We start from the raw sequence: 144,179 nt of genomic DNA, 5'->3' as shown, positions 1-144,179 counted from the left end.
TTTAGCATTAAATCTTTTTTTCCATAAATTTTCCTCTTTAACTCAAACTCTCACAACCCCTCCCTACCTATTGCGTACGCAACAACTTCAAAACAAAATTTAATCATAAATCTCTCCAAAAAACTCCTCAAAAAAAAAAACAATCTATTACAAATTTCTCTCTCAAAATCAAAACCACTCAAACCCTACCTATTGTGTACGCAACAACTTCAAAACAAACTTTAATCATAAATCTCTCAAAAAAACTCATCAACAAAAAAAAACAATCTATTACAAATTTCTCTCTCAACCTCAAAGCCACTCAAATCTCCCTACCTATTGCATACGCAACAACTTCAAAACAAAATTTAATCATAAATCTCTCCAAAAAACTCCTTTTATAAAAAAAACAATCTATTACACATTTCTCTCTCAACCTCAAAACCACTCAAACCTCCCTACCTATTGCGTACGCAATAACTTTAAAACAAAATTTTATCATAAATCTCTCCAAAAAACTCTTCTCACGACACTTTATTACAAATTTCTCTATCAACCTCAAAACCACTCAAATGTCCCTACCTATTGCGTATGCAACAACTTCAAAACAAAATTTAATCATAAATCTTTCCAAAAAACTCTTCTCACTAGACTTTATTAATATAAGAAATCCATTTATAATATTTTTACTCCATAATATAATACATTTTTATTAACTAATGTTAAATATAATTTTGCTAAAAATATATATTATTAATCTATAAATTAATATAATTATTATATAATTATTATATAAATAAATATATAAATACATTAATTTAAAAAAAACTTAAAAGGGAGGTCTTCTAGCATATGTGCTTTATATAATACTTACTCTTAAAACAATGAAGAATTAGTGAATATATTGCTATTCTATACATTATTAACTTAAAAACTAATATAAATATAAATTAATTATTATATAAATTTAAATAAATATATAAATAATTAATATTATACATTAATAACATTTAAAATTATGTAGATTATATATTAATAATCTTTCAATTTTAAAAAGTAGTCAATAAAAGAATTAAATTAATTAAAAAAATAAGAAAATATTAAAATTTACACACTTACTTTTAGCATGTATGCTTTTATTCCATGTGTATAATACTTGTTAGTTAGTCAAAGAATGAAAAATTAGATAATGTATTTGTAAGGTAGGTATTTAAAACCATAGAATCTAGAAGACTACAGTATCATTGCATCCATATCATTTTTTTACTTTAGTAACCATCAGATATCCATGATTCCATGTGTATAATACTTGTTAGTTAGTCGAAGAATGCAAAATTAGATAATGTATTTGTAAGGTAGGTATTTAAAACCATAGAATCTAGAAGACTACAGTATCATTGCATCCATATCATTTTTTTACTTTAGCAACCACCAGATATCCATGGTATCCATGATATGAAATACATATTTCTTCGAATGTCCATGATATGGGATACATATTTCTTCGAATATTTCTTATCACATACTTTTTCATTTCTTCTCATACACCATGCAGCATGAATGTAAGAAAATATGAATCGGTGTGCTTTTAGCCTATGTACTTGTTCCTAATCAGTAGGATACTTTGACTAGGTAGGCTTGTAACTACTTAAAGTAGAGCCTTTGCAAAGGATCATACCTTCTGATACACCATGCAGCATGAATGTAAAAAAATATGAATCGGTGTGCTTTTAGCCTATGTGCTTGTCCCTAATCAGTAGGATACTTTGGCTAGGTAGACTTATACTTAAAGTAAAGCCTTTGCAATGTATCGTACCTATAAACAAAACACTTTGGAAAGCATATAACATATAGTCTATATATATCTAAACTAAATACTTTAGAATGCATCTTTTATATAGTCTATATATCTTAAATCTTACACCCTAAATCTTAAATCCTAAAGTTCCCTAAATCTTAAGTTATACAATCTAAGCTCTTAAACTTATATAATAGTTATAATCCCTAAACCTTAAACCCTAACCCCTATAACTTAAATTCTAAAACCTAATTTTCAATTCTAAACCCTAGATTCTACACTCTAAGCTCATGATCTTATATACTAAACCCTAAAACCTAAATCCTAAACCCTAAAACAATAATTATAAACCCTAAATGCTAAACCCTAAACCCTAGATTTTTAACCCTAAAAATATAATCATAAACACTAAACCCTAAACACTAAATCTTAAATCCTAAGCCCTAAATCCTTAACCCTAAACCCTAACCCTAAAATACAATCAAAATTTTATGATTTTTTTCAATTTGTGCAACAGGTTGGATATACCCCCAACCTGTTGCTTGAGCAACAGGTTGGATATACCCCCCAACCTGTTGCTCAAGCAACAGGTTGGGGGGGAGTTGGGGGGTATATCCAACATGTTGCACAAATCGAGAATTTTCTTAATTTGTGCAATCAAGCAACAGGTTGGGGGTATATCCAATCTATTGCACAAATCAAGAAAATTCTCGATTTGTGCAACAGGTTGGATATACCCCCAACCTGTTGCTTGATACCAAGTGTTACGGACCAGGTCTTCGGGACTTAGATTTTTCTTCTATGCAGCGGATATCTCTTGACCCGGCCCGCTAACCTCAGGCGCACCTAGGACTCACCAGCCCCAGATACACCCGGAGCCTATCCGCAGCTCGTTTGCGTTCCGCGACGCCTTTGCGTTTTCTGGCCAAAACGGGCCCTGGCACGTCCTGCACCTAGACGACCGTTTCCAATCCCAACCACGATGCGTCCTCCCCTAGACCGTCGTTCACGGATCCTCTGACCCCCACACCCCTTTCATGGGCCACTGCTCCCCAAACGGTTCCAGCTCCCCGCTTGTATCCCGGTCTATCGATGAAGACACACAGACTCACGGGTCTGCGCAACACCTGACGTTCCTTGGATAGCCTCCCCGATTCACAAGTCACATAGAACACCCACCGCACGACGTTCCACCTTTAGCCCAACTTGCTTAGAGAGTTACACAACGGTTCGCGAATATTTACAATGGTATGAAAGGAATGGGCCGCTCACCGTTCCGCTCACGTTCACGTGCACTCACGCCCTTCCCACGTTTTGCTTTCCGGTGTGTGCCCACACAAGTGCACCACAAGATCACAACACGTAAAACGGCCCGAGACGTTACTTGCAAGAAAGTACTAGAAAGAGTGCCAAACGATGGCTTGATAATGCTAGACTGCAAGAAAGAGTATTTACAAGCAACTTAGCGCACAACCGCATCATCACGTTTTCCTGCTGGACGCAACCTCACATGCAGGGAGACAACCTTCCATATAGTAGTGGCTGGCTGCTAGGCACCGCGGCGCCTCCTTCGCCCAAAAAACGTTCCAAACAGTCACGACAGGTCAACCCTAACGTTGACTTTCTTATACTCTCCCCGGTTCAAAAGAATTGATGTCCTCATCAATTAAAGGGGGAGTGTTGCCGGCTATACACAAAAGCCTAACCTCACCAAGGTGACTTAAGTGAGTGGCCACACACACACACAAAAGCCTAGCCTCGATTCAGGAATGCCCCAAATGAGTGGCCACACACGCGCTAGCTACCTCAACGTCAAACTTTGCCTTCTCCTCATAATGGGGGGGCACAAGTTGACGCGAAACAATATTGTTACACACGGGTGAATACTTACAATGCAGATATTTTGTACAAACGCCTTAAGCGCACATAAAACGTTTGAAGATCATAGATGTGAGCGCCTTAGCAATGGAGCTTTAATTGGAAGTACAAGTCCATGCCCGCGTAGATGATCTTGAGTGCATTCAGCCGGGGAGTTTGGAGTTAATACACAACCAAGATAGTTTATCCTGGCCAAAACTTCCACCCTGCGTAAAGCGTATGGTCTGGACGTACTGTGGCGCCGGGCCAAAATTTCCAACCCGCCCACAGCATCACCTTGTAAGAGAGCCCCAACGGCGAGATGTATGGCATTGACGCACCAATGAGAAGGTATGTCACACCAGGCCAGCCTTTTCAACCTGCCTGCAGCATCACGTTGGCGGAACACCCCAACAGCGAGATATGTGCCATTGAAGCGCCGATGACGAGGTATGCTACGTCTATCCAGTCTTTCCGACTTGACTGTAGCATCACGTTGACGGAACGCCCCAACGGCGAGATATGTGCCATTGACGCGCCGATGACGAGGTATGCCGCGCCAGGCCAATCTTTCCAACCTGCATGCAGCATAATGTTTGGCGGCTGAGTCCACCGGATCTGTTCTACTGAGGTGCTTGTTTTGGACGCTGCCTCATGCCCCTGTGTGAGACTAGAGAGCAACATCCCCCTTAGTAGCCTAGTTTGCTTGATGGAGTATTTTGGAGCGCGCACTTCCATCCTCTCACCTAGACCAACCGCCCGGTACACAATCATGTCACCACTTCTATCCCCAGGTGAGGCATCCAATTGCATCGGTGGCTAGACTTTCCATCCAGCCCTCATCAAAACATCACTATGCCCTTGAGGCAAGATCAACACTATGAAGCTCCGTTTTCCCTTTACTGTCTCAACCCTCGGCTTTACATCTTTATGTTCTTGGACCATTGTTCTACATGCAACTCTTGACTTCCTACACCAACTCGCGGTCTTGCCATTTCTGGGTCTGCTCCCCTGCTGCCTTTCTATGCTCATCCTCCCATTGCATGTCATCGTTTTTCTTACCCTTCGCAGCATCCCAATCCACGTTCCGGTTCTTTGTTCCTCTTTCCCTTGACCTGTCTCCTCTTCGTGGTTCATATCATGAGCCTCATGGCGGCTCCTCCTTTGCCTTCCGAACCATCGTCCACGCAACTCGTTCCATCTCATCACTTGTTCATCTTGGACCTCTACGCCCAGATCTTGATTTGTATCCCGTTCTCTTTGTCGTGACCAAAACGGCCACCTCCTCATCATGTTACCAACTTTGCCCGTTCTCTGCGTAGCTATGTTCACATTCACCTCGGGCTGTTGCATTGCACTTCGAGGCCCACTACGTCGTGACCTCATCCTCCCCATGGTCTTTCCCTCAGATTTCCAACATGGTTCCTCCCGATCCAAGGTCTCTTCCAATTGTCCATCATCCTCTGGGCTCACAGTGCCCACCTGTTCCTCTTCTTTTTGTTCCCTTGGGCTGACGGCGCCCACTTGTTCATCCCTTTGCTTCAGTTTCCTTGGGCTCGCGGTGCCCACCTGTTCCTTTGTTTGCTTCCGTCCCTTGCGGCCTTGCGCGTCGCTCCGCACTTGCATACAACGGCCTTTCTCGCCGTTCTTCCCTGGCACCCTCTGGCTCATCTCACCGGTTCCCACTTGCTCACTGTGGCTCATCTCGCCACTCTGCATCCATTCATCACGGCCTGGCTTGCCGTTTTCACCCCGACTTCGATCACCCTTTCCATCACCGACTCTGCTTGAACACGGTCTCTGCATCATGGCTCTTTCTGAGCCCACGGTTCCACTTGAACCCACACTCGGTGTTTCTGCCACGGCTCGTCTTGAGCCCACGTTTCCATTCTGCGTCACCGTTTCTCTTGACCCTTCATTAGGTCTGCCCTGCCTTGGCTCCACGATTCCTCCTTGACCGTTCTTTTTCTTCTTCTTCATGGCTCCTCCTTGGCCGTTCCCCTTTCTCTCTTGCACGGCACCTCCTGCAACAGGTTGGGGGTATATCCAACCAGTTGCACAAATCGAGAATTTTCTTGATTTGTGCAATCAAGCAACAGGTTGGGGGTATATCCAATCTGTTGCACAAATCAAGAAAATTCTCGATTTGTGCAACAGGTTGGATATACCCCCAACCTGTTGCTCAAGCAACAGGTTGGGGGAATATTTGCTTGAGCAACAGGTTGGGGGTATATCCAACCTGTTGCACAAATCTAGAAAATTAAATTTGTGCAACAGGTTGGATATACCCCCAACCTGTTGCTCAAGGAACAGGTTGGGAGATATATCCAACAACAGGCCTCCAACCTATTGCTTGGGGGATATATCCAACAACAGGCCTCCAGGTTGGGGGGTATATCCAACCTGTTGCACAAATCAAGAATTTTCTTGATTTGTGCAACAGATTGGATATACCCCCCAACCTATTACTCAAGCAACAGGTTGGGAGATATATCCAACATGGATGATTTTTTCGCGTTAGTTTCGTTAATAAGCGAAAGTTTTATATGGCTTGTGAAAGTTTATATGCTTTTATAAAAATAAGAGCTTAGTATATTCGCCAGAATCTGAAACTAAAATTAAAAAAAGAGCTAAGTTTAGCCTTTAAGATTATAAAATTATAAATAAAGTCCATGAAAATTCGCCAAAGTTTTATATAATAGATAAATATATTTGGAAACTTTCACCAACATATTATATATACAATTTAAAAATTTGGGTGGATCTATAGAATTAAGCACCAAAAGAAGACTTGTGCAATCAAGTATAATCTAGTGTTAACATTTAATGTTTGCTAGAATGATAATAATGTAGAGGTTTTATCTATTTGAACATGAAGCCGTTTGATATTGCATGAAATGTAAATGCAATCCATAATCTAAAATACATGATTAATGAGCTCCTATGGTATATGTGATTTTAAACTTGCATTTGAGTCTTTAGATACTTTCCCTATATATATACTTATATAGTGATTATTTTCCTTTACTTGCTTCCTTCTTAATTTCCTATGGTTGTTTACCATGTAACTTTTTAATTTATCGTTGTACCTTCTTATTCATTTGGACTCAGTGCAAATGAAAGGTGCTATCTATCTCCACATGCACCTTCAGTTACACACAACACCCACCAAACCACACCCCCTAACCGTTACACACCACCATCTTGGAGCCATTATGCACCGTTATGCACTGCCACCTTTTAGCTCTTATCCTTACATCCTCACACTTGCACCTCACCTCTGTAACCCCTATTTTTTGGTGCACTGAGCACTCCATCCTACTCTTTGCCTCCTTTTTTGAAATTCCTCCATCTCTATTAAGCTCCCGACTCCTTTGGTTATGCTTCACTACATCCCAACTTCATCAACCGACTTGCTCTCCTCCTCCTCCTTCTTACCATCTCAAGTGCCTTCCCTACCATGCCTCCTTCAAACAGGTTCTCTCCTTGTACAAGTAGCCCATCCCTTCATTCAAGCCTCTATTTGTGTCCACTTATAGCTCGGCTATCAGCGCGCCAACTTCCTGTGGGCTTTATTTTCTATGTTGCAGCCTTATCTCCTCTGCAATTCTACTACGTACTCCACATTCAAGGTCGTTACTCAACTCGCAAGGTCTCGTTCTTCCCTCTCTTGCAACTGCAAGCACTATGGCTCTCATAGGCAGCTAGGCTATCCACTAGTACCTTGGTGCTGCTGTCCCTTTTCTGTGTGTTGATATAGTAGCTACGGCTTTTTGTTGGAGCTTTTTGTCGTAACAACTCCTCTTTTACTTTTAGCTTCTCTTCTGTCTCTTTTTGCTCACTAATTCCTCGCTAACTGTGGTGTCCTGTTACTTCCATTTGCACATTGAGCAACCGTTCCATTGTTTGTAGCCTACTATGCGTAGAGCATGTTCAGAAGAAGAGCAAGCTGCTTCTGAACCTAGTATTTGAATACATGGACACAGATTTAAAGAAGTACATGGATCTTCATGGATAGAGTAGTAACGGGTTATGGCACCCGGAATCCATTGCCAGTGAAACTGATTTGGGTCCATTCAATTGTATTAAAGAAGCTCATAAATTCGAACTACATAACGATTTATACTTGATAATTCTGAAAAACAAGTAGTTGCAAAGCTGTGGAATTATATATATAATATGAGACCATGGTGGCTTGCCACGAGCTACCTACTAGATCTTAAATGAGACCACCTATGGGATCAAATTCTAGAGGTGGGGAGGAGGGCATTCCTTTTTCTAAGGTGTATTAATTAATTTGATTATTTTTAAAGGAATGGGTTAAAGCCGACGGCGCTGCCACTTAGGTGGTCATAATGTAGGCCGTTATGAGATATTAGGTTGTGACAGAGTGCAGCTTGGTCGTTTCTCTCGTAGATTGCCTTCCTCTCGTCTCCCATGCTCGACACCTTCGCTATCGTCATTTGTGAGTCGTGAGGCTTCGCCTTTCAAGTTTCTATCGTGACGCTTCGCCATTTTGTGTAAGTTGGAGCCTGGAGGTGGTTTTATGGTCTCGCGAGTCGTTCATCGGGCCCGTCCGAATTCGCCTCGTCCCCCGTGGCTTCTGGTTAGAGCAGAAACGCATCATTTTACGTTCCACGCAGATGTGTTCAGTTTGTCTAGCCATTGGCTCTTCTGTTATAGACGTTTTCAACTTGTTCTATATCGCAAGTCTGACAGCAAATTTCTTGCAGCATCATTGGCCAAGTCGCCAACGACCACAACCGCTTCTCAGTCCTCAGCGGCCAGCTCTCCGTCTGCATCTCCCTCGCCCTCCTTGGGAAAATCTCTACCTACAGTTCCAGCATCTTCTCCTTCAGGTGCTTCATCAGAACTAAACGGTTTGCTAGTCTAATAATATGCATCGTTTGCTAGTATCGCACCGTGTAAAATATATATCTTTTATAGTATGAACCCCTCGCCAGCTACACTTCACATTCGTTAATGAAGATTTCGTGTGTCGCCGCGGCTTTTTTGTTGCGGTAATGCGGAACCTGTCCTGCGGAATCTCCTCTGAACGATAGTGGAAGGCTGAGATCGTGCAGACGCGGGAGTTTTTACGGCCTGAGCAACGGTATTGTGGAAACATTACCTGTGGGATCTCGAGTGAACGATAGCGCAGGGATGAGATCCCGGAGGCCACATCTGTAAGGTGTTCCATTCCGTCGGGAGTCTAAAATCTTTACCCGTCGGCGTATCTCGCATCTGCTTCCTGGATCCAGCTTGCTCGAGCTGCGAAACATGGGGGAAACGCAAACTCAGACTTGGATCAGGCGAGGTAGCAATCCGAAGCTCGAAGCTGAGGTGATCGATATACCGCCAACTCCAACGCACGGGGAAGGGAAATACGCTGCTTGTTCTCCGGCGCGCTTGTAATTGTTAACTCGCATTTTATGTCAAACTTCTGAAGATAGTAGACCTGATCTGTAACTACACGTTTCCTTCGAGCCAGAGTTTCATGGGTACCCGGTACATTGTTATTAGGCTAGAGTTTCATGGGTATTTGGCACCCACCCGGTACATTGTTATTAGGCTAGGGTGAAGACTTGCTACAGCATGGCTTTCAAATGCACCTTGCTGCCCAGACCAACTTCGGCCCATGATCCATCCTCATTGTATCTCTTGCGCTACGACCATGTTGTAGACTCGTATGATGTTTGGAGAGTCAGGTTCTCGCTGTCCAGTGCTCTCTCTTGCTGTAGAATCTTCGGTCTCTAAGTCACCTACAGAATGATAGAAATTAGGATGATGATGGATGAATGATTGATGAGATTGATCGAAAGATGTGAGCAAGCGTAATGATTCATCCGTCCAAAGAGGGAGGAGATAAACATTGAGAGAGTGATGAGATGAACGTTGAGAGCAGTCGTGCTGATTCAGAAGGGTGGAGAGTAAAGGTCAACAACACTGAAACTGAGAAGCTATTCTGTTCGTTGGAGCTGGTTGGTATGGTTTGCTTAGCGTCACCTTCTCCAGCTGCAACGCCCATCATCGACCTTTCCACTTCAGTTTCCTCCAAAAATTACAGGAGATGAAGAAGAGGAGATAAAGTCCGACGCCAAAATGCAAACTACTTTCCTTCTCAATGCCATTGTGTGCCAAGATTAATGAATTTAGCCATCACGCTGCAACATCACTTGTTGCGCTGCCTGCTTTGGCCCCAACTCTCAACAGGGTTTGGCTTGTTTGCTGGCCCTCTTCAACCACCATAATAGAGTACCAGAGAAAGCGCTGACCAAAACTAGACTGTTTAAGCAATCCTGAAACAAGATCAGGCTTAATCGGACCTGTGACCCAGCAGACCTGTACCAATATGTCCGAACAGGGGGAGTTGCTGGCGGTTTCTTGCGACAGCCAAAGCATCACGGAAGCGGTCTGCAAAAGATGAGAGCTGTGGGTGTCTTCCGACGTTCGAGTTGTGAGGGCAAACTATAGCTCTAACATCTTTCTCTCCAATGGTAGGCTATACCTGCAGTGCTCTAACCCCTCCCGCGCTCGCGCTGCTAGAATCCCTCTCGGGGAATCACACCATACACCGTGTGACCGTTGTTTTGTTCATCTCCAAGGACCGGGCTGCGGGCACCATGGGTCGTTGCACCAGTAAACCCAAAACATCTGAGTACGAGGGGTTGATGGATCCTCAAGCCTAATGTCATGATGAGCTTGGAAGAAACAGCATCGATACTGACACTAAGGGCGTCGAAGCTGCTCAACATAGTCTAGATGTCGGCTTGAAAACTATCGACCGAAACAACTGTTGTGCTTCCCCTCTGCAATTATTGCCTGCAGTAAGCACTGAGGGATTTCTCAGACTACCTTCGTTGGGTGCACTGCTCCCTACGTTACTGTGTGTTGAGACCGAAACTTAGTCATTGTTGGCATCTCCTTTTGTGGATTACGTTATATGTCAATAGTAGTACATCGAGGTTTCCCTATGGCATTAACTTGATCGCGCACCACCTTTCATTGACACCACCTTTGATTGAGAGCACAATCCGCACTGCGCAGAGCTTTTCTTTTTTATATAATAATATATCCAGACAATCGACTCCCTCCATCGACCATCCACTACTAATCACCGCCCCGTTGATCGATGCAGCCCGAATCTTGCTCTCAGTAGAAGGACCGGTACCCTTCTTCTCTATCTCTCTCGTGATCCAGCAGTGACGATCTTTTCTGCATCTTTCGATTGGCACTGGGCAGCATCACAATTTCTCGTATGTGAGTATCCCACTCAGGCATCTCTCCCTCTAATTTTAGACGTGTAGTTTTCTCGTCCGATTCATGTTTTTTTTAAAGCTAGTTCTTTGATTCTTTGAGTTGTTAATTCACTGTATAATCCAAGTGTTGGGGCTGCTATGTTTCTATGTGGTAGTGTATGTAAAGTTGCTTGGTAGTCTCCAAAGTACTGATCAGTGCATTGAAGATGTATTCAGATACATAAATTTGAATTTGTGGCTGCCAATAGGTCGAGCTTTGAGGGAGATTAGGGGCTATTGACGTGTTGAAATCAGCTACTGTTGGTTGTTGGTTGTGCCAGGAAAAATCTGGTGAGAACTCAGATCATTGCCTCTTTCTTTGTTCATTCTACAAGCTCACGGATGCCCTTAGCGATTGAAGTTTTTTCTCTACCCTCCAATGATGACGTTCTCTATTAATTTGCATATTTGTAGAGACACGTTGACAAAATTCTCTCTTAATCTACGTTGTAGCTTGGTGATGTTCTCTCTTCATCTGCATAGTTGTAGGCTGCTTGTAGAAATACAAACTCATTATGCATAAAAGAAATACAAACTCTTTCGTACATACTACGAAACATTGTCAGACATATGAAGGGGGTAATACACAATAACATTCATGTCATTCCCTGGAAAGAATGGGCATTATCCTTCCTTAAGAAATAGGTGTGTGGGCATTGTATAGAGTAAGTTGAAATTGGTTTGGCATGCTTTATGCAGTGTAGTATTATGATTTCAAACATAAAATAAGGGCTTGGTTCAGGAAGTGGTGTCTGGTTCCTGCGCTCACAAGGCAGGGGGCTAAGAGGCACCACGACCTAGGACCAAGTTCCTTAGATCTAGTTCACAAGCTAAAGAAATGTATGCTTATGTAGTGTAGTATTATGATTTCAAACATGAAATAAGGGCTTGGTTCAGGAAGTGGTGTCTGGTTCCTGCGCTCACAAGGCAGGGGGCTAAGAGGCACCACGACCTAGGACCAAGTTTCTTAGATCTAGTTGACAAGCTGAAGAAATGTATGCTTATATATTTTTTAAAAGTTTCTGTTGTGAATATGCATATGCATCATTGCCTGTGATGTGCTCTTTCTTTTTTAATGTATTTATTGGTGCATTGTATAGAGTAAGTTGAAATTGGTTTGGCATGCTTTATGTAGTATAGTATTATGATTTCAAACATGAAATAAGGGCTTGGTTCGGGAAGTGGTGTCTGGTTCCTGCACTCACAAGGCAGGGGGCTAAGAGGCACCATGACCTAGGACCAAGTTCCTTAGATCTAGTTCACAAGCTGAAGAAATGTATGCTTATGTAGTGTAGTATTATGATTTCAAACATGAAATAAGGGCTTGGTTCAGGAAGTGGTGTCTGGTTCCTGCGCTCACAAGGCAGGGGGCTAAGAGGCACCACGACCTAGGACCAAGTTCCTTAGATCTAGTTCACAAGCTGAAGAAATGTATGCTTATGTAGTGTAGTATTATGATTTCAAACATGAAATAAGGGCTTGGTTCAGGAAGTGGTGTCTGGTTCCTGCGCTCACAAGGCAGGGGGCTAAGAGGCACCACGACCTAGGACCAAGTTTCTTAGATCTAGTTGACAAGCTGAAGAAATGTATGCTTATATATTTTTTAAAAGTTTCTGTTGTGAATATGCATATGCATCATTGCCTGTGATGTGCTCTTTCTTTTTTAATGTATTTATTGGTGCATTGTATAGAGTAAGTTGAAATTGGTTTGGCATGCTTTATGTAGTGTAGTATTATGATTTCAAACATGAAATAAGGGCTTGGTTCGGGAAGTGGTGTCTGGTTCCTGCGCTCACAAGGCAGGGGGCTAAGAGGCACCACGACCTAGGACCAAGTTCCTTAGATCTAGTTCACAAGCTGAAGAAATGTATGCTTATGTAGTGTAGTATTATGATTTCAAACATGAAATAAGGGCTTGGTTCAGGAAGTGGTGTCTGGTTCCTGTGCTCACAAGGCAAGGGGCTAAGAGGCACCACGACCTAGGACCAAGTTCCTTAGTTGTAGCGGACAACTGGCAGAAATATATGCTTATTTATTTTTTAAAAGTTTCTGTTGTGAATATGGAGTGAATATGTAGCTAGCATTATTGTTTGGTATGCATGATGTGATGTGATTATTCTTTTTTTAATAAGTTGATATCAATTTCATGTATGGTGGGCTATGATAAAGTTGTTCCATTTCTTAGATTTAGAACTATTTTTGAATGCTCTTTTGTTTTGATCCTACAAATGGTTTAGGGATGGAAGGATCTAAGCGTAAGGCGATTGATTTTGAGTTATCTAAAGGACAGCGGAAGTATGTCAATCAGGTCCTTCGAGATGAGCTTCTTGCAGAGATAAATAACATGAGTGCAAAGGAGATGGAGATGACCATAGAAAGCACTTCTAGATTGCATACTCTAAAGAGTAAAGTTGTTTTGAATACAAGGCGTCAAGTAGAACTAGATCCTAACAGGAAACACCTTGTAGGGATCACAAAATGGGACACTGATGTTATGCTATGGGTAGAGAGCAAGATTGGGAATGTCTTGGCCCGGTTTAATGAAGCATGCGCAAGGAACCCAACATTTGCAAATGATATTAATGAGGAAAAGATGCATTTATGGAATTCCTTTTGGGCTAAAAATAAGACAAAGGTTATAAAGTCGGATGTAAAAACCATACTAGCTGTAAGTTGGGAGAAAAAGTCAGCAATTGCTTTCGGAAGGGCGGAGGAAGTAGCAAAAGGAGAAGAAAGTGCAAGGATTTTGAATGGAAAAACACGAGAAGTACAAGGTAGTGATTCTCAAAAGCTACAGATTAGGGCAAGTCATATAAGCAATGTGTCCTTCATGATGTACATAACTGAAAATGAGATCCAAGTTGGTGAAAAGATAGGTTCTGGCACATATGGATTTGTCTACAAAGTACAACTCACAGGTGCTCCAGGATTATTACAGCATATATGCTATGCTGGAAAGCAATATAAGGGTGACATAGGGGATCGTACACGAGAGGCAAGGAAGGAGGCACAAATGCAAATTCGGCATCCTGTGCTTGTTCGTGTTATTGCAGCAACTCCAGAAGAGCCCTTATGGACTATCACACCATATTTTAATGGTGGTAGCTTGATGGACTTCATGAGAACTTTACCATATGAGCAAGGCAGGTTTAGGCGCTATGTTGACATAGTCCTAAAAAGAGGCAAAGAAATGAAGGCAAGGGCACAAGGAACATTGGAAGATGTATGCACAAGGGAGCAAATAGAGCAAATTAACTACTTTAGTTCAAATGTGCACCACATTATACATGCACTCATTGCTGGACTAGCAAGGTTACATAAGGGTCAATGGATTCATACAGACTTACATCCTAGTAACATTCTATTAGATTTCACAGCAAATGGTGCATGTAGAGTTGGCATAATTGATTGGGGGATGGCACTAGTTTCTTCAGAGACTAGAAAAGCTTTTAAGGATATGAAGAAGACACCTCTAGAGACTGACCAACAATTTACACAAAGGAAGCATAAGAAAGAGCAAGAGCATGCACGAAAGAAGTGGTTTGCACCTGAGCTTCAATGTTTTTCTAGGAGAGGTGTGTATAGCCCTCAGTCAGACATATATGCATTAGGATGGATAATTACAGAGATTATACAGTTTTGGGAAGATGCAATTGGGTATTTTGAACAGTCTCGCCACATGCCTGATAGTGCACTATTAAAGTGTATTAAAAAACATGCCTTTGAAAAGATGATGACTGAGAATTCTTTAGAGAGAATAGCACTTATGGATACCTATAGAATCCTATCAACATTTGGATGTAATGCAAGTCTAGCAATGCGACCCCTTGATGAGATGAATGTTGCTTTGAAGCTAGCAACATAGAAAATATACTCAGTCTACCTTTAAATGTTGCTTTGGATGTAATGCAAGTCTAGCAATGCAGCCCCTTGATGAGATGAATGTTGCTTTGAAGCTAGCAATATCTTGTTGTTGTATTCATGTGGTGGACTTATATTCATTTTGTATTCATATAGTAGATTTGTATGAAAATAAATTAAAGTATTTCTTCTCTTGGAAGGTGTGTTATACTTGATTTGCAACACACGTGAAGTGCACATAATTTTATAAGGATAAGAATTATTATGCTATTTTTTCAGCATGTGTTTAGAGAAAAGAAATTATGTTCTATTTTATGCTCAACTAATAAAGACATAATTTTTTAAACAGGTACTTATCATGGGAAGAAAGAAGAAAGTTCAAGCTCTAGAGAAAAATACAAAAATGACATCTTTCTTATTACCTTCCACATCATTGGGCAGTAATCTAAACATGTTTACAACATCAAGTACACCAGAGAATTTACTCTCAAGTTCATCATCCATGAATCATGAAGCAATTTATGGGACTCCTGAACATGCTCCGGGCACAATGCATCATGCTAGAAATCAATGTTCTAGATCACTACTTAACGATGATAGTTTTAACAGGGATTTGAGTTTTCAAGTCTTGGAAGCAGGGAAGATAGGATCACAAAACTGTAATCAAGGGAATGCAATTGGAATTGGAAATTCATCAGCTGGCACATCATTGACAAATAATGAGGTAGTGGATTTAACTAGATTGGAAAGTGGAAAAATGTCAGAAATAGTATCATCAATGTCAACACCAACTAAAGAAGCCATTGATAATGCATCACAAGGTTGCAACTCTTCAAGTAAGCAGAAGAGAAAGAGAGCTTGGGATATTCGTAGGAATTTTCAAGAAGATTGGGTAGCCAAATATCCTTGGTTAGACATAGAACAAGTGGACACTGGGGATGCACCAAAGTGGGCCATTTGTAAAATATGCACATGGGCAAGGAAAAAGGAGGCACGGTTACAATTGAAGATTGATACGATACAATTGAGAAGCATTGTGGGAAGGTTTACAAGACTGTAGAAGATACAAGTAATGAAAAGAAAGTGATCAAAGAATGGGACAAGGAAAATAACCGCCACTTAAAAAATGAGATTGAGTACAATAAGTTCTTGCTTGCACAAGAGTCTAGCAGAAATAAAAGTGAAGGATCATTGAAAAAGCGTTGGGAATGTATCGATGATCAGGTTGATAGAGAAAAGATAGTGCAATTCTCAACTATCATGCAAATATTGAAGCAAGGCCACTCACTGATAGACTTCTCGGGTTACCAATCATATCTTCAATTTTTGGATGTTCCTAATTTGGCAAGCATGCATTGGTCAAGGAGTAGTGCAACAGATATGGCTAACCACATGAACCAAGTCATAATTGATGATTTAAAGGAGACTTTAAAACTTGCAGAGTTTTTTTCTGTGTCATTGGATGAGTACACAGCTGTGGATACTACATCGTGGTTGGGAATGCATTTGTACGTGGTGGAAAACAATAAGAGAAAACCATATTTTTTACATGTACACAAACTTGATTCACAATCCAATGCTAATAACTTAGTGCAAGTTTTGATCCAAGCTTTAAAAGAGTATGGAGGTGTGACAGAGTCTGAGATGGTCAAGAAACTTGTTTGTTTTGCATGTGATGGTGCTTCAGTCTTGCAAGGTTGTCGGAATGGTGTCTCTGTACAAATAGAAACAAAATATGCTCCTTACTGTGTTGGGATACATTGTATGGCTCATCGCACAAATCTAGCTTACAAAGTTGTGTCCACATTTCCATCAGTACAACGAATCGAGACGTTGGTTAAAAAAAGCTACTCTTACTTTTGCAAGAGTCCAAAAAGATACAATCAATTTAGAGTTATTGCAGAAGCAGTGGGTACAAAAGGGAGGAAGATTTTGAAGAGTGTGGATACTAGATGGATATCTTTGGTTCAGCCAGTGAAAAGATTATGGGATGAATACAGGACTTTGGTCTATTTAATGCACATGGAGGTAGAAGAAGAGGTTGAAAAGGCAGATATTTTGTATCATAAACTGACCAACATAGATTCGATATTGGGATTGTGTGGAATTATTCCACTTTTAGACAAAATGAATATGTTGAGTAAAATGTCGCAATCGAAGGATATTTATATCAATGAATATGTCAAGGCAATAAAACTCACTAATTTGAGTATAACAACAGCATACGATAAGAAGTCAAGCTCCAGTTTTCAAGACGAGAAATTGTTCAAAGATTGGAAAAGTTTAATAGACCTAGATGGGGATTCCTCACTTTTAACATGTGACCAGGAAGGATATGTTTGCCTTCGTGCAAACAATCAGATTTTCAGGATGACAAGAGAAAACAAACGACACAAAAGACTACAATACATTAAAAAAGAGGCTTTTTTAAAGAAAGTACAAACGGTGAAAAATGCCCTTAGTGAAGTTGCAAGTGCAGTGGTAGATGAGATTAGAAGTAGGTTTCCACGAAATGACCTAATGGAAGCATTTACCATCCTATTTCCACATTTTTGGGTCAATGGATCTTATGAAAATATCAAAGCAGGTCTAAAGAATCATTTGGATGCTCTCAAAAAACATTTTGGACGGGACATTGACATGGACAATATAAAGTACAATGGTTTGTTGGATTTTGGAAAGCTTTATTCACAATCTTCCCTTTTTGGAGAAGTCATGCACCAGCAAAGTAATTTAATGGAAAATGTTCAAATGCAAGGTTCGATGGTTCGGCTTTGGAACGAGCTCTCTCGCAGTACATTCCTACAAGATAACATTTCTGAGTACTTTAAGCTTGCAAATTTATGTCAAACCTTTATTCTTGGCTCAGTTGAGGATGAAAGGTGTTTTAGTACTCTCGGTTACTTGAAAAATAAGCTTCGTAATAAGCTAGATGATAACTTAGATCTTAGCTTGAGATTATATTCTTGTTCTTATGATGTTAGTAGCTTTCCGTATGATAGAGCATTAGCACTCTGGAAGTCAAGCTGTAAAAGAAAAGGCTATAATTAGTTTTTTTGGACTATTTAAACTAGACTTTGAGAATTTTCTTCCCCCATTGGATTTGAAGGATATTCATTATCCTTAAACAATTTTATGTTTTGCATACTCTACAGTATCCTAAATGCTAGCTATTTCATGTATTTTGAAATTATGTAAAACGGAAGAGACAGAGTTTTTAATATAATTAGTTTTTAATATATTTGTAAAAATTGAAAGTTTTTTAAATGTCCTAGAATATTTAGCCAAGTTTTGAAACAAAAATTATAACAAAAGATATAATTCGCCAATTCTTTGAAACTTTTAAAAATAATTTATGAAAAATTTCGCCAGTATATTATAATAATATATTTCTATACCTTCGATAAAAACATCCCTGATATCCAACAACAGGCCTCCAACCTGTTGCTTGGGGGATATATCCAACTGTTGAACCTGTTGCTTGGGGGATATATCCAACTATTGCTCAACCTTGCACAAATCAAAATTTTTCAGTTGTAGGTTGGATATATTCCCCAATTGTATATCAAATTGTTGCACAAATAAGAAAAATTCTTGATTTGTGCAACAAGTTGGATATATCCCCCAACCTGTTGGCTTGATATATCCAACCGGTTACTCAAGCAACAGGTTGGGGGATATATCCAACCTATTGCACAAATTGAAAAAATTCATTAAATTTTGGTTGTATTTTAGGGTTAAGTTTTAGGGTTTAAGATTTAAGATTTAGGGTTTAGGATTTAAGATTTAGGGTTTAGGATTTAGAGTTTAGGGTTTAAGGTTTAGGATTTATTGTTTAGGAGTTTAGGATTTAGGGTTTAGGAATTAAATGTTTAAAGCTTAGGATTTACGGTGGTTAGGATGTTTTGGTATTAATTATTTAAAGTTTAGGATGTAGGGTTTAGGTTTAATGCCTTCTCTGCTAGTTCTGATATAGAAGTTATTAAGTAATAATAAGCTCAATGATTATTTATTATGTTCATTTTGAGTTGCTAATCTACTTTTATACATAAAACAAGTATTCACCCTAACAGAGGGTATGGATGTGGTGTTATATAAGAAGAATGAAGTGGTGGCTTTTGGACGAATTCATAGTCTTGATCCTATGAATGTGTGTCATTTCCAACGTTGTGGTGAGAGAAGATGTGTAGTGATAATCACCAACGTTGTAAATCCTGAAGTACATTTAAAATATCCACATGGAGACTTTGAAACATTGGGAGATATCTTACAATGTGACATATTTGATATGCAAGCACATAGAACACTCTGGGACCAAGACAAAATTGTTCCAAAGACATACTTTCAAGATATCAAGAAAACTTATATCCAGGGGGAAAAAGTACAAATGTTATCTTGCTCCGGAGAATTTTTAGCAATTGGCAACTTTAAGGGCTATGCTCAGAGTTTTCTCTGTATAGTGGAGATAATTAAGTTGACTAGTGTAGGTGTTATTCAAAATGCAATGGATAGTACTTCACAATTAGACGTCCATGATACTACGTCTCAACTATAAGTTCATAGTACTTGTAAATGGGGGTTAGCTTTCTTGAAATCAAGTTTGCCCAAGACAGTTTCCTTCAATGTCATGGAAGACACAACGGAATATTACCAGAAGAAAAAGACTATAACACAAATGGGATCCAAATTGATAAGAAGCTATAGTAGTAATCAAGAGTATCATAGTGGCATGCTCACAGGTATTGAGGACATTATAGTAACAGATGTTGATGTAGAAAAGGTTTCTTGTGTTGCAAGTGACTCAAATATACTCACTGGTATAGAAGACTTGTCTTGTGTTGCAAGTGACTCGAACAGGCTCACTGGTATAGAAGACTTGTCATGTGTTGCAAGTGACTCGAACAGGCTCACTAGTATAGAAGACTTGTCCTGTGTTGCAAGTGACTCGAACAGGCTCACACTTAAAGAAAAAGTTATTCATACAATTCATGGAAATACCTACAAGCTTAAATGCCATGGAAGCACTATAAATGCAACCGCAACATTAAAGCAAGTTCTCGAAGACCATGCATTACCGCAGCCTCAAAGCAGCCTCATCTTCAACAAACAATGCTAGATGGACGTGTCGAATGCCAACAACATCTTCCTTTGGGAATGACAAAGAAGGTCATCCTAGAAACTGTCAATAAAACTTTACAAGACAGAGACGAGAGCATGATTTCACGATCAACCTTGTACAAAATTTGGCGTAGAGATTTTTGCCATGTCAAGACACCATCAAAGCAAAGGATGTCAAAATGTAAGACATGTGATGAATTAAAAAATGCCATTGAACATAGTAAATGTGAGCAGCAGCGAGGAAGATATATTAAATGGTGATCAATCCATTTACATCATGTGCAGGATGCTCGAAAGTTGTATGCTTCTTGGAGAGAGGAAGCTATTTCACATGTCGATAAGTCCATGTGCATCACCATTGATGGCATGGACCAGAATACAACCACTTTGCCATGATATAGACGTATCCCACCGGCATTGGAGGGCAAACGTGGACTAAAAACACACTTGTGTGGAGTATTAGTACATGGATACCGAATCTTTTGTGATGTATGGATTGATAGTTTGCATGACCATGATAGTAACCAGGTTGTTACATCAATCATGAAAGCAATAAGAAAGGTCAGAGATGCTCGCGGATGTTTGCCTAACACATTGTGAATACAAGCTGATAATTGTTGGAGAGAGAACAAGAATAAATATATATTTGCTTTATGCTCTATGCTGGTTGGTTTGAAAATATTTGAAGAAGTGGAAGTTGGCTTTCTTCTTGTCGGCCATACACATGAAGACATAGATCAAATCTTCACTGTTATCTCTGGTGAGTTGAAGGCAATGGATGTTTTGACAATGGAGGATATGCTATTTTGAATTGGGAAAAAAATTGGAGGTTCTCGCAAGGAAGAATCAGAAGTGGCTATCTTAGAGAGGATGGTAGATTGGAGAGCATTCATAGAGCCACATTTACAAACAGGAGATGATGCCCTAATAGGACATACAAATCCACACTACTTTCGGTTTCACATGCATTACAATATTCCAGTGATGCAATGGAAGCACTACTCAGTAGATGGAGATCATTTATGGAGTGAGTCATATGCTTTATTACAACGAATAATTCCATTGGAGGAAACTAGATTTGTTCTTGCAAAAAACAAATCACTTGACATAGATGAAATGAAAGGCTTGAAAGCCTTCATTAAACATCTTCAAAGTATGATGCGGAAATATCCTGAGCAATCAACTAAGAATTTGGAGACAATTAAATCAACTGAAGCACTTATCCAATCTTTAGAAAGACAAGAAAATTTAATGAGCATTGAATACTCTGAATCCTTTTGGCCGGAACAAGCTAGGTCACCAAGTTTTCCTTTGGATATAAATATGTTAGTAGATATAGAGGAAGCAGAGGAATGCCTTTTACCTCAAAAATATTGTGGCAGGAAGGGAGACAAACCCTTACTAGAGTTTATACCATCTAATGAGATTGAAGAGGGTCTATTTATTGCAATTTGGGCATCTGATCCAGGTTCAGAGTTGGATGACCAAGGTGGCCCAATTTGGGCTGCAAAGGTTGCTAAGATAGAAAGGGATGACAAGGGAACTCCTATAACATTTACAGCTTTATGGTATGAACCAAAGTCATTGAAAAATCTCCCGAGAAGATATACAATAAAACAACTCTATGAGGGATGCTTGCAAAAGAAACGTGAATGGGTTCCAAATAATGAGGGATTAACAGAGGTGGAAGTCAGTAGCATTATTCATTGCTGGAAATCGAGGACACGAAGTTTTAAAAAGAAGCATGGATACAATGTTGAAAAATGTATCACAATCCCTGATCCAAGTCGTGTCCATATTAAACATCATTTGGCAAGACTTTACCCATCAAGCTCAAATACATTACATGAATCTGATGACTCTGAACGAGATTCAGATGCATAAGATAATGTTTTGTATGCTTTTTTCCATACAAATGGTGTATCTATACACCACCAATAAGATAATTTATTGTATGGTTTGTTTTTCAAAAAAAGGGTGTATCTATACACCACTTATATATTGAATTCAACAAACTCTTTTTTTTCAAAAAAATGGCGTATCTATACACCACTTATATGTTGAATTCAACAAACTCTTTTCATATGGTGTCATATTTTCACTTCATAGTGTTAAAATTGAACTTGAGTTAGGAGACTACTATTATTATTATTATAGTTATTAGATGGGGGCACCATGCACGAGTTTGGGAATTATAGCTTCACTGAGCCATTTTTTTTTAAATTAGAGGTTACCACTTGACTTTTTACTAGCTTAATAAGGCCATATTTGTATATAAGTGACCCATTTAGTGCTCAAAAAAACCCAATTTTTTAGCTCACTAAGTGAAGTTGAGTGGAGAGGATATGCTCCAAAAAAAAGTCCAAACCAAGAGAGAAAGTCCAAAAATTTTGAATAGTGTGTTCCTCTTGCCTTTCCCTTTCCACTTCCACTTCCAAGAAAAGGATTGCATATTGAAGGATGGAAATAAGTGATTGCATGAATGAAGAAAGGGATTGCATGAATGATGGAAAGGGATTGCATGATTGAAGAAGAGGATTGCATGAATGATGGAAAGGGAAAGCATGATTGAAAAAAGGGATTGCACTCTATATCTTCCTCTCTTTTTCCTTCTCTCTTTTATCCTCTCTTTCCTTCTCTTTTTGTCTCTCTTTTTCTCTCTTATCTCCTCTCTTTTTCTCTCTTTTTTTCTCCTCTCTTTTCCTATATTTGCCTCTCTTTGCTTCTCTCTTTTATCCTCTCTTTCCCTCTCTTTTTCGTGGTAATTTTTCTCGCTTATCTCCTCTCTTTTTTTCTCCTCTCTTTTCCTATCCTTTCTCCTCTCTTTTATCCCCACTTTTTCTCTCTTTTTCTCCTCTCTTTTCCTCTCCTTTCTCATCTCTTTTATCCCCACTTTTTCTCTCTTTTTCTCCTCTCTTTTCCTCTCCTTTCTCCTCTCTTTTCCTCTCTTTTCTACTCTCTTTCCTTCTCTCTTTTTCTCTCTTTTTCTCTTCTTTTTCTCTTCTCAGCTCATCAATAATCTTCTTTTTTTCTTTTTTCTAGTTCATCATGTGGCCAGGAAGCTCTTCAGGCTCACGTGATCTTCGGGAGACCATCTTTCGGGAGATATATAACCTTTTGAGGCACCCTCCCAGTTTTGGGGAGTTATATGGCTACATGACGGGTACTCTAAACATCCCCCAGGAGTCAGCACTACAGACTCCAAACCACCCCAACCCCACACCAACTGAGATTACCCCAGCAGAGTCAACACAGCCCACCCAGCTATACAGTCGAGCCCCTTTCTCCATGCCGTCCTATGCCCCTTCCCCCATGCCGTCAGGAGGCCCTTCTGCCTCGCAGAGCCGTCGGTGTACTCCTGTGCAGTCGAGACTCGGTTCTCCAGCTATGAGTGGTCCACGTAGTCCCGTGCAGTCTCCAACTACGAGTAAAGATTTGGTTTTTCATACATTGATATATGTTGTCCCTTGTTTACAGGCCCCTGCACAAGAAGACGAGGAAGAAGACGAGGATGAAGGAGGCGGAGAAGGGAGCGCATAAGGGACTGTAGAAGGGAGCGAGGATGTGGAGAACTTAGATTAGTCGTAGAAGTAGTGCTAGCTACTCTTTTTTGTACTTAAAGCCACTGGCTTGGCTTCGTTCCTCTTGTATATACACTCCTCTTATTTTTTGTACTTGAAGCCACAGGACATGGCTTAGCTTCGTGCTATATGTACATACAAGCAGTTTTTGAGCTATGAATTTATATACACTCTTTTTATTTTTTTGGCTTTCAATTTTCTTGTGCAATGTTCTATCAATTAATGCCTTGTGAACTAAATGTTTTGGAGTTGTAATGTTTTATTTGGAATTGTAATTGTCGGCAATAGACGTGCTTGCAAGAGTGCTAATTAAAATGCGGTTGGCTGTAAGAATTGAATTACACAATGTGGAAATGGGATTCCTATAACTACATAGCATACACAACATAACAGCATTCTATTCAAGCACACAAAATTTTGAAAATATTATGTAGCGCGTCTATCAGACTGTCTATAAATGCGTATGTCTGTTCGAGAGGCATCTATTTGCGCGTCTATAAACACATCTATCAGACTGTCTATAAATGCATCTATAAACGTGTTTAAGGATGCGTCTGTCTGTTTTTTAAATTTTCTAGTAGAGCATCTATTTACGTGTCTATATGCACATATCTCTGCTATATAGACGCGCCTTTAGATGCGGGTCTCTAGACGCACAAATAGACGTGCAAATAGACACGCTCGTAAGTTTTTTTTTAGTTGAGTAAACATGTCTGTGTGCGCATATGTAGGTGCTTTGTCTTGTTGTGTCATAGCTTCTAATCATGAAAGAGTGATTGTACACCCTAGTTTATTGCATGCAAGCTAGAAATCTCCATCTTTCGTCTTCTTCGTTGGATGCACATCTTTCCATTTTATTACATATCTTTTCATACTTCCATTAGCAAGGATAGAAGTATTTCATCCCAAAATTAAAATGTAAAGCATCTCAGTATGCTTCATGAATCTCCATATAGTAGATCAAAATGGTCTATGACATCAGCACGAAGTTCCCGATTTAGCAAAGCAATACGGATATTAAGTGACCAATACGTGTTGATTCGATTGGTGCCGTCGATGCAATTCCTTGACATAGATCAGAATGGCACACAATATTATCACCACAAATGTCATGACTAGCAAGAGTAAGGCGAAAATCAGAGAGAGTGCCAACCAGGTTTTGCAACATATCAATGTATGAATTCTACCCGCATCCCTGGAAATGTGCAATCGTTGTACCGCTTTGCTTTTTGAGCCACTTCAATATACTTCTACGAGAGCATGCACATTGTGTTCCTGCACAGCTTGTTCCACATCTCTGCAATGTGCTTATTGCTCCCTATCATCTCCATTATGATCTTCTTTTCTACTAGCAGATCAAATAATCCATGAAATGAAGATACAAAAGCACATCAACTTTGTCTCCCATGTGACTTTGGTAGGCGGCTAGGTTTCTTAGCATTCTCTCTGTGTCGTCCCTAACTTGAATTTTGGGAATGACCAGCTTGGCATTCTCAAATATGATTGCCATCAAGCTTCTCTCATGTGCTACGGGTACGGGTTTGATACTAGCAGCATGCACCAGGGAGCTTCCTCTGGATATGGATCTTTACTACCCTCAGGATACGGGCTGTCTTTGTTCTGATGTGTGACAATGCAATAGAAGTAGTCGAGGAGATTGTTGCCATTTTCACCCAACTGCTTCAAGCTGACTGTGATGTCCCTCCTAATTATCTCTTTGACAACAAAGAGCAGGATTGATTTTTGACGAGTAGTAAATCGTGCAGGATCACCTTTTGCATTGGAAGCAAGGTCCTATGTGAATAAATCTCCCCAAAACTCGATGAAAATTTTTGACGAGCAGGAGATATTGCAGGATCACCTTTTGCATTCGAAGCAAGGTGCTGTGTGAATAAATCTCCCCAAAACTCGACGGAAGGTCAAGGAAATCATGCAAAAATCTGGTAGGCTTGGTGGTCTTTCTACCGTTTAGAATGTTCCTTGTAGATGGAATGAAGGTAGCCTTTGAAAAGACTCCCGATTGCCTTCAGAGGGCTCCTACAGGCAAAGGGTTGAGAATTCCTATCAGTTTGAAGCGGATCGACGGGTGTGAGATCAATAGTGGTGTTGGTTCTCATTGATTAGATCCTCCTTGTTGTTGTACACATCCTCATCGTCCTCATCGTCGACCTCATCATCACCATACTCAAGAAGGTCATACTTTCTAGTGCGGGAGGCAAGGTAGGGGGCTTCCTCCATAGCATTACAAGAGCACAAGAGCCATAGCCTGGAATGTATATACATGTATATACATTCCGTCAACAAGCCTTGGCATTCATGGAACGACAAATGCACCAGAAGCAAAAGATGAGGAAGATTTTGAAGAAGCAAGCAGTTACTTACTTTGCACGATGTTGAAGTGGCTAGTGCCATGATCTTGGAGATGCTCTTTGAGCTGGTTCCATCTACACATAGGTTTTTGCTCGTTGAATTTTGACAAATCCTCAACACAATTGTATGTTTGTAAAGGTTTCATACACCTGCGTAGGTAGATCAACTATGGCTACAAGCAGCAGTTACCTTAGGCACCCCATATCGACATGTTGAGGGACATGCGGGCAAGAAGGCCAATGACTCTAGCTTTGACAGTGGCGAGCCAGCGCTCAAGGTAGTGCGAAGCGTGGGCCTAGGGGAGGGATTGGGAGTGCAACCAGAGGGGGGCGAGGTAGCTATCATCGAAGGCGGTGGAGAAGGGGTGCTAGAGTCTAGGAGGACAACCAGATGGAGTTGGATTGGCGGCACATGTCTACGCAAAGGAATGGGAGTTGATCCAGGGGGAACAGAAGAGGAAGCAAGAAGTATAGCATGACGAGGAGGCGAGCGTTCTCAAGGGACTTTGAAGAGATGGTTTTGCATGGAGACGAATCAGCCGGTTTGAAGGAGATACTCATTCAAGAAAATAATTTCAATTAATATTGAGATTTGAATAAAGAATGATGGCACTTGGCTCAACCATAAGCCAAATTTTCATTTCATCCCACAATGCTACCTGCCTAACAAGAGAGGGCGTGGAGGACCACAAACATACACCTCTCCTCCATCGTTTAGGAAAGGTGCGCACTGCGCATTTCAAGCGAAGTCTTCACGAAGCATTTAGTAAATGCCTTCATGGAAATTTACAATCACAAGCACATTCCATCCAATAAAATGACCGCCAGGGAGTAAATGCTGGGCTGCACTTATGCGATGGTAATGTAGTCGGCCAGATTGGACTTATGCGTTCCTCCCCGACCAGAGCTCGTAAGCTAGCTATAAAAACACTGCCCGATTCAGCCATCCTGTACTACTTAGCGTCTCACCAGTATCATCATCATGGCCTCCTTCACCTTCAAAGCTTCCTCTGCCTCGCTCTTCTTCTTTGTGCTGTGCGCGGCATCTCTCATGCATTCAGGTTTATAATATGCTTCTTTCACTGACGCTAGTTTGGTTGCTCTCACAATACTGTAACGCTTCTGCTGTGCCCATCATCTATTCATGCTCTTGGACTCGTTTGTATGTGCAACCAGGCTTTGCAAGGACAGGCTTCTGTGACCAGAGCGGTTGTCATTGCTTCAATGACGATATTCACATCACTCAGGATTATCCCAGCTTCATCACCACTTACGTCGAGTTTGATGTCTCCAACACTTGCGCCTGCGACGCCATCTCAATCATTGTGGATTGCAGCGACCCGCGTTGGAACCAACAGATCGTGAACCCCCACGGGATGCTGGTGGGTGTCCCGTCACCCGGCTTGTGCACGCTGCTTCCGGGAGCAAGGATCGAGCCCGCCTCCCAGGGCATTACATACGGCCGCACGTACAATAGCGATCAGATCCTTCCCATGCCGCTCCACCAGGTCCAGTTCGATAAGCAGTGCAAGCACGATGACGGTCCATGAAGCCAGATTCCATTGGAGCATGATTTTGCAGCGCAAGCACCCACCGATGCGGAATTTTGTTTCATTTGATAGTTGATATGATCCAATATTGCATTTTGTAATCAGTCCAATATGTCGTTATGCGTTTCCTAACTGCCGACCTGCATCATGATCTTCAACTTGCGGTCCTACATATTTTGTCTTAGTTCGATTTTCTGTTAAAAAAAGAGTACACGTTTGATTTTGCCTGCGATCTATCTACGCGGCTGATTCCTCCGCTAGGATACGTTAACAAACAACACGCACCCTCGTTTCCTTGCACAGCACGTCGTACATGGTCAGCATTCCCATTTTCTCATGTTCGTTCCCTTGGTGCCCACAAATTGTGCGAGTACTTGCAGAAGCTATTGGGTCCTCTCTCGTATAACATAACTGGAACGTACGTAGCATCATATGCACTGTTTTCATTTAAGTTAAAGGGGCTAGAAATGCAATTGTGAACTCAAATTATAAATAGAGAACTTCCTAGAAAACATGAGAAACACCCACCCACACATGGATTCCTTGCCTCATTGAGGTTGGAATACCAAAATTAAAGCATGCCATAGATATGCCCCTCTACCCCCCCAAATAAATCATGGCGGGATAACAAAGATGGTGTATACCATTGCTGTTATGCATGGATGTGTTGCTTCATCCACAATGGAATACTAAATGTAAAGTATACCATAGATATGCACCGCCACAATCACGACAAAGTAACATACGATAGACATACCTCTCCCTAATCATGGCATAATATCAACTATAAAGCATGCCATAGATATGCCTCATCCCAATCACGGTGGGACAACAAACATCAAGTAGGACATTGCTATTAGGCATGGGTGCCTCATGTTATCTAGGGTAGAATATCAAGCATAAAGCATACCATAGATATGCTTCATCCTAATCATGGCAGAATAGCAAGGATCAAGCATAACATTACTATTAAACATGGAGGCCTTACCCCAATCACAAATATAAAGCTTGTCGTGGATATACCTCACCCCAATCGCGACAAAATAACAAAGATCCAAGCATATAATTACTTCTATGCATGCCGCATCTAGGGTGGAATACCAAATATAAGCATATATCAAAGGTATGCCTTGGCCCACAATCACAGTGGAAGAGCAAATATATATAAAGCAATATACCAAATATGTTCCTTGCCACAATCATGATGGAATACCAAATATAAAGCATACATGATACTATAGATACTCCTCACCCAATCATGGTGGAATAACAAAGATCAAGCATACCACTACTATTAGGGATGGCTAAACAATGTATATCTTTGGCAAGTGTCGAGCGCAACCAAGAACCATACATGCTCATCATAAAAGTAAAGGCCTTAAAAATGATATTGAGTACTTACACAAAACTAATTACTTTATAATTCACCCAAGAAATTATGTGAACCTACATACGCTCCATATTATAATGCGCTCACAAACATGCATGCACTAAAAAACATAATACAAAATTGGGATGAGCTTCTTTGACAACTATCCAACTAGCAACCCATTATAAGGCATGAAACACTAATCGAGAGGAACAAACAACCATCTCACATGGGGATATCAAATTGATATATACATGTGTTAGGGATAATTATATCACTTAAATGTATGTTCATGATTGTTGACATGAGATTTAAAAAAGTGCTCAACAACATGCATATTACTTGTGCTTGTTGGGCATGGTTAATCCTTGAAGATAAACCATTGGCAAATATATCAATTATATGTATGTGCATGCCTGTGAATCACAACAAAGAATGCATATTTTCTCATCATTAAAGTAAATTTGTCCTTTAAAATGATGTTGAGCACTAAGAAAAAGCTCCAAATCATAACATAATTCACACAAGTTCTTATGCAAACTTGGGTATACTTTCAAGCATAATGTGAGTTGCATTTCTACAATCTACATCCACGTCTATCATAATTATAAGAGGAATTGAAAATGCTTATGCAAACCTACATATGCTCCATAATATAATCGTGAGTGGAATGGAATCTCTAGCTTACATGTAAAACATATCTAAGGATAAATTCATGGAATATATAAGAAAATTTTAGGACACAAAGAAGCAACATGAAATTTATCTCTGGTAACTACTCAAAGTTACCATAATCAAAAGCTCTTATCTATAATTCAACCAATTGTTTACACAAACATGTATGCGCTTCAAATCTAACTTAATTCACACAGGCCCATGCAAAACTACATATGCTTCATAGTATAACTTCCAAAATAATTTGAGAACTTAAGAAAATATGCATAAGCTCTAGAACTCACCAAGTTCTTATACAAATATGTATAAGCTTCAAAGAATAATGTGATTCATCCAAGCACCTATGCAAGTTCCAAAAATCACTTAGTAGCATAATGTGATTTATACTCAAACAATAATAAGCAATTACACAAACCTACATCATGGTATACAAACAACTTGCTAATAACCTTGTAAAATACCACATGATTGTTTGCATAAAAGCTATCAAGCCAAACATGCCAATCATGTACATTTTTACATAGCTACTCATAGGAATGATGTTTATATAATGTGTGGAGACTTAGCTATGTAAGCTTTGAGACAACAAATTACCAGCAAAAGCATGTGACATATATGATGAAATGACAATGGACATGACGGTGGCCAACTGTGGGTGAGTCTGGAGACATATCAATTCATATCAAAAGTAATAGAGAGACTTCATGCAAGTGCTATATGTACACATTTAGAAGAAAAGTTTACATTGTGCATGTACCTACATATAGTATGGTGTATTATCGCCTATGTTAATGGCTAAAAGATGTGGAAATCTACACACAAGCTAGAATATATCCACACAAGCAAGAATCCACACAAGCAAACCTTGAACCTAAAATTATCTTTCTATGTAGGGCCATGCCTGCCATGTGCCATGTACGACCGTATTAGATAATTCGGGAAAATCCCAATTTCCAACTTGGCAGTATTTTGATAAATTGTAGCCTTCCTCCATGAAAAACTAGAGAAATAGGAGAAAGCAACTACATTATCATTCACAAAATCATGAAATTTTAACTATGTTCTCCCTTGATAATTGCATCGTAACACAAACCATGCAATATTGTGCTTAAAAACTTGAACATTTCATTGTAAAATCAAACATCATTAAATTCTCACTTTGTAGTATTTCTGGGGAGAATCAAACCAAACCATTCCTCCATAATTGTTTGCATGGAGAATGGTTCTAAAGTCATAGTCTTTAAAATAGCTTGGAATTTATGGAGTGAGAATCATCTCATGAACCCTGGTGGTGTTGATAAACACCTTTAATCATAGCTCTTACATCCTAATAATGAAAAAAATAAACTATCCTAATAAAAAAATCCTACATCTATTTCCTGCAGTCGAGAGCTGCAGTCCCACTTAGGTGTCATACTGTGGAGTCTCCGAACTCCATATTGTACCTACATAAGGTAAATAAATCAAGACAAGTATTACAAGTCTCAAATCAAAACACTTTTGCAACTCATTACTCAAGATACTTACACACAGGAGCACGAATAAGATTGAAAAATTGATAGATGTAATCTCCATTTTGCCCACAAAAACATTCATGCCATGCTACACACTATTCATATCCCAAGAAGCACACAAAGATACTCTGTGGTCCATAGTTGCTCGCAACTCGTCGAGGAACAATACAATAATATTCTTGGTGCATGTATCCCCCAAAAACACAATCTCAAACTTGGAGTTCCAACAAAAAACTCGAATGGGGAATGAATCTTTTTTTTTTTTAAAGAATCGATCTTATATACTAATACATAGCTGAAATAAGTCTCACTTATTGCAAAAAAAATAAAGTGACAAAAGGATAGTTTATTCACCCAAGGTAAGATGCCATCTCTAGCAAGTCGACCAATAGCTGTAGTGTCACTAGAGTTAACCAATACCTTAGACCTGACTATTTCTAAATGTCAACAAATAAATTATTAAATAAACTAAGTTAGCATTTAGTTACTAAACAAATATATACCGATAATATTAGCCCCTGTCGTTGAGTTAGTGTGGTGAATGCGAATGATTCATCCATCCTACCATGTTGCAATAAAAATGCACTGTGTAAAGTATATACTGAATCGAAAGAATCCAACCACTGCCATTCCTCCATAATTCTATGCCAAGGATAATGGTACCATGTATATATATAGAATTTAAGGAGTGAGAATCATCTCATGAACCTTGGTGGTGTTCATAAACACCTTAGTATCTCTTACCTTAACCATACATATTCATGTGAATCTTTTGTCATGTCGTCACCCTCAATGGTGTCCATATCCCAAGAAGCCCTAGACTAAGTGGAGGTATGCAAGATTATTGTTGATGCAATGACAAAGCGTTTAATATTCACAAAGTGTTAATATGAAATATGTATCATTGCCTTAACTATGTTGACACATTATGTAAACAAGAGGTGCACGTGCCTAGAGCACTACCCCCAAGTGGCTAAGTATAACTATTGTTGTTTTGCTTTCAAAGGGCATCAAAAATAGAAAGTTTGCAGTAGCTAGAGCTCTGCCCCTAATGGGGCAATGCTAACAAAAATCACACACAACAGTTAAGACCCAAAGTCCACAACTTGTAAGAAAAAAATGAATTGGCTAGTATTGAATGTTCAAATGAGTACATATCATTTATAAAAAATCATAGAATGAAAGTAGCTCCTCTCCTGCACATATATCATCTATGGTTTCAACACAAATTTATCCATATTCTACAACATCTGCTCTCCTTGTGGAGATGGACCAAGGTGGTAAATAAGGGGAAAATACATAACAAACACTTGGCTTTGAATTTGTATTTCTACAGCTGTTGATAAACCCAGCCACATTGCCATGCCATGAACATCGCCAAAAGTGTACACCATATCCTTCATAGAAACATAAGGCTACTCCTAGATAGAGTACTTCTTTAGCCTTGGTCTAACTTCACACAATTCTTTCCAATATCTATCGATACACATATTTGTCATCTCGATAATGGAGAATAGTAGTCCCTCTCTTAATGAAATCATGCACAAATAAACTGTGGCCAGTTCCTGTAATAGTTGACTCATGCACCTCAAAATCCACATTTTTAATCTGAAAGTCTTCCTTAATGGGGATAGGAAACTTTGGTGTTCCAAGTGGATCACGTCTTGGTACATACATACTCAGACAAGATTTTAAAGTATATCTATCTGCATGGCAAACGACAACCCAATTAGCCCAAAAAACATAAGAGTAACTTGAGACAAAATCAAATGAAAATTTGTCGTATATACCATCATGGAAAATATGCATTTAGAAGTCTCTTTAGAAAGGCCTTAGCAATGTGCTTCTTGATATAGTGACCTTTGTACCCAAGTTCTATAGCCATATGAGAAGCTTGCATAGCACTCATACTATCGATGGGTGGAGCAATCTTTAGCATATTTATTTGTGACATGTTAAGTTGAGGCAAGAATTCACCACCACTGTGACTTGGCAGATGGAATGCGCCCTCTAATTCTCTCTTATCACATCTAACCCTCGCCCTTAGTTGGTCTGCCAGAGGAAGCTTTCCTGTATTATATTCTATTATTGACTATTGATGATTTTGATCACTACATTCTTCAAGAACTTCCTGGACGAGGTTGAAATCTTTATGGCCCTCAACCACCAGTAATTGCCCATACCGATTACTCTCAATCACGATGCGCACATCATTGGCCTCTTCAAGATGTAGCAAGTAAGGCATCAACTCTCCTAGTAGAATTCTATCTTCATTGTGTTGCACATTAAACGTAAGAGGAAATATGCACTTTGATGGAGGATTCATACAAGCCTTGTATGGAGATTCCTCGGAGATTCATCAATAAGTATTGTCCTCTGAGCATCACATCCAAATGCCTTCGATATTTTTGTTAAGGGTTTGAACATAGCCTCAACACCAACCTTGTCGTGCCTATTTATCCTCCTCTTACTATAAGAGTAGCATCTCTGCTGAGCCCATATCACGAAGAAATTAGGGAGGTTTTTCTTCGCATATATTTTGAATATTTTCTACCATTTCAATGACATTATGCTCCACTGATGTTGACCAAATACTTGCATTAAATTTTTGTAGCAAGATCCTTAGAAATTCAATGCACCCGGGTCGAACACTGTTGTTAGCATCTTCTTCACTTCATCTCTTGATGCGGGCATGGTATTTGGTGCAGGCAACATCTTTTGGAGCAACCTATCACAATTCAAACATACATAGGCTTCAAATAATGATGATTCTCAAACATACCTGTAAGACATTGAGCAAGCTTAGAATCCTACAGCCTGACATTGAGCAAACATTTACAGACTCCTGCATTCTTTGAATTAGAGTGACAGAAGTCTGTATTTGTTTGCTCAATGGTAGGCTAGTGAAGCTTCACATGGGGAAAAAGAGAGAAGGAAAGAGAGAAGAAAAGAGAGAAAAAGAGAGGAGAAAAAAGAGAGAAAAAGAGAGGAGAAAAAGGAGAAAAGAGAGGAGAAAAAAGACAGAAAAAGAGAGGAGATAAGAAAGAAAAAGAGAGAGTGAAAAGAGAAAAAGTGGGGATAAAAGAGAGAAAAAAAGAGAAGGAAAGAGAGGAGAAAAGAGACAAAAAGATACAAAAAGAGAGGATAAAAGAGAGAATGATAAAAGAGAGTCACAATTCAAACATACATAGGCTTCGAATAATGATGATTCTCAAAACAAACAATATCTAAATAATGAGTCAAATTAATGCGGGAGTTAACCTCATTAAGGCTGAGACACTTGTATTCGACCACCCATACTTTGCTTGTAGATTCAAGATTAAGAGACAAGCCCGTAGTTTAGACGTCCTAGCACCCTCATACAACTGTGTTGATTGCAACTCTTACATATTGACCTCAGACTCTGACATCACGTGTACATGTGATGTAGTGCCCCTAAAAATAGAATCCATCATGTCCACCATACCCTCGTCATCATCTGACACATCCGAGAGACTATAGTCTTGCTCAAAGTGTGAAGGTATATGCTCACCCTCGCCACCCTCCTCATCCTGTCTCAAGATTTTGTGTAAATATAAGATCTTGTCTCAAGGTTTCGTGTCATAATGGTATCCAATATTAATCACGAACTCAAATAGCATTGACTTACTGATGATCCATCACCACGTGCAACACCAACGGTGGGTACTGGTTTGGGCTCCTCCCCATACATCCACAAGTGGTGCATGACAATATGACCTTGATGTCGTACTTCTCGCTTGCAATGAGTGCAATGACAATATAACCTCTCCGTAAGCCACTTTGCGCTCTCGGGCGTTGGCGCATCATCCGATGAGCTTCCACTCGTTCTTTCCATCTGCACACTTCCAAAATCACAGCATGAGCTGCAAGGAAATCTATTAAGATCCAAAAAATAGCCACCCATGAGCTCCTTTTCTCTCTTCTGACAATAAGTGTGTCCCCTAAACTGTCAGTATATAGGGACGCTTTGCCTTGAACTGTCGCTATATAGCGACGCTTTGCCTATTCCATCACTATATAGCAATGCTTTTTGGATATAAATGTTGCTATATAGCAACTGACCATCGTCGCTATATAGCGATAGTGTGGGCTTACACCCAAAACCCCGCGCGATGCCGTCTTTCACATCTCTATTGCGAGAAAAGCAAAAATCTCTCCTCTCACCTTATATTCGACAACCTCGGTTTCCTCCTCTCTATTTCCCACTCCTCACCCCTACCCAACCCCTCTCCCAAGACTTGTGCTCCCTCTCCACCCTTCTCCCTCTCTGCTTGTGTGAAAGGAAGTTTTTCAAGAAGGTGAGTCTCTTTAAGCAATGCAGATTCATTTTTTGTGAGATTTTGTTTTGTGAGTGTTGAAGTATGTTTCTCCTTGTATTGCTAAGGCTATGTGCTAATTTTCATGCTTGATTTTCAGAGGTTAAGGACAAAAAACGAGATTTGGTGAAAGAAAGAAGACTCATCTCTTCTCTTTTTGGTATTTCTCTTCCTCCTCTTTCTCCTTGTTTGTAGGCTTATGCTTTCTCCTTGTTTGTAGGCTTCTCTAAACTCATCTAATCCCTTTGAAAAGTTGCTTTTCCAAACTCCTCCTTCCTCTAACTAGTTATCTGAAAAAATTGTATGTTTTCTCTTTTTTGTAGGGCTAGTTCACAAAACACCGTTCGGGACTTTTCTAGGTAAGAAAGTGCTTCCTCTTTTTCCCTTTTGTTATTTCCATTATTTGCATTGGCTTGCAGCTAATGACTTAAGCGCTAGTTGCAGTGATGGGCGTAGGAACGCTCTCTTTCCCTCTCTTCTCTTATTTCCTCTTCTTCTCCTCCTTTCCTCTTTTCCTCCCTCTTTCCTCCCCTCTTTTCCTCATGCATAAGCATAAGCATATGCTTTCTCTCTTTTTCTCTTATGCATATGCTTTTCCTTCTCTTATGCTTATGCTCTTTTCCCTCTTCTTTTTCCCCTCTTTCAATCTCTTTTTCCCTCTTCCTTCTCTTATTTTCCACTCTCTTTTTCCTCTCTTTTTCTCCTCTTTTCATAAGCATATGTATTTGCCTATGCTTATGCTTATGCATGAGCATTTGCTCATATGCTCATGCATAAGCACAAGCTTATGCTTTCTGATGTTGCAAATTTCTTAAAATTCCTACATAGGTGCCACATGGCATTTGGGCTAAGGTTAAGTTCCCTAAGGTTCATTTTTGCAAGTAAGTGCAAGGGTTGACTGGCTCTTACTCCATCCTTGGATGTGAATTTGGAGTTGTGGCAGAAGAGAGATATTTGCAGATTTTCTTGTGCCGAGTCTGATTGTGTAGTGACACCCATGTTTTGAGGCATCCCAGGTTCTATTTTGACTAGTGATCATTGTCATGGGGCTGTGATTTCTTGGATATGCCTTATGCAAATCACTCTGGTTGTAGTCGGAGCTGTGTGCACTCATTTGTTGTTTGCATTGGGTTGTAGTGGTGGATGCTTTACAGGCCATTTAGATGCATTGCGATTCTTGTTGGATGCGCTAATAAGCACAGATTGCCTTGTGGGATGCTTTATTGATGGACATTTAGCACACAGTTGCTATTTTATACTGAGGTACAGCTTTGACACATTGTAGTTTATGCACTGATAGTGCTATGCTCTCTTGGATGAGACATTATTGATGCTAATGCCCATGGACGCTGTTTATGCTTGAGGCATTTGGCTCTTATTGGTATTGGGTTTGCCATTGTTCTATCATTGCAGGTTGACATTTTCTTTTGGGCGAGATTTGCTCATATGGATGCATAGCATATGCACATGGGTCAGATGCATTTTGATGCTTTGAGCCTTGAGATTTGGTGACACTATCCTTCATTACGGCAGACATATTTGGGTGCACCTAGTATTTGGTGTGATTCTCTCTTACAGGTACTAGCATTTGGGATTTCTTTTTTTTGCATCATGGCATCCTCTTCCATGTCCGAAAAGGAGATTTTCAGCATTAAAAGTTTGATGGGACAAAATTTTTTTTGTGGAAAGAACAGATAAGGGATGTGTAGCAAATTAAACCCTGGATTGAAGCTAAGCCTATAGATATGTCTGAGGATGATTGGAATGAGTTGGATTTATTAGCAAAGTCTACTCTTAGACTTCATCTTGCACACTCAATTTATTTCATAGTTGTAAATAAGAAGACTATGACGAAAGATTTATGGAAGAAATTATGTGCCACTTATGAGAAGGAGACTGCCTCTAGTAAAGTTTACCTCATGAAGAGGATCTCATGAAGAGGATGTTTGAGCTGCAGATGAAGGAAGGGTCGGGTCATTGTTTGCTTGGGTGTAGCCATTTTTTGTGAGGTTCAGTGATTTTTTGTATATAGGTATCTTGCATGACCCATAACTTATGCATTGCTCCACGAAATTTGGCAAACTTTGTCTTCAAGTTGTAGTACACATTACCAACTTGAACACGAGAGAAAAAATTATGAAATAAGGATTTGGAACAAGACCATTAAAGAATTACAAGTGCTATGTTGCATACATCCTGAAGACTTTATAGGATATAGAAATTTAATCAAAAACATCAAAGTTTTGTTCTATGTATACATGCAACCAAGTAATTATTCAAAAGTACATTACATGAGCTTCTCCTTAACCCAAGGAAACACCTAAATGAGAACATTAGGCATGGGTTAATGGGCCTCCAATGTTGTGCTAAAGTGATGCATACTCATTTGAGGGCACGCTCCATAACTTTTATTTTATTTGTTGAAAACCAAATTTAGAATCCAAACTAGTGGGACTACTGCATGGTGGTCGTAAAACATTGATAGTTGTTGATACTGGTATCTAGATTGACCCTAAAATGGAAGAAGTTGAAAAAGTGCAATTTGTGCATGTGCAAAGAGCTTTTAATAAATCCAACACTATTTACAATTTTGAATTGTTTCTTTTTCCATGCACTTGCTTGCTATATGGCTCATAAGCACGCCAAGGTCATTGCATTTCATAATACACAGCATCAAACTTGATAGCATGCCCTTTGGCCTGTTTGTGTTTTGAAGCATTTGAGGCCACATTGCACTTGTTTGGAATATCCAATTCTGCTGATGTGTATTGCCAGAGGAGGGAAAAATGGTGGTTGAAAATTTTGCTGCTCTCTTAAATTTAAAAATTTCACACCTCCCGCCCATCAAATCTTAGTAGATTAAGTACTTGCAACCTACCCCTGCCCTGTAAATGCCCTGCAACCCACACACACCTCAACGTGACCTTGTGCAGACTTTGGTTTGCCATTGTCTTCTTTCAGGTGAGTTGCCTTCTATTGTTTGCTTGCCTCACTAGCTAGCTTCTCTAGGTCTATTCTGGACTAATCATGGCCATGGCGTCAATGGCAACATGCATCTCGCCATGCCTTGCAAGAGAAGCAGACAGAGGCTATGAGACAAGAAAGCTAAAAAGCTGGGTCAAGGCACAAGGAATAGATTGTGGGTCGAGGAACACGAGCTGTGGTGTCACGATTCGTGGGAGCATTTGAGGCAGCAACATCAAGCCATTCAAGTGATTACCAATCTTGAGTCTTCACAAGCTTTAGACTGCACCCTAAAGTTCATAGAGTAACAACCTACCAACACCTTGAGAGATGCACGCCCAAGAGGCGATGCTCTCTAACCTGAGAAATGGCCTACAGAAAGTGAAAGGGATGCACAACTTAGATCAACTAGCTACAAAGAGGGAGACATTAGCTATGTTGGTGTCCCTTGAAACAAAGGAGAAATGGCTTGGGCGCACAATGTTAAAGATATTGTCACAATCAGAAGGGCCAACGTGGCTCCAGTGGTTGAACTTAGAGGAGAAGCAATGCACGATCATCCTAATCCGAAAAGTCTATGGGATTCAATAGAACACAAGAAAAGGAGAGACAACCTAAGTGCAGAAGTCATTGCTACAGTGATGACATTTTGGCATTTCTCCAACAGAAAGGAAGACCATCCCAGTGGTTGTTTGTGATTGAGCTTTGGGATAGTTTACTTGTTTCATTTCTTAAACCAGGCTTGGACTGAATGTGATTGTCCAAAACCAGCGTGGTGGTTGGAACATCATGCAATCGTAGGCTAGTTCAGCTCAATCGCCAGTTATGTGATTGTCCTAAACCAGCGTGGTTGAACAAACATTAGTTGTTGTCTAGCCTAGTGGCGTGGTTGAGTAAAAATTAACAATAATATATTTCACAATAGAATAGCAATATTACTAAACCAGGCCAGTGGTTTGAACATCATGCAACCGTGGCTGCTTCAACTCAATCACCAGTTATGTGATTGTCTTGAACCAGCATGGTTGAACAGACATTAATTATTGACAAGCCCGGTGGTTGAAATTATTGTGTTTCTTAGTACTTAAATTTGTTAAATTTAATTTCTTGCTATTCGAGTCATATACCACTATTTCTAGATCGAGATGGCTTGGACTTAACGTGATTGTCCCAAACTAGCCTGGAGCTAGTTCAAGACAAACAACAAGCAGTTACTGACATAAATTGTGATTGAAATTGTGAAATTCAGAAATGAAAAGCAATATAATGTTATTTTCTAATTGTGAAATTTATAAATGAAAAGCAATATACTTGTTATTGTCTAATATGTGAAGTTGAGACCATCAGGCTAAATCAATCCAGTGGTTGAAATTGTGACAATGTCCTAAACCATCTCGGTGGTTGAAATTGTGACTGTCCTAAATGTGTCCTAAACCAGCCCGGTGGTTGACTATCCTAAACATGTCCTGAAATAGCCCGATGATTGAAATTGTGATTATCCTAAACCAGGCCGATAGTTGAAATTGTGACTGTCCTAAACCACCATGGTGGTTGAAAATTAATTTTCTCCATTATATACTTTAATTAGATTGTGTTTTGTCTTGTTTTAGTAGTGCAAAAGGGGGCTCATTGTTCTATTGTTCCCGCTTGTTGGGTCAACACACGGAGTTGTATCTCAAGTTTATGGATCAGAATCTGAACATTTCAATTGGGCAGAGGAGCTTTGAGCATTGTAAGCCCTAGTACATCAGGAAATTGAAACACATGAATGTTTATTGTTGCAAATTAGGCAGTGTAACAGGTTCACAATTAGCAGCACTATCCAATTTTTTACCCACAAGCATTCAATAAGTTACATTGATATCAAATATTAATGCCACCACTTATTCTTTTCTTTTTAGACTTGGCGTTATGGATAGTGTGTCTTGATTCTTGGTTGATATTATACGTCATTCAAAGCATTCCTTAGTTACAGATTTGTTGATCATATTGAGCAAACAAAGAGGTGAACCAATTCAAAGAAAACAATGAAAGATGCAATGATGCAATAGAGCAAGCCATCGTTATAAGGAATTATGAGGTGGAAAAGGAAACGGAGCAATGGGACCTACAATTCTCATCAGCACATGCAATGCTATGGTACTTATCACATGCAATGCGAGTTTGTACATGCAACTCTAGTTGGCACATGCAATGATATGCTAGTTAGCATATGCATGCTAGTTAGCTAGCTAGCACATGCAATGCTAGATACCACCTACAATGCTAGCTAGCACCTACAACTATAGTTAGCACTTGCAATGTTGGTGACCACTATGGATTGCTAGTTAGCACTTGCAATTGCTAGTAACCATTGTCATTTGCTAGTTAGTACTTGTAATGGTACCAATTTACACTTTCTCTGAGTCCTCTCCCTTACTTGTACACTTTCTAGCATCTTCCAATACCATTCTCTTGAAGCCTTTGAATAAGGTTCACTTTATTGGCATCTTGATCTTCATCATCTTTTTATCTTGGGCTTTCTCCCAATTTTCATTTAGTTATTTGGTACTTTTGCCTTAACCCTTGCCCTTCTTGGATTTAAAAAATGACGTTCTGCTTCTCTGTTATCCTTTGGAGCAATTCCATGGACTTTTCATGCTTATCCCTCATTTAATAATGGTTTTGGTGGTCAAAGTCCCAATTCTAGCTCGTGTGAAAAGAAACCCCTAGCCTCTAGCCACTATGGCAAGTCGCTTGTGTTGCATGATGGCCTTTGATGAATTTTATTTTTCAATACACCAATTCCACTTCCAATGGAACAAGATCAATATAAAAAGAGGTCTACAAAGAAGATTGTTGTCTCCAAACTGTAATGGGTGATATTTAGAATTCCACCAAAGGCCATGCACTAAGCGATTTACCATTTATCTCAGGTTGAGTGTTTCTTTTCATGTGTGAAATTCATATGATGAAGATATGGAAAGTATATTTTCATGTGCTAAAGATAAGAAAAAAATGTTGGTAGCCATTGTCATATATATGCTAGTTAATGCTTTTCAGCAATTGCATTGCTAGTAACCACTATCACAATATGGATAGTACCTACATGTGGTAGCTCCTAGTTAGTATTTGGATGTGGTAGTATCTGGTCTACTCATTAGCACCTGCTTATGGATTATGTTAGGTAGTATTAAAAAATGATTGGTACTTTGATCCATCTTTTTGATGGATTAAGTTCTTTCATCGATTCAAAGCCCAAAATCCAAAGTGCAAATTTTAGTTGCAGCTATTTGAATTGCTTAAGCCTTTTTTTATGAGGACCGGTACACGTGTTGTTATGAATACCATGCATGAATTTCCGTTTGAAAGATGCCTTAAGCTTAATGCACTCCCAGAATACCATGTTTCTATGAAGACCATGGGCCATTGTCCTTTACAAAACCTCCATGCCTTGAGCTTGATGCACTCTCAGAACTTTGGCCTCTATGTTGGAAGCTATCGATGCAAATGCAGAGTCGAGACAAGTGGGGATAGGAAAAATGGCTATTCTTCCCACACTTACAAAGGTGTTACTCATTAGTGGGAATCAATGATCTACCCAAAATAGAATGATGCAACGTCCATTAGAAGAAATGTTTAATGGGTGAATGCAAGGATTATGGCATAAAGAAGTTGGCACGCTGCCCCCCTAGAGATAAAAAAGCAAGGGAAACCGTTACTATGAAGTGAATATGTGAATGCTTCATACAAGCATGGAAACTAGAAACATATGAAAGATTTGTTGAATAAAGAGATGCAATGCTGAGAGCCTTTGGCGTTCTTGAAGAGTAAAATGAATTAGTTCATGAAACACAACTACATAGCATAATGGCAAGGGCATCAATTCAAGGAGTGTCTTCTTAAATTCCATAATGATGTGGTTGTCTTGGTTGTAGACTCTAAAGAATTATGCTTTCAAAGAACAGAATGAGATCCAATCTATGTAGATCATAATTTCTATGCACATAACTTACTACCACAAGGCAAGGAATGTTATTAAAATAGTTCACTTCTTCATATCAGATGATAGGCAACATGACAAATTGTGTGCAGCATTGTTTCATGCTACACGAGAAGTGGTTGAAAGAACAAGAAGTTGTAGTAAAATGACATTGCATTTAGTCTAACAAAGATGATTCTCAATTCAAGGCTTGTAGATCCTTCTATTAAGCAATGCTTTATGATGTGTTAAGCAATGCTTTACATGTTGATGACACTTTTGTAGTCGGCTAAGACCCACAATTCTAAGGGTGTAGATTTTTACCTAATTATATGCATTGTTGAAGTCTGATGAGAGGATAACATTGATGTTGGGAAAATACCATCAGGGAGTTGTCGTGTATCATCAAGGGACAATTCTACAAACAAACAGATCACTATTCCTTCAAACTCCTCACAAACAAGTCAACAGTCCATATACTTTTTCACTTTGTGCATTGCATCAAGATACGCATGGAGAGTATCCCGAAACAAAGGCAATGTTTTCATTCACTCTAGAGAACCTATGAGGGCATATAAAACATCATGCCCTTTGATGTTGACACGTAACTATGTATTCATTTGTGAGCTTGTCACCATTGCCATGTGTGTGTGGTTCTCTATTTGCTTGCCAAATTTTTTGAATTTCTCAGATGGCTCTTGGATTAACATAGAAGGGAGAACTTAACGCAAAGGGAGTTTTTTCCCAAATATAATCCATGCAAAAATTGTTAGTACAGAAATCTCACACCAAACAAGTAAAATGAAATGCTAACTAGTACCTGCCTATTAGGATAGTCCTAAGTAGCATAGTCAATAGTACTAATTAGCATAGTCATTAGTGCTAATTAGCTTAGTCAATAGTGCTAATTAGCATAGTCGATAGTGCTAATTAGTATAGTCATTAATTCTAATTAAGGAAGTCAATATATGGCATCCTCAATCGTGCTAATTAGCATAGTCAATAGTGCAAATAAGCATAGTCAACTATGCTAGTTAGCATTGTCAATATTGCAAAGGAGCATAGTCACTATTCCTAACTAGCATAATCAGTGGTGGTAATTAGCATAGTCAATAGCACTTGCTCTTTGCACAAATGCAAATGACATGACTATCAATTTCTATCAATCTATAAGGTCAATCTACAAAAAGGGCTATGAAATTGAAACCTTAGACAAATTATTTCGAGGATTATACATTATTGCTCTACATGCCAACATGATTAATGAACCTAGAGTTAACAAATAGAATATGTTATATAGTCTATTAATAGCAAATACAGGTTGTTATAGTATGATATAAGTTTGATATAGTCCGTTATAAGTCTATTACAACAATATAGTATGTTATAACAAATATAGTCTATAATAGTTTGCCAATATGCTTGATGAACCTGATGCATAAACCTCTAGTTTGTCATAGTTTGTTAATAGCATTTACAAGGCATAGGCTGTTCTGGTGTGTCATAGTTCGTTAATAGTTTATTTTAGCTTGTTAATAGTCTTTCAATAGTTTGCACTATAAAGCTCCAGCACAAAGAAAGATAAACACATTTTAAAACATATTGCAGAGTATGGAAAGAGATAAAGAAAAATAAATATATAAAAATACTATATACAACCAAGTCCCAAATATAAAAGAATCAATATGATTATCACATACTCTCATACCTTCTCAAATTTTTAGCCTTTTTCTTCTCCTTAACAATTAAGTTCCAAGATTCTGATTGACTGCTCATTATTGAATAGGTCATGCTCAAATTGTGCTGTGTACGCCTAGTGACCATAGCATTGAAGCCAAACAAAGAGCCATGGCTGTACATGCTCTATGAAGTAGGAACCTTGTATAACGAATCGTCCAAAATAGTTGTGAAAAATAGAGTTTCACAAACTATTTGACATAACCAAAGAGTGATTGGTTGGTTTCCTCCCTATATAGCTCTTAATCTCCTATAAGTTCATACACATGTTCTCTCATATATTGTTACGTGGCTTCAACCATACAATACCATATATGCTAATTAGCATATGTGCTAATAACAGATGTGCTAATAATGGATATGCTAATTAGCAGATGCGCTAATAAATAAGTGCCAATTATAGATGTGCTAATAACAAATGTGTAACAAGATATTTGATGACAACAATATGCTAATGACACAAATGTGCTAATAATAGGTTTGCTAATAACATATATGCTAATTAGCACGTATGCTTATAACACAAATATGCGAATAATAGGTGCCAATTATAGACGTTCTAACAACAAACTTGCTAATAACAAGATGCATAATAACACAAATGTGCTAATAACAGATATGCTAATTAGCACATATGCTAATAACACTGACATACTAATAATAGATGTGCTAATAGAATACCTGCTAATAATGGATGTGCCAATTATATACATGCTAATAATAGATGTGCTAACAAGAGATCTGGTAATAGCAATATGCTAATAACAAAAATGTGCTAATACCAGGTGTGCTAATGATAGATGTGCTAATCACTACTAATAACACATGCTAATTAGCACGTATGCTAATAATATAGATGTGCTAATAAAATATATGTTAATAACAGATGTGCTAATAACACAAATGTGCTAATAAAAGGGTCGCTAAATTTTAGATGTGCTATTAATACACCTACTGACAACACAAACATGATAATACCTACACTTGCTAGACTCTAGTACCATAGATGTTCTAATAACAAATGTACTAAGTAGCAAATGCGCTGATACTAAGATGTGCTAATAACACAAATTGCTAATACTAGGTGTGCTAAACTACAAATTTGCCAATAACATGTGCTAATAATATACCTGGGTGGGGGTAAGCACTCTTGGCTCCTTGCAACATGTAGAAAATCCTAGCAGAAGAACTCAAAATGGTGGGCAAATATAACCTTTGTTAGAAACACGAGTTTGAGCATAGAGAGGATTACGCTGAAGTTGACCAACTCCAACAAGTTTCAAAAAGCTAAGTGGTCATCATGACCTTGAATAGATGGATTTGAGCAACGCATCTTCATCCGTAGGGCATTGCAAAGGGAAGGGAATAAGAGCAAAGGGGCAAATTCCAAGCGACACTTCTCTTCTTTGATGGCAAATCAACCTTAGCTCTGATACTGCTGTAGGGAAGGTGGCTATGGTGGATGGAGGAAAAGAGCCATGGAAAAGCCTGAATGAACACCATAAGAATGGAATAATAGATAAGGAGGAGAAGCCACGTATATACAGCCCCATGGGCTGGATACCTTAGGGTTTCACCACCTTATAATAAATAAAATTTTCGTATGGTGATACTTTGACGTAAGATTTGCTATTTTTGTCACCCTTCCCTTTAAAAAAAAGTCAAAATAGCAATTTCTCCTCTTAAAAGAATCCTATTGTAGGTACTACAACTGATATATTATCTTTGGTTTCGAAGTTGCTTGTGTTTCCACAGGATGACATGAGTAAAGATACTTGCATCTAGGGCGGGGGATGATGCTTACCAACCTAGGTCTTGGATATATGCTTGCTGTATTAGTTGAGTTGTGGATCGGTGAATCGAAGGTAAAGGGCCCTCTATTGATCTTTTTGCTTTTTTCAAACTATAAAGGTAGCGCATTAATAACCATAGAAGGAGAATATAAAAATTTGAGAGAGAGAGAGAGATTAGCTTGGTGGAAAACCTAAATACCCAATACCAAAGGCATTGTTGGGCCACGATTGCGCCCGCTCAACTTTTTATAAGAGCTTAACATGTAAGCATACTTTACATGTTTCACATGTCTTTATTGGGTCTTCCCATGGAGAGAAAAAAGAGGGAGCTGCAAGGTGCCCGCCTCTTTACTAGCCCCTTTACCCTATGTACCCATAGATTAAAAGGTATTCTAGCCTTGGAGGTACTCAATACGCTACAAGGGTGTTGAGGTTTTTGACCCTAAGTTTGGGTTAAGACAAGGGTAATGCCCGAGCTCCCCTGGGGAGGATGGGCATCGTTGTGCCATGTTCAGATGGGGCAACTAGAGATATTGTCGGAGGATGATCATTTGTTCGATACCTGACAACTTCACGCCCATGACTTTTGGACAGGGCTAGGGCGAGGGGCACCGGGCGGGGTTCTTGACCGGAAGACATCTTCTCGTGCTGGGCCGTCCGAACCTGCCATGACTTGGACTTGAGGTTAGGTCAAACGGCAGGAAAGGGAGGAGAAATAAGGGGCGTGATGGTGAGGGATGTCAGTAGGATTCTAGGAATCGCGCTGGGATTCCCGGAATCTTTGAATGAGTTCTCTGGATTCCACTTAAGTGCCAACTTAGCTCAGAGTGTGGATCATCATCAACTGATCAACAGAAAAGTCCTCTGATCATCTGTCCTGACTTTGCTTTCCAACCAACTTCCTCTTCATATATGGCTTCTTGAGCAATTTGAGATTGCCCACGAGTTCACTCTGTAAGGCCATCTGCACCCTCAGCGCTGTTTTTGACGCTTCTGTCATCTCTTCTGGCATGGCTACCTCTCGACTCTTCTTGGAGCCCCTTCGGCAGCGCAGATTTCATCGCCCTTTCCTTTCCAGATGCTTGTCCACCATTCTCAGTGAGGTCAGGGAGGAACGAGACACTTTTGGGCCCATCAAAGTGCCTGCTGACAAGTACGCGTCGTTCTCGCCTAAGCTTCTTAAAATTTGATTTCGTTTCTTGGGTCGCGGCGATCGCGATCAGCCACCTGAAGAGATTGTGCAAGCATTTATTCCGGTTTATCTGACAATGCATCTTTGTCTGCAGATATTGGGGCGCACAGACGCAACGATCACTGCAAAATTTTGAGATTGGCGGCCAGAGGGAACGCATGCCAGATCAAGTTATCCAGGCTTTTGGCATTCTTAAGAAGTCAGCAGCTAAGGTCCTTTTCTTCCTTCCAAAACTCTCTGTGCGCATAAACTCTGAAAATGACTGATCATCTGGTGTTAATAGCTCACCTTGGCATGCTTTGTCCAGGTGAATATGACATATGGTCTCGATCCCGCAATAGGTAATGCAATAATGAAGGCAGCTCAAGAAGTTGCTGATGGAAAGCTCAACGCTCATTTTCCACTGGTCGTTTGGCAGACTGGCAGTGGTACCCAATCCAATATGAATGCAAATGAGGTAAGATGCCGAGACATTAAAGATTGAGGAGTTCGGTGTTCGGAAAGAGGCTTTAGGCAAGCAATCTGCAGTGCATTTTTCTTAGACATTGAAGATTGAGGCGTTTTGTCATCTGAAAGAAGCTTGAGGCAAGCAATCCACAATACATTTTTCTTATCAAATATTTATACAACAGGTTAGGTAACATAGGGTCCCGATAGCCAGTTAAATAGGGTTTTTTGTGTTTTATAGGGGGGGGATGCTGTGAACATGGTTGAGACTGTCCTACAATGCGGTGCCATTGTTAAGACATTCAGATCCCCATCATTTCATTTGTCATGCTATGGGATAAAGACACATGGCTTGCACGTGGACTCATTTTGTTGTGTGTGAGGGGCTGAGGTCTATGAGCTTAAAAGATTCTAGAGGCATTCTTCTTCCATTTGTGTTACTTGGTCTTTAGTCTTATCACATACAAGTTGATGCCACACAAACAAAACCTGAAACAGCCAGTCACAATGAGCTGACACGTACACTGTTAGAAATGACATAACAGAGGGTACCCGTAGGGAAGACCGGAAGATAGCCCAAGAATTCACATAGAAGTGTAGAAACATCGACGAAGGTGGGGCAGGCCCCACACAAAATCATGCCTCTCAATCTCATCTGGCTGCGTAAGCATTGCCCTTGGACTACATCCTATGGGTCCTCATTCTTCTTCTAGTTTTTAACAATCATATTTTTCCCTTTCTTCCTATAGCCTCTTCAAATCTCTGCACAATCTCTTGAACAAGACTTTGAAGTGGCTAGGTGAAAGGAAAGGTAAAGCTCCTTTGGTAACCACTTGGTATGTGCAAGCCAGTAAATAGACAATGCTCCAACAAAAATATAGAACCAGAAAAATATATTTATGTCCGAAAAGGAGTCCAGAGTCCCACTAAATCGTGGTCCTCTGTCCTTACCCAAAGGTGTTGTCCTACTACCTCCGTGGCAATTCTAGATCCCTAAGCCTTTGTGCTCCACGTCGAGCTTCTGTAGACTTTAGTCTCCGTGCCGACAAACACACCTCCAAGCTCTTCTCCCGAACATCTACATGTGAGGCAGTGAATGCCTAATAGACTTGACCTCCTTGCTGCCTTGATGTGCAGCCAATGGTGAGGCTCAAGCTTCTGCAGACTTCCGTTCTCCTTGCTGCCCTAGAAGACAGCCAAGGGTCTTGATCCCTGTGGGCTCTTTGTCTGCTGCTGATGGGCACCTCCTGTGGCACTGAGCAGCCTTCCCCAACCATAGTTACCAGCCGAAACGGAAACGGAAGAAACGGAGTTTCCGGCCCCCGCCAAAACGGAAACGGAAGAAACGGCAATATGATACAATTTATATATAAAAATTTATTTTTTATATTCATGCCTCTATGATTCTAAATTATTGAATGATGCTTCAATAATATGAAATCAACATGTATCATGACTAACAAGTTTGGCATTACAAGAATCTGAAATTTAGAAGTTTGAAGTACTTTAAACTTAGCACACAAGTTGAAACTTGAAACTTGAAACTTGAAAGCATCCAATGTCCAGACTCCATAGATGATCATGATTCATGACCACAAATTTCATGATCATGACTCATGAGTCATGCAAGACTCAAAATAAAAGCACCCATGGATGATATTAAAAAAAGCAGCTGCCACCTGGCACCAAGGTCTGAAGTATACTCAGTAGTAAGTATTGTATCTACTATCATAAAAAAAGAAATAACATAGTCTAGGAATCAAGATGCATCATGCTGCAGAGAAGGATGAAGAGGATGGAGAGAGAAGGATGGAGGTCCGAGGAAAACGGGATGGAGAGTCCAAGAGCAAAGGATGGAGGGATGGAGAGAGCTTAGAGAAGGTGGAGAGAGCAGCAAGGATGCACAGAAGGAGTGCAATGGCCGGGAGGCGGCGAAATCGCGATTTTGGGGATCTAGGGCAAAAACAGGTTTTACGAAACGGCGTTTCTTCAAAAAAGGCCATTTCTGTTTTGCCGTTTCCGTTTCCTGCCACGAAACGGCCGTTTCGTGCAACTATGTCCCCAACTGACTTGGGGTCTCCTTGTGACCAACCAGCAGGCCCTAACCAGCCGACCTGCAGGTCGGCCTGGTTGGCTGCCTCTACCTGGCCTATAATCAGGTGTTTGGCCCTGCACATGCTCCAGCCAGGCACCTTGATGCTGCTATTACCCTACTTCTGTTGCAGACCTGTCCAAGCCCCAGATCTGCTCCTGCAGCTCTGTACAGCCTGCTCTAGGCCTCCAAATAGCACCTGCCTGTCCCGCCCTCTTTCTGGACTCCCATCAGTCCTGGATCTGATCCCTTACCTGCTGCGGACAGTTGCATGTGACCTGCAACCACCTTGTCTTTAATCCGTACTGTTCCAGCAGCTTTTGACATGCCAGACAGGCTGCCATGTGGGCAGCCCCCTTCCTATGCTTTTCTTTACTGTTTATATGCTGTCCACATGGCAGCCAAAATGCTGCCCATATGGCAACCCTAACCCTAAGTCTACCTTCTAGGCTCTCCTCATTTGCTCTCCTCATATGGGGGCTTACAGATGGGGAGGTGACCTTTCCAACACCCCCTCTCACCGACACATCTCGGCCCAATGCCTACACGTCGATGACGATGCTCCAGTAACTCCCTGGTTGTAGTCCTCTGGAACCTTTCGGCGTCAAAATCTTTTCCTGGCTTTTCATCCAGTGGCTCCTGCTTCACCAGGTCCGGTTCCGCTTCCGCACACCATCCTGGTACACAGGTCCATCCTTGGTAGCACCTCCTGGTACCACCTCCTTCAGTCACGTTCCTGCCTCTGAACTCGAGCAATCCAGCTGTCACGATCTTCCAGTCGTCCCCCTCATAATGAGTGAACAACCTGGAGTCTTCCAGGCACCATGCCCTGAGGGTCTGTTTCAACCCGTCCTTCCTTTAGCAAGGTCTGCAACCAATGAATATTTCCAGATAACTTGGACCATGAACTCTCGCTGAGTTTTCAAGCAGGTACTCTTCTGGCTTCAGTACTCTTTGTCCATCACCTTCTAGCAATCTGCATCGAAGATTTGAAGAAGCACCAATACTTCCCCTTCTGCCTTCGAAGAAGGCCAATTCCTTCCAATCTCTTATCACCTGAGACAAATGAAGAGCATAGTCTCTCCACAGCATGATATAAAGGCTCAAATGCAGAATATCAAATACATACCAGACTATTGTATTGCCTGAATGTTCGCTCTGAAAGCAAACTCTCATTGAGGCACCCACCAAGCGCTTGTGTAATCCTGTACTGTCCCCTTCTGAACTCCAGCATCCATCTGACCATGAGACCCCAGGGCCTTCCATGGAATCCACCCTTGTGTCAGTGTCAACAGCCACACACATGGAAGGTACCAAGCGCTCCATGCTGTCCTTCACCTTCACAAAGGCATCTGACTCCTCGTCGACCCACATCTCTATGTCAGACATCCTCACTATGATTTCTGGATCAACATATCTGACCTCGGTAACACTCGGTGATGTCACCAGGAACAACTCCTTGATTACCACATTTGCTTTGGCCTCTCCCTCTGAATCTGAGTCAGACTCCTTTTTGTTTTTCAGATCCGCCTTTTTCTTTCTGCAGTCCCTTGCAAAATGTCTGGGCATATCACAATAGAAACACTTCTTCTTATGCTTCCTCTTTGAAGTCCCCTCGTCGTCAGAGTCGTCTTTCTTGGACTTGCCACCGTTAGGCTTGCCCTTTCCTTCGCCAGCATCGCCTTGTCGTCTTTGTCCTCGTTGTAGAGCTTCTCCCAAGCTTCCTCCTGTAGCAGTAACGGATCCAACTCCTCAAACGTCAGAGGTTTGGTCCTCTGTCCTGCTGTCACAGCTGTAACAAAGCTCTTGAAACTCCGAGGCAGTCTCCTCAGTACCATCAAGGCCAAATGGCATGAGTCTGTCTTCTGACCAATTGCTGCCAGCTGATCCCTCACCACCTTGACCTTCGTCAAATGGCTATGTACCGTATCTCCTTCTTCCATATCAAGATTGTAGAGTTGATGCTGAAGAAGCACAATCCGGGAGGTGTTGTCCGTCTCGTATAGATCCTTCAGGGTGGCCCACGCCTCTACTGACGTCTCGGCCAGCTGGATATGTGGAAGAACGGAGTCCGCCGTAGTCCCTATGATTATTGCTAGGGCATGGGCATCTCTGTCTTCCCAAGCTTCAAGCTCCTCTCTGTCTACTGCCATGAGTATCTCCCCTTTCCTGTCCATCATGTCCTCCGGCTTCAACTCCACTCCCGTGGTCAGCTTCCACAACTTCTGAGCCATTAAATGACTCCGGATCTTCACTTTCCAAATCGGGTAATTAGTCCCGTCCAGGTTCCCAGACTCTCCAAAGTTAGGGATAGTGAAAGAGAGAAAACTGGGAGAGGAGGAAGGGAAAGCAGGGGCTGAAGAGGCTGTAGAGGTCGACATCTCTACTGTTTATACCACACAGCAAAGTCAACCAAACTCAATTTTAGTAGACCAGAATTCTGAACGTACCTGACTGAACCTGAGTCACCCTCCTTCTCGCAAGGGCACAATCCTCCAGTCGTGGAAGTCGATTCCCAAGAGCTTCTGAATCAAGGTCGTCCTTCAGCAAGGTCCCTGCCTTCACACTCCCACACCTGTGAGCCTCCTACTTGGGCTCTGATACCATGTTAGAAAATAACCCAACACAGGGTACACACAGCGGAAGACTTATAGTAATGCCGAGGAGCTCACACAGTGTGCGGTGTGGGGTGTGGAATCACAAACTTCTTTACTTATGTGCATACAATAGGTGTGCAGACTCATCAATAGATAATGAACCAACCAGATAGAGAAACCACCAAAATATATACTTCCGTCCACAACTATGGACACAATACAAAAGAGACAGATCCAGAGTCCCACCAATGATGTGGTCCTCTGATCTTACCACAAGGTCCTTCTCCTATCTGCTGGCTATCTCTAGACTCGAGCCCGCGTGCTCCACCTCGAGCTTCTGCAGACTTTCCGTCCAGATCCTTTCCACCTTGCTGTCTTTGCACCAGCCTAGGTGGGCAGCTCTCCCAGCTCTCAGTCTGCAGCTCCTTGTCACCTTCTTCACCTCTTGATATATAGGCCCAAGAGAGGGTTCCTTGGCTGCTCCAATCTGCTGGTTCCTGCTGCTGCAAGTGATAATTGAATGAGGTCCAATGGCCTCTTTATATAGGCCCCAAGGGGGCTGGCAAAAATACCGACCAGCCTGCAGCAGACTGGCCGACCAGACTGGCGGACCAGTCTGTGGCTGGTCCAGCCCTATAAGGGCTCACAACCTAGGGCTTTTTGGCCCAAACTTCCAGGGCCTTTGGCCCTCCATTCAAGGCAGGGATCCAGCCTATATAAGGCATGCCTTCTGCCCACTGACAGCCATATTTGCTGCTCCACATCTGCGCCTGCACATCCTGCCATAACTGCGCCTCTGCCAAGCCCTCTCCCAGTTCCGTACAGAGCTGTACACCCTGTAGATGTCAGCGCCATGTGATTGCTTTTTATTCCGGGTTCCTTGTGCTGGCTACTGCTTCGCCTTTTGCTGCTGCAGATCCATCCTAGCTCTAGGTACCCTCCATCTCTTTGATTCTTGCCCACATGGCATCCAATCAGATGCCCATGTGACAGACACTCAAACCCTAGGTTCACCCCCCCCATGCTCTCCTCATATGGGGGCTTACAGATGGGGAGGTGACCTTTCCAACACTTTGGCCCTAGGAATTAATTGCCTAGTAATTGGGCGCACATTCACAATTTCCAAGGGCCCACTGGGGCATTTTAATTCCCCAAGTCCCGCCCCATGGCCGGACCCTCGCACCCGAGAGGTTGAATGCAGTCACACTCAAATTACGGGAGTCGCAAATCAAAAGTCCCATAATTTCACGTCCTCGTGACATGTATACAAGGATATCAATTGCAAAATGTACTCTAAACTTCTTGATTTATGGTTGTAATACATTATTCATTAACATAACAAATGTGGTAGTAGCATTACTAAGCCCAAATGCCACTAAAACTCCTAATGTCCAAACTTGCTTCTAAAAGCAGTTTTATACACATCCTCAACTCCTATACAAATCTGATCGTAGCCAGACTTCAAATCTATCTTATAGAAGATAATAGCCCCACGCAATGCATTAATTAGTCATCTATTCTAGCCATAGTGAAATTTGTGTTTAACAGTAATGCCTCATAGACTTTCCTAATATCACTGGTTACCTATGAAGGCCTCTTTCGTAGCCTGTAATTCTTTCTATCTTAATTGGTGTGTTGCCCTATCAGCTAGATTTAGATGCTCGTTTGGGAGAGACTGAAATGAAATAGTTTAGACTTCACAAGCAGTTGTAGCTTGAATGAAGAGATTTTGGACTACTTTTTGATTAGCCTTCTCCTTTAGTGCTAGCCTTCATCATGGCTGAGTCTGCCCTTCACCTCCGGAGTGCCGACAGAAACTCGGTATGAAGTCTTTGTACAAGTGCATGCTCAAGTATGTGTGGGTGTGTGGATTTGTATTTGTGAGAGCATGTTTTTATACTATGGTCTACACCCACTGTTGGGCCCTGATGACATCAGTGGGGATGTCATAGTAGCTAGTCCCTGCTATGCGTGATGGAGTTTATGGTTTTCAACCTTATGAGTGACTATCATGAGATTAAAACTGCACTATGTTGTGTTTATAGAGGATGAGTTTGGGAATGTTCCCGGATTCATCTAGGTGTATGTTAGGTGGATTAAATGTGGATTTTTTCTATTGTGTGTACACTAGTTCAAGAATATTCGTTCCTTTTTCTCACTTCAGCGTCTATTTACAAGCGCATGCAATAGATCTTGAAGGTCTTGTTGGGATTAAATGTGGATTTTTTCTATTGTGTGTACACTGGTTCAAGAATATTCGTTCCTTTTTCTCACTTCAGCGTCTATTTACAAGCGTATGCAATAGATCTTGAAGGTCTTGTTGACCCCCATTTACCTGCAACTGCTGACGCATAACCTGATGAACTGCATTCTCTACATTGCTAATGGTTGCATCCCAGTATCTAATGCCGAAGGGCTTGGTACATGCGATACCAATCGAACTGCTGACACTACGGGATCCGCATGTGAAGACTCTTCATCTACTTCCATCTCTTGAGCAGTCTCTCTTTACATATTGCCAGTTTTTTTTGTCCCTTTCTCCAAACAATCATTCCTGCTATGTATATATATTTGCTCAAACACACCTGTCCAGCTTACACTTACCAGAGTTAGAATTATCAGAGCTAGAACCCAGATTTCTTTTATTAGTCTTAAGCAGCTAGAATCAAATTTGTTCCCAATGATAAGACCTTGGACTCTAATGACTTTTCTATTAGCAAAGCAAAGTCTAAAAGAATGTGTTGTGTCTTAAAATTTAGGATTGTCATAGTCCCACCCGATTGTGTGAGAGACGATGGCTCTTTTTAGGATTGCATATTATTTCAGTAGTTAATCTTTTAAGGGCAGCTTGATCTCTCTTCAGTCTTCTATGTATTTGTATAGGTTTTTATTTTCTTCTTGTTATGTGTATGCCATTTGAATGTAAATTTAAAATTATGCTGTTCAATTCAAGCATCCAAAATATTTATGTGATATTGGACCTTGCGAAAATATAACGATTTCTAGCTCCATATAGTGTGCCAGTACCCTATTCAGGCCAAATTCAGGTCTTAATGAGCACTGTCGTTGGTTTTGTTCTTGCCCACTGGCTGTGGTCAACAGGTCATGGTCCTGCTTTTTCAACCAAAGCTTGCAATGATTACCTCTCAAGCTGATGCCATTTTATCCTGCTGCAAGTTTTGGATGTCCTGTAGCATGACCTTGGGAGAAATCCTCAGCAGGTCCTCAAATGCCACACTGTGCCACCCATGGTGTTGCAATGTGTATGAATATCTTCAGGAGAATTTAAGATAGTTATACTGAAGAGCAGCAATGTTATAAAGAGCTGCAATGCAACTTCCAAGGGATCAAGATAACTAAAGATGAGAATCGCCAGTGCGTGTACTGTTTTCTAGAAAATATCGACATGAAGCTCTGGATTTAGCAATATCATTTATTTTTAAAGGATGTATCCAGGCTCTGGAACCCTTCCTTATAGATGTTGGGAGGCAGTATGCATATGCTTGTAGATATTGGTGCTTGTATACTCTGGCAGTGTTCTTTTCATCACTGGCCATGCTTTTCTGCATTGCCAAGGGTCTCATACAGCCAAGAGCAAAGGGTATTCCAATGTGTGCAGTGTGGGGGCCTGCATTTCTGCTCTTCAATGACATTTATATGCAGAGATGGCTCCAGCAAAGCTCCATAATATTTGTCAGGCAGACTATGTTTAGCGAGGTTGCTTTTTAGGAATCTTGTCAGCCACAGTTTTTTATGCTGCTGCAAAGGGTGTCACACAGGCAACAATACTCCTCTTCTCAACTTAGATTGATGTGGGGGCCTTCACCTCTGCTCTTCTATGGCATTTATATACGCAGAATGGCTCCAGCAAAGCTCCATAATTTTTGCCAGGCAGACGATGTTTAGCAAGGTTGCTTTTTAGGAGTCTTGCCAGCCACAATGTCTTGTATGTTGAGTAGAATATGTAGCAAAGGGTCTCACACAGGCAAAAATACTGCTCTTCTCAACATAGATTGTGAATATTGTTAATGTGAATGGGGGCACCTTGCAGCATCATCTCACAGATTCTTTTGCTGTGCATATGAAGTTTGGGCCGTCAGCCATAGTTTTTTTAAAGGTTCAGGTTTAACGGCTGCAGTGTTTTGAATGCTGAGTAGACATTATATAAATTGACCATCTTTGACTTCTCCACGTTTTCCCTTGTGACAATGATGTCTTGTACAGGTGATTGCAAATCGTTCTGCTGAAATTCTTGGCAAAAGGGTTGGTGAAAAGGCCATCCATCCTAATGATCATGTGAATATGAGTCAGTCTTCAAATGACACTTTTCCAACGGTTCGTCCATATGCTCTCATTTTGTTGGAGTTGAATATTAAAACCAAATGATAGTGAAATGCTGATTTTACACAAATTCGAGTGTCCTAAGAGAATATTTTCTTGCTCCTATAGGCAATGTGCTTATTCATGTAGTCTTAGATATAATTAGTTTTTGTACGATATTTAAATGAAGTGTGTGTGTGTGTGTGTGTGTGTACATCTCTCTCTCTCTCTCTATATATATATATATATATATATATATAGAGAGAGAGAGAGAGATGTATTAACGTCTGTGGGAGGCCTCGCGGGCCTATGAGACAAATGCAAAGCCAAAAGGTAACTCATACAAGCCTCTAAGGGCTGAAGCAAAGGGCTCACTAAGGCCCTTGCTGAAAAGCTAAAGTACTAAGCTAGTGAACAAAGTAGTAGAGTAGCAAAAAGTCAGGAGAGTGTCAAGTGCTCAAAGCTAATGCTCCTAGTACATGCCCCGGTTCCATATATCTCGGTAACCTAGTGGCTCCTTGATGAGATGTGAGAAGCTCTCGTATCTGTGTCTGTTGAGCTGTCTCTCGATGCGGTGGAGGGTGTGGTCTCCTCGATCTCTGTATCTGAAGGGCTACATCAAGGGTGACTCCTCGTCTCTGGCGGTCACCTGAGGGCTGAGATGGATTGGACCTCAATCGTGCGTGGCCCTCTCCGTGTCGCATGTGGAGTGCGTCTCTCTCATCTGGCAACATCGTGGTGGAGACTCCCACTACTAGTCAATGATGTTCTCATCTCATCAAGCTCCTCTCCCTCAGCCTCGCGGACAACTGACTCAGATGCATAGAATCTGTAACAAGTGTCTGTGCTCTGTCAATCTCGGTGACCTGTGGCCTCAATCCCTGCTGCTCTCTGGTCTGTCACATCAGTATATTTCTCTGTCGTCGCATCTCAATCAGATAGAGCCCAACACAAACCTGATCGGGAAAATGTATCAACCATGTAAATGGAACAAAGCCATGCCCCTTCTAGAAGAGGCAATGATGTCATCCTTGGATCTCATAATAGACTGGGGAGACACATAGAAAGTGCTCCTCTGTCTCGATCTCCGCCATCTAGCATAGTGCGCAAGTCCTCTGCTCTCTAGGTATGCCCGCAGCTCTCCATGCCTCAATTCTCAGCTGATGTGACGAGACTCGCAACTGACCGATGGTGATCCTCAATGCATGTGAGACTCTCCTGTCCACTAAGCTAAAACATAGTACTCAAACTTAAAATGAAAATACATAACACGGTGCCAAGGTGGCTCTCCTATTAGCTGCAAAAAGATCTCATATGGGTCATTGCTCTCGGCAGTGGGGGGAGGGGTCTCTGCGATCTCTGTATCTAGTGGGCCATGTCGGTAGTGACCCCTCTGGTCGGGTGATCCCCCCTAAACATGGCTGTGATGACCTAGCCTCTATCGTGTGTGCCCTAGTCCATCTTTGCACCTCGTCTTGCCACATCTCTCCATGTCGCCGTCTCATCCTGCTGGCCCACTTAATCCTCATGTCATCTATCGCCTTCTTCTCAACTCCACTATGTCCAGGGGAGACTCAAAAGTGTAAAAATCTGTAACATGTCCTGGGCGCGATCAAGCTCAGTCACGCAGGTGTCAATGCCTTCTTCTGCTCTTTGATGCAACGGAGCAAGGTCTCTCTATGTCGTCGCATCTCCATCAGATAGAGACCAACGCAACTGGTCTTGGAAATGAATCAGCTGAGAGAGAGACCCTTAACCAGTCGTGGTCTTGGGCTTTCCGATTGTGGAGTCGGCGTAAAGCAACTTGCACATACTGTGCTTTGAACAACTTGCATGTGGTATGTCTGGGGAGGGAAGATATATGTTGAAGGCATAGCCTCCACCCATGTGAACACTAACCATGGGATAGGTTAAATACACCTCTGGTAAGAGGGAGTCATTAGAACAAGGTAGTGGGGATCATTTTGTAACTGAAGGGACAGTTGTAACTGTCCCTAACAACACTCCTTAGTGGCCTGATCCACCACATAATGTTTTTGACTAGGACTGTTACATTTTGTAACTTACTGTTGCCTTACAACAGTCGGACTGATATCGGATGGCTATAAAAACTTGTATCAGCTCCGTTTGAGAGTTTGAGTTGTTGAGTTGATGTACTCTCTGTCAAGACATAATATACAAGAAGCATACTATCTTTTGCAAGATTTCCTCTCTGTCCTTTTTACATCTTGTGATAGTCTTTTATAGTCCGTCTACTATCCGACTATACTCCGATTGCTAGCACCTTGTTGTCAGGAGTGGAGATGTGTTTGTGTTTTTCACTTGTGTGAAGACACTCTGGACTCTATTGGCGATCCTGTCAGCGTTCCTATCCGGAATATCCGGTTTTCGCTAAACGCACAACCACCACCACTGTCAATTACGATGTGAAACAACAAACAGAGACACATCCAAACAACAACTCCGAAAAACATCAAGCTCACAATTGTGTCGTAGGATCGCACATGCGTGTACAAAGCCGGTGAATACGCCCACGATTACAAACGGCATTAGAAACTGCATACGGTAACAAATGTCGGAAAATATAGAAAAATCTTTACTAGTGAATACACTAGTAGAGGAGGATCTCTAAACGCTACTTTAGCATACGTGCATATCCGTATAAAAAGCACTACTCCGCCAAGGAGCACTTGGAGTAGACTGTATGCAAGTTGTCATTCAGCAAAAACTATAGGAGCCATGGTTTGAATCTAGCAAGCACATCAACAATCAAAAGACAGCTGACAGTCGGACTCCTGTTGGAAAAGCGACATACGGTAGCAACATCCACAACGCACCAATACAAGCACAGTACGTCACAATCGGCAAAGAAGATCACAGCATCAATATTACAGTTCCAATGTCAGGACAACACACAAAGCTTAGCTGACAACATCTCATTTCTGCCACTCGGTAAGCTACTATAATCCTCCATCTCCTTTTCCTTTCATGGAACAACTAGCTCATGTCAGATAGCTTCTGAGAGGAAACGTCGGCTCGCCATATCGGTATAGCATATTTTACACGAAATAGAGCTCGGGTAGAGGCTGCTTCCCAAACAGAATCCAGATGATCCAGAGGATATCTTTCACAACCCTGATTATATTCCTAGTGGGACAAGTTCCTCTGATAATTCCATACATAGCCAGGAAGTACACGAAGCAAAAACTGAGCTAGAAAGATTAATGCTCTCCACTCCCACACAAGAATTACTCCAAAGGACACTTGCCACTAATATTGCAGCCAATGTCTTTGTGACTGCAAGGAAGCAATTGAATTTCAACCCTCTCCCACCGTCCCCAAAGAAGAATAAAAAGAAGCCTGTCAAAGTTCAAGTTCAACCTCAACGTCAGTACAAAATGCAGACCCCATTAGTCAAAGCTGCAAAGTTTATTGGCAAGAAAGGTCAAGATCTTGACAGCCATGTTGGGCAATTGGAGACAAGGTGGACAGCTAGTGGATTTGGACAACTGCCAGATGAGACCAAGAAAGAGCAATTTGCTGCCACATTCAATGGTAAAGCAATGAATTGGTTTATGCAGTATGGTATTTTCCATTCTAACACTTATGATGAATTATAGATTGCTTTCTTAAGCCGTTTTAGAAAAGAGAAAACACCAGAGGACATTTTGAAAAAACTGAGAACAATGAAACAAAAAGATCTCATGGTTGAGGACTATTCACAGATGTTTAGAAACCTCAACAGAAGGCTAACAACAAATTAAAGACCTACCTAGGAGCAATTGGGAGACTATTTTTGCAAAGGATTAAACAAGGAGTTGAGAACTGCAATAGCTGGTAGGGACCAGCTGGGAGGAGCAAATGACTTTAATAATATGGTGGAAGCTGCCCAAAGAGCAGAGAGAAGACTTGGTACAACATCAAAATCCAAGAAGACAAAAAAGAAACATCATTCAGATTCAGAGACAGACTTTGAAACAGACACAGATAGTGAATCAGAGGAAGATACAGATAAGGAAGACGACTCATCAGAATATGATGAGGATGATGAGAATACTCAAAGAAAAAGAAGAAAGACAAAATGTTAGAATTATAGATATAATTCAGCAGTGACCAATGTAATATAATAAGCTAGTTAGGGGCATTTTTCCCTCTTTAAGAGGTTTTCCCCCCTAACCGCAGTTAGTTCACTAACTATGGTTAGTGACTACTAAGGTTTTGTCACTAGGACAAAACCTTATCTCTCATTCATTGAGTTGTACTCTTCACACTCTTCTATTGCAACTCAGCTTTCAGCTCTCAAGCTTCCAGCTCTCACTCTCTCTTGCTCTCTCTCTCACTCACCATTCTCTCACATTTGGTATCAGAGCGCTCTCTGCTTCTCGCCTCCAGCTCCAGCCTAGCCCGTAAGCTCCAGCTCCATCAATTCACCGTCCGTACAATTCGTACGGACTGATTCCGTACAGTCCCGAATAGCACCTGCGTTGCCATTCGTCATCGTCATTGTCATCGTACAGCTCCATCGCCATCGTCGCCTGTACAATTGCAGCGCCGTACAGCCTGCAGCCTCTTCCGTATGGTTCGTCGTCACCAGCTGTACATCGTCGATTGTACAACCCGTCACCAGACTGTACGGTTAGCCGTACAGTCCCATACAGCTACGTACAATTCGTCCGTACCGCACGTGTGGCGCCGTACACATGAGTTCGTCCGTACACCTGCAGTTCGTTTCGAGCATCTTCCGTACAATCCGTACTATTGCTGCAAATTTGTACTATTGGGCATCAGTCGTCCGTACAGTTGGGCCCTTGAATCGTTCGTTGGCATTGTACCCTTCGTAGGTGTCTACACTTTGTGCAGGATTTTCTTGCAGGATTACTTTGCAGTCTTTTGCTTTATAGAAGAAGAGCAATTTGGGAACTTTGCAGGAAGCCATTGTTTGGCTGTATTTTTCGAAATACATTTGGAGCTTTGGCAGACACATTACAATTTTGGGGCTTTTGTAAAAATTTTGGCACACATTGCAAGCAAATTGCAAGGATTGGCCAAGAAATTGGGGCTTTTGCAGGAGATTAGTTATTTGGGTGAAATTTGGCTCAATTTCAACTCGAAATTTGGGGCTTTTGCAGACAGATCTGCAGATCTAGTCTGAAATTTGGGGCTTTTGTTCAAAAATTGCAGATTTGGGGCTTTTAGTAAATTTGCCCCTTCTGGTTGCAATTTCAAGCCACAAATTGGGGCTTTTGTGTTGGGAGAGCAATTTCCGGAGTTTTCAGTTCATACTGCCTTTCTTGGAGTGTTTTGCAGCACTTTTGGCAGATTCTGGAGAGTTTTTGATGCTTGGACAGATTTCTGACAGTGCAAGTACAGAAATCTAAGTTGCATTTACAGCCCGTGCTTGGCTGTGTTTTTGGGAGTTGTGCATTTCATTCCCAGTAAGGGAATTCAGTTTTGTATCTGCGTCAATCTCTTTCTCAGATATGGCCCATCAAAATCAGAATGACTCTCAGTTCGGTGGTCTTTCACACGAAGACAAGTTGGATGGTACCAACTACTCCCTCTGGAGTTTCATGGTACGCAATATTCTGATTTCTCGCAATTTATGGGATTATGTCAATGGGGATGAGATCCGACCAGCAGATATTGCACCTGCTACCCCTCCCCAGCAAGGAGGTGGAAGAGGTCGTGCACAGGGTGCAGCTGCAGGACAAGTTGTTGGTGCAGCTACAGTCACTACTCCAGAGCAGAAGAGATGGGATTCATGGGATGCCTTAGCTTTGTCATGCATCTCTCTTTCAGTGAAAAGATTTATAATTCCACATATCCGGTCGTGTAAGACCTCCAGGGCAGCGTGGGATATTTTGGAAAGCATGTATGCAGCTCGGAATGATGCAAGGGTATCTTTCTTGAAAAGAGAGTTGAGTAATACACATATGGAAGAGGGTGACTCCATGTCAATCCACCTCACAAAGCTACAGGATCTCAGAGAGCAATTGTTAAACATAGATGAAATTATTCCTGATTCAGAGATGATTACAACCACTCTGAATTCTCTTCCTGAGTCTTATCTCAGCTTTCATACCTCGCTGAACTTATCATTGAGGGGGGGTGCAAATCCTCTTACTTTTCATGAGTTGATAGGACTTCTGCTTCAGGAAGAGCATACCAAGAAAAATTTGGCTTCACGTGCAGGTGAACAAGCCATGCTCTCAAAATTTAAATAAAAAACAAAGGGACAGGCGAAGACATCAGTAAATCAGCCTTCCAGTGGGTCAGGACAGCCTTCACAAAAGGCTAAAAATGATGCAAGTAAGCCCAAGAAGAAGGGTTTCTGTCACTACTGCAAAAAGCCAGGTCATCACATAGCAGAATGCAGGAAAAGGCTTGCAAAAGAGAAGAAAAACAGCTCCGGTATGGCTGTTTCAGATTCAGCTCCTCATGCATCTGACAGTGGGGATGCTGCAGCCAACTTTGTTGGACAGGATTATGCCTTTTTATCTTGCATTTCAGATTCTAGGTTGGCTGTTCCAGATGCTCGGGATAGTACAGCCACTTGCAGTGATGATACATATGCATTTTTGACTTGCAGTTATGACTCTTCTACGGATGCATCTGCTTTCAGTGTCAATGAAACACTGAACACTTGGTATTTTGACAGCGGTGCATCCAAGCACATCACTTCTAGGAAGTGTCTTTTTACTCCCTTGCATCCACCTCCCGTTGGTAAGAAAGTCACTTGTGCCAACAACTCATCATATTCAGTACGTGGCACAGGAGATGTTGAGCTCACTGCTATTGATGGCTCAATTTTCAGACTTTCAAATGTTTTATATGTGCCTGGCATAACCAAAAATCTTCTTTCAGTGTCCACTCTTAACAAAGGTGGATTTCAGGTCATCTTTGAGGATGACAAATATGCTGTCCGAGACAGGGAAGATGACTATGCCTTAAGGTTATCTGGTACTCTGCTGCGTGGGCTTTTTCAGCATGATATTTCTGAGAAAAGAGCAGCTCATGCTCTTGCAGTTTCTACCCCTACAGCTGCCATGCAGAATGCAGAATTATGGCATGCCCGATATGGCCACATGCATTACAACAGCTTGATGACACTTCAGAAGTATTCCATGGTTGGTGCATTGCCACCTCTTGAGATACCTCCTCCACATGCCTGTGAAGGGTGCATTTTAGGCAAAATGCATAGATTCCCCTTCAAGAAGGATGGTTCAGTTAAAGCTGTCCGCAAATTACAGCTTATACATAGTGATGTCTGTGGTCCCATAAGGACTCCATCGTTGGGTGGTCATCTCTACTTCGTTACATCTATTGATGATTACTCCAATTTTACTTGGGTTTATGGGCTGAAACAGAAATCTGAAGTGTTCAAGGTGTTTAAACACTTTTCAGCCATGGTTGAAAATGAAACCGGACTCAAGATACAGACACTGCGAACAGATAGAGGTGGGGAATACTTGTCTGTAGAATTTGATGCTTTTCTGAAAGGCAAGGGTATTGTGCATCAGCTCACAGTCAAGCTGACCCCTCAGCAAAATGGCAAAGCTGAGAGGAAAAATAGAACTCTCATGGAGATGGACAGATGTATGCTGAAAAGCAAACACAAGCCTCACAAATTCTGGCTTGAGGATTTGATGTGTGCCAATTACATTTTGAATCGGGCTCCCACTAAGGCTTTAAAAACAAAAACTCCTTATGAGGTCTGGAATGACAGGAAACCTTCAGTGGATCACTTCCGAGTCTTTGGATGCCTTGCTTATGCTCATGTGCGAGTTGAATTTAGGCACAAGTTGTCAGATAAAAAGCCATCAAATGCATATTTGTTGGATACAGTGCAGAAAGCAAGGGGTACCGTCTCTACAATCCTGCTACACGCAAGATCATAGTAAGTAGAGATGTGATATTTTCTGAAAATTCAGCTCACACTCAGGCTGAATTTCAAATGCCTTCGTCTTCAGAGGATGTCTTTGAGGGGTTACTACCCATTGCCTTGGGTTCCCCCGCTGATTTTTCTGATGCAAATCAGAATTTACAGCAACCTCCAGATGCTTCAGTTCCGCCACAGGATGTCTTGCCCCCTCTACAGGAAGTGGAACAGGTGGTGCAGCAAGAAATTGCAGACATACATGCAGCAAAAACAGTCCCAAACTGGCTGTTACAGACTCTCAGGGAGAGTAAAATTGATGCTCCATTATCTGGCAGGACTCGCAGTGCAGCAAGGCACATGGAAGGTGCTAATTCAGTGGAATCAGCATATGCAGGTACTCTTCTTGATGAGGAGGAGCCTGCCACATTCGAAGAGGCAAAGGATAATGTGCATTGGATGAATGCCATGCACGATGAGTTGCAGTCCATTGCAAAAAATCAGACTTGGGATGTTGTAGACTTGCCAAAGGGTAAACATGCCATTGGCACACGATGGGTTTTCAAGGTCAAACGGAAGCTAGATGGCTCCATTGACAGATATAAGGCAAGGCTGGTTGCTAAAGGCTATGCTCATAAAAAGGGCATAGATTATGAGGAGACATTCGCTCCTACATCCCAGATGACCACCATCCGATCAGTTATTGCAATGGCTGCACATTTTGAGTGGAATGTTCATCAGTTGGACATAAAAACAGCCTTCTTAAATGGAGACTTGCTGGAAGAGGTGTATGTCAGACAACCTCCAGGCTTTGAAATTACAGCAAACGCACTTCAAGTATGCAAGCTCAACAAAGCTTTACACGGGCTGAAACAGGCCCCTCGTGCATGGTATGCCAAGATCCATGCCTTTTTGACCAGCAAGGGGCTGCACAATAGTCCTACTGAGAGCACCCTCTACATCAAGATGGATGGGGGGGGAATTTTAGTCATCCTTCTTTATGTCGATGACTTACTGCTCACAGGGTCCAATGAAGACAAAATTGCAGATTTCAAAGCTGATTTGCAGACCAACTTTGACATGTCAGATTTGGGGCTGCTTCACTTTTATTTGGGGATCCAGTTCTCTCATGAGAGACGTGGCACTGTTATGTCTCGGTCCAAGTATGTTCAGAAACTCTTGGACAGATTTAACATGCATGAGTGTAAGCCCATAGCCACTCCCATGGAGCCGGGGCTGAAACTCACAATGCATGATGGAGGAGAATTAGTTGATGCCACACTTTATAGTCAAGCTGTTGGATGCCTCATATATCTCTGCAACACTAGACCTGATATTCAATTTGTAGTATCTCAGGTGAGCAGGTACATGCACAGCCCAAAAACTATGCATTGGCAGGCAGTTAAGCGCATCTTCCGTTATTTGCACTGTGCAGGGCACGAAGTCTTTTGGCTTGCTATTTCCCAGGGGGGGTGACTTGCAGATGCATGCCTACAGTGATTCAGATTGGGCTGGTGATTATGACACTAGGCAGTCCACTAGTGGCAATTGTTTCTTTTTGGGTAAATCTTGCATTTCCTGGCTGAGCAAGAAACAATCTACAGTGGCTACCTCATCATGTGAAGCTAAGTACAGGGCAGCTTTCACAACAACAGTTGAATGTGTCTGGCTGCGACGTCTATTTGCTGATCTTCATCTGTCTTTGGAGGGTCCTTCTCCAATTCTCACTGATAGTCAGAGTGCCATTGCAGTGGCAAAGAATCCAGTGTTTCATGCTCGCACGAAGCACATTGAGGTTCACTATCACTACGTCAGAGAGAAGTTGCATGCAGGAGAGATTCCCCTTCAAAAAGGATGGTTCAGTTAAAGCTGTCCGAAAATTACAGCTTATACACAGTGATGTCTGTGGTCCCATGAGGACTCCATCATTGGGTGGTCATCTCTACTTTGTTACTTTTATTGATGATTACTCCAATTTCACTTGGGTTTTTGGGCTGAAGCGCAAATCAGAAGTGTTCATGGTGTTTAAACACTTTTCAGCCATGGTTGAAAATGAAACCGAACTCAAGATACAAACATTGCGCACATATAGAGGTGGGGAATACTTGTCTGCAGATTTTGATGCTTTTCTGAAAGGCAAGGGTATTGTGCATGAGCTCACAGTGAGGCTGACCCCTCAGCAAAATGGCAAAGCTGAGAGGAAAAATAGAACTCTTATGGAGATGGATAGATGTATGCTGAAAAGCAAACACATGCCTCACAAATTCTGGCTTGAAGGTCTAATGTGTGCCAACTACATCTTAAATCGGGCTCCCACTAAGGCTTTGAAAACAAAAACTCCCTATGAGGTCTGAAATGGGAGAAAGCCTTCAGTGGATCATTTTCGAGTCTTTGGATGCCTTGCATATGCTCATGTGCCAGTTGAATTTCGGCATAAGTTGTCAGATAAGGCAATTAAGTGCATATTTGTTGGGTACAGTGCAGAAAGCAAGGGGTACCGTCTCTACAATCTTGCTACACGCAAGATCATTGTCAGTAGAGATGTGATATTTGCAAAAAATTCAGCTCACACTCAGGCTGAATTTCATATGCCTTCTTCTTCAGAGGATGTTTTTGAGGCGATGCTACCCATTGCCTTGGGTTCCCCTGCTGATATTTCTGATGCAAATCAGAATTTACAGCCACCTCCCGATGCTCTAGTTCAGCCACAGGATGTCTTGCCACCTCCACAGGCAGTGGAACAGGTAGTTCAGCAAGAAATTGCAGACATACATGCAGCAAAAACAGTCCCAAACTGGCTGTTACAGACTCTCAGGGAGAGTAAGATTGATGCTCCATTACCTGGTAGGACTCGCAGTGCAGCAAGGCACATGGAAGGTGCTAATTCAGCTGAATCAGCATATGCAGGTACTCTTCTCGATGAGGAGCAGCCTGCAACATTCGAAGAAGCAAAGGACAATGTGCATTGGATGAATGCCATGCACGATGAGTTGCAGTCCATTAAGAAAAATCAAACTTGGGATGTCGTAGACTTGCCACCAGGTAAACATGCCATTGGTACACGATGGGTTTTCAAGGTGAAACGGAAGCCAGATGGTTCCATTGATAGATACAAGGCAAGGCTGGTTGCTAAAGGCTATGCTCAGAAAAAGGGCATAGATTATGAGGAGACTTTTGCTCCTACATCCCGGATGACCACCATCTGATCTGTTATTGCAATGGCTACACATTTTGAGTGGAATGTTCATCAATTGGACATTAAAACAGCCTTCCTAAACGGAGACTTGTTGGAAGAGGTTTATGTCAAACAACCTCCAGGCTTTGAAATTACAGCAAATGCACTTCAAGTATGCAAGCTAAACAAAGCTTTGTATGGGCTGAAACAGGCCCCTCGTGCAAGGTATGCCAAGATTCATGCCTTTTTGACCAGCAAGGGGCTGCACAATAGTCCTACTGAGAGCACCCTCTACATCAAGATAGATGGGGGGGAAATTTTAGTCATCCTTCTTTATGTCGATGACTTACTGCTCACAGGGTCCAATGAAGATAATATTGCAGATTTCAAAGCTGATTTGCAGACCACCTTTGACATGTCAGATTTGGGGCTGCTTCACTTTTATTTGGGGATCCAGTTCTCTCAAGAGAGACATGGCACTATTATGTCTCAGTCCAAGTATGTGCAGAAACTCTTGGACAGATTTGACATGCATGATTGTAAGCCCATAGCCACTCCTGTGGAGCCGGGGCTGAAACTCACAATGCATGATGCAGGAGAATTAGTTGATGCCACACTTTACAGTGAGGCTGTTGGATGCCTCATATATCTCTGCAACACTAGACCTGATATTCAGTTTGCAGTATCTCAGGTGAGCAGGTACATGCACAGCCCAAAAACTATGCATTGGCAGGCAGTTAAGCGCATCTTCCGTTATTTGCAGGGCACGAAGTCTTTTGGCTTGTTATTTCCCAGGGGGGGTGACTTGCAGATGCATGCCTATAGTGATTCGGATTGGGCTGGTGATTATGACACTAGGCAGTCCACTAGTGGCAATTGTTTCTTTTTGGGTAAATCTTGCATTTCCTAGCTGAGCAAGAAACAATCTACAGTGGCTACCTCATCATGTGAAGCTGAGTACAGGGCAGCTTTCACAGCAACAGTTGAATGTGTCTGGCTGCAACATCTATTTGCTGATCTTCATCTGTCATTGGAGGGTCCTTCTCCAATTCTCACTGATAGTCAGAGTGCCATTGCAGTGGCAAAGAATCCAGTGTTTCATGCTCGCACGAAGCACATTGAGGTTCACTATCACTACGTCAGAGAGAAGTTGCATGCAGGAGAGATCAGCATGATCTTTGTGTCCACACATGACAATGTTGCAGATATTTTCACCAAAGCACTACCACATGAAAAGTTTGAGGCATTTCGCAGTGCCCTGAACTTATATCCGTTTGGTGATTAATTAGCCTTGTACATGACATTGGCAATGCAGGGGGGTGTTAGAAGTATAGATATAATTCAGCAGTGACCAATGTAATTTAATAAGCTAGTTAGGGGCACTTTTCCCTCTTTAAGAGGTTTTCCCCCCTAACCGCAGTTAGTCCACTAACTATGGTTAGTGACTACTAAGGTTTTGTCACTAGGATAAAACCTTATCTCTCACTCTTTTAGTTGTACTCTCACACTCTTCTATTGCAACTAAGCTTTCAAGCTTTCAGCTCTCAACTCACTCTCTTGCTCTCTCTCTCCCCCAAATCTTTCAGGCTTGACCTAGGCTGCTATGACTGCAAATCGGACCCTTGTTTCCTGAAGAAGAAGTTGTTGCACTTCTGTCCTCTCCTCAGGCTGATGCTTCATCCTAGGCAGATAAAGGCTGCTCTTCCAAGCAATTTTTTAAGAGTTTACACTACAAAAGATAGGCTGTCCATATCTGTCGGATCCGGATGCCTGCTGATGGTTCTTGGTCAACATCTCATTCAGAGCTTGCTGATTTATGTGTGCAGCACTTCTCCACTCATTTTGGGCATGTGGATACTCTTTCTCCTCGGGTCGTTTCTGCACGTCAGCTTCTTTTGCAGCATATTCATCCAATTCTGTCTGATGCTCAGGCTTTGGAACTTGAACATCCCTTCACTGAAAGGGAATTGTCTAGTGCACTGAGATCCTGTGGCAGATGGAGATCTCGAGGATGAGATGGTCTCACTGTTGAATTTTTTCTTGCATTCTGGGATCTTAAATTCACCTTGGTGCAAATGGTAAATACAACATGGCAAAATCAGCAGATGCCTGTGTCATGGAAAAAGGGTCTTCTCAAGCTAATTCCAAAAAAACAGCTATGTGATTCAATTGGTGATTGGAGGCCAATCATACTCACGCCAGTCATTTACAAGATCATTGCCAAAATGGTGGTTGATTGGATTAAAGGTTATTTGCATGATGGGTTGCATCCCTCCCAATATGGCTTTGTTCCACGTCACCATATCACAGATAACATTGCCAATGCTTATATTGGGATTGAATATGCCAAATACACGCAGCAGGATGTTCTACTCTTGCAGGTAGATATTGCAAAAGCCTTTGACACAGTTCAATGGGATTTCATCTCGCAAACTATGCGAGCTTTGGGGTTTGGACAAAAAATGCAGCAAGTTATTTACTGGCTTTACAGAGATAGCAATGCGGCTTGCATTATTTCTAGGGATATCTCTGATGAGTGGACTCTTCGTTTTTCAGTCCGCCAGAGATGCCCTCTCAGTGCTTTATTGTATGCCATTGCTACTCATCCTATGCTGCAATATATTGATCACCTTGTGGCTACAGGATCACTTCATGGCTTGGAATTGGATGCTAATCACAACATGGTTGCTCAAGCTTATGCTAATGATTCTTTCTTTACCCCGAAGGATACGCCCCATGATCTTGGTGCCTTGATGCAGGCCCTCTCTGTTTATGGTTTGGCAGCTGGTCTTCATGTTAATTTTCAGAAGTCTAAGCTGCTCCCTTTGCATTCCAAAGACTGGCATAGTCTATTATGGCCCGGGGATATCATTCCACCCACTCAATTTGTTCGTCATCTTGGTTACCCTTTGGGGTGGGAACTCACTCGCCGACAACAAACTGATTGGGTTTTGGCTAAGCTTTGGAAAAAGCTTGAGTATTGGAAACTGGCAACCTGGCCTTTGCACGTTCGTCTTCGAGTAGTACAATCCATCCTTGTGGCATATATTCAATTTTACTTGCCATTGATCATGTTCACTAAGGCAGATCTTACATCTTTCATGTCTGTCTTTATGAACTCTTCTGGCGATCCAAACATGGCATAAAAAGTCTCAGGCTGCTTTCGATGCATCACATTTGTTCTCCCAAGATGCATGATGGATTGAACATCACGGATATTCATGTGCATATTCTTGCCCACAGGGGGAAAATGTTGCTGCAATTTCTGCAAGGTGATGAGCCTTGGGCTTTTATGATTAGGACTCTGGTCACTCATATCAGTATTTCTGCGTTTGGTCATTGGCAACTCGATCACTGGGATTTCTTTTTTGGCTGCACTGATGGCACTTTGCTTGGATGCCCTTTTGTCTCCCGCTTGCTTCTTGACTGGAAGCATGTTCTTTCTCATCTAGAATGGAATGGACGGCAATCTTTGCTTGGGAATTCTTTGAGAGCTGAAAGCATTCACTGGTCGAAAGTCTTTCAGCCTCCCTCGGCTTTACAGGAACCTCGCGTTCCTACTTTGTCTCGTTTAAAGGCATCACCTTAGTTGCTGATGTTATAGATGATGTTGGTTCTGTGCTCCCCTTTTCTCTAGCAGCCACTACATATGGATTGGGCTCTCATTATCGTCCTTTGTGGCGACAAATTACTTCTATGCTTTCGCCTTTTGTTCCGATTCCTCCTTTGGAACTCCAGGACCGGCTGGAAGATTGGACTTTGACTTCTCTAGGGTCCTCTTCTCGTCCTTTGAGGCTATCACAGATTACTGTACCTACATTGTATAAAATCCTTTTGCCTCAACCTTGGGTTTTAAAGAGAGGTGATTCTGTTTGGCGAATGCATCGCCCAGCCAAGTGGAGGAGGAAAAGATTACAACAACTTTGGGCCTATATAGTACCGCTTCGGCAACAAGTTTTCTTTTGGCGAGTTCGTTTGGGAGTGTTTCCATCTGGACAGCTATTAGCTCATCGACACATTGCTTCTACACGTTGCCATAGATGTTCTGCTTCTTCGGAGATTGTGTCTCACTTGTTTTGGCATTGTCCATGCTATCGATTTTTTGATCTGCTTCGACAGCGCGTGCAAGCAAGATTCCCATCTATTCTGTTTGGGAAGTTCTTCTGGCTATTTGGGTTTCATCCAACCAAACCGGGGTTTCATCTTTTCTTTGTTTGGGTTTGCTACTGGGCACTATGGACTTTATGGACATATAGGAATTGTAAAGTCTTTGGTGATCCTACTTTCTCTGTGTTTGGCTTTTTTAGGCATTCTCTGCAGCAATCTTTCTTTGATTGCTTGCAAACCTGTTGCATAGATCATGAGGTCTTTTTGGCATATACTGAAATTTTCAGTTGATGTAATTGTAGCATCTTTTTTGAGGTTGCTACTCATATAATATAATCAATCAAAGATTTCACCCAAAAAAAAAAAACAAGTGTGTGTGTGTGTGTGTGTGAATAGCATCGGTTTATGCCTCTCAAACTTCTGCGACAAGAGCTCAAATGTGGGCCTCCCTCAAACAATATCCATGGCTGTCTAATGCCTTTTTGTGTGGAGACTTTAATAACTCGCCTGCCATCCAAGACAACACCACTCATCGTTCTCACATGATCCTCATTGAGCTTCGACATTGGGAGGATATGCTTTCTTTCTTGCATGCAGAAGATTTATGGCTCTCAACAAGGGATAGAGATATGGGTTATACATACCATCACAATGCCTTTACTCATTACTAGGCTCGACTTGACAGATGATATTTGTTACATGCTCAGCAGTATGCTAGTTTCACATGTGCATTATGGGTTGACCATTCCCTCTTGCTATCTTATCACTTTCCAGTATGCTTGACATTATCTATAGCACGTTTGACAGATGATATGCCTTTTTTTGGTCGTCGCCTACTCCATGTTAATAGTGCTTATTTGCTTCATCAACAATTTCAAAACATGGTGAGAGTGGCTGTCCGCCCCCTTCTCTTATATGCTCAGGAGGACATGGATTTCGCTTGGATCAGTCTTGCCCATCGCTTGCAGGCTGTCATTCAAGATTATGGACGGAGTCACATGGAAAACCTCAGGCTTAAGCTGAAATGGGCTCAATCTCACAAGCAACAAATGGATGTAATCAGCTCTTATAGGCAGCTCACCTCCTCTGAACAGGATTCTTGCGCTTATGCGGTTCATATCATCCATCAAAATGATCTTCGCAAATTAAAGAAGTGGCAAATCCGAGCTCGCATGAAACCCCTTTTGGATAAGGGCTACTCCTCCAAGGCCTTCTTTAAAAGCCTGCATGCGGATAGGCGAAAGGAGGATATTTGCAGGATCAGGCAGGATGATGGCACCTGGACCACCTTCAAATCAGAATTGGAATCGCAATGCTCTAGTCATTTCCAGCATCTCTTTCTCCTCAGTCTGATTATTCGATGCAAGTGAATGCAGCTAGGTCTCAATTTCTTATGCATGTTCAGCCTATATTGTCTCGGGAACAGGCTCATGCATTGGAGCAGCCATTTATGCTTAATGAACTGGATGATGCTTTGAGTCATTTATGTAAAGGCAGCTCTCCTGGTCGGGATGGATTGACTGTTGAATTTTTCCGTGCATTTTGGGGTGATCTCAAGAACACTCTTCTTCTTATGATCAATCATGCTTGGGCAGAACAATCTCTTCCTCCTTCTTGGAAACATGGCCTTGTCAAATTGATCCCCAAAAAAAGGTTGTGTGAGACAATGGCTGATTGGCGGCCCATATCTCTTATGCCAGTCATTTACAAACTCATTGCCAAGATGATTGTCCTTAGGGTTTGATTTATCTTGCAAGCAGGACGTCATCCCAGGCAGTATGGGTTTATTCCCAGAAGGCAGATTATTGACAATATCTCCAATGTTTTGCTTGCAATTGAGTATGCCAAATATTCTAAACAAGATGTTCTCATTCTGCAAGTGGACATTGCGAAAGCATTTGATACTGTCCATTGGGATTTTATTTCTCAGACTATGCATAAATTGGGATTTGGCCCTCGGCTGGTCCATATTATTTAATGGTTCTATTCTCATGCCACTGCGCAGTGTCTGCTTGGTAGTGGGTTGTCAAGGACATGGACTATGACCCGTTCAGTGAGACAGGGTTGCCCTCTTAGTTCGCTACTGTATGCCATTGCTACTCATCCATTATTGTTGCATATGAACCATCTTGCAGATACAGGGCAGCTTCATGGCTTGCAAATTCCAGGGGCACAGCCGTTTCTTGCACAGGCATATGCTGATGATTCATATTTCATGCCCAGGAATTCTCAAAGTGACCTCTCTCATTTGATGCATACTCTGAATGATTTTGGCATAGCTGCTGGACTGCATATCAACTTTCAGAAATCGAATCTTCTAGCATTGAAAGAAGCTGATTGGCATGCACTTCTCTGGCCAGGCCACATTATTTCTTCCCATACTATTGTGAGGCATTTAGGGTATCCCATTGGCTGGAATATTACCCCTCAACAACAGCTCAAATGGGTGCTTCAAAAGATTAACAAGAAGCTGGAATACTGGCACTTGTCAACTTGGCCTCTACATGTTCGACTTCGGATAGTATAGTCTATCATTATGGCATATGTGCAATTTTATTTGCCTCTTCTTCACTGGTCTTTTAAGCATTTGGCTTCCTATATGTCCCAGGCTATGGAGATATTTTGGAAAAGCAAATCTCACAGAAGGGCTTTGCGACTACTTCCCATGCAGTCTGTTTGTTCTCCTAAGACTCATGGGGGACTGAATATTCTCAATCTTCAGTTTCATATGTTGGCAAGAAAGAGCACTATGATTGCTGATTTTTTTCAGCAAAAACAGCCATGGGCTATTATGTTAGCAGCTATGTGTGGAAACATGAAGTCCCATGCATATGGGCATTGGATTACAGATCACTGGGAAGCAGTCATGACCACATTTCAGGGGAAAATTCCTGGCTGTCCTGTTTCTACTGCTTTTGTTCATGATTGGAAGAGAATTCTCTCTTATGCTAAATGGTCAGGTGCTTCCTCCCATCATGGTAATTCTCTTCGCTTGGAAAGCATCCATTGGAGCAAGGTGTTTGAATCGCCTCTTGCTTTACAGGCACCTATTAAAGCATATAATCTTATGAAATTGGGCATAAGATTTGTCGGAGATGTGGTGGATCAACATGGTTATGTGCTTTCATTTCCACAAGCTTGCAGGACATTCCCCTTGGGTCTGCATCATAGGCCCATTTGGAGAATACTTACAACTATGTTGCAGCCATTTGTTCCTGTTCCTCCACTGTTTGTACAGGACAGATTACTGGACTGGAATCTGACTTCCTTATCTCCTGCTACCTGTTCACTTTCAATGCATGATTTGGCATCCTCGATGGTCTACAGGTTTCTTCTTCCATTAGGCTCTCTTTTGGAGTCTAATATATTGATTTCATGTTAATTTTATAGTTACTGGTTTCACCAAAAAAAAAAATGTGTGTGTGTGTGTGTGTGTGTGTGTGTGTGTCTCTCTCTCTCTCTCTCTCTCTCTCTCTCTCTCTCTCTCTCTCTCGCCTCCCCTCCCACTCTCCTGCACCCGTCCCGCTTGCTGCCCACGGCAGCTCCGTCCCCTCCTCTCCGCCTAGCCTCTCCTGCAGCTCCCTCCCTCCCCGCCTAGGCTCGCCTACAGCTCCTTTGCCTGCTGCCTCCTCCGCCCCCCCGCTTCTGCTCCTCCCCCCACTGCCCCTTCGCTCTTGCTGCTCCCCCCTGCCTGCAGCGCCGCGCGCCTGCAACCCCTCCCCGCCTGCAACTCGCCTCCCCGCCTGCAGCTCCTCCATCGCTGCCTTCTCTCTCCCTCGCTTCTGCTCCACCCTCCCTCTTTGCCTCCCCCGCCTAGCCTCGCCACCCTTCCTCTTCCCCGCCTCCTACTGCCTCCATTGAGCTCATTGAGCTCTCCCGCTCCCTGTGTCGTTTCAGCCCCCTGGGGGTTCCTCCCGTCATGGGAGGGGGGGGTACATGCTTCCGCTCCTGCAATAAGACTAAGACCTACATCGAACAACGAAATGGGGAAAGGTGGCAAGGATACAGATAAAGCCGCCAAGAAAGATGACAACAAAACCAAGAAACAAACACAACTGAAACTCGAAGATGTGAACACACGCTACAACTACAGTGGACTCGGAGTGGACAGCAAAGCAAAGGCGGGACCCACCTCTGCCTCAGCTTTAGTCACAACATCAGCTTTAACTTCAGTCTCAGCCTCGGTCTCAGCTACATCCTCATCCTCAACCTCAGCGCCAGCCCCAGCTTCAGCGTCAGCTCTAGTTCCAGTTTCAGTTACACTTTCAGCTCCACTTACGGCCATAGCCTCTACAGTTACAGCTACTGGCTCTGATATACCCCTAGCCATGACATCGATTGCTCCACCCTCCCCTAGGATAGAGGGGTTGTCACTGACACCATCTCTCCCTTCTTCTCCCACTACAGTTCTCTCTCCGATTATGACACCTACTTTGGAGGGGTCATACACTGTTCCGCACTACTCGATCTCTCTCCCGTTTGCCTCTCAGTCAGCCCACGCTCCCACACCTTGTTGGGATCGCCTCCTGCAGGCCACTATCATCTCCATACCGCACCCATCTCACCCAGTCATCACCCAGCCTCCAGTCTCATCCTCACACTTTCAAGCCACTGTCCTTTCAGTTTTCGTTAGAGCACGGACGAGCTGACCCACCAGAGGCTTGGGAGTACTTGTTGATGGAGGTCCAGAGCATCCGAGAGTGCGAGAGGGAGCTGTCACGCTTCGCACAAGAGCAGACACGCTTCACCTAGGAGCATGCACGTCTCATACAGGAGCAGTCTCAGGCTATTCGAGTCTAGGCTGATCTTATTCAGGGACTGAGACAGGAGATCTCACAGCTTCGACAAGAGGTCACTGCTATACGTACAGTCCCAGGGAGCACCCCAGTTGTGGAGGCACAGATTGTGAGCATGAGGTATGCTACGAGTTTTAGGGCTGTTTTGTATGAAGTTTTTCAATCATTAATAGCAGGTTCCTTTCTTTGGGGGGGAAAAAAAGTGTGCCAAACATCAGGATCCGTGATGGGGATAGGTGGCTTCCCCTTCGACAAGCATGCCCAAGCAAAGGTGGAGTCACCTCCTTGAAAAGATCGGATCACCTCATCCATCCTATGTGATAGGAAAGTGCCATGTCAAGCATCAGTAGATCCACTTTGTATCTGGTTTTGTTAGATATCCCAAAGCCTGCTCTGGTGTGAGGTGGATCTCATCTCTAGGCACTCATCATCAAACCATGGATTTTGGGGCATCTTTCCAAATGGGGAGCCGGCTGCAGAGCAAGTCGTGAGAAGAAGAAGAAGAAGAAGAATATATTATCGTCCTCTGAAGACCAAAAATCGGCCTATGGGACCTGAAACAATACAAAACCTTACATACATAAAGACTCCTCCCTCAAAGGGGAGGGTAATAAGAGAAACTACCTTTATGTCTAGGTGAGTTTCTGTGCTTGAAAAGCTTAGATACAAATGTTCCTAAAGCTGAGGGTGACGCCTTATGTAGCAAATCAGCCAGTCTGTTATGTCCCTCAAGAAGAGAGCTGAACTTTTTCCTAATGTGTGCATAGTAAGGGCATATCATTACCATGTGTTCTTCTGTTTCTGGCATACCCTGGTCACATAATTGGCATATTCTGCTCTCTCTTGGCATGTCTTTCCATCCTCCTATTTCAATTTGCAGCTGGTGTGATCGGGTGCGAAGTGAAGCCAAAGCCCTCCGCTTATGCATTGCCATAGGTGTGCAAATGTACTTCTGCGTGGCTGACTCCTCTACCGTATAAGTGGGCCAATATTGGGGGTTGATAAATGTGCAGTAGTACTCGAACTTATCTCTATTTTTAGCTGTTTGCCATTTCCTGTAAACATCTTCATCCACCTCCTCTGGTGAGTAGTTCAAGTACTCCTCTACCTCCCACTTCCTGAGAGAGAGAGAGAGAGAGAGAGAGAGAGAGAGAGAGTTTATTGAAAGTCTTCGGAAGACCAAAAGGTTTATGAGACTAAAGAAACCTAATACAGTGAGCTGAAGGGGGAGCCACTAAGCGCATCAACACCCATGATGCGTACATAAAGAAAAATCCATACTTATGATCATAATGGCACCAATACATAGAGAGAAAAGACTCTCTCGAGCTAAGAGGATGGGAGAGCATTGCCGCTCAAGTTTGGCCTGTGTCGTACCGCCGTACCCCCTGCTGTAGTGGTGGTCACATCATGAAGATCGGACCGGAGAAAAGGATCCCCAAGTATGTGTAGGATGCAACCACCCCCACGGGCAACCATCTAAGGTGAAATGATCTCTATGCATGGCTGTCCAGAATGTATTGAAGATCATGACCTTGGTTGTACCAAGGTTGATCTTCAAGTCAGTGTCTCACAGAAGGTATGAAGTGTATCTACGTGTCATTGGAGACCCTCAGTTGAGGAAGACAGTAAGAGCACGTCATTTGCATACAGGACAATCGGGAGCAAGGATCCGGCTAGAGAACAGCAAGCCCCTCCTACGGTCCTAGTACATGTCTCAAGCTCATCTATGTAGAGGCCGAACAAGGTTGGTGATAGCAGATAACCTTGTTTGACCCCAATAGTGCTTATGATCTCCTCAGTCCACCCTGCACCTATCCGCCGAACGCTACCCAAGACTCTCATAAAGTGCCATGATCAGGTGAGAGAAAGAAAGAAAGCTATATTAACGCCTTCAGAAGGCCTCTTGGCGTCTTGGGCCTATGAGAGAAAGTACAATCAAGAACATAACTCATGCAAGCCACTGTGGGCTGAAGCAAAGGGCTTGCTAAGGCCCTTGCTAAGTGCTAAGCTAGTAATCTCAAAACTCAGCCATGTAATCCCAGCCATGTAGAGAGAGAGAAAGAAAGAAAGCAAGAAAGAAAGAAAATTTATTAAAGTCTTCGGAAGACCGATGGGTCTATGAGACTGCGAAAAAACCTGAATACAATGAGTTGTGGTGGTGACCGGCCTGTCCCGCTGCTCTGAGTCCTCCACACTCAACAAATTTGCTAACCTCAGAATCAAGTAATGATGCATAACTCTTGAACGTGACATGTCCAATCATGATGGTCCTGTAGTTCTCTGGGCTCATGGGATCCCCTGCCTTGTGGATGGGAGAGATAGTGTTGCTGGTCCAGGTGCATGGAAACCCAAAGCAAACGGCTTCATTAAATAGCTTGGCTAAGATTGAGGCTAGGAGGTTAATCCCATATGCAATGAACTCAGTGCATAGTCCCTCATGATCCTTCGCTCAGCCATTATGAAGTTTCATTACGGCATCCTTTACCCCCCCCCCTAGTGAAGAGGGTGCAGGATGTGGGGCATGGCATATGTAATAGGTTAGGGGCTGGATAATCTGGGATATCATAGAGTGTGCGTGCATAATCAGACCACACATGAGTGTCAATGAGTGATGGGGGGGACCGTCCCTCTAGAAATCTCCGCCAGAAGTCCTTAGAGTTATTACTGAACAGAATGTTCAATAGCTCCTCCTCGTTCCAACACACGAAGTCAAGTTTCTTTCTGCGTACTAGACGGCGGTACTCGCATAGGGTCGCTGATTCGCTCAGAAGGCTGTTTTTTGCTTCGAATCTAAGCTGACAGCGTAAAGCCTTACACTCATCATCGTACTAGCTATTACAAGATACGGTCCCAAGGGGTGGTGGACGGGTGGAGCGGGTGGTGTGGGAAAGGGCGTGAAGAGCAGCCTCGTGTAGTGAGCGAGTGACTAGGGCAGCACGGTCTTCTAGTAAGGGTATAAAGTCAATGCATGCGAGAAGAATGTACAGACGACCAGAGTAAGTAGGTGAGTGATCGCTATCAAAGCGTATATCATGGTAAGTGGAGTAAGAGCTCAACGGGGTAGAAAGTGTTGTGCAGCGGGGGGTAGAAATGCTAAAGAAAAGATAGGTATGGTCAGCCCTTGGAGGGAGGTGTGCTACAGGAAAGTTAGTGATGCGAGATGTGAAGGCAGGGGATCCCATGATGTAGTCCACAACATTGAAGCTTCCCCCATGTGGAAAGCAAGTGAAGCCACCTGATGCGGGCCATCTGTCAAGACCATTATAGATAATGAGATCATGCATCCTGCCGAGGTCTAATAGGGCTTGCCCATAGGATGTGAGCGATCCTCGTGTGTTAGCCGAAACTCGTAGCAACCTGCCTCCTCAAGGTCAATGTCTGGCAGTAGAGTGGAATCATCCCTGAAGTCGAGGAGTGGTACCTGACGAGTGCCTATTCTCGCGTCGAAGTCCCCAACTAGGAGGACTTCGTCGCGGCTAGAGAAGTCAACGATGGACTGATAAAGAGCAGCAAATGGGGATGTCTCATCCTCCCCTCAAATATCTCTGGCAAAGCAGGAGGTCTTGGGAGGGAAGTAGCAAACTGCGATATAACAAATCCCGGCTATCCATGTGTCGGATCCGAATCCAGAGAAACCTGGAGTGTGGATCTCTCTGCTCCACTGAGATGGTCCCCAAACGTGTGGATCTGTAAAGGACTGCAACTCCTCCTGATCCTCGAACCCCTCCTATATCCCTCGTCTCATCTCTGTAGGCAGGCTCCCATGTATACCTGCTGACTGCTGGTAGTGGGCGCTCTAGACTCTGATGTGTCTCTGTGTAAAAGACTGTGTCGTGACCTGTATAGGGTTCCGAGAAGTTCCCTGGTTTCGACCATAAGGTACCATTACAATTCCAGATGGTATAGGATAGGGTCTCGGATGTTTGAGTCTCATAGGCCCCGCCTTCCTATGTGGGAGGAGAGGTGGGTGCTCGACGGGGGCCTGTAAGGAGTTGTCCTTGCAAATCTTGGCCGGAGTATGGCCAATCATGAGGTTATGGTAGTTTCCAGTCGAGAGAGAGAGAGAGAGAGATGCATACATATTTATATATGTATACTACACACACACACTTTTCTTTGTTTTTCTGTAAATATATTATACACACACACACCCCCTTTTAAGAATGCATTAAAGGGCTGTGTTTCAGCATGTTTTTTCATGGACTTCAAGCTGCCTATGCGTGATGGTGACACGTCAGAACTTCATTTTTTTGGTCTCTCTGCTCCTAGGCTTACTTGTCTCAGGAGTAGCTTGCTCTTTGTATGCTTTTTAAAAGAGTTTTACAGGCTAATCTGCCTGTTATTATTTCAACACTTTGATACACGATCAATTTTTCTGACACTTGAGTTGGGTCTGTTGGTATAGGTAATGCACATTGCAGCTGCAATAGAAATCAATGAAAGACTTATTCCCAAGTTGGAGGGCTTGTACGAGGCTTTGGCCGCAAAGGTACCTTGCCAGTTGTTGCCTTCCTTTCTTTAAAATTTTGTCGTAAGACATTTGCAAAAATGTGAACCGTGTGTTTGTATTTTTGAATTGATGCAGGCAGAAGAGTTCAAGGAAATTGTGAAAATTGGTCGAACACATCTCCAGGATGCTGTTCCTTTGACTCTAGGCCAAGAGTTCAGTGGCTACGCCACACAGGTAATGCCTTTTTTTAAACAGAAAAACACAGGTAATGCCTTTTTGTTTAAGTTTTACTATGTAACATAGAGTCTTTCGCTTCTTACACTAAAAGGGTGTTGTTGAGATTGTCTTTTCTCTGGGCTCTGGATTTTTCATGTTAAGTGGATCAGACCATCATTATGATCACGTATAGAAGACATGATCTGGTTTTCTAATAGGTCCTCATAGTAGTTCTCATATTTATCTTCAAATGATTTCAGGTTAAGTACGGTATTGAACGTGTCAAGAGCACTTTGCCTCATCTCTACCAGGTAAGTGCCCACACGTCTCTGATCTCGGTCTGCTTTTTCCTTGCTTGATGTTTCAACATGTTCCTATTCACCTGCTGAAATAACATTGATTCTTCTATTGATTTTTTGGCTGTCAGCTTGCTCAAGGTGGAACAGCTGTTGGCACAGGACTTAACACAAAGAAGGGGTATTGTCTTTCACTTATTATATCTCCTGATTTAGCTACATGAGGGCATGTGGCTTGGGCAGTGATATTTCATTTGAAGTGTCACCTGCAAGGCTTGGCCTGCAGGCACTTTTTACACTTTCACAGAGCGAGGTGTCCATTGGTTGTATGTTCCCTCCCCTGGCTGCTTGCGCCTGCTTTCAGGATACGCTACGCAGTGAATTGAGACCCGGCAAGGCAGGCTACAAGATGGCCAAAACCCTTAATTTCAGCTCCTTTCTGGATTGCTATATTTGTATTCTCAAAGTTTCTAATAGAAGGTTCTTTTTGGTGACTTGAGAATACCCAGCTAGGAAAACTGTTAGAGGTCAACGTCTCCTGATATCACCTAGAGAGAGAGGGCCTTGCTTGTGGGTGTGCCCGCCCAGTGAATGAGGATAGCATAGAGAGTGAGGGCCTGTGTTGTGGGTGTGCCCGCCCCGCGTGAGTAGGTTAGAGTGGCTGTTCAATGCCATGGAGGGTCCCAGGCAGGGTACGGAGGTTTGTGGGCAGGTATGCCCTGTAGGAGTGCCCTTTAGGCACCCGTTAGAGCCCCTTTTACTGGCTTCAGCCCTCCATGGGCTGGGGGCTTGAGCCCTACGTATAGGGCTGTGTGCAGCCCTGTTGGTGGGTCAGCCCACTTGGCCAGGTCGGCCTGTTGGAGGAGGGGCTCAGCCTTGATATAGGGCCCTGAGGAGCCCCATTTGTTGGGCTGTAGGGTTGGCCCCCTAGGGCTGTGGGTCGGCCCATGTAGGCAGATGGTCGGCCCTGCCCTTGCTGGCCGACTAGGAGGCTGGGGAGGCTATATGTAGCCCCCCCCCACATGTGTTTTCATCACTTTGGTCTGGCAGACGAGCAGAGCCAGCCCAATGTAGCATAATGAGGAGCAGGGTAGTGGAGCAGTTCACCCACTCCCTTGTGCTCCGGTTCTCTTGGTTGTTGAGCTGTTTGTCTGAGCTCCCGAGCAGCCTGTTGGTTCCGAGGTTTTCCCCTTGTTGTAGCAGGGTTTTCTCCAGAGATCACTTGCAGTTCTCTTGTGCCTTTCTCTCGAAGCAGCACAGGTTGCCATGGCTGGCTCTGTCTTCATTCATGGACCTCGCAGACAGTGGGGATGAGAGAGGTTGGTATGCCCAGACACGTAGGTGGTTCGAGAGATTGGGGCTTCACATAGACAGACTACCTCCCTTCCAGTACAGCTTAGACGCTCCATCTATCCCGCTAGGGTACCATGAGGTCACCTAGGTCATTCGAGAGGATCTACTATAGTTGCACACATTCAGGACCTGGTTGGAGCCAAGGGAGCTTCCAGTGAGGCTCAGTTTCTACAGAGACCACTACGTGCGCATCTTTGAGGAGGGCTTCATTGTCCCACCAGAGTACACTTGGATCCACTTGCCACACTCAATGAGGATCTCTATCGGGCAGTTTCGCGTCTCATCACACCGACTCTGCATTGAGAGTGAATGAGCTGAGCGGATACCCAGGGAGAGACACCTATGCACATTATGTGATCGACAGGAGGTCGAGTCAGAGGAGCACTTCGCGTTCAGATGCCCTATGTACTACGAATCCACGATCGATACCATTGTCTTTTTAGGGCCGGTTTTGGGCCACTATCCAGATTTCTCTCATACCCAGACCAAGGATGCCTTGCTGCCTTCATCCATGAAGTTGTCCGCCACAGAGAGCACTTACTCAAGATGTAGAGACAATCTTCAGGCACATGGCCGGACCCTTCTCAGAGCAAGATCACAAAGTTTTTCCAGTCAGATCGCACGAGCCTCGCGGCCACTGATTAGCAAGTGCAATAGAGATCCAAATCCTGAGACACGCTGCACTCGACAGCAAACGGACATGCATATCACATTGAGCGACGTCCCATCCATGTTCAGGCTTGGGACATGACCCGCAGGGGTTACGATAGCCCTGGGTAGGAGCAGAGTTGTTGCCAGGAGATCAAGACGGGCAATACCCACAGACAGTCGCCAGTGCTCCATCACTGGCTACACATCAGTGCCTCTATGACACACATATACCCTTGTGGGGGGCGCATTGCATTAACCAGAGCCAGCCAGCCTTGATGGTGATTGATGGTGATTGACTCGATGATGATGATGATGATGATGATGCCATTACTAATGATATGACTATGTATTGCTCAGCACTTAGCATTTAGCATGGGTGATGATGCTCATTTAGTAGCTCCACCCTTTCTGCTTGTTGTATCAATTTTCTATCAGTCTCATAGATCCATCGGTCTTCAGAAGACTTTAATAAATTTTCTTTCTTTCTTTCTTTCTCCTTTCTCTCCTTCTCAGTGGTGTGTGTGTGTGAGGCGTGCTCTCTCCCGCTACAGTGACGTTCGTCCCATCTGCTTCATTGCCTATGTCACCTACATTAGAGGTGTCATACACTGTCCCACACTACTACTCCACTTTTCTTTCCACTCTCCCTCTCAACCAGCCATCTCTCCCACACCCAGCTAGTATCATTCCACCAATGCCGCAGACATCCCCATATCTCACCCAGCTAGCCCAATCACCGCCCACCATTTTGCCACATTCTCCTAGTTTTGTACCACAAACTTTTCAGTTTCAGTTTGGGCGACACTAGCTAACCCATCACCAGATGCCTGAGAGTCTTTGCTCATGGAGGTACATAGCATTCATGTACGCGAGGTGGAGTTGACTCGCTCACAGATTGCGAGCATGCAATTTGTAATTGAGGAAACATCCAGATGGGCAGATGTGGCCAAACAAGAACCTATGAAGGCAACATCAAAGTCCATGGCATTCCACGCAATGACGCTACATTGAAGAGCGATGCGACTGCATTTGTGGCCACTACTCTTAGGATAGCTGAGCACAGGATTGAAAGGGCATGGCGAGTGGGAAGAGACCCCAATCGAGAGTAGCCCCTTATCATATAATTCCATGATGCTCATGCACAACTCTCAGCTCTACGGCGTAGATCAGTCTTACAGGAATAGCCATCAATATCCATGGATGGCTGTTGTAAATGTAAAGATAGGGAGAGTAAAAAAAGGAAAATGGTTGGCCCTCCCTTCAAAAGGTGACATGTATAAAAGGCCAAATGGTTGACTTTGGTCTTCATCGTTGTATGCACAAGTTTGGAATACAAGCTTCCTATTCTCTTCCAAGAGTGTCTTTGGGTGTTCTCTTGTTTCCTTTGTAGTGCCTTTGTGTTTGCCACTCCATCCCCCTTCACTCTTCTCTTCCCTTCTCCTTCTCCCTCCCTTCTCCCCTCTCCTCTCTTCTCCCCCTTCCCTCTTTCTCTTGTGGAAACACATTGCAACAATCTGGGAGCCGCTTGAGTGACACATGCGGACGGCTCGTGCTTTGCATTGCTCTCACAAGAAGTAGCTTGGAGTGGAGGCTCCATCGGCATTCCTTCAAGATCCCCATGACAAGTGAGTCACCGTTGAGACTACATATCTTTGGCGCTGTTGTCGAGGAGTTCAAGGTATGTTTTTGCATTGCATTTGTCTTCTCTCATCATCTATCCATTGCTCATTGTTTCAAGCTTAACTTGGAGCTTTGTTAGTGGATTTGTAGGAGAGGAATGAGTGAGGAAGTGTGAGTTTGGATGGAACAGAGATGAAAACTGTCATTTTCTGTTGGATTGCATTTTTGAGCATAGGAAGCTTGATTTTTATGTTTGTTAGTGTTTTGAAGTGATAGGAAGGTAGTTTATAAGATTGCTAAGGTGTGTGTGATAGCAAATCCTAATGAAAACACAGAAAAATGGAGATGGAAGCTCAATTTCGAAATGGTTCTTGAGGGTGAACAACCCAACTTGTAGAAGTCTTTCATTCATGCACCCGAAGTTGATGTTTTTTGCTCTTTTCTGTTTAGTATAGGTGGTTTTGATAGTGCATAGCACCCACAAACACTTAGCTGACACAAAAACTCAGAAATCACCAAATAGAAGTCGGCAGAATTTGTGTTCCCAGACATTTTCTATCCCCACGGGTCGTCGCCATAGCGTTAACTCGTCGCCAAAGTGCTAACTCACCGGTCAAACCTGCGTTGACCCACCGACTTAGTCCTTATCCCCACGACCTAACTTTTGAACGCCATCTAACCCACCGCCTTAATTAATACGTATCAGAATCAGTGATCCCGCCAGTCTGACAGGCGTTGACCCGTGGCCTTGAGCTTATGCCCACGATTATTGTCTTACTGTCAACCCCACATCCGTCGCCATACTCGCATCCCACCGAGCCAGATAACCCGCTGAAGGACGCCTAAGGCTCATCCCTACGACCGTTGCCTCTGTCACGTCGCTATACTCACATGCCGCTGACCTTATCATCCCATAGCCGTAGCTCCAATCCCACGACCGTGGGCATACCACCTGCATTCTATCCCACCGACTGTGTCACTTCCCATCCCTACGACCGTTGCCTTAGCTTCATCCCTACCACCGTCGCCTTAGTCCTATCCCCACGCCCGTCGGGATATCTCTGGGGTAGTCCAAAAAATACAGAATTAAAGCTTTAGCCAGAGAGTGCCATTTTAGAGATCTTATACGTGCACTTGAGATCTGGAAGAATTTTGTCCAAGGAACCCGCGCTTGAGGACAGTGTTTTGAGCTACGCTCAGCCCATCTTTCGCCCCAGTTGGGGATCGATCCAAATCAGAAGCTCGGTTCCAAGTTATCACTTAGTGATAGGACCTTAACGAGAGGATCCATCTAGCTCCGACGAGACGGAGAGGTTGGACGAGGAGATGCAAGACCCCGCAGGTCGGAGGGCTTTCGAAGCTCCCTTCACTAGTTTGGCTCTCCCCAACTCTTTTGCTCCTTCTGTAGCATCCAGGTTAAGAGATACGATAACCAACATGTTTGGACGGTTGGGCCTGACGGATTTAGCAGACATGGAGAACCCTTTTGCCAATATGTCTGTGGGAAGGGAAGGTCAACAACAACCAGCTCCTGAGCCGTAGACAGGGACTAAAACCACCTTTGTGGACCCGGGGCCCACAGCTTTCGCAAGGCACCCTCAGTGGGAACGCATGGAGGATGAAAACCCATGGATGAGGGACTTCGTAGGATGAGACCCTAGCCGAGGAGATGTGTGAGACTCTCATGGGAGAACTTCTTATGAACTCCCGATCTTCCAGGTGCCCCCGACCTTCGCCAGCTATGTGGTACCACAAGTTCCACCCTACCGCCCAATGCAAGGAACCTCCATGCAAATGCCTTGTGACCCACCTCCTCCGGGAGTCCGACCGTTTCCACTCGCAGCTGTTGCTCCAATGGATGGAGGGTCAGGCGCTTCCGCCTCAATGCCAGTACTAGCAACTTAGTGGATTCCGCCACTAGAGGCCGCCTCTACGTCCTGTTAGGCCCACAACGGCGCCGCCTCCACCAGCTCCCCAAACGATATTATCAGATGAGGCCATGCGCATCCTGGTAAATGCGCTAGGAAGGGGGGCCACACCACCCCCGGTTGCACCTGTGTTTCTAGCAGGGATCACAAATCCCTCGAGGAGTCAACTCATAGCCATCTCCAAGTTGATGACCCAATTTTTTGGGGAAGGAGATCCAGTCTCCCAAGTGAAGTGATTCAAGCAGATATGTGAAGCCTTTGGTGCTCCCGCAGATCTCGAAATGGAGAAGGAGGATTTGCTATTTCAATCTATCCTTTGAAACTCTCCCAGAGATTGGGACAATTTCGTAAGAGGATTCCGATGAGAATGGACACCAGGCAACTTAGAATGCTAGAGAGTGCGGCACCTTCAAGTTAGTGTGGCGGCACATTATGTTGTGGATCTTGTTGCTGGAACAGAGGCTTGAGGACAGTGTCAATACGTGGTGGGGCTAAGTCAGGGATGGGATCTTGTGCTTTCTTCTCAGCCTCGAATTGAGCTTGTTCTTTTTGCACCCATTGTTGAAGCGCCACCACCCCCACGCTCTCCTTATTTGGGGGGTTACAAATGGAGAGATGACCAGTGTGTTTCCAACAATTACTAGAGAGGCTATGTAAGTTCTTGGAAATCATAGATTGTATCCAAGTGTATCTGTGCAAAATTGGCTGATTTCAGAAGAAAATAGTAGAAAGCCAGCAATTTTTGTGTAGAAACTAGCAAGGTTAGCAATAGTGAAAATGAAGCGTGACAGTGCTAAGAAAGAGAATCTTAGAAACATGTGTCAAAAATTAGGCTAGGCCCTAGTATTGGTCAATTAAACCTTTGCATTGAGATATATAGGGGTAAAATAAAAGCTCTTCATACAGACTCAACCCTTATATGGCAAAATTCTAGTGATGTTGACCAATTCATTATGTATCAACATAAGTTTGGAGAAGTTAAAATTTGCAAAAATTTTGACCAAGTATTAGCCATTATGTGCTCATGCATGCAAAGAAGAGTAAGTTTCCAAGGTGAAGATGTGATAGTCTAAAAACTTGGAATGAATCAACTCCAAGAGGTCATTTCTTTACATCTCACCATATGGATCTACAAGATCTATCTCTTTACCTTACATCCCCTTCTTCACACCCCGACACACCTCGGAGGTGATTGATGGTGGTTATGATATGACATTTGAGTATGGCCATTACAATCGTATGCACATGTGGTATCTAAATAGGGTTGGTGGCGAATAAATTTGGCTATGTGCTGAATTTGTTGATTTTGTCTGGTATGCCTGTAATGGTGATCTTTTGGTGCGGGATCACACATATTGGAAAAAATGAAGAATTCTTGAAATAGTGGACTAACCCAGATCAAATAACCATTTCTTTAATCACATCTTTTCAGACACCAGATCTCAAAATCCACACAGACAGAAAAGATCATTTTATTCCATAGTTGCTTGAAAGATTCCTTGACGAAACGTGCTTGCTTGTTAAAAACGCCCTTGATGTATACCATCACTCATACTTTTCCATTCTTTATACTCGAAGTAAATATGTTTCTTGTGTGTGTGTGGATTTTCATGCATTGACAATAAATCTATCAGATAACAATGTTTGGAAGACTATTTGTATGTACACATTCTCACCATGTTTGCACGTTCATGCACATGAGACAAGCTCATGCATTTGAATTGCCAATTTCCAAGGCAAGGTGCAGACAGTCGAGAGGGAAGCCATATTAAATGATTAAGATGGATGATGGCAAAAGGTTATATTGGAGCTTTTGTAGTGGAAAGGATGGCTGCGTGTAATAGCTCCTTGCTGGATAGCTGCATATTTATCTGCTTCTTGCCCGTTGCATATTAGAAAGTGTGTATTCGGTGATATAAAATTGACAATGGCTAAGTGAAACTGTAAGAGCTTCTTACAGCGTGTTGGAATCTGTAGAGGGCATGCTTGAAGCGTTGAACTTGAATCTGCAACTATAAGCGCAATGATAATTGTCCTTTGTTCCCTTGGGCAGATTTGACAAGAATGTTGCAAGTGTGGTAGCAGAAGAGACAAAGCTACCTTTTGTCACTGCTGAGAACAAGTTTGAAGCTTTGGTATTTCATTACATTCCATGTTTTGGATCCTTTTGAAAGGAAGTCAGATCTTCATTAAATGAGTTGTGAAACTGGTCTTCTGTGCTTGCAACTTGTTAGGGGATAGGTACGTTTTTCCTCATTTAAGTCGACCATCACACCATTCTTGTGTTTTCTAATTGCTATTTTTTTGTTTTGCTTCATTTGTTATCAGGCAGCTCATGATGCCATTGTGGAGCTCAGTGGCGCTTTGAATACAGTTGCAGTGTCACTATTTAAGATAGCCAATGACATACGTTTTCTTGGCAGGTGAGATCTTGAAGCCAAACTGGGGAACTGCTGTAATGAATTGCTTGCAGCAAGCTTAATGTTAACATGTGTTGATTTTGTACAGTGGCCCTCGATGTGGATTAGGTGAACTACTTATTCCAGAGAATGAACCTGGCAGCAGCATAATGCCTGTGTGTTCAGAAACTTCTCTTATGTAATAGGTTTTATATGTATTTTTGTTCTTAGTCGTATTTCCTTCTTCTCTTGAACTCAGAAATATCTGTATGATGTTTAAAGAGAATGAGGTTCTATCTGGATAATCTACTCATAGAAATAAATGAATGGTTTACCGTGCTCCACAGGGCAAAGTCAATCCAACCCAATGTGAGGCAATGACCATGGTTTGTGCACAGGTATTCATTTGTGCTATCATTGTGGTTACACGTTCTGGAAGTGAAGTAACATAGGAGCCCTGCAAGTATGTAGTACAGATAATAATTGGCAAACTTTGTGGCAATGTTGTTCCTGAATACAAAGCTTCCACAATGCAAATGGAAAAAGCACAATGAGAAATTTAAAATACATAACACGTATTGTTATATGAATAGTAGGAATAATACATTAAAATAAGATTAATTAAAGTTAGATGTAAAGATACTACACACTAAAATCAAATAAAAGTGCAAGTAAGCCTCAAAAAGCACAAGAAGTCTCGATAAATTCTAAAAACTAAATTCAAATGTATGTATATAATATCAGCTATGCAAAACCTTGAGCTTAGAGCAAAATAGAAAGTGCGTTATCTCCCACGATGAACCAAATAGTATGCGAACCAAACTTAGCGAGAATCGCAACAGTCTCAAAATTCCTAAAGCTGTCTTTGTTTATGGCAAGGACCTGTGAAGATGGTCAGTGTTGGACAAATAGCCGGTTCTTTTGTCAGAGCTCTCAGGAAGACTTTTTCCTTCCAGAACTAACATTGATAAGATTGAACCATATTACTCTTGACCTGGCCCAAGAAACCGGGGCGTAGAGCAGCATTCATTCGGAGATCTACTCTTGAAGCATGGAAATGTTTTTTTCTTTCAATTGACGGTTGCACTATTGCTTGGGTGTTGAAGCTGATAATGCAGGACAGCTTAGCTTTTATATAAAAACAGCTTGTGGGCAGCCTAATTTATCTGACTTCTACTAGGCCTGATATCAGCATGCAGTCCCTAAAGCAAGTCAGTTTATGCAGAAACCAGGGAGTTGCAAGAATGGGCTGGTTCAGAGAGACGAGATTTTCTCTTGGCTCAGATGCAGTCACTTGGAGCAGTTGAAAGCAACAGATAGCTGCATTGTCTTCCTTTGAATCTGAGTACAAGGCAGCAAGCATGGCAGCATGTGAAGCCACATGGTTAAGGCTTCTACTGAAAGAGATTGGAATGCCTCAAAAATGAAATACAACTGTGTTGTTTTGTAACAACAGAAGCAGTATATGTCCGGCCAAAACACAGCTGGATTGTCATTTTTTAGGTAGATTTTCACTTCATCAGAGAGAAACTTGCATCACATGTCATTTTTACCACACAAATGAGCAAGTAGCTGACATTTTAACAAAGCCATTGGGTGGTCCAGAGTTTGAATGGTGCAGGGACATGCTTGGACTACAAGACATCAAAATGAGCATAAAGGGAAATTGTTAGGAAATTAATGCTCAATCAATGTACTTATTGATGTCATTTATGGACCAATCAGTGATTGCTTTTAAATTTGACATCAGTTAAGCTCAATGACCGATGTCATTTATGGACCAATTAGTGATCGTTTTTCAATCTGACAAGTTAAAGCTCGGCATGGATGCTTATCTTATAATGGGCCAATAAATTTGTTGGCCTCTCACACATCATCATCAGGTCTAGAAACCCATTCCCACTTGCTTCATGCAATCCCAACAGTCTATGTATGCTTATGGAATGGTCTTGTAGTGTACGTCATTATTATAGGGATTTCAACCTTGTGGGTGATCGGTGAGGTTAAGTCACGTCCCCATCTGAGAGTGCCCAAAGGAGGAGTGCAAGGGGGAGGTGGACCAGGGTATGTTAGATGCCATGTGGGCAGTGTTTCAGCCTGCCCAGGGGGACTGGTCTGACAAGCAAATCTAGGCTGCCACATGGGCAGCACATGGGCTGCTTTGTGGGCAGCAAGCACACTAAGCATATGCAGGAATCGCAGCTGCCACATGGGCTGACATGTGGCCTGCACAAAAGGGTGCACCTTGCCGTTTGGAGTGACAGAAACAGTATTGAACAGGGGAGCAGCAGTGCAGAGCTGATTGGAGCTGATGGGCAGAACATGTCGGAACACAGGCATGGATGTCTGGGCTGCCACGCGGCAGTCAGTTGAAGGCTATGGGAATCCATCACAGGATGAATTGGTGATAGAAAGCTGTTGCAGACACTAGTTCAGAACGGACAGATGGTGGAATGTCTGGGGCATATTTTTGGATCATGCATAGGGCCTGGAAGAGGCCTGGAACAGGTCTGATAGATGCAGGCTGGTTCAAGGCTGCCATGTGGCCAGAAGAGACAAGAAAGGGCTGCAAGGTGTAGACCTTGAGTCCTTATATAGAGTCCAACCAGGTCGGCTGGTAGGGCAGGTAATGAAGCCTGAAATCAGAATTCCATTATGACAAGTTTGAATTTTTAGGGTTTTAGGTGATATGTGGCAGGCTGCAGGCTGAGCTGGCAGCAAGGCCAGCTGGGAAGGGGCAAGTGGCAAGAGAGAGGGGAACAAGTGTGGGGGGCCAGCCTATCATTTAGTGGGCTGGAAAAGTTGCCAACTTGGGACAGCCTAGCCCCCACAAACTTGCCATCTTGGGTAGATGGTGGGCTGGACCTATAAAAGAAGCCAGCCCCCTCCCTCATTTCACACAAAATCCCACGTCTAATTCAGTCCTCCTCCCTCCTTGGTACAGCAGCCCTCTTCCCTCCCCATTCTTGGTGTAGCCAACCTCCATTTCAGGTCCTCTTGGTGGTGTAGCAGACTCTCTCTCTCCTCTGCGAGGCTTGTCTCTCTACAACAGACTTTTTCTCTCTACAGTTTCAGGCTTCTCTCTCTGCAGAAATCCCTCTTTCTCTTCACCTCTGAAGCAGCAGCCACGCCTCTTTCTCTTCCCCCTACCTTGGAGCAGCTACAACACTCACTCTCTATGCCATTACTCCACTCCAAGGCTTTCTCTCTCTTTCGTGCATCACTTTTTGTGAGTTAATCTCTTTCCATCCCCAAGATCTCACTCATCCAAGCAAGAGGGGCTGCAAATTTCACCAAAGGCTCCATAACCAAGGGAGCAGAAGTGAAGGGGAGTTTGAATCTGAGATTTGCTTATTTGTAGTACATTTTTGCATTGAAATTTCGGCTTTTTCTAGAGATCTAGTGCATGCAACTAATGTGGGATGATTATGCATGCATCTTCCTTGCGGATTGAGGTGCCCTTGGAGTCCAATTCTCACTAGTTCCAGTTTTTGAGTCATCCTTGTATATAAGCTCAACTTGAGTATTGTCATCTTGCAATTATTGTCTATGTCTCCTCTCTCAAGAGTTTGAGTCCAAGTTTGTAAGGTGCATTGCACCTTGGCCTTGTATCTCCATTTGAGGAATAAAAGAGCCTGGATAAGGGGGGGGGGGGGGGGGGCGTCTTAGCCCCTCAACCCAAGTGCAATTGTGTATATCTCTTTGTTGCTACTCTAAAGTTATCAAGTTATGCAAGCTCTTATTCATGCAAATTCCATTCCAACATGGTGCATAGGAGTAGCAATGGAAGACAACTTTGGAGGAGACTTACGCCTCAGTTTGGGCTGCATTCAGAGCAACAAGGAAGTCAAGGATCCATAGCAAGCAGTATCTTACAAGACTATCCGAGAGGATCAATTGGAAGGTGTGATTGCGGATCACACATACGAAACCCACACAAGCTCTACGTGACCATTGCAGGCCAAGTGTTTTGGAAGTGTCAAGGAGTAGGAGAACAGCCTTATATATGTACAAGGGTCCATTTCTAGTCAACACTCCTCTGATAGAGGGTGGTATTCTAGTTATAGCTTTTGTATTATGTCCATATTGGATGGAAATATATTTTGTTGGTTCTACATCTCTCTTTTGTGCATTGTCTATTTGCTATCTATACATCTATTGAAGTATGCACTAAGGGTAAGAAGTCTGGATTTGAACGTACGAGTATGTGAGTTGTGTGAGTTCTTGGGCTCCATAACTCTATCTCTGGGGCTAGCTTCCACTGTGCATGCCCTTTGCTCTAATACCCTTGATGGATGGTCACAAGTGGTGGGAGCTCGAAGGCAATAGAACTTAGCTCCTATGTCTGAAGGGCCAGTGCCCTTGCGAAAAGGATGGTGACTCAGGTTTAGGCAGGCGTACGGAACCTCTATCTCTTTCATTTCATTATCATGGCCACTAGATATCCGATTCCAAACTCTGGGAGAACGGGCACGTTGGATGAGATAAATTACTCTCCGTGAAAGATGAAGGTCCGGAGCCACCTAGTGGTGTGAGATCAACTTGGGAGATTGCGACAGGAGTAGATCTAATGCCTCAGCCCACCATGACTTCAGTCACTGTAAATGCAACTATGATTACAGTACCACTGGATCTTGTAGCAGTGAGAGATTGGGTGAGGCACCAAAGCAAGATGTTCTCTGTGATCTTCTTCTGTCTTTGAGAAGACTAAGATATCATCAAAGAAAGTACATGTGAACTACCTATACTTTCGGAAGATGCGATCCATCATTCTATTGAATGCGGCTGGAGCATTTATTAACCCAATAGGCATCACTAAGTATTCACACAACCCAAATGTAGTGCGAAAAGCTGTCTTATGCACATCTTGTGGTTGTATTCTGACTTGATGATAACCACTCTTCAAGTCTATCCTACTGAAAATTGTTGCTCCTCTGAGCTAGTCAAGCACATCATCTATGCATGGTATCGGAAATCTATTTTTGATGGTCATCTTATTTAATGCGCGGTAATCAATACACATTCGAAAAGAACCATCTTTCTTGTGTACTAAAAGTACCGGTGAGCAAAAAGTAGATGAGCTGGGCTGAATCAACCCTTTGGTCAGCAAGTCCTACACCTAAGCCATAATCTCCTCTCTCTGAGTCGCACCGACTCTATTTGGTGGCTCACTACCAGGCATTAACTCTATCTGATGATCCTTTAGTCTCTCTGGGGGTAACTCCCCTGGCAAAGCATCTGAAAAACAATCTTTAAAGTTCACAATAAACGGAAATATATCATTGTCTGCATCATTCATTTCAGCATGCATATCATTTTCTTTTTCTTTTACAAAAACCATGTACGCGAAAATTGCAGACTTTATTGCTTTACCACATGTAACATTAGATACAATGGGAATAGTTTCCCCTTTATTCTTGGCAACTAAACGCTGGTTTTTCCCTCTATGGATAAAACTCAACACCCTCTCAGGGTTTTCTATCTTTACTTCCTTTCGATGAAACCAGGGTGTACCAAGTACAACATCATGCTGCTTGAGAGGAGAAATTAAGAAGTACTCTTGATCTATATAACTCTGTACATGGACACGAAGCTTTCCAATCAAAGGAGTGACTTGCACTGGATCCCCATGGAACATCTGATCAGCATCAAGAGCTCTGCCTAGCCCTTCTGTTTTAATCCCTAATATCAGGGCTAAGTCTTCATATATGAAATTGTCTATAGACCCTGGATCAAATAGGATTAATGCTTGCTGATCTCTTACCTTTCCCCATGATAGCAAAAGCTCTTTTTCCTTTGGGTCTTAGGTACTACCCAAAACATCTGGGACTACTCCCACCATTGGTCTCGGTGGTACTTGTGGCTTTTTTTGCTCCTTAGAACCCGAAGGCTTCTCAAGGCACTAGGTAGCCATATGCCCCCCTTTCCCACATCTAAAGCATTTCCCATCTCTGTGGAATTCAGCTATCTGTTCAGGAGTGAATTGGGATTTGCCTTTATATGTCTTTGAGAACTGAGTACCCCTCAGCTTATGAGGTTGAAACCCTTTCTTCTTAACCTTGGGATACTCTTTCTTTTCTGATACTTGCAAGGATGGCACTGTGGCTGGATCTTGCATCTGCATGAGACTGGCTATTGAAGCTGAATGCATAATGTCTTGAATGCTCTTAACCTCTGAGTATTCACCACTGCTTGAATTTTTGAATTGAGACGTGCCCTGTACTTTCTCAGTTGGGTTCTTTTGGGGATCTTTTTGAAAGGTGCAACCTGCAAATAAGCATCCCAAAACTTTTGATTGTACACCTCCACTGTGTCTCCTCTATCCATATGTAAACTGTCCCAACCTTGAAGGACATGATCTCTGAACTGTTTAGGCATGAACTGCTGGTAGAAGGCTAAGCTCTTACACCTCTTTGGGGCTGACCCATCTGTGGTCTGTGCACTCCACCATGCACTAGCTGTCTCTGTCAAGTGCAAGCTGACCATTCTCAACTTGGAAGTTTTATGTACCAAATGCAACATCAAACTGCCTAATGAACTGCAGTGCCTTCTGTGTATGACCATATTGATCATTATAGGTAATAAACCTGACAGATGTACCTCTATCTTTGAACTCCTTGGTCCTGGAAGACTTGCTCTTCCTAGACCTCTTGCGTTTCCTTCTTTTCCTGGATGGTTTATCTGATGAAGAAGAAGATACAGAAGTTGAGCTTGAAGTAGACGGTGAAGGGCTTGGAGATCGGTGATGATGCCTCGATCTCTTCCTGCTATGAGACTGTTCCCTATGAGATCCCTCTCTCTCGGGCTGTGCATGAGAGTGTGCCTCTGGCATTGGCACATCATAAGCTGCACTAGGCATAGTTTCTGCTTGAAACAGATGCTGAGCTCTTGGATCCCTTCTGAGTTTTTCCATTTCCTGCATACGAATGCGTACCATCTGCTCAAACTCTTGCTGACTTTGCTGCACAATTCTTTGTCTTGGATGTGCATCCCTATTTTGTGAATCTCACTGGATAGGTGATTGAACCATCTTTCTACAACTTGTCTGAGATCTGCAAGCTCTCACACACACTGTTTATGCAACTGATGCACTCAGCCTTTTCTTTTCAAAGAGAAAATACCTCGATTAGAGGTGTATTGCATTCACACCTGTGCCAGTGCCGGGCTGTCAACTCAAAGCATAAACCCACAAGGTTTCTAAAGAATCAACAATTGTGTTGCCCCTTTCCTAGTTGTGGCAAAAAGCACTCATAGTGCATCTATTTTCCCTTCTCTGTGCACAAAGACATGCATTTCTTTACTTGTGCAAATCTTTGATTTTACTGATTTTATGTTGTTTTTCTAACAGGAAAAAGTATCGACAAGTAGGTGGAAACTGATGGCAGAAACTGTCTCTGCAACTATCTTCTCTTTATTTTTATTTTTTTAAAGAAGATAACTAGATGAGTAACCAGCTGGTTACACTAACCAGACTAGCTGGTTTTGGTTTGGTTAGTTTGTGACTTGACTAACTAGACTGGTCACAGTCTAGTTACACCAACCAAATTGGTCAGGTTAGGCCAAGCTAATTGAACCAGGGTTAAACTAAATGTGATGAGGCTAGCTTAACCTCAGGTCTGCCACCTCAGCATCTAGCTGGCCATGCCACTTCAGCTGTCTAGCTGGCAGGCCATGTCAACTACCACGTCATCATGCACATGTTTGCCACGTCATTTGACACATGTCATCATGACACATCAGCAATGCCCTGTGCACTACCACGTCATCAAGAGCCACGTAAGCCTAAGGTTTCAGACCTTGGCTAGTTGGCCGGCGTTGATGAGACTGGCAGAGCTACACTGAAATGCCTTTATAGTTGGATGAATAGTCACGTTTGCAAACACACCGAGAGGAAACACAATCCCAAGATGAACTCAAGATACCATAAACTCGGAAAACACCAAGAAATACCATATATTGATAGTCACCAATCACTCTAGAAAATACAAAGATCACTGAAATGTATAGAGATCACAACCTCCAAGCAACCATGAACTTGTAGATAGAACCCCCTATATGATCAATAAGAACCTTTCTTGCCAGTGATGAACCAGATGCCTTGGAACTTGGATGGAACCTTGGACCTCGCTTTTTAATACACGTTCCATATCCCCCTTTGCAACCTTTTCCACAACTTAGAATTCTGGAGTCAACCAAAGAAAACCTTTCTTCACAATTGTATCTTGTTACTATTGCCAAAGAGCCAGCTCAACATGCTTCCCAAAGCCTTGCCATTTGACCAAATGAAAACCATAAGCAACTAAACTAGTCACCAAGTCCACAGCCACCAGAATCTCCCTAGAGAAAGGTACCGACAGTCGCATCGACAGCATCAATGAGGATCTTGTCCTCTTAATCCTTTCCCAACAATCCTCCACGCTCGAGTCTACCATGCACGCGTATTTCTCCATAGAGGGACTTATGACATCGTCTCTGATCGTAGAGGCATAGTATTGCTTCCCATCAATAGCCTACGGCTCATATATGTTTTATCACAACACTGAGTCTTTCAAGGTTTAGACACAGTCGACACAGCAAAAGAAATACCGTCAGCTCTCAATCTTCTGTCTGCCCAAAATCTGCAGATCCTGTCTGTGTATAAGAGCTTCTTGCTGCTAGTCGAGGTGATCGGCCAACCTGGCTTCTTCCACGATGATGATCTACTGCTGTTGAGCCAACTTACCATGCCAGCTACAATCCTTCCAACCAGTTCATGAGCTGAAACATCTTCAGGAACCAGCCTTTGAATGAAACGTGAACACTTCGTAGAACTTCAGCATCTAATCGCCGCTGCAAACTTCCGTGAAGGCATATAGTTGTAGCAAAAATATCCATGATCAACTTATTCCATCCGACCTTCAAAAGAACTAGACACGAAGCTAACCAGCTATATCCACTTGAGCTACAGCCAAACCGTTTTCGTTAGATGAGTGTAGGGGCACTCCTTTGGAACATCCAAGAGACTGCACAAGCAGCCCAACTACTATCAGAGCAAACCATATATACACAGTAAGCCACAACTAATCACACGACCAATTTGTTGGTGAGCCACCACTTCACCTTGCAACAACAAGCCACTTGCAACTTTGTTTGCCGCCCACAAACTCCACTGTGCAATTGGGAAGCTTCCATGACCAACTGCAGATACCAAATGGGCTGCTGTGAACAACATCAAAGAGCCCTTCTAGTTGTAAAGGTCTCTCAACCTTCAACAACAGATTCGAACCAAGAACTCTATGATTGGCCACCCAATATCCTTATCAAGCGGCCTCAAGCCTTCAAGAACTGAAGAAAACAATTCTCTGAGGTCACCACGACTTTTGAAACACCTTAAATGTTAATTGTGACAAACAACAAACTGAGCGACAGAGCAATTAGCTGCTCTTCGCCAACAACTGATTCACCAAAGCAAAGCCAAGCAACTAGAAACACAAATCGGTCAGCTTCCTGACCTCTCTCAAACTAAGATGGGCGACTCCCACCACAACTGAAATGAGCCCAAAGCTCATGAAATCCGTGATCAGCTGCCCTCTACCTCATGAGACGAGCAAGAAGATGATTGTAAACTGGTCCGTCCACCCCCCTTATAGAGATCCAACCAATAGTGGTGCTAATCCACGTCCTTCCTTTCCCATGCAAATCCTTGACCATCGATTGGCTCCTTTTATCTCCACCAATGAGGGCTTCACCTTTATCTCACTTTTCCACTCTTTATGGTCCTCTACTTTTTGTTGTGGCCATGCAAAGTAGTCCTCACCTGTAGTCGTTTTGGAAAGCACTGGTCCTTCTTCAGTGAGTTGATGACCACTCCATCATCCATTCCATGTGCCAATGCAGGATCCAAGGTCCACATCCAAACTCCATGGGTCATCCAATCATCAATTTGGTCGCAAAGTCTTCATCATCATTTCCTGCAATAAAGGTTCTCCATACAAGCGCATAGTTATTTCTAAAATATATATTCGATACAAAGTATCATCTCAAAAAATAGAGAAGGCCAATGTCATAGTATTCTCTAGCTACTATCTTCTATCCTATCCATGCTAGCTACATGTGCGCCTATCAGTGCTACTGCCTCCTACACACGAGTGCTCTTATCTATGATTTACATAGCATTTTTTATCCGATACAAAAAGATACCAGTCGCACAAAAAAATCCCATCAGCGTCATGCGTCACGCCTTCCGAAAAGCCTCTGCGTGCGCCTAGTCGCTTTTGCAGCACCATGACGAATCTCGTCAGAAAATCTTCCATCAGACATGCACTTGCATGAAAAAGTCACTACATCTCCCTCTGCGTGATAATTGCTAACACCATCCTCCGTCTAACGCACAATTCTCTGCTCTACTTCTCTTCCACCTTTTAAAACTCCAATGATTATCAATTGACGCCACGATAGGATAGCACGCCTTGCTTTTGGCCCCAACAAACTCGATGAAGCAGCCTTTAACGCAGATAACCCACACGAGAAACAAGAGCGCTTCCACAACTGCCTTCATCAACGTCTCGTCGGGACTCAGGATCCCTGTTAGCTCTTGCATAATAAAATCCCACATGCACGGGTAGTTCGTAAGCAAATTGACCACCTTTCCGTTATGCTGTGTACTCTGTGCATATGACTCTTTGTTGTCCATTGCACACAGCAAGCTCTCTCTTCCTTTGCACATCCTTGCCTAAGCTAGCAACACTCGGCTTGGATTGTCAAAGGCTTGAGAATGCCTTTAACCTTGCTCTGATACCAATTGCAACCAAATTTTCAATCATCTCTCAAACAGCTCTCTCTCTCTCTCTCTCTCTCTCTCTCTCTCACTTCCTCTCTCTGCAAAGGGCTGGACCCCCCCGAAGGTCTTTATTCATGAAAGAGAATCTGAATACAAAGTTCAGCGTAGAGCTATGTTACAGAAATTGAAAACGTGAATTGTTTTACAAGAGCTCATGGCTCATTCATCTGGCAAGTTGCCACTTGTCTAATTTCAGCCTAGTTCTAATCCCATGTCCATGGGTAAGGTCTTCTGGGGTCTCCTTAGCACTTGGTCACACGAATAGCTCCTAATTGCTCGCGGGGCTCTGCAATGCCCAAGTCTAGAACCTTTCCCATGCGAAAAATAAACTGTGGACTAATTCTAGTCACTGTGGGCGTCCCCACTAAACACATGTGCGCACATAACAAATATATATATAAATAGATTCTTGGGTTAACTGAGATTAACCCCTCTCGATAATTAATTAAAGGCTTGATTATTCATCAAAGAACTTTAATTAATGCCGAGTCTCTCCAACCGAAATTGGCACATCTTGGTTAATTAAACCAAGTCTTCCTAACCGAAGTTAGGTTCTTTGACCGAAGTCAATTCTTTGACTATTAAAGGGACTCTTTGACCATAATTAACACAAATGGAAAACTCTTTAAGTATGATCAAATAAATGGTGAACTCAATACTTTGACTTAACGATATTTACAGCTTGGTGACAAAGTCTTTGAAAGGACCTAAGTGTAGGCCATCTTCTCCCGATCGTAGTGATGCCCTGTGGGTCCTGGAATGTGCCTTGTAGGCATAGTTATAGGCACTTTAGTGTTTTAGTGCCTTTTATGCCACATAGGACATTTAGTCCTATGTGACACCTAGGACACTTAGTCCTAGGGCCTATCTTTATGTACCTTGTACTTTCATTTCTATCAATCAGTTGAAGTGATGGCTTATCAGCCTCGACTCTTGTACTTGCTCCCACACTCACCGTACCTACAGTGGTATCAGAGCGGTTAGGACCTGCTCCCTCGTCCCTGGACCTACATTGCTCCTTGCTCCCAGCTCGTTCTGCGTCTCCATCCGTACAGTCCGTATGATTGTACGGATGCCCGTACAAATAACGTATAAATCACATGCCCTGTAGTACAACTACGCTCATGTTGCTCTACCAATCGCATCTACCTACGTACAAAGTACTTGCGCCGTACAATGGTACCTGCGTTGTACTTGCATCATACAACGGTACCTGCGACGTACCTACGTCATACAACCGTACCTACACACAATAGCTATTTCGTACATGTGTACCTGCACATGTACATACTTTCGTACAATTGTACATGTAGGCGTACATGTCTTCCGTACATACGTACTTGCAGATAGTTGTCCGTACAGCTTGTACCTACCCATACAAGATCTGCACATGCGAACCTCCAATAGATTGCCTACAGCCATTCAAGTTGTTTTGGCATTGGCTGTGAACCAATTTCCTGCTTGCTATAACCATTTTTGGGTCTCACTGCAGTCATCTACAGACATTGGCAGTTTTGGGGCTTTTGCAGGACATTGGCAAATTTGGGGCTTTCAGTTCCTTTCACTTTCTTTGGTTGCAATTTCTTGCAAGACATTGGAGCTTTGGGATTTGGTTTGCAATTTCTTGTTCAGATTGCAGGACTTTGAGTCACATTTGCAGAACATTGGGTCAGATTGCAAGACATTGGGTCACATTTGCAAAATCTCAACAAAATTTGGGGCTTTTCTGTATTTGCCCTCTTTTTGGCTTCTTTGCCCTCATGAAATTTGGGGCTTTTGCCAGATTTGCTGTTTTTTGCAGTGAACATTGCCTGACACAGTCACATTTGGGTCAAATTTGCATTTACCCTTTGATTTGGGCTGGAAATTTGCAGGGCATTCACTTGCAAACATTTGCTGTCATTTTTTTGGACAGCCAGCTCTTTGCAGTGATAGCCTTGAGACTTTTGTGTTTTTAGGTCTTTTCTTTTCAAGGTATCCCATTTGCAATGGGTGGCAACAATCATGATCTATTTGGCATTCTTCGTGAAGATGATAAGTTGGATGGCACCAACTATCCGTCTTATCTTATGAAACATATTCTTGTTGCAAGGCATTTTTGGAATATTGTTTTTGGGGTTGATCTGAGGCCAGGCAATGCTACAGTGGCCGCCCCTATTGCTGGTCCCTCTGCAGAGGGTACTCCTCCTGATGCTTTATCCTCTAGCACCCCTACTGCTGCTCCTCCAACTCAAGAACAAACAAGATGGGATGCAAGAGATGCAAATGCACATTCCTGTATTGCTTTATCATGCAAGAGAATCATTATTCCACACATCTGGTCTTGCAGGACAGCAAAGGATGCTTGGGACAAATTGGCTTCTCTTTATCAGATTCACAATGAGGCACGACTCTTTTGATCAGCTAGTCACTTTGCTTTTGCAGGAAGAGCTAGCATAGGAGGCATTATTAGCACATGTCATAGTCCCCCCTCGAGGTGCATTAGCTAAGGAATGTAACAACTGTCTGCAAGATGTGACCTGCTTGGAAGCACCACTATCAAAATACCAATCCTGAGCATCTTTAGTAGTAAAGAATGCATCAACTTGGGAGGGATCCAAGGAGCAATGGACAGCCCATTCCCAATCATCCTGGAGAGCATGTACATGTGAGGCATCTGCTGGCTCGTGGGATTCAATTGCATGTGAGGCATTAACTGTCAATCTTGCTTTTTTTTTCTCCGAAGCAATGCGCTTCCTGCATTCTGAAATTTCATGCTCGGGCTTGCGATAATAGTTGCATCTTTTCTTCTTTGACTTATCTGCTGTATTTTTAGATGCATTGAAGGAAAAAGGAATTGGAGATATGCAGATCACATCCATTTCAAGCCATCCTGTCACTCTGACTAATGTTCTTTTTGTGCCCAGAATTGAAGTTAACTTGATTTCAATTTCAGCAATTGCCACTTCAGGTTTTAGAGTGATTTTTTATGGATATAGATGCCTAGTATATGATCTTCGTGATGACAATGCCATAGTTCTCACTGGCACTTTGAAAAAGGGGCTTTATCACCTTGATGATCACTCAGCTGCACTCTCTATTGAAGCATTTGCTATTTCATATTCACAGCTTGCTGAAACTCATCTTTGGCATGAGAGAATGGGTCATCTCAATTATAGAGCTCTTGCCATGTTACATGCAAATGATGTACCTCAAACTCACACAGTTTCCAAACATGTATGTGAGGGTTGTCTTTTGGATATGATGCATCAGTTTCCTTTCCAAAAGCATTGTCCAAAACTCTCACAAAGGAAATTGCAGCTAGTGCACAGTGATGTATGTGGCCCAATGAGGACAAATGCCATTAGGGGATGCAAATATTTCATGACTCTCATTGATGACTTCACAAGATATTACTGGGTATATGCTTTAAAAGCCAAATCTGAAGTGTTCTCAGGCTTCCAGAGGTGGCTGAATATGGTTGAGAATGAATCAAGATGCAAGCTTGTCACCCTCAATACAAATGGGGGGGAGAGTATATGTCAAAGGAGTTTGATGCATTTTTGTCTTCACGGGGCATTGTTCACTCATGCACTACTCCTTACACTCCTCAGCATAATCCTGTTCCTGAAAGGAAGAACAGGTCCACTATGAAGATGGCCAGATGCATGCTTAAGGCCAAGTCCTTGCCCAATAAATTTTAGCTTGATGCAGTGATGTGTGCCAACTATGTACTGAATAGATCACCTACAAGGGCATTGAGGACTGTTACACCTTATGAAGCATGGAAAGGCAAGAAGCCTTCACTTTCACACATGAGAGTTTTTGGGTCTCTTACATATGTTCATGTACCATCTCAGCTGAGACATAAGCTTGATGACAAGGCAATCAAATGCATATTTATTGGTTACAGCCAAGAGAGCAGAGGGTATCGGTTATACCAACCAAATACTGGGAAGATTATTGTCAGTAGAGATGTAATCTTTGCTGAACATTCGGCTTCTCCTCTTGTGGACTGCAAAGCTAAGCCAGAAGTTGACATGCTTGATGCCTTTGACTCTTGGTTATCTCTGCTTCCCTCAGAGGGGGACTTTGACCAGCAACATGAGCCTCCTGCACGCCCTCCAACAAGCAATGATCAGCCAGTACCCCATGCTGATTTGCAGGTTTCTCTTCCAGCACAAAATGATCCCACTATTCATGATGCAGTGATTGAAGAAAGAGCTGTCAATAGACAGGAAAGGCAAGTTCCCAGATGGCTTCTTGACACATTGAGGGACAACAAACAAGATCAACCTCTTGCTGCCCGGACAAGATCAGGGAATAGACATATGCATGGTCACTTTCTTGAGTTTGCACTCCTTGCTACAGCTTGCAATGAAGAGCCTTTGTGCCATAAAGATGCTTTTGACAGCAAAGAGTGGATGGATGCAATGAGAGCTGAGTTACAATCCATTGCCAAAAATGACACATGGGAATTAGTAGATCTCCCTCCCGGCAAGCATGCCATTGGTACCCAGTGGGTCTACAAATTAAAAAGGAACTCTGATGGCAGCATAGATTGACACAAAGCCCATCTTGTTGCAAAAGGGTATGCCCAATAACAAGGCATTGACTTTGAGGAGACCTTTGCTCCCACTTCCAGGATTACTACTATTAGATGTGTCATTGCCATTGCAGCCCATCACCATTGGCAAGTGCACCAGCTTGACATCAAGACTGCCTTTCTTCATGGGGATCTGCAGAAAGAAGTTTATGTGACACAACCTCCTGGCTTTGAGGTTGTTGGTTCTGAAAACAAGGTATGCCAGCTTGGAAAAGCCCTTGATGGTTTGAAGCAGGCACCCAGGGCATGGTATGCTAAAATTCATGCACACTTACTATCCCTTGTTTTCAGAATAGCCCCACAGAGCCCATTCTTTATGTCCGTGGGAGTGAATCTAATTTTTTAGTGCTGATTTTATATGTGGATGACATGCTGATCACAGGCCCCGATACTCAGCATATTGCAGCTTTCAAGGCTGCTTTGCAGCAAGCTTTTGAAATGTCCGACATGGGACAGCTACACTATTATTTGGGCATTCAGTTTGCTCATGTTAAGGGGGGTATCATGATGTCACAATCCAAGTATATTGGACAGCTCCTTGATCGTTTTCAGTGTGAGGATTGCAAGCCAATCTCTACTCCAGTGGACCCTGGCTTCAAATTTTCAGCTCATAATGGGAGCCCACCATGTGATATCACTCTTTACCAGCAGGCTGTTGGATGTCTTATTTACTTATGCCACACCAAACCTGACTTACAGTATGCAGTATCCCAGCTCAGCAAGTTCATGCACATGCCGAGTTCACAGCATTGGCAGGCAGTGAAGAGAGTCTTCAGATATCTCAGAGGCATTCAGGATTTAGCCCTCTTCTATGGTGATCAGGGCTCACTTACCATGCATGCTTACATGGATATTGACTGGGCAGGTTGTTCCGATACCAAAGTGTCACATACCGGCAACTGTTTTTTGCTTGGCAGTTTATGTATCTCTTGGCTCAGCAAAAAGCAACCAACAGTTGCCACATTCAGCTGTGAGGCTGAGTACAAGGCAGCCTTCACTGCTACAGTAGAGAATGTCTGGCTTCGATAGTTACTTATAGATCTTGGTATTCGCCAGACATCCTCTACTATGGTCTACACTAATAGCTAGAGTGCTTTGTCCATTGCGCGTAATCCAGTGTTTCATGCGCGTACCAAACACATTGAAGTTCACTATCATTATGTTGAGAGCAGTTGTCAGCAGGAGACATAGAGTTATCCTACCTTCCCACAGAGGACAACATAGTAGATATGTTTACGAAGGCACTTCCTCGTCCCAAGTTCGAAGTCTTTCGACAAGCTTTACACTTGGTACCCTTTGTTACATGATATGGCATACCTTGTACATTCATAGGTGGCTATATCCTTTTGGATGAACATGTGCCACCATGACCAAAAAATACCAGGTGTTCTGAGACGTTTCTAGAATACTTCAGCCCATACCATGGAGGGGGGTCTATAGGCCATCTTCTTCCGGTCGTAGTGATGCCCTATGGGCCCTAGTATGTGCCTTGTAGGCATAGTTATAGGCACTTTAGTGTTAAAGTGCCTTTTATGCCACATAGGACATTTAGTCCTATGTGACACCTAGGACACTTAGTCCTAGGGTCTATCTTTATGTACCTTGTACTTTCATTTCTATCAATCAGTTAACGTGATGGCTTATCAGTCTCGACTCTTGTACTTGCTCCCACACTCACCGTACCTACACTAAGGATTCAGGATCAAATGGGAGCTGTGATATTGAAGGAGGCATTACATGATAACACAGTGAAGCTGGACGTGCCTCTGGTTTGCTTTCAAAGCAAGCAAACAAGTGGGTGGATCATTTGGTATGTGCATTCCTTGTATAGTCATTTGAACCTTAATAACTTGCTTTGGGCAGATTCTGTGCTTTGCATTTCTCAGGTATTGAGAGATTGCAAGGTGTATGCCTTCTTGGAAGTCAGAGGGGGAAAATCTTGGTGATTCTCCGAAGCTCAGAGCATGGTGAACTAGTGAAATTCTTGGTGGTGAAGACAGGGACATCTACAAGAGGAGAGAATGTGTTGAAGCTAGAGGAGTACTTGTTTGAGAGCTCATGGTCCAGGTATTCTGGAGTTCTATCGAGGTTGGACTTGTGTACCAAGATGGTTTTTGTGGAGGACTAGACCTAGAGGAGCAGGAGCCACTAGTTGAAAGATCAAAGGACGACGACAATCCGAGTTGTTCCAAAGGGCTTCTTCATGGAAGTTGATGGAGCACTTGCATCGACGTGTTGGGATTGGTCCACAATGTGTCGGTGAGAGGGAGTGTTGGAGTATAGATGGTGACCTCCCCATTTGTGAGCTCCCAAAAGAGGAGTACAAGGGGGAGGTGGAGTAGGGTATGTTAGATGCCATGTGGCCAATGTTTCAGCCACAACATGGGCTGGTCTGATAAGGAAATCTAGGCTACCACATGGGCACTATATGGGCTGCCATGTGGGCAGCACAAAAGGTGCATCTGGCTATTTGTAGTGTGTCCTTCTCGAGAAGGATGTGTGAAAGTTTAGACCTTGTGGCCAAATCTTATAAAGGGAAACAAGCTCATGAAGAGTATCTCATGAGCTTTTCCTCATCTTGTTCATAAGGTTTGGCCATAAGGTAAAAACGTTCCCACATACACTCGCACACACATATACATGCATATGTAGACACTTGAAAAGATTTGGCTGCAAGGTCAAAACTTTTCCATAGCTTGTTTGTGAGGTAGCACTTAAAAATTTTCCTCATTCTCCATAGAGACTTGGCTCATTAGATTTGGCCACAAGGTTAAAACGTTTCCAAATCTTGTTAAGAACATGACTTTAGAATAAGATTTGGTCACAAGGTGAAAACTTTATGAGGGGTAAGCGCTACGCCGGAATAGAATGAAACAACTATGTACCACAGATTCAAGGTCGTACCCCTCTCTAGTCTCCTATCTTACCCAGATCAGAGATGTTGGGTGACTTTCATTCATGAGGCCGTATGACAGAGAGACCATTTGCTTAGAGCACATAGCCAGATTCTACTCAAAGTGTGGTTGTCGAGTTTCTTTAGCTAGATAGAACGGACGAGCTGACCCTAGGGAGATGGCATAGCCAAGGTCCGAAGCAAGAGACACAACAAACCCAGTGGCAACAGGTTGATGAACAGATCAAGCTCATGGATCTTCCCTCCTTGGTCACCAACCCAGAGCACGACCAACGGGTGTGACAGTGGCCCTTGTCCAACATAGGGCCACAACTAGTAGGAGACCATAGCAAGACTACACAGATTGATCATCATAGCGTTTTATCATGGGTTATGCCACCACAACCTCGTATGTCGCTAGGACCTCCTGTGAGTTTGACCCCTCCATGAGCATCTAGAGAACCACCGCAAGATGCCACATCATAGCTACCGTCCTCTCCATGAGCTCAGACATTTCTTGTAATGTTTTATGTTTATGTTGCACTTCTCTGGGTGTAGATGCCTGCTTAGAGGCTCCATCCATTCAGCTCATTATATTTGGTATTTTCAGTCTCATAGACGTGTTGGTCTTTCGAGGACCTTAAATAAACTTCTTTCTTTCTTTCTTTCTATAAAAGACAATGAGCTTTCTTGTTTTGGCAAGTTTTTCAAAAGTTTAAATTAGCAAGTTTGTGGCTTTTTTATTGCCAGCAAGGTAATATTATTTATGGGTAATTTTGAAATGTATTGGAAATGTTAATTCTTGTATGCACTAGTATTTGGAGTTTGTTAGAGGATCTAATCTGTCCCTAGTTCAAGGTGGTATATTGCATTTATGTGTTAAATTTTGTGTCAGCCTTTGGTTCTTTACGCAGTGCTTGGGTTCTTGTTTCTTTTTTGTGATTGCGTTGTCTTTTCATGGCATCATTGTAACCTACCATTTACTTCTTTTGTGACATTAAAATCAAAGGGACTAACGTGGTAATCACAATAGAGTTGCAATGGTCATTTTGATCTTTACATTGTAGTGCAGATAATAATGAAATTCAGTATATATGTCCATTTTTAATTTGCCTTTTCCATTGGTTTGCCAGCTGAGAAATTGGATAATACTTGATTTGGTGATACATCTAGGAGTAATCAGAAACTCAATACAAAGACTTTGTATAAATGGATGCTCAAGTATGTGTGGGTGTGTGGATTTGTATGTGTGAGAGCATATTTTTATACTATGGTCTACACCCACTGTTGGGCGCTGATGACGTCAGTGGGGATGTCATAGTAGCTAGTCCCTGCTATGTATGATGGAGTTTATGGTTTTCAACCTTGTGAGTGACTATCATGAGATTGAAACTGCACTATGTTGTGTTTTTAGAGGATGAGTTTGGGAATGTTCCTGGATTCATCTAGGTATATACATCTAGGAGTAATCTTCGGTAGTGCTTGAACCTAAGCCACTCTTCCTTGATTGTGTTTTGTTTTGCTGGCATTATCCAACTTTGTAATTGTTGCATTTATGTTCAGGTCATGGGAAATCATGTGGCAATCACAGTAGGAGGCGCAAATGGTCATTTTGACCTCAATGTCTTCAAGCCTTTACTCGCCAATAGTGCACTTCAGGTAATCCAAACAAACATGTAAATGAAGTCTAGGTTTCTTTTGCAACTAATTCTTAATCCACTTTCAATTAACTGTGTGGGACAAACAATTAATTGAATGTTTCTCTTTCAATTAGTTTGTGATGTTAAATTAAGGAGGCCTGTAGATAAGTGGTAGAAGCATAGATTGTGGTGGCACGTTCAAGATTAATGTACAATAAAGCTCGAAGGCAGGGTCTAGAGATGCTATTACCAAATCAAGATTCACGCCTTGCTTGCAAAAAATGCTTGTCGCTCAACGAATGTAGATGTCATATTTGTGCAGTCTCCAAGAATTAAAGTAGATCACTAGCTTTGCCCCAAAATCTTGCTATGTTCTTTGTGTACATTCCATTAAGATTGTGATGTGGCAGCTTAAATTGGTATAATAAACCACTTGTAATTGATATAGAACCTTGCATGAGATGCACAATGTCTCCAAGCATCGTATGGTTAGTTGCAAAATGTTTTAAAAATATGAAGATATTGCAATGATATGCCTTCTACAAGCTGAAAGGTTGTCCTAAGGTTGCTTCTAGTAACCTTCTATGTAGATCGAATTGCTTGAACTTCTCATTCAAGAGCATTGAAGTAGCTTCTTTGTTCAGTCCCATGTCTTGGGAAAAGTGTACTTTGAAGTGGCTTTGATACTATGGAAGAGTAGGAATCATACTTAGCCAAATCAAGCCCCATTTCTCAAAGTATGAATACAATGAAACAAGAGTATTATCATACTTGCACAAGCTCAAGGGCTTCAAGCTTGATATTGAAGCTATTCTTAACTATGGAGGTGGAGTCAATGCTTTGTAGACAGAGACGGGCTAAGCTCTGTTGCCCAGTGAACCTAGTGGTCTGATTGCTACTGCTATTGAGCCAATTTGGTGTCTAGAGTGGGTGCCATCTTGCTAGCCTTCTTCTGGTGCCTTGTTTTAAGGTTGATCCAAGACTGTTGAATATAAGAGGCTCTAAGACCGCGTCATGGTGGCTCCTCCAAATGATGTGTGTTGGGTCCTAAAACTATGAGTCCTGCAATAGGTCTAGAGAGTGCACAGATGGGCATCGTCCTCTCTAATAAACGAGGAGTACCAAATCTTGGTAGTTGCATAAATTCATATACTCATTTCCGAACTCTGCTAGATTCCCCATGGTAATCGTGAGTGATCTTAGTATCAATGTATCTTTTTGCAATCCAAGTACACACACTTGTGCTTGGTCCATTGGTTCTTACTGGCATATCCTTTCATTGGGGCATGGGCTATTTGCAAATTATTTTGTAGCTAGCCAACTACATAATTCCCAAAGGACACCAAACAATTCTGATGTGGTAGCTAACTGGCAAGTCCGCTACAGTGTACCAAGTGGAGGTTTCCTCTCCCTTGCCCATAGATGGGTTATATATATATTAGTGGGAGTACTCTCCATCACATCCATTGTTTCTTCTATCTTTATCACTTGGAAGGCTGGCTGGTTTGTGGAGATCTATTCTCCCCTACCCACTGGATGGGCTATAGAAGTAGGAGTTCCACTCCCACTTATATAGCCCATCTATTACCTCTTCCCTCTTTCATTAGTTGAATGGAGCAAAGTGTGTCCAAGGCATATGCATCCTTTCCCTTGTTCCTTCACATCCCATCTTAGTAGCTGTGCAAGGAAGACTTTTTGACATTCAAGAGAGGAGAGCGCACAGTTTCCAAGAGGGAGATTCGTTTTCAGCCTATTTGGGGTGTGTTTATATATAGATCTACATTTCTCCAAGCCTAAAGAAGGTGATGTACATCACCCATTTCAAATAACTAGCCAATGAAGTACCCCAGCTCAAGAAGGCTTACTAGTGAAGCAGATTTGTATCGCACAGGTTCCAACCTTTTGTTTTTGTGCTTGTAGCAAGCAAGGGAGAAAAAATGGTGGCAACCAAGTACCTTCCAAGGTAAGCTTGATGGACTTAACTACCCCCTATGGAAGATGAAAGTCTCCTTACTTCATGGAGAGTATGAAAGGTTAAAGATGGTACTGTTGTAAACCCCCATGCAATGGGGTCAGATATTGTGGCTATACCAACAATCAAAACATTGTCATAGACATGGGAAGGGCAGGATGCAAACACATTTGTAGCTCATAGAGGCCACAAAGGACAATGTGATACCATTGATTCAAATGGCATGTTGCTTGGATTATACAAAAGACTTTGTATAAATGGATGCTCAAGTATGTCTGGGTTTGTGGATTTGCATGTGTGAGAGTATATGTTTATACCATGATCTACACCCATTGTTGGGCGCTGATAACGTCAGTGGGGATTGCATAGTAGCTAGTCCTTGTTATGCGTGATGGAGTTTATGGTTTTCAACCTTATGAGTGATTGTCATGAGATTGAAACTGCACTATGTTGTGTTTTTAGAGGATGAGTTTGGGCATGTTCTTGGATTCATCTAGATATATACTAAAGACTTAGTATGAGACCAACAGAGAAGGGACACCTTTCACAAATTCCGTCGATCTGTATAGAGGTGCCTCCTCGCATGCATCATAGTGGTCCTTCTACCACTTGAGCCACCAGGTGACCACCTCGCTTGTAAGTTCCATGGATGCTAGGATGCACCGCTCGTCGTCGTTCGTAGGGACAAGTGAAAAATAACTTCCGAATTGTGCTACGAAGTCAACGCTAAAGGTTCGTTCTTACCATCGTACCATGTGAAGGTGAGCTTCCCAGGGAAAGAAGGCTTGACGGGCGGTGGGATTCTCTCCCTTTTCCACCCCCGATGGTTGGAGTAGAGAAATGAACAGTTGCCGGTCCTGTTCTTCCTTCTCCTCCCGAGCACTTCGCTCCCGTTCTTCCTTTTTCTCTCGGGTGGTACACTCTACAAGCTCCCTGGCCTCCTAAGCCTCACGGTCCTTGAGTTCCTTAGCTTCCCTAGTCCCACGATCGTGTTCCTCTTTTGCCTCCCGAATTACTCTATCGCATTCTCTGGCGGCCGGCTCACGATCGTCCCGCAACTCTTGGAGCTGAACCATGCGGCTAAAGAGACTCTCGGGTTGTTGTTTGCTGCATTTGCATCATAGCCATCATGGCAGACATTGAAGTATCTGCAGGATTCTATGGTGGTAGGGGTTGGAAAATGATCCCTCCTCCCCACTCATCTTGGACTGCTCACTAGTACTCATGGTGTCCTTTCCGGATCTCTTCTATACCATAAAACAAGGGGGCTGTCTTAGGAAAGAAAATCTAAAGCTCTGATACCATTGTAATAGGGGGATTGCCTAGCTCTCACTCTCTGCTGCTCAATGCTATTTGAACTGAAAGAATGATGCACTCAAAACAAAGTGATACTCTGGAGTGAGTGTGAGAATCAAAGAGAGAGAATATAATAAACCTCCAAAGAGGGAAAATAATAACTGAACAATGTCTAGCCCAAAGGGTGGAATACAACTGTAGAGAACAAAGGTGTTATAAGGAGGGAGAACCCTCACTACAAAAGAGAACTAAAGACTGTTGTACTGGATTGAACCGAGCTGAGGACTAACTAAAGAAGGGCTGAAGGGGTTGCTGGGCTACTGCAGACTTCTCTTGCTTGATCCTGGTCCCAAAGGCTGTTGCTTGTTAAGGCTTGAATCTTTGGGATGAATAATGAGGCCAATGGCCTGGCCTTATATGAGCTTTTAGGGCAGATTGACCGCACCGACCTTTGGTCAGGTCGGTCAAAAGTCGATGTTGACAAAAAAAGTCCATGCATTGACTTTTTAACCAAAAAGTCAACTCTACATTTTTTGACTTGTTTTGTCTTGCTGCGTGGCAGTATTTGATGGTGATGCAGCCTGTATGCATCATGCCACGGGTTGTGGATGCTCATGATAGTGGGAGAACTTGGACACATAGTACCCTAGCAACGCTTTCCTTGGGCAAGCTACCAAGGATTTGTTATGGCACTAACTAATGTCAAAGGAGCATCTCAATCATATTCGAGGAGCGAGGAGCGAGGAGCAAGGAGCCATGATCCTTGAAGAATTCTAGATAAAGATGCATGATGACAGATGCATTACAAAACTCTAAAAGGACAAAGGCAAAGGAAAACCAACATCTCCAACAAAGAAGGAAGGGCAAGAGGACAGATCCTTTGACTCAAAGAAGAAGAAGGTTAAGTGCTTCTACTATGGAAAGATGGGGTACTAGGCCAAGAAATGCAGGAAGAAAGCAACTGACAAGAAGGATGTCAACATGTGGCAGCCACCTAAGCCCTAAGTACACCTCCCCCCTGCTCTCCTCATATGGGGTCTCATAGATGGGGAGGTGACTTTTCCAAGACTTTGGAAATCTGTGTGAAAATCGAGCCTTGCTTTCCAGGAATAAAGCAATTGCTTTGATTTAGCAAGTTCTCTTTTGTCGTCTTCTTTTGAACACTGAAAATACAGCCTTGTTCAGTGCCCCATATCTCCCAGACGGTGCGGAACCTAGAAATTATCAAGAAGACAACTTTTAACCGTCTTTTGATTCCTTACAACTTTAGTCTTCATCTCTTTGTGTATCTTCGTATTATATAATAGTTCGGATAGATACAAGGGAATGGATCTTTGAGTCCCGAAGGAAAACCGCCCTTTATAACTCAACAGATGTGTAGCTCATGGGCTCAACAAACAAAGCCAGACTTAGCCGGAATGAATGGACCGGATTGGATTGGTCGGACAATTCCTACCAAGTTATGAAATCTCGACTTCTGTAATTGAGCGCCTCACAAGTGGTATCAGAGCAACCTTTTGGCTCTGAAAAAGCATGAATTTCAAAACAAGATTTTGAATCTTGCAAAAAAAAGATCGAATTTCAATTTCGGATTCTATCAAAGGTACAAATTTCAATACAGCTTGGTCTTTTGAGGATGATATAGATTCCAAATTCCAATTTTCTCAAATTCAAGAAAAATCAAGAGAATCTTAGTATGCAAGGCATGATGAAGCTACTTGAGGAGCAATTCCATGCTCTCAAGACGCTCTAAGCTGAAACGAAAGATAGCAAAGAAAATGATTGATCTCGGATCCCATGTCAAAAAGGTGGCGCATTGGAATTCTGTTGCTAGAAGTTGGCCGGACCTTCAAAGAGTCAATCTTCAAAAGGAAAACGAATTACAAGAAGAGCATCCTAGAATGGAACAGAATGAAGGAAGAACAATGACATGGGGAACCGATTCGAATTTCTGATCGCAGTAGATTGCATTCACCTATTTGAACTCTATCACAAGTTCACAGTCCAGCTAGAGAGAGACATGCTACCGAGAATGAGAAAGTGGATGGCTGAGGCAATTATGGCAGGTACACATACAAAAGATGCCACAAGAGGAACTTTTGGGAGACAGATGATCTTGCAGATATAGCTTTAAAACAGGTTTTCCAAGAGCGAAACTTTTTGAATTTGATGGAATTGGAAGACAGGAGAAGATATGGAAGCATGGATTGAAGAGCTTGAAGACAGGAGAAGATATGGAAGCATGGATTGAAGAGCACTCGGAGAGTTTGATGAGGTGGGGAAAGCTAAGGTGGCAATCTTCAACTTAAAGGACCTTCAAAACTTTGGTGGAAAAAGATCGCAGCAAGTAGAGAATATACAGCAAATCCGTTCATGTGGACAATGTTAAGAAGAATTTCTTGAAGGTTGGAATTTTCATATTCATTTTGTGGTGAAAGGTGGTTCACCATTGAATTTTATGAATGTCATTAGCAAGGCTGAGAACTACGAATAGAGGCACAGCTTGCAAAATTAAAAAAACAGAAATCAGAAATTTGGTGGAGAGAAATTTTCAGGGCGTACAAAAAGAAAGGGTCAAGGCAACTTTTTAAGGACACGCTGCGTTGCAAAACACTAATTTTCAGCCTCAAACAGAGAATTTCTGATGAGCTGCGAATCAGCCTCAAAATCAGCCACACGGTCAACCTCACGAGAGGACGAGAAGAAGGAAAATGCGATGAAGAGTGGAACCAATAAGCGGGATTTGAAGAACATTGGATTATGAGTTCTCGAACAGGCCAGGAGGATGGGGCTTTGCTACTGATGCGGGGAGCAGGGTCATAGGATTTTCGAGTATACAAACAAGGTGATCTATCCTAAGGCGGAGGTGAGGGTTACAACAGTCAAAGATTTTGCAGAAGATACATCTTCATGTAATTTTTGCCACTTAAGACTTGATAAAAGCCCATACTCAAGCTTTGGTAATAAGGGTGAAAGGGATTATCTATGCAAAACAAATTTATGATCGATTCGGGAAGTAGATTTTCTTGATGTCTGAATGATGCCCCCATGGCTCAGCCAGGATGCTGCCCATGTGGCACTCCCTCAAACCCTAGGTTCACCCCGCGAATGCTCTCCTCATGTGGGGGCTCACAGACGGGGAAGTGACCTCTATGTTTTCCAACACCTCCTCTCACTGACCCATCTTGGCCCAACACCAATACATCGATGCAGATGCTCCAGTAGCTCCCTAGTGGTAGCCCTCTAGAACAGTTCACGGTGTAGTCATAGTCTTTCTCTGGCTTTCAACAAGTGGCTTCTACTCCGCCAGGTCCATCTTTGGCAGCACCTGATGGCACCACCACCTTCAGTCACGAACCCGCATGTGAACTCGAGCTCTCCAGGTACCAACATCCTCCAACTGTCCCCCTCATGATGGGCGAACAGCCTGAAATCCTCCATGTACCAAGCTCTCAGGGTTTGTTTCAACCTATCCTCCATCTAGCTAGGTTTGCAACTAAACAACATAACCAAGACATCATATCCTAGGCACAAATCCAGTTTACCTAGACCGTCAAGCTCCAACTATGGTCTTGTGTTGTCGTCCCCCTCTTAAGTCATAGCCTCTGTCTGACAGTGAGTCTTCAGGTCCCGACGAAGAATCCCCCTCTGCTTCAGGAACACCTGCCAAGCACCCAAATGATTCCAGGCACTCGTCGTTGTCCATCACCTTCACAAAGGATCCTGAATCCTCTTCTGACCAACCTTCGATGTCGGACATATCTTGACAGTAACACCGGGGTCCATGTACCTAATCTCAGCAAGACACAGAATGGCCACCAAGAAAAATTCCTTTGTCACCACCAGCTGAGCTGAATCCTCTAACTCTGAGATGGAACCCTTCTTCTAATCAACCTCCTTTTTGCAATCTTTCACAAAATATCATTTCTTATCGTAGTAGAAGCACTTCCTCTCTTTCTCTTCTTCTTGTCTTCCTCTGAAAAGCCCGCTCCATCATGAGTTTTGGGCTTGCCTTAAGCTTACCCTTGCCCTTGTCTTTGCTCTTGTCTTGGGATATTAGGGCCTTGTCATCCTTTTTTGTACCATCGTACTTATTTTCCCGAGCTTCTTGCTGCAAACATAATGGAACCAGCTCCTTAAAAGTCATTGGCGTCGCTGTATGTCCTACAGTCATTGTAGTCACAAAACTGCTATAGCTCCAGGGGAGCATTCCCAGCAACAGCCTTGCCATCCTAGTCAACTACCTCCAGTTGATCCCACACCACCTTCATCTTGGTGATGTGTGTTCTTGTACCGATTCTCCTTCATCCATACTCATGCTTTACAACTCTGTCCTCATTGTCGAGTTCATACATATCATGCAAAGTCATCCAAGCGTCGAAGCAGGGAGAAGCTGAACCCTTTGCAAACAGCATTTCGTGAATTGATTAATGCCTCGTTTCATTACAAAGAAGTTGAGGCTTCACAGCTAGAAAAAGTGTGGCAGGCATCATCAGAATCCTCATATACTATGATTTAAATGCAGAACCAGCTGTTGTAAGCTGCATAAACTAAGTATTACATTTCTTCTAGCTGTGAAAAGAGGGGAGTTGGGGGTGGGAAGGAGCCATAAAGATAGAAGGGAAGAGGAGAGCAATGAAAAATAGAAGTGCAGGTCAGTTTTGATTGGGGATTCGGAGGTTAGGAAGGAATTGGGAGGGGGTTGGAACAGGGGTTTTAATTCATCCATGCCATTGCCTCCAGCAGAGGCTAGCCCCAGTATCGAGGAAGAGAATATTGTTACAATGTTTTTACCACACTTTTGGACTGCTCCCGAACGTTTTTCAGTGGTTTTACACGAAGCAGCCTTTCTGATAGAGTGTCTACTATTACTTCTTGGGTTGCACTGTTTTTAACCTGTTGTCTATTTTCAGCACAAGTTCTAGGATGCTTTTAGGCCCATTTTTAATGTAAGTTGACAAAAGTGTAGAACAACCTATCCCTGCTTTGCCCCCTCCTCGGGTGGTTCAATTTGGATTTCTCGTCTCTGCTCCGAAAGTTTCAGAAGTGATATGAGACATGCCTTTTGTTCGCAGTCTTTGCGGTTACTAGGGGATGCATGCGACTCATTCAAAAAGAATTGTGTGGTTGGTATTCAAGCAAATCGGAGGCGCATTTCACAGATTTTACGCGAGGTTTGTTTTTAATGCTCGTGTTTTGCAGACTATATCTTGTTAAGGTAGGCATCAAAGCCAGTCACCGTGCTGTTAAAATGTGGAGAATGCAGAATTTTGTATCCCTCATGTATTGAAAATTGTTATTATTCTTACTATATTGCCTGCATGCACTGCAGTCTCTGATGCTTGTAACAGCCTTAAATCCTGTAAGCTCTTTCGCAACCTTATCTTATTATTTGACCGTTGTAATTCTGTTTGAAGTAAAATGCTCATTCAAAGAGTAAGTTTATAAACAAGGTTCTGATACTGGAGCACTTGTTTTGATTTTGTGTCGATGCCAGAAAATTGGATATGACAAGGCGGCATTAGTAGCAAAGACAGCACACAAAGAAGGAACGACACTCAAAGTATGTATGAGAATTGATATATAATAGGTTGAAAATTGCTGTTGTATTTTTCTCCCAACTTGATACTCAAATTCCCCATTGCTTCTTTTTGTTGGTTTATCTTTGAACTCTTCTGTGTGGGCATTTGGCTTTTTATCTATCACTTCTTTTTTGTGTAGCAACGATTTAAGTAGATTTAATTCTGATTAATAGTTCTTGTTTTATGTGAATAGGAAGCTGCATTAAAACTTGGGGTGCTTTCAGAAGAGGAATTCGATAAATATGTTGTGCCAGAGAAAATGTTGGGACCATCAGAATGACAGCTAAGCTGAAGTTTAATTTTGACCTACTTTAGTTCTGTCAGGGGTTATTTGCAGATCAGACTTTATTCATCCTCCTTATATGGGTGTTCAGTCTACCACCCTTTCATTTCACCCCCTTTTGATATTGCTATGGGGAATAAGAAATGCAGACAATTGATTGCACATTCCACCGGCTTACATTTTTTCATGCCTAAAGGCTGAGTCAGAAGTGTTTTCTTGACAGTACATTCAATTTGTAGAGCTTTAGAACTAAGTTACACTGTTTTAAAGTTCTTGATAGGTCCAATTGTCTCCCTAAATGTGTGTGGTAATTCTTCAAATGCTTGCTCTCTTGAATGTGTGTGTGTGTGTGTTTTGATCTGCTTCGACAGCGCCTACAAGCGAGATTCCCATCTGTTCCGTTTGGGAAGTTCTTCTGGCTATTTGGGTTTCATCCATCCAGACTGGAGTTTCATCTTTTCTTCATTTGGGTTCACTACTAGGCACTACGTTCCGTTTGGGAAGTTCTTCTAGCTATTTGGGTTTCATCCATCCAGACTAGAGTTTCATCTTTTCTTCATTTGGGTTCGCTACTGGGCACTACGGACTTTATGGACATATAGGAATTGTAAAGTCTTTGGTGATTCTATTTTCTCTCTGTTTGGCTTTTTCAGGCGTTCTCTGCAGCAATCTTTCTTTGATTGCTTGCAGACCCACTGCATAGATTATGAGGTCTTTTTGGCATATACTGAAATTTTCAGTTGATGTAATTGTAGCATCTTGTTTTGAGATTGCTACTCGTGTAACATAAGCCTTAAAAACACACAATCAACCTCAAATTTAAACAAGAATGAAACTAGAGGCAAAGTGAATCCTTACATGCAGCACCAAGCATATACGATAAGGTATTTTTGTGTATCTGAACCTATGCATATACATTATGTTGCGTGCATGTGCCCATGCCTACATGTGTGCATGGACTTGTGCCTCTATATAAGCATTGTGTTGATTGAGAAAGAGGAAAAAGAGAGAGGGAGGGGGGGTCCATGATCTATGTAGATACAAATGGAATGGGAACTTGAGTCACATGCATCTATGATGCTTTTAGTTAAATCGACAAAGTCAGTGGAACATGCCTAGCAAGGTTTTGTTTCAATCAATAGGTTCGTCTACCTCAGGGCCAAGGGGAGGTGCCTTGGGTAAGGCCTTGTATATGATTTTAATATACTGGTCCAAGCATTTTTGCTTATCATCCTCCCTTATCACCAAAGGGTTTGCCACAATGGGGCAGGGTATGCGCTTCCCCAGCTCCGCCCCTACTGCTAGAGCAATGATGGCTCTATTAATTGGACTTTCAGGGGAGGAAATCCTTTCAAGAAGGAAAGAGGGGGAATCTGGATCCATAGTCGTGTTAGGGCGAATTGGTTTACGGTATATTGAATAATTCGTTATCGAAAATGTTTATAGAGGCTTGCTCTTATGTGCTTGTGATGAAGGGATGGAAGGTTGTGTTCCCTATGATTAGATCATTTGTTTAAAGTTTCAGTAATCCCTTCTTTGTTAAAAAAACTCCTTTCTCTAAAACAACCCTTATCTTTTTGTGAGAGAGAAAAATATGATGGAGTCGTCCTCTTTGCAATCTTTATTTCTCATGTTGCAAGGACAATACTAATTGAATGCTTCCTTTTTGCTAGCAAATGTCTGCATAGTTTTTCCTAACAATAAGTGAATCAAGTTACTATCCATGCATTGTGTTGTCTTGCACTTGGAGTATTAGTATAGTAAGGGCCTACTAGATCCTTGCTATGTTGTCAAGCTAACCTTTCTATGCCTCCAAAGGATTGTAAACTTAGAAATCTTAGCTTTTGTTTGATGCAACTTTTTCGTCAAACAAGTCGGTTACTTTGCTTACTAGATTGATGGCACAAATAGTAATTCTTTGATCAAGTTATTAATTGCCTCCCAATAGTTTATACTTGGCAATCACTGCGATGTGTGTGCCAAAATGTCAATCAACTTCCACAACCACTAGGGAAGGAAATTGCTCTCTAGAGAAGAAGTAATATGATCTAATTTCATAATCTGTAATGTTTAATTGTTCCATTACCAATTTGTTACAATGAGCAAATTCTTTTTAGGTTAGACGTAAAAAACAAAGCAACCAATTCTTTTTTGTTTCCTTCATAGTATTTTTTAAGAATCCCCTTCTTGTGTTTTGTGCTATTCAAGCTCTTCAAATTACATTTTTATGTTTGTGATTACAAAAAAATGTCAATTTTGAAAACAAACATTTGTTAATTAGAGAAAGAAACACAAGGCGCCGTTTCCCCTCCCTCAAAAGTAGGTGAAAAACATTTGTTAAGGTAAAAAGCATTAGGGAAAGCCGCACAAGGCTCTGATCCCCCTCCCTCCATTACATCGGTAGCTAGCCATGGTTTGCCATTAGTTAGCTTGGGGTTAAGGGAGATCTTATAGGGCAAGGCTAAATTAGCCTAGGTTAGAAAATTTGGAAGTGAAAAAGCATCTATGCCATATTTAGCGATGGCCTAGGCTATGAGTTTTATAGTAGATCTCTTTCTACCTTCAAGTTAGGGCCTATGCCAATGTTGTGCACGTGTGGATGCGACTAGGGTAGCTCTTCTATCCCTAGAAGTCGAATATTCTTTAGAAACTTGTATGCCAAAGCGTTAAGGGCTAGCTAGGAGGTTTTGAATCTATCAAAGGACACAGTGTGTGACAGAGAATCAAGATATGGGAGTTTCAAGCATTAATAGAAGGTTCCTTTCTTTGAAAAAAAAAAAAGGCTTTGGAGTGCCCATCGCGCAAGGTAATGTGGTCGTTTCATATATTGTAACCTCTTCTTGTCAATTGCTTTGGTTGTGGCTATTGCTTGTGGTATATATGAATAGGAGCTTGACTTAGTTTGTTACAGATGATTTGCCAATATTCAGAACATGTCACATGTTTAGCAGAGCTTCTTTGGAAAATGGTTGCGTTGTATGTGTAAACGGCTGTAAAATAGAATGTGGTGACTAAGGGTAACTACTACGATGCAAAAGAATGATTGTCTTGTCGTACCTTTGCGAGTTGTAGAAATTATACACGATTCATTTGTAGAAACTTATTATCACGTGTGGTTGACATCTTATGAGAGTTAGAATTAGGGAAGCTTTAGGCGACTTATTTGCTTTGAAAGAGAGATGATAAAGATCGATGGACATTGGTCTGTTTGCTAAGAGGATAATAATTTGGAAATAACTTGTGCATGATTTTGAGAGCACTCTAGGATAATGTGGGAAAGGTCTCTTTAAATGGAAAGAATATATGGAATGGACATAAAGAAGGAAATAGGGATGGGAAGCATGAACTAAATTAGTTTTCAAGACTATAATTTTAGAAGAAATTAAATGGAATCATGTTGTGAAGAAGTAGAGGATGACCTCTTACCATTGGATAATTGCGGTATATGTGGCTTCGTAGGAGAGCAAACCCTAAGAGAAAATGGAAAATGAAGCATGAGAAATCTGTTCTATGTACAAAGAGAAAAAAAGAATTGGTATTTCCCCTTCCCCATAAGACATTGTATGCTAGAAGTACGGTAGTTGCATGCATGTGAAGAAGATGCATAGACAAACGTGCTCACACATACATATCTATGCACCCACATACAATTGAGAATCCATTTGTACAAAAGTCTTCATTTCTATTGGAATTCTAGAGATGAAGGGAAAAATAAGCCGTAGCATTAAAGGAGAAGGCTAATAAAGTAGTCCACATTCTCTTCATTCAAGCTTGTAAAGCCTATAGTATTTCATTATAGTTTGCCTCAAAATGAGCATTTCTAATTATGTGTGGCGCACATGTGCTCGCGCTGTGTACACACACGCACACACACTGTTGGGATAACTCCAGCAGTGAGCCCCACATAGGTATGAAATGGGAGGCTTATACCTACTTTAAGTACGAGGATTGCACATGAGGAGAACAAAGCATCCCAGTTGGCAGTACATAGGGCTGATTAGAAAGCCATGTGTGCAATATCATGGTTGTCATGTAGACCAAGTATCTTGAATGAAGTTTTACTTTATCAATAACTAAAAGGTGTGTAATGTCCTAAACGAGGTCATGCACAGGCATGTTAATCAGGGGGTATGGGTAAATTGAAAGAAAAAGGGAGACTTTTTAGTCTAATAATAGGAATTGCATGTAGAAAAAAAACATTTAAATTATAGACAATAGAAACACCTCTTGGATATAGAAGTTCAACAATTTTCTTTAATTTGGATACTATAAAGGGAACCTTACAATATTGCTAGATTATAATTAGAATAAAGGGAACCTCACAATATTGAATCATTATAATTAGCCTAACCTATAGCGTACCTTAAGGGTTAAATGAAGATGTTGGTCTTGTTGCAATTCAAGCAAGCTTTGAATCTCAAACTACAATAACAACACTTCCCAAGTTCATTAATCATTCGAATGACCAAAGGTTGATAGTTGATTTGATTGAAAGTAAGGTTCATATTTCCTTTAATAAAGGCTAAGGTTCATATTTCTTTAATAAAGGCATATCTTGATGTTGCTAAAAAAATTGCATTAAACACACATGCTAAATTTGATGCCAATAATTAGGCACAAAATTCTACTTGAACTCCCCTTTTACAATCGTGTCATCTAAAATTGGGCCAAATATTTGCCTCAAATCTATGATCATAAGAAAATTGAAACCTACAATCGCCATGTAGGATACTATGCAACTTGAAAATGTGTCAACAAACAACCATCAAATTTGGACCTATGATAATTTAATGACTTGCACATTTGGAAATTCATATACCTTGGATTTATGCAACAATATCTCTTCAATAACTATGTTCCTTAGAATGTACTCACCTTGCTATGTGTAATTATGTAAAACCACGAGCCTAGGTGCTTATTTGCCAAGATTTGGACCACACTAGCAAGACCACTTATCATCTAGTTCACATGATCATAAACTTGTGGCTAGAACAATAAATCCTAAGTGTTATCTTGTACTAAAGCTGACTAAAAGAATTAGCTAGACCATTGAATTCTAAGTGTTGGATTGAAACCCAAGTCATACAAAACCAGCTAAAAGAATTGCATTGTTTTGTATGATGGGCCCCAAACAAGTTGCTTTCGTTATTGAAATATGTGCAACTTGGCATTGTTCATGCTTCTTAGACATTAAAAACTACACACCATCCTAATGTTAAGAAATGAAAGATCGGAAATGCTTGAAGGATGCCTTATTGGAGCACAATCAATCATCAATTACTCCTTTGCATGTAGTAGAGACCGTTGCTATGTGAAATTTTGTTTCTCAAATGGTACATATGTCATTACATCTGTGCACGAATCATACTAATGAGACCATTCTTTTAAGGGAGAGATTTATTTGTTTAGTTGAAGATGAATTTGTAATCTTAAGGTGCAACTTCAAAATGATGGTTAAGGATGATGACCAAGTCTACCTATAGTCCATGACTTCCAACTTCACTCAAAACAACTGTGAAACGCATGCAGTGCAAACTTATTCACATGGAGAAGATATAGGTCAAGATTAATGACTCACTTATACTACCTTGAGGGGAGGAAAGCTGGCCATCAAAAGTTTCTCAATGTAAATCAATGTACAAGGAAAGTGGGCTAATCTGACTACTAAATGAAATTTCCAAGGTTTTCTATAAACCTTCTCGATGAGGCACATTAAGTTACTCGCTCACTCTAATCGCTGTCCTAAATAAAGTCTATTAATTTTATATGTCACATTAAGCTAAGCTTGTAGGCCTGAGTTACTCTCTGAAGCTTGCCCCTCCCACTCATCAACCTTCGCCTCGCCATCTCCCTCCCGCCTCCTCTCCGCTCCCCTTCTCCACGCCTCCCCTCCCTCCCCTCTATATATAATCCCGCAACAGCTGAGAACCTTCCAAATATCAAGCTTCTAGATATACACCGCCACCCTTCTGGATATCTCCCACCGCCTCACATTTTTTCCCACCCTCACATCTTACCTTCATCGCATTTATTTTCTCCCTTGAGCTTAGCTTAATCGTGTCCCACTCTTCCCGCCACAAATTCTAATAGCTATACCTCCGCGGGCATTAGGCTAAGAACCATTTCTATATCTCATTGTCCTCATTTAAAGGAGAAAATAGATCCTCGGTTGCAAACCAGAGGGCCGAAAGGAGCAGTTCGATATCCTATCTGGAAACGTCTCATCGCCCTCACTTCAAGGAGGGAAATAGAACCTTTGTTACAAGCCACAGGGCCAAAATGTATAGTGCTGTAAAATGAATCGCATGGAGAGACTCATCCTCACAGCCCTTGCATTATCAGATCCTCTCTCAGCCCTTGGCCTTATCAAAATCGGACAGCCATAGGTTCAGCCCAGCAGACTGAACCCTGCTCTGCTCTGTCTCACTAAAATTCAGGACTCATTCATTGCCTAAGATACTGAAGTAAAATTCCGAATATTAAACAGGATTATGATTCTGGAATGTTCTAGTTCTGGAGAGATCATTGTCTGGGTCGGGATATGAATGCGACACTCGCATAGTACAGTTAGTATAAAAAAAAGGAGGGCCCTGATATTCTGAATCTATAAGCCAAGGCCCAGCCGTTCTCAAGGTTGCTCCATCTCACCTCTGTGCTCACTGAACGTGACACTTGCATAGTACACAGTTAGTAAAAACAAGGAGGGCTTATGAATGTGACACTTGCATAGTACAGTTAGTTAAAAAAAAGGAGGGCCTTGATATTCTGATATTCTGAATCTATAAGCCAAGGCCCAGCCGTTTCCAAGGTTGCTTCATCTCACCTCTGTGCTCACTGAACGATACATGCTGCAATGCTTAGTACTGATTGAACCATCCCCCCTAGAACTTAAAATATGCATTTAAATATGACAAGATACAATGTGCTATCATTCAACTCTTCTATAGACCCACAAATAGCAACACAAGCCTTCAAGCACGGTTGCCATTTTGCAACAAGCCTTCAAGCACGGTTGCCATTTTGCACCTCTAGGAAAATTTGTAGAAGTTGCACTAGAAGTCAAAAGTATGTGATGATTAAACCGCAATAAAGATTTGGGGCATTACACAATGAAATGAGGTTTTTTGCTCCTTAAAGCTGCTACTATTGTACCACTTGAAGAAGCATTGATTATTTTTTCCTTGCCTTAATAAAGCATGTAAAGCTGGCAGCCAAACAACCGGTCACATATTGAAGACACAGAAATCATAACCAGGGGTATGGCCTGCTGGCCGCAACTCCAAACCACACCTCATTTCGAGATGTGACAGCAATCCTTGACATCATTAGTTGAGAATTGTATGAAGCATTGCACGTACAAAATTCAGTTCTCTGTCGAAACATCATTTGGCCTCTCCTCTGCGGGCAAGCTTATGTTCGTGGCCTCACTCGCCTACCATTGGGATCAGATCCATCCAGCCCAGGGGGCCATACAGCAGCTCTCCTGTTCACAACTGTGGGAATACCTACACCTGCTTCTTCATCAACTCCAGCAACAGCTTCCAAAAGCTCTGACTGCAGAGAAGGGCAGCTCTCGCGAAGATATTCATAACCATCTGACATCATCACGGCTGTCAAACCAAAAAACCAAAGAGCTTACTTGCTTAATAACACAGACAGCTATTCCACATGGCATCCATCCTAAGGAGAGTATAAAACTGCAAGAACCAGTAATACTAATAAAAACATGGACTCTCAGCATGCCTGAAGTGACTGATCGTACCTGCTAGATTAGCTGCTGCAAATTTTAGGCAAACAGCTTTGAGCTGTGGGGAGTGATGCTGCTCTGCCAGAGCGAGGGTGGTGGCCACAGTCAGCACACTAACTTCTTCACACAACCTAGATTCACATAGGGACCTTAGACGATCTAAACCATATCTATCTGCTGCAGCTAGCAGATGCTGTGCCATCATTGTACCCTCAGCTGATTCGCTGTCGTCTGAGTCAGGAAGAGAATCCGTATAGATGAAGTGTAGCATTGCCTGCAACAACCCAATTTTAAAAAAAGGGTCTATATTGGACGGGTCATGGTCAATATTTCCTTATTATGATAACCACAGAAGGTACAAGCAGCACAAGCCGCACAAGCCATTGCGATGGACAAATGAATTTGCATAAATGGATGTCACCGAAGTAAAACTCACTCTCTCACCTTAAATACAGAGGCTTCCATGTCTTCAACACGCAACGTGTCGGTATTCTGTTCCCTCAAGGGACCAAACAATTGGGCCTTGAAGACCGGTGAGCGTGCGGCCAGGAAGAGCTTATGGGCACGAAAAGTCTCACCATCTACTTCAAATGTGATATCAGTGTTCTCCTCACTCTCTAACAAGTTCCCAAAATGAAGCCCTAGATCAGACGAGGGTACGTTGACAGAGGAGTTCTTGGGCCCCTGAGTCGAAGAAACCACAACACCAACAGTGCAGGTGATAGCAAGACTGTCATTCTTTAGGAAGTCTGAGTTTTCAAGCACAGCTCTTCGAAAGAAACGTTTGTAGCCCCTGCAGGATACGAACACCCAAGTTCTAACAGCAGGTCGAAGAAAGGAATTGAAGGAACAAACGAAGGTTTGCACCAAACAGCAGATCATCGAGACGAATTGAAGGAACGACGAGGGTTTTGCAAATTTCTCCGCAGACACATCAAAATGCTGCGGAGCTTTGCAAATTTCTGTGCAGACACATCAAAATGCTGCGGAGCTTTGCAAATTTCTGCACAGACACATCGAAATGCTGCGGAGTAAAAGGGAGGACAACATGGATCTGGGGGTAAAAGACAGCATACCACATGCTTCCACGATACTTCAAGGTGTAAGGTCCGCTCTCCAAGGAACGATCGAAATGGCTGTGGACCTTGTGCTTGCCCTTTCCACTCTGATCCAGCAGAGTGAGTTCGAAGAGAGCCCGCACATCCGTCCCCTCGCTGGCAAGCGCTATGAACACAGAAACATAGAGCGAATTGTCTTCTGCGTTTTTGCCATCAGGGTAGAAGTAGATCGCCCATTGATAACCGCCAACAGTGAAGGTGTCGCTGGTGATGTACTTTCCCACGCCCATGCCCTTGGCAAGAGAATATCCGTTGATTGTGAAGTGGTGCGAGCCATTGATGGTTTCTGTCACAGAGCTCGAGAAGGATGCCACCGTCACTATGTTCGCCCCCGCAGCACCAGCTGCCCCAGCCGCTGCCCCTCCTCCTCCTCCTCCTCTTTGCCCGCCACCGCCTCCACCCCCACCCTGCAAAGCGATCGGGAGGCGCGCCATGGACGATTTCAGAATGGGATCGGTTAGGGCAAAGGCATTTGGGATAATTGGAGGGCGAACTTCAAAAGGATTAAGAGATCTCGCCCTCCCTTTGTCCCTCTCTCTGTATCAGCCGCTATATCTCTTTCTCTGTCTCTTCTTCCTCCAATTTTTCTGTGTCTCGGGTTTCAGCGGGATGAACCTGTCTCACGCTCAAAACCGCAGTCTCTCTCTCTTTCTCTCTCTCTCTCTCTCCCACGTCAATGCGTCCCTAGCTCCCTCCCTCTCCCACTGCTGCTGTCCCCAGTCGGCGGCTCTCGCTCGCTCCCTGAACTTCTGTCTCCGCTTCACCGAAGCGAGAACGAGGCCGACAACCGGGAACGAGTGTTCCGTGAGCTTGGCGCGGGTGGAGGAAAGGGAAGGGCTCTGCCAAAATGGAAAGGAGGATTTGATGCTCACTCATTCAACAAGACGACCTCGACTCGAGAGGACGGCAATTTTTCGTATTTATTATTTCCAACTGATTTGTCATGTGGGCTGCAACGTCATTCATTCATTCATATTCAAGCCCTAATACTATCTACTAGTATCAACACACCTTTGTACCCAGGACAGACACGCCCGAACACTGTCCGGGTGTTCACACTAGTCTCTCCGAAAAGGTCATGGGAAAGGTCGTAGCCCCACATTGACAAATAAAAAACATGGGCCCACATTGGGTCCCCCAAAAATGTTATCCTCCATGCAGAGGACACCCACCTACTTGGCCGAGTGGCATGTTCACCCGCCAAATGCCCAATTGGGGACTAAACTCACGCCGACGACTGGCATTGAGAGAATCATGTAGCCACTCCACCGATCCAACTTTGGTGCTATTAACTGCTAACAACTTTGTCATAACTTGTCTGCCTATTAGTATGAACCACACACCCAATGGTCCATCTCACTTCTTCCTTGGGCGCGCAAGTGGTTTGAACCCACCATAACACAACAGATTTGTGTCCTCCGACCCATGAAAGCAGGGCACCCACTCCCAACCCCTCAATCACTACATGACCGCCACTACACCAATCACACATGGTGTGAACCACCACATCCAGCGGCCATCCTCCAATTCTATTTCCTCCTCCATGGACAAGCAAGTGGGCTAAACCAAGGCTTTTTCCCACAAAGGCCAAATGCAATGGCAATCTAATGGCAAGCCGAGTGGCCTGACTAGCACTAGATATTCAAGCCCCATGGCCATTCGAAATTGCATAGACCTATCCATTTTACTCTCCAAATTAATGTTCACAAGCCACTGCCCCACAAGCATGCACTTATTCCAACGCTATAAGAGTCACCTAACGGCCTCGGTGCCGACACACCCCATTAATGTGGCATGCGTGAACTAAAGAAATGCTCGCACCAAAGCGTAGGTGCACACATTTCTCCAACATGGAAACACGTCCTAATAGGGTGTCTAGCAATGGGCCTATAGGGGCAGCTCCTTTTATCACCAATACTTTTGCTAGTAGCACATTCTCAATGGAAATCACCATTCCAATTAATGCAAGCTATTGAAAATAGCACTTTCCAACCTTTCTACCATCCTATTAGAACCAACATTTCAACCATCCACTGAGAAGCTCAACTAACACCGCCAATATGAGGATTTGATGGACTAGCAAATGGAGAGTATCTTATTGTCGTAAGATTGCCAACAATTACTAATCCACAAAAATCATGTGTTCCCATGTATGCTCCTTATTTTCTTGGCTTGGACGCTCTAGTGAGACATGGGAGTTTGCTTTAGCACTTGGGACTCCCCTCAATGAACATTCATGATAACTCACTCTATCTTATGGTTGTGAACAAGCCTCTTCCCATCATGCATGCCTCCCAGATGTGCAGTAATGGCTAGAGAGGTTGAAATCCTCATCATTCAACTAGTATTGCAATGCTCCACTATGCGACATTTACCCATGCTGCCAATAGCACTCCATTAGAGCTATTGGCCAATGTAGAGATGCCCTCTAATAGCCTCTTATGTCCTCTTGAGATGTTGGCTTGCTTGCTCCTTAGGGCTATGATTTGAGCTTATAGATCGTAATACTCCAATGTGAAAGACATCAACATTCCAAAATGAAAGTTTGTTGATTTGGTTGTACCCACGTGTCTTCCCAATCACTTATCATCTTCCAAAACAAAATTAATCTTGTGTACGGCCATGTTTTTTTAGCATTTCTAATGATGTCAAAGATGTCATCCCTACTAGAGGTACACAATGTCAGCAACACTTTATGCATATTGTGACATACATCACAATATTCATGGGAATTGGTTCACATACCTGGTTTTTATTTTCCATGTAGGGGCTCGCTTAAGGGCACATGATTTAATGCATCACATGCATGTCCATCAACCAAACAAAATACAAGTACACAAATACACATCGCAATACCCCCACCTATAGTATTAGCTAATATCATCATGTAGCCATTCCAAGGTCACTTTAAAGTTGCAAAAATATGAGAAATTAGAGTTTGAGTATAAGCACAGTAACTTTGCAATGGAATTATGTACTATGAAGTACAACTTAATCACATCAGTTTCCCCTCTTAAATTGTATCTTGGGAAATGCCCAAGTTGGGGCCAAGTTGAAGCAAAAAATATGTGAACTTGTCAAGGGAAATTGGCATGGTTAAGGTATTTGCAACTTGTTCTTGAGTTAGAACATAGAACATGAACAAGAGATTCCATTTTTCTCTCATTAAGTGATAATCGCTTTGTTTTAGCATGAAACATTGGTTCTTATGGCATTTTGAATTCTACTCATATTATGCAAATAGAGTGGTGATAGTTTTCTTGAAAGAATATCAAAGAACCTTTTAAACCATACTGCTTGATGTGCAAAGTTCCATTGATATCCTATATATATTCTCCTTTTGTTGATGATAAATGGATTGTTCTCACTTTGCCATAACGAGGTTGCTAAGCCAAGACTAGATGAAAACCCATCTGTGCATTTTTTGTCATTTAAAATGCCTACCCAATCTACATATATCTAAAGAGATGATTTTGACAATCTATTATATTTTAGTCCACAATCCCATGTACCCTAAGGGTAGATGAGAAGCCCTCTTGGGATTCTATATGAATTACTTGAGAACACTAATTGAATAAGAAACGCGTCTATAGATTGTTAGATAGATCAATCTGTTGTCTATATCCAAGGGGATTTGTATGAGGACATCTATCAAATGACCATTTGACATTAGATTCCATGGGAGTTGGCAAGGGCTTGTAGTCATGTATTTGAAATAGTTTCACATTTCATGGGTGTATTTTCGCTTTGTCAACATAATATCATATTCATTTCTTCACATTTCTATGCTAAGAAAATAATGGAGATCTCTCGTCTCTTTCATATCAAACTCTGATGTGAGTTGTTGTTTAATCATAGAAAAAAGCTAGCCATTTGACCCTATGATGGTCAAGTCATCCACATTGAGCACGATACCATGTTATTTGATCTGGTTTTAATGGAAATTGATGGATTTTTAGATGATTGAAGATTGCATACTGAGAAAATGATTGTGTATTCTAGCATTACATGCCCATGGTGTATGCTTTAGGCCATATTAATCCGTACACGAATTTGAGCAAGTTGCAAAGTTTGTGCTCTTGATCTTTGATAGCAAATCCTTCTAATTGTTACATATAAATTCTTCATCCAAATAACCATTTAAAAATGCACTTTTCACATCCATTTGATGAATTTTCCAATCAAAATGAGAAGCTATAGCAACAATAGTTTTAAGTATTGTCATGTTTGCAAAGATTTCTTTATAATTTGTGTCACATTCTTGGAATAACCCTTGGCAACTATTTGGCCTTATGTTTACGAACTGTTCCATTCTTGATCAATTTAACTCTTTAAACCCATTGCATCCAATAGGTTTCTTTTCTACTCAAAGATCTATCAATGACCATGTTTGATTTTCATGAAGCTATTGTATTTTTCATCCACGACATGTTGCCATTCTTGAACGTTCAATGCTTCTCTGAATGGTCCTAGTCATAAATGCAAAATTCCTTTAGTAAATCCATCTTCATAGTTTACTTTCTTTTGTGAAAATATCTTCAAGTAAATGTAGTGGAACTTTCAGGTATGTTTGTGATGATTGTGGAGGTTGCAGTATGCCCAATCTCTTGGATTTTTTGCCTTCCTTTGCTTTGTGTAGTCACAATTGTGATTGATCACTATTTTGATGCACTAGCGCTGAAATTATTTGAATAATAGGTGTGGATGTTGAAATTGGAACCAAAATGTTTGTTGGATGATCAAAGTAAGAAGTTGTTTCATCAATAATGGCATCTCTGCAGAGAATGAGCTTCTTTCACGAGATCATAAAGTGAACATGAGCATAGACAAAAGAGACAAATTAGGCTTGATTCTTGTGAATGTCACTTGGGAATATTCTACAACATTATAGTTGGACTTCCATCACAATGAACAATAATTGCATGAGCTTTGGCCCAATATGGTCTTGGTACTTTTTTTCATTGAGCAAGCAATTTATTGACCCTACAATAACTCAATTTTTTGATTTTGCAACTCCATTCAGGTCAAGAGTATATCTACAAGTAAACAAACTTTTGGCTTGTAAAATGTATTACATTCATCCAATTTTTACTCACTACCATTGTCCCATTAGAGGACTTTTATATGCTTGCTAGTTTATTTTGCAACCAAGGCTTTGAATTCTTTGATGGCATTAAGAGCATCATATTTTGAATTCTTTGAAGGCATTAAGAGCATCATATTTTTTTGATTTTGATTTTGCCTATGTTGATTTCCAACTCTATTGTATGAAACATTTTCAATCTCTCTTTGCTCCTTTTTGCATTCAGGCTCCCAAAGACCTAGAATTGCACTATAATTATAATTGGCTAGCCATCTTGGGGTATTTGGCTGATTACCACCTCCTTTAAAGTCATTACCTCTCGGATTCCATGTCCCTCTTTGATTGGAAGGACTTTGATGTTGATGAATATTGCAAAGATATATGATTATTTGAATGTTTGCCAGGGCTATTGTTGCAAGGAGGCAAAACTTTGCATGGGCAATAGTAGATGGCTAGATAAGGTAGCTGACAAGTGGCATGATGCATGGATAAAGGGAGCTCTCTTCTATGAGATTCTTGCCTCTAATTTCATTTAGAGTCAATATGGAAACCCGAAATCAATGGAGCTGATTTCGCTCGGCTGCCTCTATAAGCCATGCTCATATCACCGCTCTGCTGACGAGAGGTGCAGAGAATTTTCTTCGTTATTGCTAAGCTTTCCTTGAGATGATGTAGTTTGTGAGATCCTCCAACAAGCCCCATAGGGATGAGGAGGATCCTCGATCGCAGTTTCATAGCTTTCTATCTACATGCAATAATAGTTATGCTTGGCTTTTAGTCTTGTCTTATTCGTCTATCATTTTATGTGGTAGTGTGAACTAGAATTTCATAGATGGTATCAGAATAGGTAGTCTTATAGTGTGAGGATTCCTTATTTGCATGCTAGGTCTATATAACAAGAGTTTTGTGCGCGATGGAGACTAAGTCGGGAGCTGTGAAGTTGGTGATGTTTACTAGCAACTGTCAGTGCAACTTTACCTCAGGGAAAAAGGGCTGTGGCCAATTGTTTTAGGAGCTTGTGAGAACGATTTGGATAATTTTGCTGAGTGGGAGATCTGTAATGAAAAAGCTATCGGTATCATTGGTAGAGCATTGGGCACAAGGTATAGCCAACATTGCGACTTAACCTCTAGTGCTGTAGACAACTGGATGGCAATAGAAACTTTGTTTGATGCTCGTCTCAAAAACTCGAAGGTGATGTTGAAGCAAGCGTTCTTTAGTCTGAAAATGGATGAAATGATTTTTTTGGAGAGCATTTGAATAAGATGTGATTGATCCTGAATCAACTTCTTGATTTAAAAGTTAAGGTAGATGATGACAACATTAAAGCAGTCCTCCTAACAAGTTTGCCACTAGCATATGATGGAATTACAAAGATTATACGTGTGAGAGTAGATGTCTCTTTGCTAGAATTGATCGCAACACTCCTGGATGATGAGCAGTGACAAAAATTGGATGGAAGCTTTGAAATAGATCGAGCCTATATGTTAAAGGTATCTCCTCGAAAGGGGAAGGTGGCAAAGAAGGATCTATCATGTGGATATTGTGGGAAGCTTGGACATCGAGAAGAATTTTGTTACAAGAAAAGAGAGGACATTGAGAAAAGGAACAAGGAAGTCGGAAAGAGTCAGGAATTAGCTCATACTATCGTAAAAGATAACACTCCACTTTGCATGGCTACGCTTGGTCATGAACTGATGGCAGTTTTCTTCTCTTGTTTTTGTGAGGAGTTATTTTCAAATTGCATTGAGAACTCTTGTTTTTGTGTTCTCAGATTTTGTTGAGAATCATTTTGTGTCGTCAATCATACCTTTGCCCTACTTTGGTTTGAGGGGGGTGTTGGAAGGAGGCAAACATTTGCATGGGCAATAGTAGATGGTTAGATAAGGTAGCTGACAAGTGGCATGATTCATGGATAAAGGGAGCTCTCTTCTACGAGATTCTTGCCTCTAATTTCGTCTAGAGTCACTATGGAAACCCAAAATCAATGGAGCTGATTTCGCTCGGCTGCATCTACAAACCATGCTTATATCACTGCTCATAGCTAAGGGAAGGCATAGAGAATTATCTTCGTTGTTGTTAATTACATTGTTAGCTTTCCTTGAGATGATGTAGTTTGTGGGATCCTCCAACAAGCCCTGTAGACAAGTGATGTAATAGATAAATTTTGCTACCGATGTGGGATTGTTGTTTGACATGGATGGTTCCTTATTTGTGTCTCCTGTTGAATTCCTCTGTCATTTTATGTGGTAGTGTGAACTAGAATTTAACAGCTATGAGATTAGTTTCCATTGGCTTGATTTTATGTCTACTTGTCAGTTGAGTTATTTTGAGTTTTGGGGGCCTCTACCTCTTTGAAAGTTTCTACATCTAGAAAAGAAAGCTCGTACAAGATCGCATGGACTTGTATTTGTGCCTCCTCTTAATTGCTCTTCTTAATCTTGAAATTTACCTCTTCTTAAACACTCAAACATAAGCATGTTTGATATAATTTCATATGTAGTTGGAGCATCCATAGTGATTATTGCTATAACAAATTAATGATGATAAGCTTTATCGAGACCATTGAGTGCATTTGGACCAATCTTTCTATCTTGGCTTCAAGTCCAATAAGTGTCAATTGATAAACAATATCTCTTGCTAAGCAAATAATATCAATGAGTCTCTGTCTGTAATTTCACTTCTCATTATCCAAGCAAGATAATCTTGGACTAGCTTTGGCATTGAACTTGTTTTCAATGCTTTTCCATGCTACAAATATTGATGACTTATCTTTGATGATGATAATAATAACATATTTGACATTCAAATCGATCAGGTTCATTGCCAACACTAGTCACCAATCAATCTTCTTCTCTTGAATTTTATTAATTTCAGCTGCTATTATCGATGTTGCTAGGAGACCTGGTCTCTTCTCTTTTTCCATGACAATGTCAATGCACTTTCTTCATTTTGAAAATATTGACAAGCTTGACTTTTGCCTCTCCAAAGAGAGAATTTTTGGAAAGCCTTGTCGTAGCATCGCTAAAGGCCCTTTCATAATGGTCTTAAAGTCACATTTGTTAAAGACTTTCAAAGGCTTGTCACAACCTCTCCAAAGTTGATTTTAGTATAATTATTTCTCAAGAGTTTTATACAAGTTGAAGGTGTTCTAAGGTCATGATCGGCAAAATAATTTCAAGAGCATCTTTTAAAAAATCAAAGGTTTTCTTCAAGCAAACAATACCATAATTCAAACCATATTCTAGTTCCTTCTTCATCAAGGTATGTAGTGTGTTTCTATTCAAATGAGATTTTTCATCACCGACATAATAATTTCAAAGTTCCAATGTATTGTTCTACTTTGTATTCATCAAGCAAGCATCATCTTTCCAAATCACATTCAATAGATAAGAAGGTATATTTTAATATCCAATAATGTTAACCAGCATATTTTTTGCATCAAACTTTACATAATTGGGTATTTCACAAGCATTAGGTTAGAAGTGTATCATCTCAATGGAAATGTCACATGATGACACCATCTTCTTCATCCAAAACAATAATTTGATGATGATGCTTATTGAATTATTAAAGGGAGGACTTGAAAAGGCTTTTAGAAAAGCCTTTAAATTGTGCTTTGGAAAGGACCTTGTAAAGGCTTTGGAACATAGCATGAAAAAGGCCTTGAAAGAGCTTAAAGATTTAGCTTTACATGACTTGGGAGATAAAACATGGTTCATGGTCAAGCGTTGAGAAGGGCCATGAAGAGGCCTTGCTACTTGAATTAAATGAGGCCTAAAGACTACTTAGTGGCACTCTGTGGTAAAGCACATGTGTTTGAATTAAGATAAGGTGGATAAAGTGAATTTCTTGCCACATGTATATAAGATAAGAAATTACCACGTCATTCATAAACTCCCCACCACCATCATCTTCATGGTGCCACCGCCTCTCTTGCTGTCATGTTTTACTCACAACCTTCCCACCATCATCATCCTCAGGGTGTTGTCGCCTCTAGTGTTGTCAAATTATGGGTTCACTATCACATCACCACTAGGTGGGGAAGCTATGAGCTAGAGAGCTTATATTAATGGGTCTTAGAAATCAAACTACTTGTCTATTAAAGTGATTAAGGTCTTGAGATCAAGACGAAAGTGCAAAAAAAATTCAAGTGCAACAATATCCCAACTCTGAAGCTCACTTCACATGCGAGATCTTAGTTGTGTCAAAAAACACATTTACTACGCTTCCCATAGTTCCATATTGTCCACAAAATCTAAGGTTCTCTTATTTGTCGGAGAGCTATGTGAGGAGACATCATGCACTCTTCTATGTTGTTGAGCTTAGCTGCTTCTAAAAACTTATTAGGTTGTGGGGCATATGACCTTTAAAATTGCATTTTTGTGAATGGAATCATTACATTCTTTGCTTATATATTGCCTAGCCACAAAAAAAATGCGAATGCAAAACAAAACAAAGCAAAATCTATCTTCAAAGACCTTGCAAGTTTTAAAAATGAATTGAGGGCCATTACCGCAAGTGTTAGTAGCATACATAAGTCTAAGTCCAACTTGAAATATGCCGATATTTAGGGAAAGTACCTAGAATCTAGAGTCTTGTAAGCCATCAATGAAAAACATTGATTTGGTGAAAAGATTGTTTAGGTATGGGTTGTAGATTTGTGAAAATCGGTACTAAGCTAGCAAGCACAAGAGGAGTGACTCACAATTTCTTATACAAGATTGTTTCTTTGGACCTTCTTCCATGTTCCTTGCAAAGCAAGTAAGATTTTCTCATCCTGCAAATCTTCAAAGCCCTTTGGTGCAGAAATAATGGTAGCATGTATGTTGTTGTGACCCTCAATAATGCACGCAAGTATAGGCAATAACATCTTGAGCATATGTGCAAAGTTGCAACAAAAATGGCAGATATACATAAAGTAGAGATATGTGATTAAGCTCTTTCTTAACTAGTCATCAATTGACCTCCTTACTTCAATAACTGCAATATGCTTGTGCTTGTGTGCTCGCAATTTCTCTTCTATGTGCTTGCATTATGTGTTAAATTGAGACCAAACAAGTAGTCGACCATCAATCAGATAAGAGCATGTACTACATCGGAGCACTCTGTTAACTTGTAGCACCTAAATGCATATTGAGCCACTTTATTTCTTTGGGATTTTTTAGATTAGGAGATTTGTTATTGTCTAGGAGACATTCATTGAGCATTACTTGTGTTGAACAAGGTTGCACTCCTGAGTGCAACTGTGCATGGTGTGATCACAAAGGGAGGTGCACACTGAGGGTGCCCACCAAGTGGAGCTGAAGTGGCAAACATGTCCATTGCCCAAACTTGATGGGCATCCAACCTTGGAAGCCCCATTGCTTGGGTGCAAAGTGAGTGTGTAAGGCTAGTTTCAGATGCCTCGGAATTGGTACAAGCAATATCCTTGTCCGAGCGTCCGTTCTTTCGACACAAAGACGGATGGACGACGCACAGCCTAGCACACCGTCTGAAATAGTGTCTATGTAGTAAGCGGCCTTCTCCTCTGTTTCCCAAGATACACGACTATGCTCCCTAGCTTATATCACCTTCGCATATACCATCTAGGGCGATGTGCTGCCATCATACACATCGAGACGGGTCTGAAACCCACCTAAACACCTTAATAACCATGCTGCCACCCAATAAACGAGTGACGCTTCTAAGTCCACCACCGCCCTTAGACATCCCTCTTGCCATCATCTTCTTCTCTTGTCAAATTTTGTGCTTTATTGTTGTTTGCCTACCCAAGCTTTGCTCTACATCCCTGTTAGGGTTTCCTTTCTGGTCTCTCGTTTTCCATCCTTCAGATCACTTCGTTGCTCGCTCGAAGAACGTTCTTTCGCCTCTCCTTCCTTGAGAGGAACCGCATGCTGCTGTTTTTCGATTCAATTGCGAATGCCATTGCTTTAGCACTCCTGCAGCAAGAACTGCTTTCAGTTCTTTTCCTGTAATCGCTTCAAGGAGCCCTGGGGAAGCCCAACTATGACAGAGGAGGCGAGCGTTCAGCCCACTGTCGATCCAAACGCCTCAACCACCAGGCAGAGGTATGGAGTTTTTTTGCGTTGAACTGATTACAGTATCCTGTGTGTCTCCCCGTGCGGGGCTTGGAAGACGAATGGGGCAAGATCTGTATTTGTGTACTACGGAATATATTAAAAATAAAAATAAAACGTTACGGAACAACAGGCTCTTTGTTTGTACTTTCAGTGTTAGTCAGCAACGGATGGATAATAGTACTCATGGCATGGCAATGTTCAATCATACATTCTCCATTTTTAGCAAGTCCGGAGGCAACGTGCATTGAAATTGTGTTCTGCCCTAAGAAAGCAATCCTAGCCCAGCAATCATAGCCCACCTGCACTGAGGCTAGAACGCTGCTACTGAGCCTAGGCTCATGTCGATCCCCATATGGTATGAAGCAGGCCATTAAGATGGCTACGGCTGGCAGTGCAGTTCATGGCGTGGAAACTCGGAGCCTAGGCTGTCAATCATCTACACTAAGAAAACAATCACCTTTACATTCAAATTGGGTAGTATAGGAAAAATTTGAAGTGTTATTGTAGGTACTTCGTTGTAGCTCCCATTATCCCCAACCATCTCCATCAGTCATGGGAAGATCCGGAAGTATATTAGGGGTCTTATGCTGCGCTCTGACTTCTGAACTCCTCACTGATTCTTGCATCAGAGAATATTTCATGCTTAATGCCTTAGTCTTTTGATAATTCTAAGTGCGTACTCCCTTCTTCCTTTTCAAAATGATTGCAGTCTGGAACAAATTTGTTTTAATAATTTGTAATAGCTTTGACAAGATAGGATGCAAGGTCTGATGATGATTGTTTGCCGTTATATCTGAACATCGGTGCACAGGAAGAAGCGCAAATGGGATCAGCCAGCTGAGGCCGTCATCTCTGCAGCAGCATCAATACCAGGGCTATTACCGATCAGTGGCCCAGGTGCACTAGCAGGGATTGGACTTCCAGGCATTTTCCCAGCATTTGTGGGTGTATTCCCAACGATAACCACTACAACTATGTCATCTCAAATTTCTCCTGTCTCAACAGTTCAACAGAATGCAGCTGCAATTGTCCAAAAAATCAATCAGGTTCCCATGTGGCCTGGCGATAGTATCTGTAGTTTTCCTGGTTACAATCACACTGTGTTGTTGTTTTAGAGGATGAGTTATGATGCCTGAAATTTCAGGATTTGGCGACAAAAGGCCTGGTAGCACAAACAAAGATACAGGATGAGCTTATTGCAAGAGAGATTGTTATCAATGATGCAGAACCTGGTGTGCGATACAAACTTACAAAGCGTCAAACACAGGAAGAGGTAGAGCATAAGATTGCCCTCGGAAGTGATTAGTGTTTCTTGCACTTGCATATATATGTATTTAAGACTCAGGTTTGCTGCAGTTTTAATTAGTCTCTCTTTTGAATTCAGATTCAGTTGAAGACTGGTGCTGTGGTGATAACAAGGTTAGTTTTTTCTCCTCTTTTTTTTGGTGGAAAAAGTTTTCGTTTGTTCTTTTGCTTGTTCTATAAAAATTAAATTTGTAAGATCGGATATATTCTAGTCTTGTGAAGGTATATAACAAGGTTAGTTTTAATAGTCTGATCTATAGTATTTGATCTCCTCATAGGGTTTTCTTGTTATCTTTTTTTTTTCAATGAAGCTTTGTTTTTTGCATTTTCTTTTGCAGGGGAAAGTATAAGCCACCTAATGGGCCTGTTGATCATGAAAAACCACTGTATCTGCATATCTCAGCAGGCGCACATGTAAGTACCTTCTTAATGGGGCTTAGCTCCAGTTAATGATATGATGATTTTATGATTTTACGTGCTTATCTCCAGTTATTTGCGAATGATCTGATGATTTTATGATTTACAGTTGAAAGATACGGCTGAACGGATAAGAGCTGTCGATCAAGCAGCTGCTCTTGTGGATGAGATGTTAAAGTTGGGACGCCATCAAGTGCCCTGTTCTTCCACGGCACAGCTGTCAAGTGGGGCGGTAATGACTGAAATTTCAGGGTTTTGTTTTGTTGACAAGTGACGCTAATTAGGTAGTTTTACTGTTTGTGCTGCTTTAATTTTCTTTATTTAATGCGACTGTGTGACAGGCTACTTCCCCCTTGAGCACAGTTGTGTTTGTAGATTTTGAGGCGGATGCACCTGTGAATCTTATTAATCGGATTCGTGGGCCAAATGTAAGCCCTGAGTTCCTTTTTCTGCCCCCTTGGTTATCAAGTGGGAAATTTTCTGCAAGCAACAATTTGTATTTATTATTGAATTTCACTATTTTTGAAGGAAGGGGTTTATTTACGAACCAACTTTCTTTAAATAAAAGAACTTTATGCTCTCGTCTTCTGTGTCATGTGGAATTTCAACGCATGAGTGCTCTAAAAAAACTTCATTTTTAAAGATTCAGTTTTATTCAATTGGTTGTTATCAAGCCTTCATAGCTTGGTTTCCACGATTTGTATTTGCATTGATAGTGTGTGCGCTAGATTTTTCCTGCATGATAACACTAGGTTTCTCATTTTGTTTTGTGAGATGTTGCTTTTGAGAGAGATTTATGACTTTCCCTGACATCTCCACATCTTTTGGGAGAGATTGTTTTCTTGTGTTGTTGGCCTGGGTTGGTGGCTGGGTTCTGAATACCTGCAGGACCAGTATATAAATCACATTATGAATGAAACAGGAGCTACTGTAATTTTGAAAGGAGGCTCTTGTGAAAGTTCATGCAGTGAAGGTAGGTCCAATTTCTGCTTTGGGTACTGTGTTGGTTGATAGTGTGATATTGTTCCTCCCATCAGTGTGGGTGTTTTCAGGGCCTCTATGTTCTCGTTGCTGCTACTGCTGAATTTGAGTTAGGCCTTCAGATTGGTGATGACAAGTTTCTTTTGAAGGATAGATTGGAAAAATTATTATTGACCAGACATAGTGCAATTTTTATACAGAGATCCCTCAGCCATTGCACCTGTTCATTTCAGCTGATCATCCAAAGAGCCTGGATGATGCCAGGAGCCTTGCAGAGAATCTCTTGGACACCATTCGATCTGAATTTATTGGTCCAAGGTAAGTTATCCTTTGGAGAAGAATGGGGTAATATTTTTCAGGCTTCAGGATATTCTTCATTGTGGAAGTTTCCCAAGGTCATGGGCAGTTGCCATTGACAATTGTTAACTGCTGGAGGTTTTGTATAGATCATGATCTTGCAGAAATGTGGATGGTTGTCTTGTAGGATTTTCTGAAGGCTGCTCTCGAGCTTTTGTTTTTATATGAGATCCATTTTGCTGGTCTAAGATTTGTTTGCCTTGTTCTTTTTTCCAGGCCTCCTTACTTTCAACCTGCTGTGTCTTACAATTTGCAGCAACCCCTACCACCTTATCAACTGTCTCCTCCTGTTGGAAGTAGCCTGGAGCCAGGGAGAGGACTTTCTTATTCCTTGGCTCAACAATCTTCTGTTTTGATACCAGGAAATGCCATGATAACGCTTCCACAAGTAGCTAGGTGAGAAACGTTTTCCAACTGTCTATCTGTCAGCTTGCTATTTCTACCTGAATTTGAAAGTTGCAATGAGGTAGACTGTCAAGATGTGCTTGCTTTAGCAATTTGGCTGCTTTGGTTTAATGGCTTGTGGTCATTAATTTCTGGAACAGGGCAGTATCTTCTAAAGTTTATAGTGCTGTCCCACCTCCAAAGGAACTTTTGACAGCTGTTGAGAGCACAGGCAAAAGTGAGTTTGTATCAGCAAGTGTCCAGTCAGCTGAAGGAAAGCCTGACAGTACCCCAGTTAGCAATGCAGAATCAACATCTGCGTCATCTTTGACATCTGTTACCAGCTCACCTGTTGCTGCTTTGGCTCCTGCTTCTAGTGCCCTTACGGCATATGCAGGTTACCCTGCTTCGTCCATGCCGTACCCGACAGCTGCTATCCAGAGTTATGGCATCTATCCACAGGCTTCACAAGGAAATCAACCCTATTCAAGTTACAGTGCTTACAGCGGACTGTATCCCCAAGCCACTCCTTTGCAACAGGTTGCTCTTGCTTTGCAACGACCAGCTCAACAAGTTTCCGTCAAACCTACCATTTTGGCCTATGAGTCAGCACCATCCACAAAATCTCAGAACAATGCCAGCCAGGGACAGGCAGAGAAGCAAGAAAAGCAGCGGCGGAAGTTTCGAGAGTTCCCAGTCCCTGGAAAGGAGCCTTTGACTGATCAGGTATTTCTGGCGCACACTGTGACATGTTATCATATTGCCTTGGCTGACTAACATACTCCAAGGTTTGAGCTCTTATGAGTAGGTTTAGAATTGAGCAAGTAAGAGGGCATTGTGGACGTTCGTTTGACTAAGACCAAGGCCTTTGAATTTTTGGATGAAAAACATTTGCTTTGTCTGCTTTCATAGAATGCCGGCTAAACATGAATGCCTTTTCTGGCTTGAATATCCTATAGAAATTTCTAATGCCCTGACATCTCTTTCAGGTATGTTTATTTTGACCTTCTCAAGCTGACTACTTCTGGATCCATCCATCAGGACAGTGCTTCTCATGTTTAATAGGAAGGAGGTTGCTTACTGGAGACATGCAGGAGGATGCTTATAGTTTGCTCGTTGCATGTCCGAAGTCATGAAGCTTTTTCTTGTGGGCCCCTAGTTAATGGTTTGTGGTATGCTAAGCGTGCTTGGTAAAAGAGGCCATGTTACCTGACAGAAGATGCTTAGCTCAATCTTTTTGTTGTTTGATTGCACTCAGTTTTTTAATGAACATGTGCATGAATGAGGTCAATCTTTTATGTAAGCATGATTGTTGCTGCTGTCTTCAGCCATTGCTGACAGCACTTGATGAGAGACTTCCATCTATGGAACCAGCTAGAGGGAAGCAGCAGATAATGCCGCCACCGAAGGCATTGCCACCACGTGCTCCAAGTAACATGCCTCCACCACCTCCAAAGAGTAAGGCACCTATGGGACCACCACCTCCAAAGGCAATGCCATCTGCTGCAACTGCTACTAGTGCAGTGTCCAATATTGTGTCAACCAGTGTGGTGCCATCACCACCTGTTTCTGTTAAGGCTACCTCTGCTTCAACAAAGAACGCAGCTGTTGAAGGTGACTACATAGCCTCTCTCAGTAACTTTGATATAAGTGACATCATTAAAAGAACAGCTAATGTTTGGCTATTAAGACCATAAACTTTGTTTTGCTTGCCAGTTAGCCCTCTTTCCCCTTTTGTTTGAAGGCTTCTATTAACGAACCTGTGTGTGTGTGTGTGTGTGCATTTGCTTTTACCCAAAAAAAAAGCATGTGTGCATCCAGCATGTGGCGTGTGCAATCCTTTATGCCCAGCTGCATGCATGCTTAGGACATTTCACGTGTGCAGTCCTTCATGCCCAGAGGCATGCGTGCTTAGGACATTTCACCTCTTGAGAAGTCTTAATGTTTATTATTTTAGCAACAAAAATCATAATTTAAAGACACCATTTCTTTGCTTATCAATTTTCATTTCTAGGGATCCATAGACAGCATGGTAACTCCTTTATTGTACAGGTATCAAACTTGTTGAGTATGGGGAAGATGAAGATGATGCAGGGATTCCTGATGATGATAGAAAGGATGCAACTCCTTATGCAAATGGCAAGCCTTTTTGGGCTGCTTGATACAGCTGTACAGGTTTTCTTGGAAGCCACGAAGTTGCTTCTATTGTCTTTTGCTAATTGGGCGAAATTGCTTCTTTTTAAAAAGCATTTTTTGGTTTGTTCACCTTAAGCTTGCATCTTTGCTATATGCTCTCTTGCTCAGCTGGAAAGGAAAGGACGTGCAAGTTCCATTCCCAGTCCCATAGTTGAATAT

General features: G+C 42.1%; 3 protein-coding genes across 7 annotated transcripts; 2 read left to right on the top strand and 1 right to left on the bottom strand.

Annotated features, from left to right (window-relative positions):
• Positions 1–46,532: 46,532 nt before the first annotated feature.
• Positions 46,533–118,645, top strand: LOC147884959 (fumarate hydratase 1, mitochondrial-like). Of its 2 annotated transcripts, none has more exons than XM_087397143.1 (17): positions 46,533–46,914; positions 47,048–47,165; positions 47,261–47,410; positions 56,314–56,424; positions 80,772–80,855; positions 80,952–81,050; positions 81,293–81,343; positions 81,460–81,509; positions 88,934–89,015; positions 89,209–89,303; positions 89,389–89,455; positions 89,627–89,677; positions 109,140–109,235; positions 117,560–117,658; positions 117,817–117,846; positions 117,982–118,051; positions 118,264–118,645. In XM_087397143.1, exons 1-17 carry the CDS (start codon positions 46,772–46,774, stop codon positions 118,344–118,346), a joined length of 1,479 nt encoding a protein of 492 aa, XP_087253269.1. In that variant the 5' UTR covers positions 46,533–46,771; the 3' UTR covers positions 118,347–118,645. The 2 variants fall into 2 exon arrangements, with proteins under 2 accessions (XP_087253269.1, XP_087253268.1); XM_087397142.1 differs by having other exon boundaries at positions 46,535–46,914; positions 117,982–118,047; positions 118,260–118,644.
• Positions 118,646–125,382: 6,737 nt separating this feature from the next.
• LOC147884958 (BTB/POZ and MATH domain-containing protein 1-like) lies at positions 125,383–128,092 on the bottom strand. Of its 2 annotated transcripts, none has more exons than XM_087397863.1 (4): positions 127,173–128,092; positions 126,541–126,889; positions 126,112–126,370; positions 125,383–125,944 (listed from the first exon to the last, which is right to left on the bottom strand). In XM_087397863.1, exons 1-4 carry the CDS (start codon positions 127,646–127,648, stop codon positions 125,760–125,762), a joined length of 1,269 nt encoding a protein of 422 aa, XP_087253989.1. In that variant the 5' UTR covers positions 127,649–128,092; the 3' UTR covers positions 125,383–125,759. The 2 variants fall into 2 exon arrangements, with proteins under 2 accessions (XP_087253989.1, XP_087253987.1); XM_087397861.1 differs by having other exon boundaries at positions 125,383–125,959; positions 127,173–128,091.
• Positions 128,093–137,932: 9,840 nt separating this feature from the next.
• On the top strand, positions 137,933–144,089 carry RIK (RS2-interacting KH protein). 3 transcript variants are annotated; one of them, XM_087397350.1, is made up of 13 exons: positions 137,933–138,368; positions 139,192–139,426; positions 139,525–139,653; positions 139,765–139,799; positions 140,024–140,099; positions 140,212–140,334; positions 140,444–140,530; positions 140,991–141,075; positions 141,317–141,401; positions 141,657–141,836; positions 141,986–142,550; positions 143,153–143,438; positions 143,877–144,089. In XM_087397350.1, exons 1-13 carry the CDS (start codon positions 138,307–138,309, stop codon positions 143,984–143,986), a joined length of 2,058 nt encoding a protein of 685 aa, XP_087253476.1. In that variant the 5' UTR covers positions 137,933–138,306; the 3' UTR covers positions 143,987–144,089. The 3 variants fall into 3 exon arrangements, with proteins under 3 accessions (XP_087253476.1, XP_087253475.1, XP_087253477.1); XM_087397349.1 differs by having other exon boundaries at positions 141,284–141,401; XM_087397351.1 differs by lacking the exon at positions 143,877–144,089 and having other exon boundaries at positions 141,284–141,401; positions 142,814–143,401.
• The last annotated feature ends 90 nt before the right edge of the window (positions 144,090–144,179 follow it).

This window comes from Dipteris shenzhenensis, chromosome 26 (genome assembly GCF_047967505.1).
Source record: "Dipteris shenzhenensis isolate YYH24624 ecotype China chromosome 26, Dip_SZ_1.0, whole genome shotgun sequence".
NCBI lineage: Eukaryota > Viridiplantae > Streptophyta > Polypodiopsida > Gleicheniales > Dipteridaceae > Dipteris > Dipteris shenzhenensis.
The sequence above is the reverse complement of the archived record's forward strand: the minus strand, read 5'-3'. Positions and strand labels throughout refer to the sequence as shown.

Bases quoted from the DNA above. Each gene is read 5' to 3' on its own strand.
- LOC147884959 (XM_087397143.1), top strand. From the start codon at position 46,772: ATGGCTACCTCTCGACTCTTCTTGGAGCCCCTTCGGCAGCGCAGATTT. The intron at 47,411-56,313 runs GTAAGATGCCGA...TGTCTTGTACAG, and splicing joins CCAATATGAATGCAAATGAG to GTGATTGCAAATCGTTCTGC. The intron at 81,344-81,459 runs GTAAGTGCCCAC...TTTGGCTGTCAG, and splicing joins CTTTGCCTCATCTCTACCAG to CTTGCTCAAGGTGGAACAGC.
- LOC147884958 (XM_087397861.1), bottom strand. From the start codon at position 127,648: ATGGCGCGCCTCCCGATCGCTTTGCAGGGTGGGGGTGGAGGCGGTGGC. The intron at 126,890-127,172 runs GTATGCTGTCTT...CGTATCCTGCAG, and splicing joins AAGTATCGTGGAAGCATGTG to GGGCTACAAACGTTTCTTTC. The intron at 126,371-126,540 runs GTGAGAGAGTGA...GGGTTGTTGCAG, and splicing joins TGGAAGCCTCTGTATTTAAG to GCAATGCTACACTTCATCTA.
- RIK (XM_087397349.1), top strand. From the start codon at position 138,307: ATGACAGAGGAGGCGAGCGTTCAGCCCACTGTCGATCCAAACGCCTCA. The intron at 139,427-139,524 runs GTTCCCATGTGG...CTGAAATTTCAG, and splicing joins TTGTCCAAAAAATCAATCAG to GATTTGGCGACAAAAGGCCT. The intron at 143,439-143,876 runs GTGACTACATAG...TTTATTGTACAG, and splicing joins AAAGAACGCAGCTGTTGAAG to GTATCAAACTTGTTGAGTAT.